At 41.6% G+C, this 128,387-nt stretch overlaps 7 protein-coding genes across 36 annotated transcripts in view; 3 read left to right on the plus strand and 4 right to left on the minus strand.

The window, feature by feature from the left end:
• LOC117759668 (elongation factor 2-like) overlaps positions 1 to 1,407 on the plus strand; it is a 7,207-nt gene extending 5,800 nt beyond the window's left edge. The window contains exons 12-13 of the mRNA XM_034581884.1: positions 227 to 359; positions 1,032 to 1,407. Coding sequence (XP_034437775.1) covers positions 227 to 359; positions 1,032 to 1,225 — 327 coding nt within the window. The 3' untranslated portion in view covers positions 1,226 to 1,407. The remainder of the gene's footprint in view (positions 1 to 226; positions 360 to 1,031) is intronic.
• A 2,212-nt stretch (positions 1,408 to 3,619) lies between these two features.
• Positions 3,620 to 8,070, plus strand: hmg20b (high mobility group 20B). 4 transcript variants are annotated; one of them, XR_004613541.1, is made up of 10 exons: positions 3,620 to 3,720; positions 4,011 to 4,169; positions 5,007 to 5,207; positions 5,482 to 5,602; positions 5,789 to 5,841; positions 5,925 to 5,991; positions 6,251 to 6,466; positions 6,715 to 6,847; positions 7,430 to 7,527; positions 7,567 to 8,070. XR_004613541.1 is itself a non-coding variant. In XM_034581917.1 (9 exons), the coding sequence occupies exons 2-9, from the start codon at positions 4,089 to 4,091 to the stop codon at positions 7,440 to 7,442; spliced, it is 885 nt and encodes a 294-aa protein (XP_034437808.1). In that variant the 5' UTR covers positions 3,620 to 3,720; positions 4,011 to 4,088; the 3' UTR covers positions 7,443 to 8,070. The 4 variants fall into 4 exon arrangements, 3 of the variants coding, with proteins under 3 accessions (XP_034437808.1, XP_034437810.1, XP_034437809.1); XM_034581917.1 differs by having other exon boundaries at positions 7,430 to 8,070; XM_034581919.1 differs by having other exon boundaries at positions 5,792 to 5,841; positions 7,430 to 8,070.
• A 1,374-nt stretch (positions 8,071 to 9,444) lies between these two features.
• unc13a (unc-13 homolog A (C. elegans)) lies at positions 9,445 to 58,655 on the plus strand. Of its 10 annotated transcripts, XM_034581885.1 has the most exons (45): positions 9,445 to 9,864; positions 15,111 to 15,140; positions 15,257 to 15,356; positions 17,525 to 17,642; positions 18,144 to 18,267; positions 19,099 to 19,169; positions 19,374 to 19,428; positions 20,928 to 20,957; positions 21,882 to 22,077; positions 23,933 to 24,052; positions 25,720 to 26,541; positions 26,755 to 26,848; positions 27,916 to 27,962; positions 28,155 to 28,233; positions 29,609 to 29,614; positions 29,828 to 29,902; positions 29,997 to 30,216; positions 31,542 to 31,769; positions 32,639 to 32,780; positions 33,307 to 33,476; positions 33,600 to 33,715; positions 34,828 to 34,991; positions 35,108 to 35,261; positions 35,812 to 35,880; positions 36,202 to 36,291; positions 36,793 to 36,927; positions 37,855 to 37,988; positions 38,175 to 38,260; positions 39,084 to 39,210; positions 39,757 to 39,853; positions 40,546 to 40,689; positions 40,809 to 40,886; positions 41,117 to 41,194; positions 42,133 to 42,221; positions 42,337 to 42,483; positions 42,905 to 43,028; positions 44,258 to 44,263; positions 46,996 to 47,025; positions 47,760 to 47,816; positions 47,939 to 48,019; positions 48,464 to 48,611; positions 49,588 to 49,644; positions 52,864 to 52,956; positions 54,561 to 54,720; positions 55,224 to 58,655. In XM_034581885.1, the coding sequence occupies exons 1-45, from the start codon at positions 9,843 to 9,845 to the stop codon at positions 55,510 to 55,512; spliced, it is 5,502 nt and encodes a 1,833-aa protein (XP_034437776.1). In that variant the 5' UTR covers positions 9,445 to 9,842; the 3' UTR covers positions 55,513 to 58,655. The 10 variants fall into 10 exon arrangements, with proteins under 10 accessions (XP_034437776.1, XP_034437779.1, XP_034437784.1 ...); XM_034581888.1 differs by lacking the exon at positions 44,258 to 44,263; XM_034581893.1 differs by lacking the exon at positions 23,933 to 24,052.
• Positions 56,779 to 75,563, minus strand: si:dkey-110c1.10 (unconventional myosin-Vb). Its single transcript, XM_034581897.1, has 35 exons — positions 75,457 to 75,563; positions 74,695 to 74,805; positions 74,424 to 74,592; positions 73,504 to 73,648; positions 72,854 to 73,010; positions 72,604 to 72,747; positions 72,389 to 72,470; positions 72,163 to 72,270; positions 71,840 to 71,952; positions 71,442 to 71,710; positions 71,278 to 71,359; positions 70,778 to 70,918; positions 69,952 to 70,083; positions 69,380 to 69,463; positions 69,157 to 69,273; positions 68,961 to 69,058; positions 68,777 to 68,863; positions 66,956 to 67,276; positions 66,682 to 66,838; positions 66,312 to 66,551; positions 65,987 to 66,196; positions 65,467 to 65,560; positions 65,200 to 65,348; positions 64,881 to 65,090; positions 64,238 to 64,338; positions 64,020 to 64,125; positions 63,594 to 63,699; positions 63,181 to 63,306; positions 61,414 to 61,565; positions 61,054 to 61,143; positions 60,617 to 60,749; positions 60,239 to 60,536; positions 59,454 to 59,628; positions 59,264 to 59,344; positions 56,779 to 59,171 (listed from the first exon to the last, which is right to left on the minus strand). The coding sequence occupies exons 1-35, from the start codon at positions 75,481 to 75,483 to the stop codon at positions 59,010 to 59,012; spliced, it is 4,977 nt and encodes a 1,658-aa protein (XP_034437788.1). The 5' UTR covers positions 75,484 to 75,563; the 3' UTR covers positions 56,779 to 59,009.
• mbd3b (methyl-CpG binding domain protein 3b) lies at positions 72,008 to 85,180 on the minus strand. Of its 11 annotated transcripts, none has more exons than XR_004613539.1 (9): positions 84,775 to 84,998; positions 82,627 to 82,695; positions 81,872 to 82,031; positions 79,587 to 79,724; positions 79,407 to 79,497; positions 78,749 to 78,926; positions 77,383 to 77,539; positions 77,138 to 77,185; positions 72,008 to 72,040 (listed from the first exon to the last, which is right to left on the minus strand). XR_004613539.1 is itself a non-coding variant. In XM_034581914.1 (8 exons), exons 1-7 carry the CDS (start codon positions 85,054 to 85,056, stop codon positions 77,392 to 77,394), a joined length of 798 nt encoding a protein of 265 aa, XP_034437805.1. In that variant the 5' UTR covers positions 85,057 to 85,153; the 3' UTR covers positions 75,997 to 77,185; positions 77,387 to 77,391. The 11 variants fall into 11 exon arrangements, 9 of the variants coding, with proteins under 9 accessions (XP_034437805.1, XP_034437806.1, XP_034437799.1 ...); XR_004613540.1 differs by having other exon boundaries at positions 72,022 to 72,040; positions 77,387 to 77,539; XM_034581914.1 differs by lacking the exons at positions 72,008 to 72,040; positions 84,775 to 84,998 and adding an exon at positions 85,043 to 85,153 and having other exon boundaries at positions 75,997 to 77,185; positions 77,387 to 77,539.
• Positions 85,181 to 85,501: 321 nt separating this feature from the next.
• On the minus strand, positions 85,502 to 87,782 carry LOC117759675 (cytochrome b-c1 complex subunit 10-like). The gene is made up of 3 exons (XM_034581920.1): positions 87,627 to 87,782; positions 86,510 to 86,651; positions 85,502 to 85,690 (listed from the first exon to the last, which is right to left on the minus strand). The coding sequence occupies exons 1-2, from the start codon at positions 87,686 to 87,688 to the stop codon at positions 86,531 to 86,533; spliced, it is 183 nt and encodes a 60-aa protein (XP_034437811.1). The 5' UTR covers positions 87,689 to 87,782; the 3' UTR covers positions 85,502 to 85,690; positions 86,510 to 86,530.
• Positions 87,783 to 88,081: 299 nt separating this feature from the next.
• tcf3b (transcription factor 3b) lies at positions 88,082 to 116,055 on the minus strand. Of its 8 annotated transcripts, none has more exons than XM_034581899.1 (21): positions 115,488 to 116,055; positions 112,376 to 112,472; positions 110,249 to 110,321; positions 105,333 to 105,400; positions 104,652 to 104,724; positions 104,094 to 104,134; positions 103,747 to 103,879; positions 102,993 to 103,039; positions 98,315 to 98,414; positions 98,115 to 98,212; positions 97,688 to 97,811; positions 97,450 to 97,508; positions 96,820 to 96,895; positions 96,203 to 96,264; positions 95,832 to 96,023; positions 94,515 to 94,626; positions 94,159 to 94,309; positions 93,798 to 93,851; positions 92,949 to 93,211; positions 91,758 to 91,909; positions 88,082 to 91,599 (listed from the first exon to the last, which is right to left on the minus strand). In XM_034581899.1, exons 2-20 carry the CDS (start codon positions 112,448 to 112,450, stop codon positions 91,764 to 91,766), a joined length of 1,947 nt encoding a protein of 648 aa, XP_034437790.1. In that variant the 5' UTR covers positions 112,451 to 112,472; positions 115,488 to 116,055; the 3' UTR covers positions 88,082 to 91,599; positions 91,758 to 91,763. The 8 variants fall into 8 exon arrangements, with proteins under 8 accessions (XP_034437790.1, XP_034437792.1, XP_034437796.1 ...); XM_034581901.1 differs by having other exon boundaries at positions 97,688 to 97,781; positions 115,488 to 116,054; XM_034581905.1 differs by having other exon boundaries at positions 92,949 to 93,190; positions 98,115 to 98,215; positions 115,488 to 116,054.
• Positions 116,056 to 128,387: the final 12,332 nt, after the last annotated feature.

Here is a 128,387-nt window from a genome sequence, read left to right on the forward strand (position 1 = left end):
ATCTCAGAGTTGGACATATGATTATTTTTTTACTTTATATATTTGCTCACAAAGTTTGTCACCTTTCGGATTTAGTAAGGCCCAATGGTTAAGTTTCAACGGTTTTTACTTATCGCACATCTTTTTTTTTTTTTTTTTGTCAGGAGGGGGGCTGTTTATTAATTGTGCACTTTTCATATATTTGAGTATTTTCTGTTTAACCTAATATCGCTTCTCCACTCTGTAGTGTCCTGACAGCGCAATTGGTGGAATCTACGGTGTGTTAACCAAGAGGCGTGGTCATGTGTTTGAAGAGTACTCCGTCACTGGGACACCCATGCATGTCAGCAAGGCCTACCTGCCTGTCATGGAGTCATTTGGTATGTTGGGGTTGTTTAAACCAGCAGTGCAGCGAAAACATTTCTTCTTAAACCAGTATTGTGAACTGATTCTGATTTTAATATTTGTATTTGCCTTATGTTACAGTATAATCTATAGTCATTTCAACACATCATCTTGTATTTTGCTGTTGTTTCACTTGAGATGTAGTAGTTTGATTTTAACAGTAACTGACAGCAACACTTTTGCTGTGTAACTTGAGTAGTCTTTTACCATAGGTCTGACCCACTGAAACAAATCAGCTATAGACTAATCTTGCTCTATTATGAATAACTAGATCCAAATACTGAAGTGATATGGAACGTTCTGCAGGGGGAAAGCCAGTGATGAGATGTGGTCAATTTAACAAATGATGTGTCATTTAGAATTTGTAACTTAAAAACACTTGATATCTCTGACAAGTACAACAATTGTGAGAACATACAGGCTGCAGCCAAATTGTTTGTACATGTACCACTAATCTTATTGTTCACATTAATCTCAATTTAGTTTTAGCCAAGTGAAGTGCTCCCACTGTTGAGCCCTGGGTGGGTTTAAAGCAACCAGCTGTTAACTCACTAGTGGCTACATTAATTTAACATACAACCTCCATTGCCAGTATTGTAAGAACTTGATGAGGATACATTGAAACATTTTGCTCTGTCCTTTCCCAGGTTTCACAGCTGACCTACGATCTTCCACTGGTGGCCAGGCCTTCCCACAGTGTGTGTTCGACCACTGGCAGATCCTCCCTGGAAACCCAATGGATCCAGCAACCAAGCCTGGCATTGTTGTCACTGATACACGCAAACGCAAGGGTCTCAGGGAAGGTGTCCCAGCATTGGATAACTATCTGGACAAAATGTAAAAGCTGACCTGGCTCATGCCTCATTCCTGCTTTCCCATCAAATTTAAGTCTACATCGTGGGACCGGACTGTACAGAACACAGTGATCACTGTTTGCCACAAGGATTGACAATATTGAATAAATATCTACAAAAATTGTAAACCATCAATAAAAGAAAATAAAAATGTATTGTTCGGGCTCTTTCTCAGTTTGCTTTTTAAAGAGATAATAATGAAGATGTTTTACGTAGACATGAACTTGTCCAAAACAAATGTAAATACACATAACAGCACAAAATGAGCAATATCAGGAGAGATTTCAGTTTTAATGCAGTCCGTTACTAGTTGATGTCAGTGGGGTGTTTGTTAGACATGCCCACAACTACGGATGCAAAGCTGGGAGGAGCGTTTGTAATGAGTTAAAGGAATAGTTCAATGAGAAATAAAAATCCATTCATCTACTCACCATTATGCTGATTGAGGGGTGGTTGGGCTAAAAACATGGTGTAAATGACTGTTAAATTTGAATGGCGGGCTTACAGACACTTTGATTACATCACAAGCAGTAGTTTTGTTTTGTTTTTTTACTTACGTTTGAAGAAGTGATCACAGTTCAATTGTATTGGATTTGGCTGCAACGCTGTTTACCCCTCAAACTCCAGAAGTGTTTTGTGGACTCAAACACTTAGCCCCCACCCCTCCATCGGCAGTGGTGAGTAGATGTGTGAATTTAAATTTTACGGTGCAACTAAAGCATTTTCTGAACTTTGGCGCCTTTAAACCTTTTCAAGTAGAGCCCCAAATTAAAATGATGATCCGAAAACATGAGCATAATGGGTCTAATGATCGCCAAAACTACAGTCGTATAAAAGAAGCTAGTGCGATTGTGCTTAGTTGTTGACCAGGTTGGAACATTTCAGCTATTTTTAAGTTACTGCTATAAGGTTTGTATGGCATTATTTTAAGTTTGACTATTTTACCAGTTTAGTTTTCCATTATACCTTTTTATAGCCATTTTAACACTTAAAATTGCTTATTACCCTAAACAAGGGTTTAAAGGCAATCTAATATTTGACAAGACCTGTGCAACTATAATAAATAAAAATAAAACAAGGGTCCAAGACCACTTCCCACAGTGGCCCTTGATGTAGAGGTAGCAAAGATAATGATGTATCACTTTTAGATTAAAACAAATCAAAGTGACTGGGTGGTGTTTGACATTGGAAGTTATGTTTTCTCTTCATTTGAATTAGGAGAGCTAGGTTACACTTTAAGGGGCTCGGTAATGTGTACTGTAGTGTGCAACTTTAAAGCTCCACCCCTCAGAAGCAACTACACAGGCTGTTCAGTAACATGTGGCCGTAGGTTCAACACATCTCAACGCTGAATTGTTGTGTGACAACAATTTTGTTTCACACTGTTTCATTCCCAGACTTTAAAATCATTATTGACTCAAGTGAAAATAATAGCTAAATTCTTGGTAGGAATAATTAAATGAAAAATAAAAATTCCACAACCATATTACTGTGTATTTTTTATCTTTACACTAGACATCAGGGTATGCTAATGCATAGTAATCCAACTGTCAAGTAATTTGAGAGGAGCCAATGTTAATTGAGATAACTGACCATGATCATTTTATGACTTTTACTTCTTGGTTTCAGATTTTTCTCAGTTTGGTCACTTTGTTTTGAAAGTACATCCCAGATGTACTAGTATGCCACCATGCTTTTTGACTTAGGTTAAATAAATATATAGTTTTGTTGTAATTTCTCATTGTAATCAATGAAATGGTGGTGAACACTTAATCCAGTGTATATACAGTAGTGTGGATTTTAAAAAAACAACTAATAATTATTAGTCTGTGCGCTGTCGACACCAAAACTCCTCTAGAACAAGTACAAGAAAAAACATACGAACAAGAATTAGAATCCAAAAATCCATGGATACAGTCCATGGATTAAAGAAAGTGAACTCCAATGTGTGCTCAGTCCAAAACACTTTACAAAAAACTTTCTATATAATACATAACTATCATTTTGACTTTCAATGACAACTTTCAGGCATAGACTTTCAAAATAAAACATACCACGGTAATTGTTTCTTGAACTCCACCCTGCCTTTGATTATACTTCAAATGTCACGAAAACCTAAAACATGTGGCACTTTAGTATTATTTAACAAACATTGTATAAAAATGGAAGCCTTTCAAAAATAAAAGTAAAATATAATACAAGTAAATTGAAATATTTTATAATAAGAAAATAAATGTGTTTCCAGTCTTTCGTCAGTTCCAGGGATTTCATGAACATTTTTTCGCACATGATGCACCATCATCAGTGGAGCATAAGTGATGGATGTTATTTAACAGAGAAAACTAGAGGAACCTAAAGTATCGAACTAGTAGAACGAGTGGGGGAGGGGTTCACAGCCATCCAGCCAATCAGGAGTATCCGTTTCGACCAATCAGATAACAGGCAGTCTTCTCTTCCTGTTTGGACGAGGACTTCATTGTCGGTGAGTAATAATAAGGTTTAGATAAGAAGTACAACTACTTGTTAAAAAACTCCAACTGTCCCCAGTGTGTAGTTTGTACTTTAAAGTAAAATTGCGTATTTTGCTGCGTAATATTTGCTCCTTCGGGAGAGCGAGTGTGTTGTGTTACCTTTTTGTGTGCGTGTGTGTGTATGAACAGCTAGCAGGCAGGTTAGCTTACCAAGCGGAATAGCTGCGGGGACAGTAATACCACAATTAACAATCTCTCGCCTCTTGTTTTAAATCTTTTTCTCCTATATTATTTTGCACAGACACTTTACCAAGGCACGACCCCAGCGGATAAAGGCCAGTTTCCGCCTGAACACAGTCGGTTTCTCGGGAAGAAGCCCATGGGGGGGATCAAACAGGAGCAGGGTGATGCCTCACAGCAGCTCAGAGCCTCGCATTCAGCCGACCAGACCCAAGAGGAGGTGACCACGGTCAACGTCAAATCATTTAGACTTTGCCTCCTCTATGCGGCAATAAGGCTGTCAGGTTTTCAAAGTACAGATCTGAGGACATGTGTTGTTTACTTTATGCACAAATAGTCACTCTTTTGTTGCAGCAGTTCTGGAATAATGCACCGTACATAAAGGTTCTAATGTTGGGTTGAGGTTGACTGAATGCACGTTCTCTGCCTTCACGACAACTCCCGGAGTCAATAGAACCAAGTGTTTATTTTATAAATATGTAAATACAATATCAATTATTCTGTATATCAGCTTCGCTCTTTCCTTTCTGCCTGGTTTTACTTTAAGCATGTTACTCCCCCCATCCCCTGGACTTCACGGGAAAATATAAATAGTATACATGTTTGTAGTGTTTTTTATAGTATATAATGGGGAGCTGACAGTAAAAATTCATTATCAGTATAATGGTACACAATTGAACAGCGTTACTAAACCCATAGCCTCTTAAATGGCCTTAAAATAGAAGAATGTGGTTTCTGTCGTACTTGACATATATCTTACATTTCCTTCATTTTTTTTCTAAAAAAGTCCTTGAAACCTGCAGGAACCCCGAAGTTACACTGATCAGTGTGTGCAGTACAGCTGGAACAACTGATTTATTAATTGTAATTATTTAAGCAAAGATGCCAGAAATGTTGGTTCTATAGGGCATTGAATATGTTTTTCATTATGGGATGTTGGTTGGACGAAACGTGAAATTTGAATTTGTTTTTCAACATGTTTAAACATCACATTTACAAACCAAACAAATGACAAGCCTCTCCACTCACCAGAGTGTCATTCTTCCTCTCTCTGTAGCCCAAGAAGAGAGGCTGGCCAAAGGGAAAGAAAAGAAAAAAGGTGCTACCAAATGGTCCTAAGGCACCAGTAACAGGATATGTGCGCTTCCTGAACGAGCGGCGGGAACTAATGAGGGCCCGATACCCTGACTTACCTTTTCCCGAAATCACCAAAAGACTCGGAGCAGAGTGGACACGTTTAGCGCCAAATGACAAACAGGTAACATTTCGAGTAAAAAAAAAAATATATATATTGACACAGTATATTCAGTGCACCAGGTACTTTCTTACTGGTCCTGTTGGAATCCATGATGACTCATGGAAATCAAGTCAGGAATATAATAGGTGTTATTTTTTAAACACCTGTATTTTAGCAATTACAAATTTTTTATGATAAAATTGCCAAGATTTCAAAACAATATATTAATAAAATTCCAGAATGTGTCATTAAGTAAGTTCGATTTTTTCCCTGAACATTGTTTGTGTACCGGCAGCGCTATCTGGACGAGGCGGAGCGGGAGAAGATGCAATATGCACAGGAATTGAAGGAATATCAGCAGACTGAGGCCTATCAGATCACCACTGCTAAGATACAAGACAAAAGGATCAAGAAAGGTGAACACTGACTTCTACTCAACTAATGTTTGTCATATTGATTACTGTTGTGCATGTGTGTTTTTATTAGTTACTACCTGTAAAATAACCACCGTCATCAGGGCAACTGGCAAGATACTGTATATTATTATTCAACTTCTCTGTTCCATCTGAGCTGTATTATGGACATACAGTTTTCTCTTTCAGAAGACTCTCCATCTGTCATCATCAGTACTAGTTCAGGGTCATCTTTACCAAAGGTACACTAACTTGTCACCACATATTCTTCAATATTTTTATAGAGTAAATTGCACAGAGCTAAGTTGTGCATTTTGTCCTCCAGGCTTCTGACCTCCCAAGCAGATTTGACATCCCTATCTTCACAGAGGAGTTCCTTGACCAGAACAAAGGTAAGGAAAAACCTGAAAATGGAAATAATCACATGAGAAATAAAGCACAAGGCATATTTTCAGCATGGCTAGGTACTAATGCTAGGGCAGAATTATGCCATTACCTATTATACTAATAGGACATTAACAGAGGTGGCGCCTGGACATCATGCTAAGAGAGGTGATCACATCGATGTAATGCTTTTTCAGTTTCAATTCTACCAACACACAATCTCATCTTCTCATCAAATCTTTTTTATTTCACTCTTTGCCGTTTCAGCTCGAGAGGCTGAGTTGCGGCGGCTTCGTAAGGCCAACATTGAGTTTGAGGAGCAGAACGCAGTGTTGCAGCGGCACATCAAGGACATGTACAACGCCAAAGAGCGCCTGGAGGCTGAACTGGGGCTGGATGAGAAGCGCACCCAGGCTCTTCAGCAACACTTACTGGCCATTAAACACACGCTGGTTAACAGTCTCTCATCAGTCCCACTGCCAGGTAAGCAGTCACTCCTGCATGATATTTGATAAAGGTTATGTCTTCATGCCAGGTTCATTTAGTTTAATGTCTCATTTTGAAAACGCCTATAATGTTAGGTGACTGGTCTGCTCCTCATTTTAAATATCTGGCTGTAATTAAAAACTGTACTGTCCTAGGAACTGCTATATTAGTGCATAAATTACATATTTTCCATTTGAAAAATCAAATATTCAATAATGTGTAAAGATATTTTTTTTCCTGGACAGGTACAGGTGAGACAGCCTCTCTTGGGAACCTGGACTCATACCTGAGTTGTCTCAGTGGCGCGCTGGAGGGAAACCCACACAAGCACCGTGCCCTGCTTACCCAGCTTTGTGAGGTCCTCTCTCATCTTGACAGGTAACTGAAACCTCTTTTACATACATACCATGGGTGTGTCACACCAGACTTGTGCATTTAATCTGTATCTGACCACTGATACATCTACTGATCACAGACATGCTTTGCTGACTTAATTTGTGCACACACGCATGCAGCTATTCCAGCACGATAATCGACCCTGAGGTTATTCAACTGGCAGTTTTTAAATGTTTCATCATCATCAAAAATGGTTGAGGTTCTGTGTAGTATACAGTGACCACACATTTCCTCACTGTTTAAATTGTTTTAAAGTTGGAGAAACACTTAAACTTAACCATCATGTTCAAGTGTCAGGTAGATAAAAAATTAGAATTTACTCCAAAATAGTTAGTATCTATTGTAAACTTTGTAGCTCTGATTAGTCAGAGAGGCAGAGACCCTCAGGAGAGAAGAAGCACGTCAAAATAAACATTATTAAAAGTCGCACACTATCATTGGGCCTTTGTCTATCATGATTATCCTTTTTCCAATTCTGAGCTCTCAAGTTTTGAAGACCATATTTAAATTGTATCCCTGAATGTCGTCTTCTTTCTCCGTGTGAATGGACTTTTTTCTTGTCAGTGAGAAGTTATGAGGAGACTCCATCTGAAGAGCCTTTGATTCCTGCAGCAGAGCGACAGGTGATGGACATGTGGTATTAGCTCAAACTAGTGCCATTCAACAACGCACGTGGCTATCTCAAGGATAGGGAAGACAAGGGTACAAACATTTCAAAACACCACATAACTTTTCTTTATGAATGTGTGTATTCACACACATTATTTTTCTTGTGAATATAAATCTGTGGGGTGGTGTTAAGGGTTTTTAAAGTTCAGGAATTTCATTAAATGTAATGTACAGTAATTTTACCTTCTCGGATGCCATAAGTAAATTTAGATTGACCCTAACTCTATTGTGTAGCTTTGTATCAACAGTTGCTCACCGGCCCTATGAGCTGTCCAATAAGGCCAGACTAATAATCAGTTTACATTAAATGTCATTAGGTATGTGGTGGGCGGGTGTACATAGTGTTATTTAGACTGCATGAAAAAACAAACTGGAAGGGATTGAAAATGTAATGTTCTGGTTTACTGCGCATGTTTGAATTTACATTGATGATGGCAGGTAGTGGGATCAATGAGCAGATAAACATGTCAGAATATTATATATTTGTATTTTTCTTAAATGTTCATTAAACCATATTGAAAATGTTTCCAACAAAAGGGTGAGTGTGTGTGCAGCTTGAAATGTTTTAATTGTCATTGGTGCATTGTTTTTTTAAATGTCACATCTTAAGTTTAGATCCAATCCCAGAAGAACTTGCGTTAAGGTAAAATGTGCATTTGTATAATTTTGGTGCTCTGACCCTGAGGACTGTAAAGTTGTAAAGGGTGTTGTGTACCAGCAGGGGGAGCTGTTGGCCCACAGCCGAAGCGAGACCAGAGTTAAAGGGTGTATCTGTTTGTTTTTTTGTCTTTTAATTGACATTGAGATTATCTGTTTAAAATATGCAACACAGTTTACACTGAATTTAAAGATTGAGACTGATTTAGATGTTGTCAATGAGAAACTCACTCAGTCAGACCAAGGCTCAAAGATTGATATCCTGCGCCAATTACGGGTGGCTGTGGCTCAGGCGGTAGAGAGGGTCGTCCACTAACAACTAGCAGGTCGTCAGGGTGATCCCAGTCTCCCATAATGCGGGCAGTGAAGTGTACTTGGTTTCTAAGTAATGTGTGATTGAGTGAAATTTCTGCACATAGATGCACTGTATGAATGGGTGAATGGCAAAAACTGTACTGTGAAGTGCTTTGAGTGGTCATCAAGACTAGAAAATGCTATATAAATACAGCTATTTACCATTTAATTATGATATTTTGTCTTTCTATAAGCACCAACAGTCCATCTGCTTAATTATCACCCACCTACATCACCTCATATTGGGGCTATAATTATTTTCATCATTGGTTAATCTATCTATTTAGCCCCCTGATTAATCAGTTGGTTCATAACGTGTGTGTGTGTGTGTGTGCGCGTGTGCGTGCGTGCGCGCGCGCCTTGCTTCTTTTTTTCACTTTTGCTGTCAATGTATGAGAAGAAGAATTTTCTTTAACTAACTGATGCCCAGTAATTCTTGCCCTGTCCGCTTTCTTTTGGAGTTCTATTGTTTCTTTCAAAGTAGGGCTGGAAGATGTGGCCAAAAAATACATTAAGATAAACATTTCCATATCAGTCAATTTTGATAATTATCACAACAAATGTCACATTATTATTTCTATTAAGTTTAAAGACAGTATTTTGCTCCTGAGTGAAGGTTGTGGTTTTAAACCCTTCTTCATGAAAAGCAAAGGACAAACACTTGATAATCAGCAAGTGGTTTTCATGTCATTGTTTGCAAGGTGGTTGAAAGTTTAACTTGTTCTTTATTTTTATTCTCCAAAACGTAGTCCTATATATTATGGCATTGACTGAAGAAGAATTGCAATATTCCCAAAGAGATAGTGGTGAGATAAAAGGTGTAAAGTCTCAGGAGCTTAAGAAGAACTCTTGAATAGATGTCGTATAGATGCTCGTTCAAACGTACAAACACATACACTCTGGTGGGGGAGTCTCACCACAGACCTCCGACCTGACGTCACTGCCAGGAGCTGTCCACGCGGCGGTGGTGCTGAAGCTGAACAAGATGGCTGAGTGCTGGGGAGCGGAGAGCTGAGAGAGAGAAGGTGGTCGGCGGAAAAGTCTCAGATTTGGACAGACGCGCCACTAAAACGAGGACAGACGGGTTTACCACTCCGGAGCTCGGCCTGAAACAGCGAAGAGTTGTTTTACTGAGCAGCGGAACGAGCCCCGCCAGGCCCCGGCTCTGCTGCCGACGGCAGGCTTCTACCCGTCCGCAGCCCCGCGACCCTCTCCCCGGCTGCGCTGCCGCACAGATTAGCTCAGTGGAGGAAGCTGGTGAAGAAGCTGGACCCGGTGCCAAAGGCGCTCATAAGAAATGTCATTGCTGTGTGTTGGAGGTAAGAGCAACGAATGAGCAATAATCTGGCACGACTTGCTTTCGATTTCCTCCACATTAAATAAATCCAAGTCGCATCTTGTCGGCTTTTTGTGGAGGGGGTGACCTGTGAGGATGCATCCATCCCTGTTGGGGATTAGCTATTACGCTCATAAATCTTATTTGCAGTTTATTTCGCGCACATCTCACTAATAAGGCGAATACCTCCCATCATCACCTATAGCGTTTGATTGTCTTTTACCCTGATATTCACTCCCACTGTCAGCCATGAGCACGACCTGCCTGCCCTGGCTCGTTTCACCAAACCTGGGATCACTACAACATTTAAGGATCGATTTATGGTGTCGGTGTATGCTTTCTGGCAGCCGCTGTCAAACAAGGTAAAACCAGATGTAGGTTGCTCCACTCGCAGTTTGTGCCTGCATGTGTTTCATGACTACAAGTCATTACTGGTGCAGACGTCTCCTCGGTTTTCATCCGTAAATGTGCGGGAAAAAAAGCATATAAAGGGTTTCTTTACATTAGGATTTTCACAACAGATTAGATTAGATTTTTAAATGATCGTTCTCCTATTCATTGAGCTCTACAACAACAAACAGTCTGTTGTGCTTTTGAACAATTCAAGACTCTTCAAATGGTTGTTTTGGTTTCCTTCTAAGAAGCCTGATTTATAACAGTGTCGTGGAATGACTTCTTTTCAAATATCTTTCTCCAGTCACTGATGTATTTGTATTTTTTCAGTTAAGTCTATGTGGCAGAGACATAGAACCTGGACCCCAATAAAATCTGGTTACAAACCTTTAAATGTCATTTATAGGCTATTTACACTACATTTAGTGTAAACCTGTGAAGATTTGTAGTTGTGTTGTTTTTGATTGATTTATGATTTGGGTCTGACTGACATTTTTGTATCAGGAGTTTCAGACAAGTGAGTGAAGACCTCCATTTATCAAAATTCACTTTATTTTAATCAGGAGTCTTTTGCTGTCAGGTATAACATAAATTGTTACGTATAAATGTCAAGGGGAAAACTGGGTGGACAGATTTCTGCAAATGTCAAGGGAATTAAAGAGGCCTACTATTATCATGCAGCGGATCTCCTCCGAGCACCTCAATGACGCCTGGTCAGCTGCAGATTTGGGAACCCGGAAGTTTAAACCACTTAAGACAGCTTTAGATTCAGGATTTTATGAAGAATCTGAATGTGTTGATTTATTATGGTTAGAAATTCTCCCCCCTCGTAAGGTTTTATTTACACTTCCTCTAAAGGAGCAGACTTAAAGTGTTAATGAAGATGCTGCTTCTGTGTGTTGACACCATCTGATACCGCCAATGTCAGGATTGAGATTCAGGCTCATTGGTGGCCCCTTCTTGTCCTGAAGCTTTGTTGGCATGGCAACCCCAATGGTATTTTAGGTCTCTGCTGCCATTTTCTCATTAGTTCCTTCACTCTCTGTTGCAGGCCTGCAGCTAGGTTTATATTGATATTATATTTTTTCACTGTGGCTGTGAGCAGAATGAAGTTATGAAGAGGATGATGAGTATAGGTGTTCACCTTGGTGAAATGGTTACAGGCTGATATGAACATTGCAGTGATGTGACATCGCCTGTGCATGTTCTGCTCCCACGTCTTGTGATGTTAGATTTAGTCTTTAAAATGATAGCCTGTGTCACACAAGCTGAATAAGCATATTCAGATCTGACAGCTCTCCATTCACTGTCATCCCTAGAGATGTCAATTCACACGTTACAACTGTATAACAGAGCAAACCATGACAGACGTCTGTATTACTTACGCCTTTTTGCATTAATATAATTACCTCCAACAAGAAGGTTACATTTTCAAATTTTGGACAGATCCAGGATCTTTCTGCGGAAAAAAACTTTTCAACACTTTCGTTGATTTGTCAAAGAATCTTACGCAAAAACAATTCAGACATAATTAGGGAGTTGGTATCAATAGAAATCTGTATCTAGTGGATTTAAACTTGGTTTAGGTGTGCAGGCTTTGTTCAGCCACTGTATCAGGGCTAGAAACCTGTAACTACCACCAATGTGTTGCTGATAAATGTAAAGTGGTTTCAGCTGTAAGTTTGTTTTGATTTACACAGACTGTTGGGCCTTGGCGGAGGTACATGCTCTACTGAGTGCATTTCTAACATATGTGATCAGATCATTGAGAACCTTGGTAAAAGTAGTCACCTTTGTCAGACACTATAAATTAATATAAGTTAACCAAGTCAAACCATCCTTAGCCTCTGTTGTTTGTTGTCTTATTACATTTAAAACACAGTGTTATATTACTGTCACTACTATGGCACTCAGAGAAGCACATACCTCCGCCAAGACCCAACCATCCCACACATGTCCGTCTAGCTCTTATAATAGAAAAATAATATGAAAAAGGAAGTAGTCGGACAATCTGCACCAATTTGTACAAACTCTTAAATCTCAACACCATAAGTATGTCTGATTTGTTCTCATCAAACAATTCATTTTTCCCAATAAGTTGATTTCCTGGCCCGTGTCCCTCCACCATGTTGGGCACCAATCATTTCAGTGACTTTGGGTAATCCTGCTTACAAGCAAAGGGTGGGGTGAAAACATAACCTCCTTGGTGAAGTTAATAGAGTTATTGTGATTCTGGAAATAGGAACAACTGGATTTATTGTAAATATCAATAGTAGTTAAAACACAGCATTCATATTATGTGGTTAATGATGCAAAGGCAACATCATTACGTACTGTTTATATCCTCTATAAAGTCTTAAGTTTGATTGTTAAGCTTCTTCATTAGCAGACGTGAATTAGTGCTTATGAGAGGAGTGCAGTCACCAGTGACCGTAGTACTTTTTTAACAGTTACACTCTAATCAGCATCACTAACACACAGTATTCCCTCAGGTATTGTTCAAGAGTGTGACTGAATGTTATCCAGCAGAGCAGACAGGAGTGCGCTGTAATGACCTCTCAGTTTTACTTCCATCGTTTCTCATTTTTTTGTCGTAATCTGTAGAAGTTTTTTTCCGTCCATCTCTTGCCTACAGGTTTTTAGTGTTTTTCCTGGTGTCTAATTCTGAGATGTGGCCTGTTTGAAACCTAAAAAAAGGCTTATCTGCACCGGGCATCAGTAAAAGTATTTGTCCAATTTTCCTCCAGCAAAGAAAGAGAAAATGAGGTCCTGTAATTACTGCTGTGGGGACTCCACGATTTGCAGAAAATATGTTACACCTACTGCCTTCTCCTCCCTCCTCTTTTCTGTAACCACAGCGATGTTGGTTTAGTCTCATGCCTGTGAGCTGTGAGCACCCCACCCCCCTTTTCCGGCAAACCCCCCACCCTTGTCACACTGAAGTGGTTATTTTTAGTGTTGGGGATGCAGCGCGCTCTGCCCGCATCCGGCTGCACACAGAGATTAATGGAGCACAAGCGAAAGAGATAGAAAGGGAGCACACGTGCATACTTGCCACATGGCAGGGGAAGCTTGTAGGAGCAAGTGATTGAGAGAGAGAGAGAGAGAGAGCGAGAGAGAGAGCGAGAGAGAGAGAGAGCTGACGACTGGCTGACGGTGAGGAGGGCGCAGCGTTTGACAGCGTTGGCAAGGGTGCAGCTGAGGATGCATCTGTTACTTACTGTCTGTATGAAGCAAAGAAATAATCCATTTGAATGTCTCTTTTACAAATGTATATATTCGGTACTTCCACCGAAATGAACCCTCTGTACCCCCTTAGGCGTGACTGCCCCTGACAGCAGCTTTAATACCAGCAGGGGGATTTCACTTTGAAGTTGGATAAGTAGCACATATGCTCCACCGCACCTTGTACTCTGCCACCTGCCTCATGAATCAGAGAGATATTTAAGTGATAAGCAGGATCCCAAGGGGGTTTGCTGGGGTTAGGCTATTTTTAGAAGCAAATTTGTCCACAGTGATTATCATACCTGCTTGGCTGTCACCGACTCTGAATGTGTTTCTTTATCGGCATCACTTTTGCAACTGTAATTTTTCTTGATTGAATAAGTGGGAGTCTATATTTATATATTCAGCTCCTATTTTAAACAGCTGGACTGTAGGTCATACATTTTGAAAGCATTCTTCTTACAGCCACACACACACTCAGAGGATTTATTAAGGGCTTGTTGTTGTGGCCTGATTAGATCGATTTTAAATGACGCTAAGTTGCTGTATTTCTTTCCCTAAATGTAACATCAGTGAAAAGAGGCAATCAGCAGGGATTAAAAAGCAGAGCTGTGAATATTAATGCCTCACTGCAGAACATGGGGACGCTGGGCATCAGCAGGGTGCAGGATTGAATGAATAATGGAACGGCTCCTGACGTCACTGTGGCTATAAAAGTCAGTCTGGTTCCTCCAGAGGTCCCTGTGTTGAGGAGTCCTTTTATCCACCACCCCCTGTCGACGACCACGCAGGAACTCACACACACACACATCATAGAGGCTTATGGCCACTCTCCCCCCTGGCATCACCTTTTCACTGTCACCTGCACAAACTGCCCTCCTGGCCCCCTGTGACTCATAGACCCTGAAATCTGATGAACAGATGCAGTCTTTCATATTGAGATCCTGGCATTCTGCCCAAAGAGGATGGCGGAGTCCCAGGGTTGAGAAGAGCACCACCCCCCTCCTCTCCCTCCTCCTCCTCCTCCTCCCTCTCTCTCTCAAATGCCAGGCGCCTGTCAATCACCAACCAGACAAACTTGCACACAAGCTACAGGCAGTGGTCTGTCTGGACTGTAGGGTAGAGTCGCACGACACTAAGCATAAGACGAGCCTTCATGGAGTCGCTCAGAGCTTCAGAGCATAAAAATTTGAAATCTTACCTTTATATAATTACCTTCGACAAGAAGGTTATGTTTTCGTCTACGTTTGTCTATTATTTGGCAGGATTCTGCAAAAACTAACTGTCGAAATACCACAAAACTGGGTCAGGAAAGGATGCATTCAATTTTGGTGCAGAGGCAGATCCCAGGGATGATCCAGTTTTTTTTGTTTTTTTTACATACAATGATTTTGAACATATTTGTTAATTTCTAAAACAATAATTCATGCGTCTTGATGAAAAAATGTGGTATGTTTGGGAGACTGATATTTATGACTGTGTCCAATTTGTTGCAGTGGCAAAAAAGAATCTGGATTTAGTGAATTTAAACGTGTTTTCATGAGGGGTGCCATATATTTCTGACTCTTTCCATAGACTAATTTCTCCATTCTTTTCTCAATTTGTTTACAGTGAAGAAAGCCAAGCTTGATGGACCCCAAGGTGAGTAATGGCCTTCGACCTCGGGAGATCAGCCATATCTTATTTAGTTTCGCTGAATGCTGTTAAACACATACTCATTGGTATAGCCTAACCAACACTCTTTTTCTTTTTCACAGAGAAATTTAACACATACGTGACCCTGAAGGTGCAGAATGTTAAGAGCACCACCATCGCTGTGCGCGGCAGTCAGCCGTGCTGGGAGCAGGACTTCATGTTGTGAGTGATTCTTTTCTTTCTTTCTCTCCGTCTTCCACCCCTCTTTTAACTCAGCATGTCGTTCCCCTCTTTACTGCATGTCCTCCTCTTTGACTTTTTATTAGGGGATTAAATGGGGGACAGTGCTACTCAATTTTAATTCACAATTTTTTACCATATTCCCTCTTCTTCAGACCTCTCTTATTTTTTCTCTCATTGTTCCCATTAAATGTATCCTCACTTGGACCCACAAACTATGAATGGGGTTATATTGTTTCGATATAGAGAGCGTTTTGACTTTTCTCAGGTCAACGGAGCATTGCTTCCTGTTGAATTTGTCCCCCTAAAGTAAGGCAGTAAAATGTTTACATTGCATTGTGGGTAATGGTGGTGCCAGGGTTTATAGAGGAAGAAGAATGTATGGAATTAAAAAGTCAAAATCTCTGGTTCTGCTGCATCAACGTTATTAAGTATGAAGCTCACTGTTTACTTTAACTCCAGCTTTCACTATCAGAGCAGCTTTTTAGTTTTAACATTTTTGTAAACTCTGAGTGAAACTCTTATTAAATCAACTTTTGTGCAAATAATATCAATCTATCAATCAATTTATAAAGCTCTTTTCAAACAAGCCAAATGCAGTTGAAAGTGCTTTACAGGTGATTGACAAAACACAAGATGTTAAAAATCTGTTAAAACCATTTAGATTTTAATATATGCATTCCCAAAGCTAAATAATATGGAAGACAACAAAAAAGAAAGTTAAGATAATAAAATATATGTAATCACCACAAAGATCGTATTTAAAAAAATAAAATAAGATAAATATTAAAAACATTAAATTATAAAACAATACATAAAAGCCAGACTAAATAGGTGGGTTTTTAGAGGTGAAATTTACAAAAAATTGTATATGTTGGCTGTTGAAGTTATGATCTTATATTTATATTGGTATAATTCCAATAAATAAAGATATAACCACAACACTATCAGCTGGCAGATGTTAGTCTATGGTTCATATTTTATATATATATATCTATAGATATAGATATATATATATCTATATATATATATATACAGGGTTTCTGTGTATATTTATCAAATAATTGGTTATATTAATTCACACAAATAGAGATGTCACCTCAGGCTTCACTTCTTTAGTACACAGATGTTGTGCATCACAGGGTCAGCTGTGACATTTCTGCCTCCTCCTATTTTTGCCCTCTACTTGCTTCTCGTCTTTCTCTCTCCCTTTGAAGAGGGAGATGACATAACAGCTCTATTTGAGCTACTCCAGCAGAGTTCACGCACCCAGTCGAGAGGGTCTCTCCCAGTTCAGGCTTCAGAACACTTCAGAACTTCAGAACATCCACCAAAGAGTGTATATAAAAACCTGCCAAAAACAACAGATAAGCGTGGCTTGTCTTGCCACAGTTTAATGCATTGTAATCACAATTTTAAACAAAAATAACACCACATTCTTTGACAGAGGATAAAAGACATTGGTCCAAGTGGAGATATGATGCCATTAATCATCATGATCATATGTTGAGGAAATTATATAAATAGATTAACAAAAGAATCATTAAAAGTACAGGCACATGCATAGCGTACATATAAGAAGCAGACACACACACATGCACTTTTTTCATTCTGATTATATCAGTGGTTGTATAGATTACAAAAAATTAAAATTGATAGGGAGAATTGGAAATTTTAAATAATCTGGACATTTTGTAGTTGTACAGATAAAAATAATCATTACAATATCAGAGGCTGTTGCTCGGTTTGGCTACAACAGGAGTGGGCTTGAGAAAAAGCACGATGAGACATTCTCACTGTTACAAACGTTTCTGATGAATCTATATGTGGTGTTTACTGTCCATGACTGTTCCATGATGGAAACAGAAATAGTATCTGTTGTTGTTCGGTCTTCGCTCCCTCTTATATCTTGTCAGCGACCTGGTTGACGATCACCTACTCTCTCCATCCTTGTGCGGAGTGACTCATCTCCCTCACAGTGTGTATTCATCACCGAGTTGAAGTGAAGCTCCTGATGGCACACACTCTATTTCTGTTCTAAACCCTGTCTCTCCTCAGCTCTTTATATCATTCTGTCTAATTTTCTCTCTCTTCTTTCTTAACACATTCTCTTTTTCTCAACCCCCCCTCTCCCTCTCTCTGCCTCACAGTGAAATAAACCGCCTGGATCTGGGCCTCACAGTTGAGGTGTGGAATAAAGGGCTGATCTGGGACACCATGGTGGGCACCGTATGGATCCCCCTGCACAGCATACGGCAGTCCAATGAGGTACACTGCCACTCCCTCTGTCTATTCGGCTCCGATATGTGGTTTCACTGGCCACACTGTACATGTACAGCAATGAGAGATGAATAATTGCAAAATGAAAAACACATCACTTTTCATGTTACTTTGATTAAGGCCATTATGTGAGACCTGAGAGGGCTTTGAGCTTTTTTTCTAATTATTGGTGTGATCTCATGACTTTCAGCCACATACTGTATTTTGAAATAGTTGTGTTTTATGCATGTATTAGTAAATTATATTTCTTGGTGGACAGCAGCCAATCACGATGACTTCCTGGATTCTTGTCGTCACTGTGTGGAAATCTGCCCTTTTCCACGGCCTGATGATCAGACTGAATCCCCATTTTGTTTTCTGTTCATTCATTTGTGATTTACATTATACAGAGGTGTAGAGCCAGACCAGGAATGACAGACTACAATCATAGACTAAAGGGCCTGTTTATTTATTGTCCCGATCACGTTCCTTTTCCACTTTTATTTCCAGGAGGGTCCAGGTCAGTGGCTGACGCTGGACTCCAACGTGATCATGGCTGAGAACGAGATCTGTGGAACCAAAGACCCGACCTTTCACCGGCTGCTGCTCGACATTCGCTTTGAACTGCCACTCGGTCTGACCTTTACGTTGATGTTTGATTGACTTTACCTTCTGCTTTGTTCTGTGTGTTTTCTTTTTAATATAACATTTTTATTCAGAGTTTCAATTGAATAAGAACAATGGCAAAGAACAATTACTGTCACTACTAGTACTACTACTACTGTAGTACAACTACTTCTCTCTCTACCGCCATCATAATCAGGACCATAAGTAGCACTACTATCACTGATACTACTTCTTCTACAAATACTTTTCTTCTACAGTACTAACACTACCTTTGATACTATTCCTACCACTATTAGTATTTATTGCAGTATAACCACTACTTGCAAGGCTGCTGCTACCTCATACCATTCTTATTCAATATAATGAGTAAGGTTTGTTTTTGAGTATAAGACTGTGCTCAAGCCTACAACATCACTGCAGGGTGTGGTTACGAAGCACACTTATGTCATTTCTATTTTCTATTTCTTTATACATCCTTGTGCTTATATTGCATGTTTATGAATATATTACTTTTAATGATGTCTTCTGACTGTCCTCTTTGCTGCTGTCTCTTTGCTGCTGCAACATGATAAATGTCCCTGTTGTGGGGCTAATAGAGGATAATTGTATTTTATCTTAAACCTAAACACACCCAGTAATACAGACAGGGCAGTAAATCACTGTTTTCTAGCCTGGTGTTGAGTCACACTTTAAAGTGATCATTATGCTTGGACCTGATCATGGTCTCTCCCAATAGAGTAATCTATACTACTGTATATAGAGAGAGGGATGTTCATATGTCAGGTGCTTGATTTGCGGAGCCGAGTGTGATGTTAAGTGTTTTTGTTGTGTGCTGCAGACATTCCAGAGGAGGAGGCCAGATACTGGGCCAAGAAACTTGAACAACTTAACGCCATGAGAGATCAAGATGTAAGAACTTTGCGACATTCTAATCACTCTCTTTGCACCGTCATGTGTGTTTCCTCATCTATTTATTCCTTCTGCCTTATCATGTTTTCTTTCATAGCCCTTCTCTTTTTGAATTTTCATACTCTCAATAGATGCCCATAACAGCACAAAAAGTGATTTACCTCAGTGCATTTTCTGACCTGTCTCCTGTTGTTTTTTCCTCAGTATGCCTATCAGGAGGAGCAGGAGCGGCCGCTGCACGCACCAACCACACAGTGCTGTGAGTGTCTGCAGTTTCCTCTGTACTCTCCCTGCTGTGTCCTTTTTATGCCTCCCTGTTTTTACTCCCTCTGTTCCGTCGCCCTGACTTATTGAGAACAGGAGTAGACACGAGGTACAAATGAGGCTGATAGATGAGGCAGAGAATGAGTGCAGCGAGGGAGGAAAGCTGATGTGATGAATCACGCATGCAGGCCTGCCTGAGCACTCCAATGACTTAGAGGTGCTAGATGTGTAATGCATGTGAGCTGACATATGCTGGGTTGTCAGACACACATCACCCTGTCTGTCTGTCCGTCCATCCGTCTGTTCGGTGGTGACACAGGGAGCAGATTGATACATGCATACAAATCGGTGGAGGGTTCGGGTTGGTTGGTGGCAAGATGCTTGTGTATATGTGTGCAGAGATGATACGGCACGAGAATGTTTATAACGCCTCTGGCCACTGGCTGTTGGAGGAGCGGAAGCGTTATGTTTTTGTGTTGTATGTCCGTCTGTACATACATCCATTCGTCCCATTCTTGTAAACATGATATATCAAGAACTCTTTGATCGGACAAAAACATTCAGTTGGACTAATTTGATTTTGGTGTGACACTGCGACCCCACAAAACCTGTTTTTGGTCTTATGGACACAACATCTCAGAAACACCTTTAGAGAATTTCTACAAATTTGGTACAAACATTCACTTGGACTCAAGGATTAACTGATTAGATGTTGGTAGCCAAAGGCCAAGATCATGGTGACCTCATGTTCTTGTGAACGTGATATATCAGGAAATTTCATTACATCTGGTAAAAACATTCACTGGGACTCAAGGATTAACTGATTAGATGTTGGTAGCCAAAGAACAAGATCACCCTGACCTCACGAAACCCTTGTTTGCCTTGTGAACATGTTATTTTAAGAATGCCATGAGAGAATGCTTTCAAATTTGGCCAAAATGTTCGCATGGATTCACGGATTGCCTGATATGATATAGTTGCCAAAGGTTAAGGTCACAGCGGCCTCATAACACATGTTTAGGCCTTTTGAACATGAAAATGAAATCTAAAGTCTGCCTATCGAAAATTTCGTCAAAATTTGACCAGCTGTCACTTCGACTCACAGATGAACTGATTAGATGAAGTGGTCAAAGGTCACGGTGACCTCATATGAGTCTGGAAAAACATGACTGTAGACTGAAACTGCACTGGTTGGCAGAGTCATACAACCTCAGGGTGGTAATTCTATTCTGTTCTTAGTTAGCAGCATCAAGGCCGACAGCATTTAAAAAAAAAAAAAAAAAGCTTCTCTAAAGACCTTGTACTTTTCTTCACTCACACACTGGATTTACGTCACTTATGAACTCTCTGCACTGAAATTTGCATTTTATGGTAATTGTCTCCCCCTGCTTTACTTCTCTATATCTTTGTTTACATGGATTTGTGAAATGATGATGTGTTTAGTTTGTAACCCAAACCTAATTTAGTTTTTTCCAACCATTCATCTCCTTGCAGGTAATTGGAGTCTGTGGGGAGATCAGCAAAGTAGGTTTAAGTTTCTTTCATGCTCCTCTGCTAATGACTTGCAGTAGCAGTAGATCTTGTGTAGTGTGTTGAATTTCCTTTCTGCTTTGATCCATATTCTCCCAGTGGATATATAAAGTCAGGCTGCACGAGTTACATTAAATAAAGGCACAATAAAATCAAATCTGTAGTGATTGTTGAAGATATATGTTGAGCACAGTAACAACCGGGATGCTAGGATTACAAAAATTAGTTGATAGCCTTAACCCTTGCTTTTACTAACCAAATGATATGCCCAATTTCAAAATAAATTCAGACTATTAATTATCAAAACATATTTAGCAAAGAAATGCAAACTTCTATTTTGGAAAAATAAATTTCCTTGGACCAAATATGAAAAACATTTACCTTCAGAGATATTTAATGTTGAAAGACACAGCAGGGGATTTTTTTTCTGGAAGAATTATGGCTTCCATTATTTTCTTTCTTGGAGAACTCGTTCAAATATGATCTACAAGGGAACTGGGACAATTTCTTGCCTTGAGCCTTTATGAATTGAAGTACACCCATTAAGAACACTACGCTATTTACAACTGTCAGTGTTTTGTTTTGTTTTATTTATTAGTTTGTTTGTTTTTTTGTTGTTGTTCTGTTTTTTTAATTGTTTTTTATTTAACTATGCACTTTAAATGTGTGAATATATGTGATGCCATGTGTGCATGAATAAGAATAAAAGAAATTTCAAAAAGAAATGCAAATAGAAATTCGAAGGAAAAAGTCAATTTTGCATTTGTTCCACCAGTGACACCCAGTCTGACATTATACACATTGTTCCAGGAATCCCACCTTTGTCAAAAATGAAAAACGTTAAACAACTGTTTTGTCCATCACTCTCATCTCGCCCCCTCGTTTCGTCCGATCACTGACTGGTGTTTGTGTGAACAGACGAGGACCCCGACAGCGCCGTGGACGACAGGGACAGCGACTACCGCAGTGAGACCAGTAACAGCATCCCGCCTCCGTTCTACACGACCTCTCAGCCCAACGCGTCCATGCACCAGTATCCCATGAGGAACCAGCAATTAAGACACTCCTGCAATGACGATATCCACGAGTTGGCCTATGACCACCGAGCCATGAGGTAACACGCACAGTTCAGCCACTGCACAACCACAACTAAAGCAGAGTGGTTCCTTTTCTAATTGTTTATGTGCACCCATGCGATTACCATAATGAATCAGCAAATTTAAGAGGGAGAAAGGATTTATTTTGGGTAGACAGGAAGGAAAAACACCAGAAGGACAAAACTGTTTAATGCTGAAAATGTAATATCACACTCCCCCTCTTGAACAAAGTCTTCCTTTTTGAATGAATCCATTTGGAGTCTAGCATTTAGCCCCGAGACAGTTGAGACCCTGCGGCCTTGTTCTGTTTCACTGTTTTGTTCATGGTAACATGTTGTCCCACTATGCTCTCCTCCTCTAGAGAATAACCCTGGCCTCAGTGTATACAAGCATGCTGGGGCACACACTTCTTGTATACAGGTCATGTATGAAAGTGGGCCTTTGTGGCTATTCTTTACTGCGTGTGTGCATGTCGAGTCTGTGAGCATCAGAACATGTGATCAGAACATGTGATCTCTTCTGCGCTAACTTGCTCTGCAGAAAATTAGTTAATTCCAGGACATGACAGTATATATGATGATTTCTGGACATGTTTTTAAATGGTGGCAGATGAAATCAAATGAATGCACTGCTCACGAAAGCTGAAACAGAAAGTTTGAATTTCAAATGGGTGAATTAAATCTTCAAGTGCCTAACCTCGGTGAAAGAAACTTTAAGGATAAGGGCACAATTTTTCAAGTCTGTCTTAAGACAACAGTCAGGTGTTCATATGAACCATAGCCTGAGCCAAAGTGTCCTAATCGCCTCCTGGTGGCTGGTTCCAGTACAGGTCATAAATCCAGTCTCCTCCATGTTAGTGGACTAAAAAGTCAAAGTTAGCATCAAAAAGATAATCTCAAAGATGTTTTCTGTCATTTTAAGACGTTCTTATCAAACTGTTTGTTCAAGTGTTCCTCTTTCTGATAACTAGTTTTAATTCGTTATTTGAGGCTATAAAAATGATCGACAGCTGACAATGACTCATTATTTGGTCGAGTGTATGTACTGGCAGGACCTTGATGTCCGTGTCTCGATCCCTACTGTGCACACTCTGGCTCCAAATGTGCATGTTTTTAAGTTTCGTTTCTGGACAGGGGGAAGTGGAGATGTATCATCCATCTTTATGAACAGTGTATCATATGAAAACACATTCCCCCTGTTCATAAAAGGCCTTTAAGGAATCTCTTGCAATGTAGGTGACATGGTACACCATCAAGTGGGGATATTCCAAAGTCTTTTTAGCACAAATTTACCTCTTTGTATTCCCACAGTGTTTTCTTGGGATGCTGCAGTGGGAGGACTGAAACATAACACTGAAAAGACAGTAGCTCTGGAATATACTCACTTGATTTTATTAGACCAGGCTGCAGAAGCCTCATATTAGCTTTAGTCAATTTAAAACATAGGAAAAGATGGTGAATATCCCTAGTACGTTTGAAGGTCTTCTGCACTAGTTTGATAATAAGTTGCTAACACAGTGCATGTTAGTGACCATCAGTGGCTGTTAGAGACATGTCATAGGTTGTGTACCTTAGCGTCATCTGGTCTTTCGCCCTTTTGATCACAAGGCACCCTCTGCTCAGTGAGGTTCACCATAGGCTGATCAGACCTGGGTGGGTGACCCTAACATCATGAGCCCAGTTGGGGTCTTTCCTCCATACATGCACCTGACTATTGTTTTGAGACTTGAAAAATTGTGAGGCTTTCACCGTTTTTCCGTTATATTGCAGAGGCTCAGTTTGGTTTTCTTTGAACGACTTGCATTGAGCTCTACTGATGCTCCTCTCCCACCTCTTCCCTCCCCCCCACCTCCCTCCCTGCTCCTCCTACCAGACGCTATGATAGTTTAGACTCTGCCACCAACGATCGCAGCGATATCGACTCAGGCTCGGGGTCGAGCCGGCGCACCAGTCGTCAGTATTCACTAGACAGTAGGCACTCGCTGTCCGATAGGTGGGTCTCTGTACCTCCTCTCCGAATCCTCCCCCTCCTCTTCTTCCTCTTGCTCCGGCCTGTGACTCCGTCTCGCTGTGACGTCAGTGGTGGACTTGTCCCGTCCTCCTCGCTCGCTGTGCTTGCATGCATGCGCTCTTGCCCTATCTCTGTATATGTATATATTATATATATTTTCTTGAAAAGAAAACTACTGGTCCTGCATCTATCTTTACTGTGTGCCTGGCGAAGAATTACAAATGAGTCTCACCAGTAATGTATCATGCTTGTCTTTCTCCATCTTTGAACCCTTATAAGTTCTGTGCAGTTTTCTGTTTATCTGTGTGGGTGAGTGATTGAACCAATGTGTCTATATATGTGTGTGTGTGTGTGTGTGTGTGTGTGTGTGTGTGTGTGTGTGTGTGTGTGTGTGTTTGGTCCAGATATTATTTATTAGTTTACACAGTCACATTATGGGGACTTGTCTTCTTTATATGGGGACAAAAAGCAAGTCCCCATAACATAAATCAATACATTTTTAAGGTGAATACAATTTTTAAGGTTAAGTTAAGGTTAAGGTTAGGCAAGTAGCAGTTATGGTTAGAATAGGTCTCTGTAATGTAAGTTCATTTTATGTCCTCTGATGTCATGGGGACGCCGCTGCGTGTGCATCTGTTGTTGTGGCAGCCTGTTGTTACTCTATGTGAGACTTTAAGAAGGGCCCTGTCTTATTCTGGACGTCCCATACATGGTAATTATACACATTTAATTTCCACTTGTGAGAAAGTAGGAGGACATCGACCTAATGATAAGGTCCTAAAGAAGAGAGGCCAAGACAGATTCTTTATTCTTCACTTCTTCATGTTTTTTTATTCCCTTCTGAGAGAGAGGGCAGACATTTATTTAGAGCGTTATGCAAGCGTTTCACTGTCAGTGTTGGTCTTTGTGTTGGATGAGAGGGAGATAGGTGATGAATAGAGGGGAACAGGGGTGTCGTAATTGAATGTCTATGTGTCTATTCAGCCGTACGTGTGTATTCCCTGTGGCTCACAGCCCAAAGCCATTATACAGTTTTCCCCTTTATGGCTCCTGCACTATGCATTATTGAACCGACGTGGCTGTAATCATTAGAGACAAAACAATACTGTGTGAGTGTGTTTGTTAGAAATTGTGTTATGTGTCTTAAATCTCGTACTGACTCATGGTCTGTCTCAGTGTTTAATAGCCTCATACGTCATAGGGAATAATAATATTCACTTATTTATATGCAGAAAGACTGATTTTGTTCTGCCAGGCTCCTGTTCTTTCATTTGATTAGGCCTATTTATATCATACATTTCTCAAATATCTCTTTTCTAATCATCTGCTTCTGTATGCTGTGTGTTTCTGTATTAATTTGTGAACTAGTATCCATTGTAACCTTTCCCATAACTAAAAACATGGTTCCCCTTGCAGTTACATAGAAACACCTCTAATCTGATCCCTTACTGTAAGTCTCCTGATTGGTTGGTTTACAGTTACTCCTCTTTTCCTATTGGTTAATGGTCTCCCTCCCTGGCCCCTAACACAAGACCCTAAAGTGTCACTGTGTCAGCAAAAATATTTAATGTGCAACTCTGGGAACTCCACTAGTTTAGTTTTAAACCTGTGTGGGTGTGTAACATTCTGCATCTCCCCCCTTCTTTTAGTCCCACGGACAGTCGTTACGCCTCATCAGGCGAGTTGAGTCGAGGCAGCTCGCAGCTCAGCGAGGAGTTTGTTCCCGAGGACGGCGGGAGCTTGCGTGGTTCGGAGTTCTATGATGAAAACGACTCCTACCACTCCTGCCACTCCTCGGTCAGCGGCGGCAAAGAGGATTCCCCGGGCTGGGAGGGTGAAGATCCCCAGGCCATCTACAGCGACGATGGAGCCTACCTCAAAGACGGAGGGGAGGAGGGGGCACTGTATGATGAAGATGAGGGAGACATATACGGGGAGGAAGGAGAGTACAACTACGAAGATGAGGAGGAGATGCCGTATGAGGAGGATGAAGATATGTATCAGCTTGACGGCACACTCAGTGAATCCCAGGAACCGCCCTACACCCCCACACCCACAAGCACTGACCCCACCCTGATGCCACCCTCTGATGGTCAGTCCTCCCCCAGGCCGCCGCTGGAGAAGCAGGCGTCGTTGCATCAGCATCAGCAGCAGCCGGCCCACGATCAAATCCAGCCTCCGATCACAGCTCCTGGTCTACCTCCGGCCTCACAGGACGACATGTTACCACCTTTCACTTCAGACTCGACTAAAACTCCCTTTGCATTCCCACAGCCAGATATGTCCACCACCACATCCATACCCACTCCTGCAACCACTATACAGGTTCCAGTCCCAGACTCCAAACCCCTGGAACCCGAACACAAACCTGAGTTAGCACTGGAGGAACCCATACCTTCAGAGCAGCTTCCAGCAGCAGAAGGCGTCCCTCCAGCTCCTGTGGAGAAAATAGAGGAGCCTCCTGTTCCAAGGTGAACACAGCTCATACCGTAACAACTTCAGAGAGGCAGAAAATACATAAATCCACATACTGTCAACGTTACTCAACTCATGTGAAAACTCAGTGGCTTGCCCGTTTATTCTATATACTAATATTATTCTGTCATAGTTTCAGTGCATACATTTCAGTATATATATATATATATATATGAATAACTTTGGTCTTTATTCAATCGTTCTTTTAGTTTCCCAAGGAGAGAAATCCTGGAGCCTGGTCCTGCCAGAGCCAAAGCCAACTGGCTTCGACTTTTCAGCAGAGTGCGACTACAGCTGCAAGAGGTACAGCCTGTGTGTGTGTGTGTGTGTGTGTGTGTGTGTGTGTGTGTGTGTGTGTGTGTGTGTGTGTGTGTGTGTGTGTGTGTGTGTGTGTGTGTGTGTGTGTGTGTGTGTGTGTGTGTGTGTGTGTGTGTGTGTTCCTCACTGTATCTTTCAGCGCGTAGGTGTCGATAACAGGTAAAAGTGGGTGAATCTTGTTTTTTTGTATTTTTTTCTCTGTTGTTGCTCTGCTTTAATTCCTATGTCTATTATTTTAGCTCACTGACCTGCACGTCTAACTGTTGTGTTTTTCCCCCCAGCTTTTTGTGATTGATGTGGATTATGCTGTATCGTCTTGTGTTTATTTGATTGTTTGTGTTTACCCCTTGTATTGTTTTTTTGCCGTTTCCTTATTTTCTTTTCAGTTGTTTGCCATCCTCGTAGCGATTTGCATGTAGTCCATTCTGATTACCCATGGCTGGAGCCGACTCTCAGGTGGGTGTGGCCCAGAGTGTGTTGATTTATATTGTTCCGGCCCTGTGCAGCTCGTAGTTATTTGCAGAGAGCCAAGCGGCTGTAAGCGCGCTATGTGTCATTTTCAAAGCCTGGTGTTTGTACCAATCGTGACTATTTCTGTGCCTCGGAGTGACGTGAGTGATCAGTGCCGCGTGTCATTCTCCGAGCAGGCAGGCAGACAAAGAACGTGTCTTTGGATAATGGAACAGATAGAATTAGAGGAACGATTACATGGATAGTCATCTGGCTGTAATCAACAATCTGCTGATGTCAGTAACCACCTCAACTCAGCTATACCACTTTCCTCTTTCCCCACATTTACTATCTCCCACTTGTATCACTGTTGTATTATTCATCCGTGAATACACTTGTACTTAATATGACAATAGCTACGAGTGAAACTCACCATGAAATATTGCTTTTTGCTAATTAACCCCATGCAATATCGCTAGATTTTGTTTTGTCAGCATAAAGGATAATGTCTGTACAGTACTATAAGATGATACTCTTCTTCTTTTTCCACACGGCATCCTGCTTGCTTTTCTTTCTCATCACATCGCCCTCTTTCTTCACAGGCCCGAGGAGAAAGTGTTGGCATCGCCTCCCTGCTGCTATCAGCAGGGTAAGCCACCATGACGCTGTTACTACTGCAAATGGAAATCTATAACTTACCAGCCAAAAGCCAAGCCTGGGGCCATAATGTCTGAATGCATTTACTGTCTAATTGAACTGTCATGTCCACGTTCTGTTTGACAACTGTTGCAACTCAAAACCAGGGATGCTGAACGTTGCTCTTTGCGTGGTTTGTCTCCAGGATGGGCGGCGCTCTGTACAGCATCGACAGCATGCCAGACCTCAGGAAGAGGAAAGCTATGCCCCTGGTCAGAGATCTGGTGAGTTTCTGTGCTAATCTCTTTATATTCCCCTGACTAAGTGTCTCACATCTCCGCAGTCCATCTCTCACTCAGCTCAGCAGTCAGGGCTCTCGTCTACTCTAGCTCCTCCTGGGCTTTTCATCTGATTCTCTGCTTTCTTTACGTCATCTTATCTCTCCGTTGCTCTATTCTCCTGCACTTTCCTCCTCCATTTGTGCCTTTCTGTCTACGTCACTTCATCCTCTGTCCTTACAGATGATGCATGCTGCTGTTACAGCGTGACAGGGCAAGCTGCAGGGCTGAGGGGCCGGTGGAAAGGCCAGAGGTTTCCACTGACATACACTGATGTCTGCTCAATACTCTCATATAACAGACCTTCTCATAACCCCATGACACTGACTCATTCGTGGTTCGACTCTGAAAAACATAAATCCACTGGAGGAACCTGTAACTCATCTAGTACAAGAAACCTTATAAGAAAACTTTGGCACTTTGGGAACTTCTCTTATTTTCTTTTTTATTCTGAGTTTGAAGAGAAGATCAGAACCATTATCATATATGTTTATCCGGAGCCACACAAGAACCATAAAACCACAACTTCAGGGCTTCAGTTTTATATATTTGCTTTTGTAGAGATTAGAAACAAATAGAATACAGTGTACTAAGTAGAATGGCAGTCAGTGGTCTGCACACCTCTGCCAAGGCTCAACAGTCCCCTTAATTCATTAAAGCTGCACCAAATGACACATACTCATAGATATCAGTGCCACAAATATGCTTTGATAAATTGATGAAAATGTAAAAAAAAGGCCATTGTCTTGTTAATAAAGTTTAAAAAAAAATCCAGGATTAGACCCCTATTCACCGAACCTAACCCCTGACCTAATTTAATCAAACCTGCTCCAAAGTTCTTCATTGGCCTATACCCCACCTTTCCACCAAATCAGTTCATTAGTGTTTGTGTAATCCTGCTAACAGACAGAAAAACAGACATAAAGCATAACTTAGAGGCACTGGTACGTAAATTCTCCCATTTCCTGTCACCTGGCTCCTCTAAACAGCTGGCTCACGTTAGCTGCACTGGCATTAAAAAAAGTTTAATGACAGGGTGGAGTACTGGTTGTGTGAGCAGTGATCACATTTTATTTACATAACATATTTATCAGACTGGTTGTGGGTGTGGCCTCCTCGCCCTTCAGGTTTCCACATCCTTGTTTGGACTCCATGCTTTTATTGTGGATTCCTGTGAGGACAGCAAACGCACAATAAATGTGTCGGTTTCTCATCATCACTTTTGCATTTATAACAACCTGTGGACATTTCTTCCACAGTCTTTCCTTTTTCTAATGTCAAATCTCTCCCTTGTTCCTTCCACCGTCACGTTCTGCCACAGGCCATGGTGAGTAACCAAAACACCATTTGTTCTAGAAACACTTCGATTTTGACAGTACACTAGTGTTCTATGTACCATGGTTGCTATTAAAAAATGAGGCACTTTAAAGTCTTCAGCTGTCACCTTTACTTAGTTGTAACTGTTGAAGAAAACATTGCTAGACACACTGTAATAATTGGGAGCTGAGAGACGTGACATCTTCTTTCTCCCGTCGCTCAGTCTTTGGTGCAGAACTCCAGGAAAGCAGGCATCACCTCGGCCCTAACGTCCAGCACCCTCCATAATGAAGAACTGGTCAGTGCTCACTTTACACTATTAGATCGAAACATATCTCATCAGGCTGAAAGGCTTTTAACTCCTCTTCTTCTCTTCCTCTGTAACCTTGTAGAAGTGTCATGTCTATAAGAAGACTCTTCAGGCCCTCATATATCCCATCTCCTGCACCACCCCACATAACTTTGAGGTGTGGACCGCCACCACTCCGACTTACTGCTACGAGTGCGAGGGGCTGCTGTGGGGTATCGCTCGCCAGGGCATGCGCTGTACCGAGTGTGGCGTCAAATGTCACGAAAAGTGCCAAGATCTACTCAACGCTGACTGTCTGCAAAGTATGAGAAATGATGGAAACATTATTATTACAATTTGAGCATCTAAAACATTGGAAAGAGAGACTGAAATATGATGATGTCGTATAAATTTAACATTCATGAGTCCGTAATAGTAGAAGACGTGTACATGTCTGTTACATGTATGAAGTCTTATACGTTGAATTTCAAAAAGAAAACATTATTTGCTCAAATAAACTTATTGTTTTGTTTATTTACAACAATGTGTGTGATGTGTAATGGAGCTGTTTGTTATTTAAAAATATATACTACTGCATTCTTGCCTAGAATTAGATGAGAGGATTGATACCACTCTCTTGTCTATATGATAAAAATGCAGCCGCAGTATTGACTGTATATAAAGATGGATGATGCATCAACACTTCCTCCCACTATTCTATGGAGCCGCTGTATGGAGGCCCCGGAACTTACTGGAACAAATGAACACTAACATACATCAGTGTGATAAGAACTACCGTAAATGACAGAAACAATCTTTGAGAAAAATGTATTTTATGTGTACTTTAACTTTTTAGTTTGGTCCATGTTCCATCCAGTAACATGGAGAAGGTTTTTACCACTGTTTTCAGGTTTCATGCTAAGCTAAACTACCTGGCTGCTAGCTTCATGTTCACCTTACAGATTTATGAGTGGTATCAATCATCTCGACTAACTCTAGACAAATAACTCTTTTGAATGAGCAATCACAATTTGGAATTGGCCTAAAATGGCTTCAAGAATACCTAGTAATGTTCTGTGATATATAGCTAAAAAGTCATTTGAATCATGGCGTGTTAATTGACAACGGATTCTAAAATAGTGCGTACGATTTTTACAGGAGCTGAACAACCATTTACTGACTTCATTCTGCGTCAGTGCTGCTTTTTATTAAGAAGACCAAAGTATCCATGAGCGTCTTTTTCCCCTTATCTCTCTTTGTCAGTGTCAACCTCCTCTTCCTTCTCCCCTCACACCCACTTTTTTATTTACCTTGTTTTCTTGGGAGGATATTAAAAGTCATTTATCTTTTGTTGACATCCACCTCTCATTTCCATTTCTCTTTTACACAGCAGTTTATAGCACTGCAAATGTGTCCGGCCCTCATTCATGAAATATAATATCATCTGCAGTTCTTCTCTGCTCTGAATTAAATTTCCTTGGCAGTTTTTTTAATAAGTTGTAAAATGTTGTCCTCCAGGGAATACTCTTCTCTACTTGCTGTCATAAGTAATCACTGTATGGAAACTAAAAGCCATAGACCTCTCATAGAAAGTAATTTCTATATGCCTTTAACGTTATATCCTTTTCTTAATTGTCCCACTTATCAGGGGCGGCGGAGAAGAGCTCCAAACACGGTGCGGAGGATCGAACCCAGAACATCATCATGGTCCTCAAGGACCGCATGAAGATCCGTGAGAGGAACAAACCAGAGATCTTTGAACTCATTCAGGAAGTGTTCACCGTCCTCAAGGCCACCCACGTCACCCAGATGAAGCAGATCAAACAGAGCGTGCTCGATGGCACCTCCAAATGGTCGGCCAAGATCTGCATCACAGGTGAGAGGGGGGGTTACATCAGTACAGTCGGTTTGAATGGAGCTGGCAGACGTGGTCAGCATTAAAGTCAGAGGAGACGGAACATGTCACGTGTTTGTGTCTGTGAAATGAGACGAGCTGCCGTCTGCATGAAGAGAGCACAGGAGGCGTTTATGGGGCGATAGAGCAGAAGGTCAGATGAGTTAAGAGACATCTGTTTCCCTCAGAACGCACACTCTCACGCATACTTGTGCTTCTGTACTTGTGAGGACACACTACTGCATTATTTTGCCCCTAACCCTAACCTTACCCTTCACAAATGGAGGGATGCTTGGGAGCTACTTCAGGCAGCCAACTCGAGCTGTGCTGCTGCAAGCACGTGACATACCCCACTCTCCGGCGGTCGATTTGAACAGCAAAGAATTCCCATCAGCCCCTTTGCTTGGCCCTCGCTGCTGCTGCGCCAGTTTTGCTGCTGATTGGTTCAGCCCCTCCACCACCCCAGCATCCACTTAATTTTTACTTCTCTTAATAAAACACAAAGGTAGAGCGCATAACTCTGCCAAGGCTCAACAGCCCTCTTGTGAAAGCATGCTGAGGGAGGGATGGTGCACCTCCTGTATCCTTTCAATGGAAACAGGCTCCGTTCCTCTATCCTTACCTAAGCCTAATTCTAACCATTAACCAAAACCATCGACCAAAGTCTGAACACTCAGCACTTTGAAGCTGTCTGAAAGTGCAGACCATCTAAAATGTCCTCACTCTGTTGATCTAATCTACAGTGACACTGGTCCTCACACAGATAGAAAGAGCAGGACACACAGTGTGGTTTGCTGGTTGACTGTGTAACAGTGTGGCTGACCATTATTCTTTTTTTTCCTTCTTCCTAGTGTTGTGTGCCCAGGGTCTACAAGCCAAGGATAAAACTGGTTCCAGTGATCCTTATGTCACTGTCCAGGTGGGAAAGACCAAAAAGAGGACCAAGACCATCTACGGAAACCTCAACCCCGTCTGGGAGGAGACATTTAATTTGTGAGTTGAGACTTCCTGGAAATTAGTGTAGAAATTTTGTAGTAGCTTTAGGCTTTTATGTAATTGATCTTCATGCAGGCAATACGTTGTTTTTTCCACAAAACTTCTCATTATTCAGAAACTGTCCTATTTTAGTGGAAAATGCTCATCACAATTTCTCAGAGCTCAGGGTGATGTCTCATAATTTCTTAACTTTGCCAAGAAAGGAAAACATTTCAAAAGATATTCCACTTACAGTTACATAAAAGAGCGAGGCAGAATAAAGCAAAAGTTTGGCTTTGTTACTTATATAGCTTTTTTACTCATAACCCTAATCATTATTCAGTTTTCAGTGTTGTTGATTATAATTGTGTTGACCTTTCTCTTCAAGTTATTGAGTTCTAGTTAGTGTCAGAATTAAATGTTTTTGATCTCCTTTGTGTTGATGAAAGAAAATTGATTCAGATCATTTTAAGGCTAGATTTGATGTTTACATTTTCATATACAACTGTAAACTGTTGCTGATTCTCTGGTTCTGTCTGTGCAGCGAGTGTCACAACTCCTCAGATCGGATCAAGGTGCGCGTGTGGGATGAGGACGACGACATCAAGTCCCGTGTGAAGCAGAAGTTCAAGCGAGAGTCTGATGACTTCCTCGGTCAAACCATCATCGAGGTCCGAACCCTGAGCGGAGAGATGGATGTCTGGTACAATCTCGGTCAGTTATATTTATAGTCAGCATCATTTATACTTCCTGCAATAATCTCTTGACTTTACATTTAAAAAAGTAATTCAACATCTCTGATCGATTGAGTTTGGTGACCGTGTTGTGTGTTCACAGACAAGCGTACAGACAAATCTGCTGTATCTGGAGCCATCCGCATGCACATTAATGTAGAGATCAAAGGAGAGGAGACGGTCGCCCCGTATCACGTTCAGTACACCTGTTTGCATGAAGTAAGTTCAGTGTGTGTTTGTACGTTGAAACAAGCAGAAATCTATTCAAGAGTTGTACTTAAATACTGTTTTGTGGCACTGATATGCATTTTGTAAGTCTTTGTTATCCTTCCACCGCTACATTTATACATTTTATTTCAAGCCTATTTTTTGCAGAATAAAAGAGAAAGAACTCGTAAAAGTTTAATTATCAAACAAGTAGTATTTACCCCAAACTTTAGAACCCTATAATAGGTTGATGTTTTAAAGATGTCTCCCTCTGATGGGGGGGAAATCTTTTACCTATGATAGTTTCATCCATTTTACTGCTCAGACTTATTGAAGTGCTTTTACTCAAAAAGCCCAATTTCCAATGAACAGACAGCAGTCACTTCATTGTTGCCGTAACGATATGCATTCTTTCTTTATTTCTACATTATATGTGAAGCTTTTGCACTGGACACCGAGTTGACTGGGTTTTAAAATGGAAAGAATATAACATATGAATGCAGGAATCTTTTTTAATGGTGTGTGTGTCCATGTATCTCTGTGCCAACTCCTCTCATGAGCTCTGCCAGACAGTTTGACGGATGTTCCCTTCCATAATGGATTCATTCTAAATTAAATTTAAGTTATTACTCCACGAACTTTGCTTTGCTCTAGTAAGGTAAAGACCTTTTCTAGAAACAAAGACATCAGACATATTACTAAACTGCTCCGCACTGTACAGAGAACTTCCCTGATTGGCTGTGAACCAATCACAGTCTTGTATGGAATCATTACTGGGCCCATTACTCAACAGAGCACATTAGCTGAACCTTAACCGACAAATGACCACTGTTATTGCTGCACATAAGTGGTCATAAACCACAAAGCCAACCCTTAATGTTTTACTGCTGCACAATGCTTTACGGCTGAGTACCCTCGGCAGCAACCTCGTGTTGGCCTCATAATGCAGTTTAACGTTGCACAGTCGTTTGAAGATTAATAGGTCGAGAGGTTGAAACCTGCTTCCTTTTTTACAATGACATATGCAAGCTACGATTTCAGCAGAGGCTCAGCTCCTCTCCCTCTAATCTTCCACACACCTCCTTCAATTCTTCCCCTAACTCTGCTACCTCCCCCCCCCGCAGAACCTCTTCCACTATATGACAGACCTGCAGAACAACGGTGTGGTAAAGATCCCTGATGCCAAAGGGGATGATGCATGGAAAGTTTACTTCGAGGAGACGCCCCAGGAGATTGTAGATGAGTTCGCCATGCGCTACGGAGTGGAGTCCATCTACCAGGCGATGACGTATGTTATTTTTTTGGGGTGGATTTCATGCAGCATTGGTTGTTCTCGTGCATCAGGCTCTCAATAAGCTGTTAGCACCCAGTGTTTGTTTACGTGTGTCTGTCCCTCATTTGCAGCCACTTTGCCTGTCTGTCATCCAAGTACATGTGCCCAGGTGTGCCTGCAGTAATGAGCACACTGCTGGCTAACATCAATGCCTACTATGCCCACACCACCCAGGCAACTAACAACGTCTCTGCCTCTGACCGCTTTGCTGCTTCTAACTTCGGGGTGAGTCATTGCAAACAGAATCTATAAATTCACCTGTCGTCAGAATGTGCTACATCAAAAAACTTACTGTTGAATTTATCTAAAAGCCACATCACAATAAATTCTGTGTGCACTGAATACTGACCTCCGTCAGACGAAGGTCATGTTTTCGTCTGAGTTTGTTTGTTATTTAGCTAAATTGCTCGAGATCTACTGAACAGATTACAATGAAACTTGGGGGGAGGATGTGTCAGGGTTGAAACCATTGAATTCTGGTGCATATTCCAGAGCAGGGGGCAGATCCAGGAGTTTTCCCCCCTTTCTTTAACATTGCGAGATAGAGCATTTCTCCGCATATTTAGGGGACTAATATTTTATGAGTGCAATTTGGTGTAGATCCTTTCAAAAATCATGATCTAGTGAATGACTGTTGGGCCTTGGCGGAGGTATGCATTTTACTGAGTGCCATTCTCATTTGTCATAGAGTTGAATTGCTGTATCTTTCTATATGAAGCAGTGGAGTGGATGTCAATGTTAAATTGTGTTTTAATATGTGTTGTAATACCCACAGAAAGAGCGATTTGTCAAGCTTCTAGACCAGCTGCACAACTCTCTGAGGATCGACCTGTCCATGTACAGAGTAAGAAACTCCATCTCACTGTTTTCCCTCATGTCTTATCTTCTATAATGTCTGTGATGCTTCCCTTTCTCCTATTATCTGCCTCTACGTGAGAAAACAGTCACACAGAGCAGAGGGATGTGTTCATTTGAGTGACAGCTCCTCTCAAACATGTGTGGGCACATTCAGGAAACACTGCACACCACACAGTAACAAGTGGAAGGATTCGGTGGCAGTGCTGGATCTTGTCCATGAACACACAAAAAAACACTGAACAAAGATGGATGTGATATTTTTACTGTTGTGGCTCACTGTTTTTTTTTTTTTTGTCTGACTCTGCAGAATAACTTCCCAGCCAGCAGTCCTGAGAGGCTGCAGGATCTCAAGTCCACAGTGGACCTCCTCACCAGTATCACCTTCTTCAGAATGAAGGTACAGCTTCCACCTTCCTTCAGAGACTTTTTCTTTTCCAATGTGTTTCATAAACACAGCCTACCCATTAAAATGGAATATTGCTCAATGTGTGAACTTCTTCTACCAAATTGTTTCAGGAATTTTAACCCGTAACTAAGCAGAGATGTATTTATTTGGTGTTTGCAGTATTTCTCTGAAATGTATCTAGAAAATCAGCACAAGCAGATTGCAGGGCTGCTTAGTCTTCACCTCTGTCGTTATAATATTTGATCGACAAGGACGTTCATTTTGCTGGTTATTATACCATGGTTTGGTACAGTGCCAACTAAATTGTAATGATGATGTTAACCAGTTCATCCATTTTCTTCATTCAAAGACAATTTTTTTTTCTCTGAACCTCATTTAAAAAAGTTTGTTAATACAAAGCTGAATTGAAAACCTTGGTTCAGACCACTTTACTTTACTTTAACTTTCTCTCTCTCTCTCTCTCTCTCTCTCTCTCTGTCTGTGTGTGTTCAGGTCCAAGAACTTCAGTCTCCGCCCAGGGCCAGTCAGGTAGTCAAGGACTGTGTCAAAGCTTGTCTCAACTCCACCTACGAGTACATCTTTAACAACTGTCATGAGCTCTACAGCCGCGAGTATCAGACAGACCCGGTAAGAACTCTCTCTCTCTCTCTCTCTCTCTCTCTCTCTCTCTCTCTCTCTCTCTCTCTCTCTCTCTGTCTCTGTCTACATTTATTAGACAGATTGTTATTATTCTAATTAGCTGAGTGGCCCTTGACTAATCAGAATGCCATAGACTTTTGTGTGAAGTACTTTGTAACCTCGTTTAGATAAGTTCTATACAAATAAAGTTATTATTATTATTATTATTATTAATCAAATTGCTTGATAAAATATTTCTTGCACAAAATACATTTTTTTTAATGTTTTAATTCCATCCTCAGTGCTTGATTTCTGCAATATCCTCGCTGGTGTGTGAAATGCAATCTCACTGTGGTGTGTGTGCGTGCATGTACTTTGTTTTGTGGAGAAGTCCGACCGTCCTCTCTGTCTGAGTAGGCCAGGCTCCTCCATCCATCACCCTGAACCAGATTTCAGCTGGGATTTCTAGAGGTTGCTCCGAGTCCTCATTAAAGTGCCAGCCCCATTCATACTCCCTCGTGAATTTCAAATAAGCATTTTCCCCTTTGAATAAAACATTTCATCCTGCGGGACGTTGCTATATTTTGTCGAAATCTCTGCGAGATCATTCTTCACTCTTCATTTCCTGCAGTGCTCAGCTTAGTTTTTTTCTTTTTTTAAACTTCCTGCGCATCTTCAGCTCTTTCAAAGAAATCGCTCAGATGGTTGACATTCAGTCTGTTTTATTCTGTTTGAGCAATATATGCTGGGTCCCCCAAAAGTGGACGTACGGGACTTCAGGACATTTCACATGACAATGCAGGATTTTGTGTAATCATGACAATAAAATAAAATGAAAGTTTATAGTTGTTGCTATTTTCTTGTCATTTCAGGTAAAGTGAGCAGCAGGCAAAAGTCCTATTGAAATGTTTTGTGTTCATTTTGTTACCTTTCCAGGCGAAGCAGGGCGCCGTGCCTCCAGAGGAGCAGGGACCGAGTATCAAGAACCTGGATTTCTGGTCCAAACTCATCACACTTATTGTTTCCATTATCGAGGAGGACAAGAACTCCTACACCCCCTGCCTGAACCAGTATGACTCTACTTAATCACATTTCCTTCTTCGTGGCATTTTTAATTTTACCCTCTTTACTCCGTCTCTTCTCCTATTACCCTCACAACCCCACTTTCAGGCTTGTATCTTTCTGCTGAGTTTAATACACCTTCTCTTTCAAAGTGCATATACATTAAGTCCATCTCCTGTTCCTCCTCCATTAAGATTTCCCCAGGAGCTCAACGTGGGTAAAATCAGTGCAGAAGTGATGTGGAACCTGTTTGCTCAGGATATGAAATATGCAATGGAGGGTGAGTGCACATCATTGTTAGTCTGAGCTTCTCAAATGACACAAAGCACTGATGAATTGTTACCGCTAACAGTGTGTGGTTCAAGCACTATTTGCACTCACGACCAAACAGACAGGGAGGACAATATAATGCATTTGACCTGCACTTCATAATGATACTTATGGGGTTGAATGGATACTGTTACTTGACTGTTTCCAGTGGTTTGGTTGTAAATCCGACAGATCATGAATGATTTGTTCTGTGTTCACAATCAGTCCAGAAGATTTAATCGTAATCAAACAATCCCAGGTAATTATATCCTATATGCGATAAGCACAAACCGTGCTTTTTTTTAATCATAATATTTTTTCAATTATAACTACATGCAGACAAAAACATGAATGCATTGTGCTTTCTTATGATGAGCAGGATATTGAATTGATATTGAAAATCTATTTTTCATCAGTTAAGAGATTCACTAAAGTGTAAAGTAATGATAAAGCATTTATTTGAAGCAACATTTCCTGCTTTCATTGATTTCAGTTTGAATAAAAACTTGATTTCAAATAACGCAAGGCCTGAAGGGTTGTATTCAATTGTACATTTAATTGATATTGGATTTATTCATTGGTTCTCTTTCCATAATGATCCTATGTGACAGCTTTACAAAGTATGATCACAATTCATTATATTCACCTACTCTGTGAGGATGTGTGTTTGATTCTTGGCTGATGCCTCTTTAAGCATTGGTTGGTAAATGCAGGTGGGTGTAGTCAGCTTGAACACCCGGACCAAACAATCTTTTGACTCAACGTGGATTTGTCTGCTTTGCCCTTTCTCTCAGAGCATGAGAAAAATCGCCTGTGCAAGAGCGCAGATTACATGAACCTGCACTTCAAGGTCAAGTGGCTGTACAACGAGTACTGCAAAGACCTTCCCTTCTTCAAGAGCCGAGTGCCCGAGTATCCTGCGTGAGTAGCAGCTCCACCATCAGTGTCTCACAGCCTCATGCACACACATACGCATCTGAACATATTCTGAAAGCTGAATATAAGAACAGAGGATTAAGGCCCCGATCTTTCACCCCTGATGTAAAGCTGTGCGAAGTGCAAGTGTCTTTCCTCTTCATTAATCATGGGTGTTTTGGGTGTAACATGCAATGAACCAATCAGAGTCCTGTTTCCCATTCCCTATAAAAACCAGGTATGCTTTTTCCACATTTGCAGATTGCAGTTGTAATGGTCAGTTTGCCAGGTAGTAGGGGATGGATGGGTGAATGGGTGGATGGGCGGATAGATGGATGGATGGATGACTAGATGGATGGGTGGATAGATGGAGGGATGGAGGGATGGGTGGATGGATGGATGGATGGATGGATGGATAAATGTATAGGTGGATGAATGGATGGATGGATAAGACTTGCTCGCTCTGCTTTAGACCATGTGCTCAGCTTGTTACCATCAAGTGTTTTTTCCCTGTGTCATTTTGCTTCCTGCTTTGTTTTATGCACTCCATAGGTGGTTTGAACCATTTGTCATCCAGTGGCTGGATGAAAATGAAGAAGTGTCTCGAGACTTTCTGCACGGTGCTCTGGAACGAGACAAAAAAGACGGGGTAAAAGTTTTGCTGCTCTTCCTCTCCTTATCGGCGCTTCAACCCTCTTGAAATGCAGAGTCGCTGTTGTTGCTCAGGCAGAATTACTGTAATCCATCCTTTGTACTTCCTCTGTCACACTCAAACTTATCAGCTAAAGGTGCCTCCTCCCGCTCGCTCTGCATGCTTCAAAGGCTGCCAGCAGCAAGAAAGGCACGCACAGCGCAGGTGTGGTCTCGAAATAGAAAGCATTTGCGTGTTTGGGATGAGTGGATGTTTCAGCAGAAGCACTTCATCGTGTAAAGAGATTCTTTGGAAGTTTAAAGACGTGCGGTGGAGACATGCTTGTGACAGCAGGGTATTGTGAATTAATGGCCTCATTCCAGAGTTTTGACTGCAGGAAAACTGGCCTCACCTCATTACCCAGACTCCCTGGAGGAGCACCTTCACACACCTCCAGGCAATTAGGGACCAGGCACAAACCCGCAGCCAATTACAAGGAGACAGTCAGGAGCTCCCACCTGTCACCGGATGGCTGTCTAACAGGCAGTATGGCTGAATGACTGCAGGGGGGCTGAGGATCTGTGCACGCTGTGAAAGATATTCAGTTTAATGGTCCATTTCTATGATCGTAGGTGGCCAGGATCTAATGTGCCTCGCCTCTATCTTTTTCCCGGTTTTTAATCTTCTTACACATCTTCTCTGCCCTACAGTTCCAGGTCACATCAGAACACGCCCTGTTCTCCTGCTCCGTGGTGGATGTGTTTTCTCAGCTCAACCAGAGCTTTGAGATCATCAGGAAGCTGGAGTGTCCAGATCCACAGATTGTAGGACACTACATGAAGAGATTTGCCAAGGTGATTCAGAACATCCCTTATTGAATCAATACACAATTTTTTTTTTATAACTGTAACAGCATTATTTTTAACAACTATCCCTTGATAACTAATTGCTCTTTCTTATTTTCCCTCTCCAGACAATCAGCAATGTTCTACTGTCCTATGCTGATATAATCTCCAAGTGTTTTGCCAACTATGTCACCATGGAGAAAGTGGTGAGTGGCGAAAGACCTGATGAGCCCATCTGGAGTCATCTCAGCCACTTCTAAACAAACATTAGATTTCAGATTAGCTCTTTTTTTTACTTGCTTGAAAATCAAGTAATAACATGTAGAACGTAAAAAATTATGTTATTATTATAGTATATTTATGTTTTATTATGTATAGATCATTGGAATCCTTTATCAACAGAAGTGTTAAAGACAAGTGTCATTTTTGTCCTCAGCCCTGCATCCTGATCAACAACATCCAACAGCTGAGAGTTCAACTGGAGAAAATGTTTGAAGCGATGGGTGGAAAAGACGTGAGAATCTCAATTTACACAATTTCTTTTTAATTGTGACCTCTTTAGGACCTTTTACGGCATAAACAGCCACCTTGTCAGGGCCAGTAAACCTCATGGGGACCAAAGCCTGGTCCTACTGAGGTAAATCGTCATTTCTGAGGTTCTGGTGAATGTTGGTGGTAAGATGTGAACTGTGGTTAGGTTAAGGTTAGAGTTAGGTATGAATTGGTCATGGTTACGTTCAGGGTTAAAGTTTTCCATTAGGCTGTTCACAATGAGTGGAAATCAATGCAATGTCCTAATAAGGATAGCCATGGGGGTTAGTGTGTTAGTCCTAGTTTCTTAGTTCAGACATCTTAAAGGTATAGGGTTGGTCATTTGTTTATGAAACACGTTTTATCTTATTTCAAAGTCTTCTTCATGTCTCAATATAAATTAAGTCGTCTGAAATGAAAAGTCGGTGTCTGTGGCCCTTACAGGACAGTAATCAAACATGAACAATCATTGACTGGCACTCACCGACCTGCCTGCTTGCGCACTCCCTGCCTATGCTCTCACTGCACATGATATCCTCAGGTTTCCCCAAGGCCAGGTGTACTGGTGTCTTCAGGTGGGGAGACATACACTGCTAATGTTAGCGAACAACTCCCTGAAAAGTCTTATTCTAGCAGTTGCCAGGCAGCGTTCATGTGTTTTGGGGGCTTAGCTTTGATGAGAGAGCAGACTGGAAGGGGTGGGGTGAATCAGTTGCTTTCTTTCAAAGTGTAGCCTGCTCTTGCTTCAAGGATTACCAACCCTATCTTTAATCCAAATCCCTCCGTTTGTGACATATTACTTCTCAAACACTTCAACTGTGTGTGTGTGTGTGTGTGTGTGTGTGTGTGTGTGTGTGTGTGTGTGTGTGTGTGTGTGTGTGTGTGTGTGTGTGTGTGTGTATTTCTCTGTGTGTGTGTCAGCTGTGTGTGGAGGCCAGCGATATCCTGAAGGACCTGCAGGTTAAGCTCAACAATGTTATGGATGATCTCAGCAGGGTCTTTTCTGTCAGGTAAAGAAACTCACTCACACACACTCACATCCATGGACTGTAAAGACGTACCTCTGAGATTAATGTGATTTATCTCCAGATCAACTTACAATATTCTTCTACTTCCTCTCTGCAGTTTCCAGCCTCATATTGAGGAGAACGTGAAGCAGATGGGAGACATCTTGGCCCAGGTGAAGGGAACTTCAAACGTAGGGAATGCCAGCAGCGTGGCGCAGGATGCTGACAACGTCCTGCAGCCCATCATGGAGTTCCTTGACAGCAAGTGAGGCAATCTGCCATTTTAGTGCCAGTTTATAAGGATTGTTCCATTTTGGAGGCATTTTATGATTGAACTCATTTAGCCAAGGTCAGACAAATTGAGGATGCCTTGTTTTTGGTCACGTTATCATAGCTCAAAAAGAGTTAGACCAGCAATCCATGAAGAAAGGTTTAATATTTGCATGTAGTTTCCTCTCTTTTGAGAAGAATTCTTACTTACCTCCAAAGTCATCTATGGATCATGTCAAGTTAATATTATCATTCAACACCCAAACTGTTCACAGAGACATAGGACTTAAAAATCTATGAATTATTTGCCTCTGGATGAGAAGTAAAAGTAGTTAAATTCCCTAAAGCCTTTTTTGGTCATGAGGTGATTTCTAGCAAACACTCATTTTGGTTCTCTCTGTCCCCCCCCGCACCAGCCTGACTTTGTTTGCTAAGATCTGTGAGAAGACTGTGCTGAAGCGTGTATTGAAGGAGCTGTGGAAGCTGGTGATGAACACCATGGAGAAGACCATCGTCCTGCCGCCACTCACAGACCAAACGGTGAGAGCACACAGGCCTACAAGCGCACACATACAACCATACAAGTACATACAATATAAATGCCAAGCTACATGCTTTATACTGCCACTGCCAACACGTATAGTATACATGCACACAAATATATACAAACACATAGTGCCTACACCACAAAGACGATGTTTATTCGTGTACTTGTGGAAAAACTGGGATAGCAAGATTTAAGTATTTTTTTTTTTTATGTTCTAATGATGACAGCAGCAGAAAACATGCCCCCAAGGCAGCATCAAAATAACAAACAAAAAAACAGAGGAGGAGGTGGAGAATGAACAAAGGGAATCATACAGAGGCAGACATTTTGTGTGTGTCGCGACTCACCGCGGCCCTCCTCTAAAAACAAAAAGCCAGAGGAAGATCAAATTGCTTCTTCCTCACATCTACACGGCATCCTACCCACTCCTCAACCGCCTCGCACACATTATCTTCAGCATCGCCCCGGGTACCTTCCTTCATCCCAGCAATCAAGAAGAAAGCCTTTGCAGAAAAAAAAAAAAGAAAAAAGGAGTGCACCATATCATTATAACACCAGCTCATGGCTGCTCTCCAGTATGTCAGCCAACGATTGTTTGGAGAGATTCCTGATTCTCAAGTAACTCCCATCAGACTGGCAGAAAATGTTTGCCCGAATGATCTGGCCCTCTTCCCAAAAAGAGAATCATGCATTTTGGAAAGCAGCCACTCGTTTTCTTTGTTTTAGATATATGTGTTCTTATTTGTGTTTGGTTATTAACAAAAGAGCCTCATATCACGTGATTATCAATCCCTGAATAACACGAGCAGTACAAGCCAGTAATGTATTTTAACGACTGGCTCCCACTCAGTAGCCATACGTCTGCAGGTAGCCTTTATCCAATTCAGCAGAGACAAGAAAGTAAAAACACATAAAGATAGTGTGTAGATAAAAGCCACATTATTATCTTGAGAATTTGCTGTTAAAAGCTCAATTTAAAAGCTAAACGTATTTTCTATATTCTCAGGAAAAAGGTTAGTTACTTGCAGGACGCTCTCAGTTGTGTAGCTGTCCTTAGTCCAGGCTTTAGACAGGTGTCGATTGGTTCCTGGAGCGTCCAGCCCCGAGGCCCAAACATGTGTTATTGATTGATGTGGGGCTCTTTGCAGCTTGACTGACCCTTCTCTCTGGTTGTTGTCGTGTGATTACTATTACATCCTGCTCCCACGCTCTCCCTCCACAGATGATTGTAAGTACAGCACTCCTGCGTGTGTGTCTGTCTGTCCGTCCACGGTGGTTGGTCCTCTGCTATATGTGGCTGCGATCTTCCCTGTTTTTTGCCCCACATCACACCCTGTCCCTTCTCAGGGCCTCACCTCTCTGACCTGTCACATCCGTGTCTTCTTCTTCTTCTTCTTATTTCTCCTCCTCTTTTTCTTGCTCTTCCTCTTCTTCCTCCTTCTATTCTTCCTCTTCCTCCTTCTCTTATATCCTCTTTTCTCCAACCTCTGTCTCTCTTTGGAGAAGACAGGAGCATGGTGCATTCCTGACTGGTTTCTGATAGGCCCCACCCCTTGACAGTCTCCACCATCAATGCCCCCATCCCTCCTCTTCTGCTGTCTCTCCTTCCTGAACACTCTCCTCAAACAGGAAGTGGTACTCCTCTCTTGCGCCTGGTGTTGCCTTGTTTCTTCTCATGCATTGTGTCTTTTTGACCGGGACTCAGTTGAGGTGACTGATCTCTTGGTAGCTCGGTATCCGGTGTCCTGCCCCCACCTCCAGACCCTACCCCACCTTTCCCTCCTTCTCAACCTCCCCCCACCCCACTGTCCCCATCCTCCCCCTCCTGTTTGAACTGTGTCCCGACTCCCCCACCCTCCAATTGTGGGTTTGCTGCTTGCGTCTGATCTATTTCAACACTGCAGTCCTCTCTCAGTATACTGTACAACACTGTATTGTACTGTATGTCTCTGCAGACCTGTCCTGGTTTGGTTTCATGTTCTGTTGTCACTATGATTAATGCAATCCTGCTAAACTGTATGTTGACAGACCTGATACACAGACTTCTGTTTCTTACAGGTGGTCATTGGTTTGCTTTGATGTTTGACCAAAATATAGCCGTTTTCACACAAGACCTCCGGGTAAAATCAGGAGAATTGCTACGGAGTTTACCCAGAGTTTGTCTTTCACACATGCAACAACACAGCTGAAATTTGTCTGCGCAGACGCGCTCACAACTGCATTAAATCCTCCACGTTATTCAGGCAAGAGTTGGAGCAGCCGGGTGAGGCAGGAAGTGATGTATAACTCCACTGCACCCCGACACCATAGTCAGCTCTTATCACCACCAACTTTCTTGACGTCTTTGTAGGTTTCTTCTGGGTGTGTGTCACCGCTTTTTCAAAGGAAGATTCTTTTTGTTTTTCTCATTTTTGCGTCTGTCACGTCTGTCACGCTCGCGTTGAATCCAGTGGGGGATCACACATCGACTTCTCCTGGATTTCTGCGGACTTTATACTAGGAGGCCAAGCGGAGAAAGTCTGCAGAGACTGCGGAGTGTCTGAAAGCAGCTTAAGAGAAGGATCCATTGAAAAGTGCTCTTAAAGGGGAATTCCAGTATTTTTCAACATGGGCCCTGTGTTTATAAATGTGGGTGTGTAAATGAACAGTCCAATAGATTATGGGGCAACTGCAACATTAAATATACCCTAAAAGTTTTTTTTTTCACCAATAAAAGGATCAATTGTTAGTCTGGGTCCTAAAGGGATAGTTCACAGAGTAAAGACACAGTATAAACTTTTTTATCAGTGAAATAAACACTTTCGTAGACTGTTGAAGTTGCCACATAACATTATACACTATAGCCAATGGTGCTATGTCATGGCACACCCAAATTTATAATACAGACCACACATTGAAAAAAAAAACATAATTCCCCTTTAACTATTTAAAACTCTATGAGATGACTTTTTATCGTGAACATAGTTTGTTTTTAAAAAAATTGTATTTGAGTTCATTCTTAGTAATGTGGTAAGGTAGTTAGCTTAATTAACACCATTCAGAGTTGGCTAATTTGTGAAAAGAAGTTAAAATCTGACCGTATATCCACCCAAGATGCAAAGTCATCGCATAGAGCTTTAATGTAAAGAATTCTATGATTTATTGATTTTTTTTTATTATCTTTTCCACTTTTAGAGGAATAGTTTTGAATATACATTTTGGTTAATATACTTATTTGAACTTTTGATGAGAGTTAGATGAGAAGATTGATTCCACTTTTATGTTGCATATTATAATGGCTACGCGTCCCACTCAGGTCCCACTGGACACGGGAAGTGTCACAGATTGTTGAATAATAGCTCATCTCCCACAAATATAAGTAGTTGAATCATTGTAAAACACTGAATATAACTGCACAACAGCTGTTAGCAAAGATAACAGGATCAGCAACGCTTGTAATTGATTAGCCATGTTGCGTTTTGTTGAGTTTTCAAACGAAAACAAGGTGATCTGCTTTTCCAAACTTTTAGCGGCTCTAAAAGTTTGGAGTACTCTGGACACCAGCCGTATCTCTAGTAGAGTTCATGCATTTTCAAACAAAAACGTAGTAGTGAGGATGTGGCCTTAGTTAGAGGGAGCAAGGCTGACTGCTTCACCTTGTCTCCTGTCTTTATTCTAAACTGACACGTACAGACATGAGAGTGGTATCAATCAACAAAACAATGTTATTTGTTGTTGTTTTGTTTTTAACTTATTTAAGACAAAATTTGACAAGATTTGTTCTTAAAGAAGGTGACATCCCTTGCAGTGATGATGATGATGATGATGATGATGATGATGATGATGTCGATGTCTTCAAATTTGTTTTTTGCATTTAAAGCAACATGTGCAGTTTTTCATTACGTACTAATCAGTGCGAGTGAAGTCAGACTGCAGGGACTGGCCACTGCTTGATGTATTAACCACATGCTCTCTTTCCAGGGGAGGCTGAAGAATGCTTCTCACAGTGATGTAAGGACTAAACCCCCTCAGCTCATTGTGTCTCGTCTCTCTCCTCTGTGTCCCTGTCTTTCTCCCTCAGCTTCTCAGTCAAACAAGGCAGTGGAAATATTGATTTTTTTCTAACATCGTGTTTATATGTTTAAACAGTTTAAATGACACAACACAGTTTCAAAGGTACATTCTTGTTTTTCTGTAGGTTTGACAAATAAGTGAAACTCCTACGCACATATTTATGTTTTTAGTTTCATTTTCTACTTGTTTGTTTAATTCTTTAAACTTCATTAGGCGGTAGCTGCACCCAGTATATGGTAAAACTTAACTTCATTCGCAAAGCTGTGACTAAAGATAGGATTTGAAAAAAACAGTGTTGCACTCCCAGTAAATACCTGTTTGTGTGTGTGTGTGTGCACGTTTTGTTTATGATTGCAGTATGTTTACTTTCTTGCCCCTGACATGAGCTGAACCACATTCCTTCCTCTTTGTACTGAAATGTCTCACTGTGTGTGTGTCTGTGTGTAGCAGAGTGTAATGTTTTGGAAAGAATACATAAGTGTGATAACAGCACTTGAAGGAGAAAGTACTTTGACTTCTGTAAAGCGGCTCGGAGTGACTGTCTATGAATGTGTTGTCGTCCTCTGTGTGACACTAAGCCGTTTACTGCTGCCCTTTTTGTCATAATAATAATAACAACAACCCTCTTCTCTCTCTGCCTGTCTACCTTTCTCTCTCTCCGTCTCTTCCAGGGCACTCAGCTCATCTTTAACGCTGCCAAGGAGCTGGGACAGCTGTCCAAGCTGAAGGTACGATATGTTTTTACACCACTGGGCTCTGGACTCCAATGCCAGAGAAAATATGGAGACAGGTATGAATGGACAGGCGGCTCACTTTGGTCTGTGCTTCTCTTTGTTGTTGTTGCCTTCAGGAGCACATGGTTCGTGAGGAGGCCAAGGCGCTCACGCCCAAGCAGTGTGCGGTGATAGAGCTGGCCCTCGACACCATTAAGGTACAAACTCACTCTTACACGTGCACAGGTTTTGTCACATGTATGAAACGGAAGAACAATAAATGGAATGGCTCTTGCAAGCTAGTACAGGCAGCCAACTTAAGCTGTTCAGCTCAAATCGTGTGACATGCCTCACTCTTCACAACCTCTATCCTCCAATCCTCTCCACCAGGATTGAGTGAATTGAGTTGTCTGACTGAAATCACAGTATATGCCCTGGTTTGCTCCATAGTGTTGTCTACAAGGGAAAAGTTTCTTTTGTGTAAATAGCTTTTGTTCGGATCCAACCTTTCAGACTTTGAACTTTCTTTTTGTTGCCTTCCAGCTTTATTCTTTCTATAAATAGAAACCCATGTAGTGGGAAAAGCTTTTTAATTTGCTTCTTCGGGAGCAAAGTGTTTTAACTGTTTTAATTGTTTTCTATTTTGTCTCGGTGAACATTAGCAATACTTCCATGCTGGTGGTGTGGGTCTGAAGAAGACCTTCCTGGAGAAGAGTCCTGACCTCCTGTCTCTGCACTACGCCCTGTCCCTCTACACTCAGGCCACAGACAAACTTATTAGGACCTTTGTCTCTTCACAGAACGCACAAGGTAAACTAACGCTCTTTAATCTTCATGACACTTCCTTTCTGTGTCTTTTAAATACATTTGATTCTCTTTATTTTCCAGTATCTTTATTTGCTCTATGTAAACTTCATTTTAATGTTATGTAATTCTCTGTAATTCAGATCCTTATTATATATCTTCTTTGCTAAGCTCTCTCTCAGAGTAGACACCCTTCTCAGTATCTCCTGCTTCTTTTGTTGATGTGAGGGTTTCCCAGTCGAGTTGAGGCTGTGCAGCCGCGCGATATTTTCTCCCTGCTTTAAAAAGCTGAGTCTCCCGGTAGCCAGCCTCTGGATACACACAGATTATTCTTTACATGATCTGACAGCTATTTACAATGAAGAAATAAACACCCACCCACCTTCTTTTCTCTCGCTCTTTCATTCCGCTGCTCAGCCTCCGTCGCACCGTCAGATGGCTACATAACAGCCGTCATCTTGTGGAAGCACTGACAATGACACTGGTGTCCCTGGGCGCTGCTGTAGAAATGGCATTTGAGTCCTATGATTATTTTAAAAACAAAATTAGGCAAAATGCTCTGCAGTTTTTGGACTAAGTACATTTCACTGCAGTAGATCTGAGTGAGGTTAACATGTTGCAGGACCGTCACACTGCAGATCAGAAGAAAAAGAGTCAGTTCAATAGAAGTAAACTCATTACTCAAAAGACTTAATTTATCCAATTGAGTAGATTCAACTAATCAATTGAATTCAGTAAAATAATATTTTATTGAGATAATTTAATATATAAATAAATCAATTTGAATTAACTTAATGAGTAAATTCAAATACATTAGTCAAATTTGATCATCCTATTTTGATTGAGTAATTTCAACTAAAATGACAATAACACATTAGACAAAGGACTTATTCATGTTGGTCTGTTTTCTCCTCTGTAAACCTCATCTTTTACGTGTCTCTGCTTTCTGTTCACTCCTCCCTCTGCCCCATCTGTGGGCCAGTGTTCGGCGGGAAGGGGGTGAGGTTCACCACTAGTGAGGATGTTTACCCAGACAAGGGTATGTGACACTCGGGCTCAGGGCCTGAGACATGCAGGACAACCAGAAAAGTCTCCAGACCAAATCCCAACTCCCTCCACCCTCCACCTCCCTCCCCATGTGCATCCTGAAACGCCCCCCCTGCCTGCTCGAACTCATCACAGCAGACAAATGCATTGCACAGATGCAACATACTCCAACATAATTCCTCTCTTCCTCGCTCTATCTCTGTAAACACCCACATGCCCAGCACAACAATAAGAATGTAGACTTTATGCATTCATGCATGTAATATACACACTGATGTCTGTATGTATGGAGCTGCACTGAATACATACGCCACAGACTGTATGTATGAGCAGACATTGAAGCATGATGTGCGGACATCAGAGCAAAAGAACAGAAATGCATTAAAGTGGAGGAATCCTGATCCAGCATGATGTCACCGTCAGTGGCCCGAGGGCCAAGCGTGCGTGCGTGTGTGTGTGTGCGTATGTTGAGAGCGTGTCACCGAGAAAAGCAATGTGACAGAGCGAGACTGTCCTCAAGGTTGCTGAAGCAGAGGTTCACTTTATTATCTGTCGCCAGTGTGGAGGACAGGGATGAAACCCCCGCCCCCTCCCCACGTTACTGCCCCTCCCACTGTGTTTGAAGTGAAAGACATTGATGAAGAGGAGATTATGAGAATGATGATGACTGTTGGCTCAGTTTGTCTGGGAGGGCTCCCTGTCCCTGCCTGCTGTGTCATCACACACAAACACACACAGAGAAACTCAAACACACACAGAGAAACACACACACACACACACACACACACACACACACACACACACACACACACACACACACACAGAGCTCCCACGTGCTGCGCCGCCCCCTCCCTGCAGCAGTGATGAGAAAAGGGTGTTCGACTCACCCCCACCGCTTCCCTCCATGGGCTGAGCCAATCAGAAGCAGTCCCTCAGGTCATGTGGTTTGAGTTCTGTCACTTCATATTTGTATCAAAACAATTGACTTTTTCGCACACACACGCAGGACAATGCAGAAGCTGTATCCATTCAGCTAATTCAAAACAATGACCTGTAAAATAATTACAAGTTACATTAAAAATACCATACATATTATGACATTTTTCTTGTAAAATTATGACTTTATCCTCATAACATTTTAACTTCTCATAATATTACATCGTCATTTTCATAGAATTCAGACTTTTTTTTTAGTATCACAACTTTATTCTTGTAAAATTATAACTTTACTCTTGAAATATCCCATTTTTCCGTCGTAATTTTTTGAATTTCATTTTTACATGCAAACGTTAAATTTGAGATTTAAAGCTAGCCTTACGTAAGCATGAGCAGCTGTTTATTTGTCAGTCTAGAACAAACATTGCAATTTCAATCCTTTACTCTGAAAGAGATGTCTCCAGTTTTGGAAAGAAACATTAACATTAGAGTTTCTTTGCTTCCATTTCTATCGACTCTTGTTTTTTAGGCGTAACATGCAACAAATCAATCAGATTGCCATCTAATCCTTAAAAAAGCCACATGCCCTTCTTATCTATTCTGATTAAGATTTGCAGTGTGGTTGACAGCAAGCACCTGTGATTGGTGTGTTTGTTTAAGAAGCAAAGCCTTCGCCTCCCTGGCAACATCTCCCTGCCTCCCCGGCCAGCAAAGTTTTCTTTTTTCCTCTTTATGGACGTCCTCCACAGTGTAGACAAGGCCAGATGGATGACTGCTGCTCTCTTTGGTCCCGCTGGCAGAGAAACCAACAATCCCATAATGCTCTCCAGGGAGCTGCAGAGAGCTGCGTGCCAGGAACATTCTGCCGTCTAACTCCCACAGACACCTTGTTTAGTGGGCGGCTGGTTGAAAACACACACGCACACACACACATGGGCTGTTGGTCGTCGCCACAAAGATACCGGTGACAGAATGAAGTCGCTAATTAAAACATTTAGAATTAATGTCCATCTGTCACCGTATCCTTCTGGAGTTGTATGGGGAAGTTAACCACGACATAACCACACCAAGACACTGAGGAAAGATCTGACCACCATGTCCCTCCCAGACAAAGGAGCTGGAGCTCTTGGTCCTCTTCTCCCTGAAACAGTGACAGCAGCTAGAAGTAAATAACCAAGGACCCTGAGTCCAGGGCTGAGCTATTTTGGATGGAGGGTGCGGACGTGGAATAACTGAAATATATATTGTATTCATTCAGGGTTACAATTCAAAGATGGACCTCAGACTATAGATCCATCTGCATTCCTAGCCATATAATCTGTAGTATAATGAGTCAAATTTGAGTCGTCCAGACTCGTGCCCTGTCGCACAGTGCAGCTGTATTTTGTGAGCTGGATGTTATTAGTACCATCACTCACCGTCAGATCCGAATGACTCCTCTCTCCTGTTAGCTCCTTCCCCATTTCCTGCCCCTCCTCTGACCATATTAACGTCTGTACCAAGGAATGGGTGTGTCCATCTGAGCATGTCCCGACCTGATCTACGTCAGGGGAACTAACCACTTCTCACTATCTTCATTTTCTTCCTCTCCTTCTTCTTCTTCCTCGTCTTCTTGTTTCTCCTCTTCGCCCTACTCCTCTTCTTTCGTTTTTTCCTCTTCTCCCTTTTCCTCTTTGTTTTATTATTTTTCCTCTTCTTCCTCCTTTTCTTCCTCATATTCCTTTTCTCTTTTCTCTTTTCTCTTTCTCTTCTTCCTCTCCCTCTCCCTCTCCCTCTCTCTCTTATTCTACCTCTTCTTCTCCTCTACATCCACACAGACACTATGCATCTATGAGTGGGCTCACATTACTGTCCTCATTGGATCCACATTGTTGTCTCTCAACCACTAAATCTGTTTCTGGGCACCACACAATGCAAACTGCACACTGAATTTAAAACACTTGTGCCCACTCATAGCAGCATTGTCTGATTGACCACTTTCAGACCACAACACTCACACAAACAGATCACTGTGCCTTGTTTTAAATGATTCTGTTCCACAGTGATTATTTAAAAAAAAAAGAAACATTTGTCCAGTAAATATTTTGTGTACTATCCACATGGTTATAACGGATTCCATTCCAATGTGAGGAATTGAAATGGAATTGGTCTGTTACCTTGTTTTCTATCAGGGCACAGTGGCTTGTGTTGCTGTTTGGTCTGTGACAGGAGCTCAAATAGTTCATGTGTGCAAATGTGAGTGTGTTAATGAACTGTGTCCTGTCGGCACTATCAGGCTCTGGGGTGGACGATGCTGTGGGAGAGGTGTCCATCCACGTGGAGATCTTCACTCACCCCAACACTGGAGAGCACAAGGTCACAGTGAAAGGTAAAGGAGAATGTTTACTTGGAATAGAAACGGATCAGCTTGAACGTTTATTCTTGACACTTTGATTAATATTTGACGAAGACAGTCCCGCGTCGAGTTCCACCATCTTTTTCCAGAACTTCTCAAATGCATCATACGGTCGACATCGGTGGACAGTGTTTGCTCAGCTGGAGATGTAAAGCATAACTTACAAAATACAGTTTGCGTCTCAACACGTCCATCTCCATGACAACTGGGCAAACGCTAGCCACCTATGTAACTGTGTGATACAGTTGAAAGCTCCAGAAAAAGCTAGCAAGTGGACGTTAATGTGAGATTGTTTTGTCAAACAGGATGTTATATTTTAATACAGCTACGGCCAGATATGGTGGATTTGAGAAAAAAAAAAGTTACATCAACACTGTGCAAAAAGATAAACAACCAAAATCTTAGACAGGTTTTTTTTTTTAATATAAATTGCATCATGAAACCAGCAGGTTGTTTTTATTCTAAATGTCAGTGCTGTGATGAGCCAAAATTCTTCAATAATGTTTAAAAATTGTTCACTAAAGAGAGTGCACATTCCATGAGTTTATTTTCCCACCTGAGAACAGTTAAAGATATAAAATATAACACTTCTTCATTCAAATACCAAGAAACGACTAGACCTACATTATTTATTTAATTGACTGGCGCATTTACTTCACCCAAAATGTGTCCAACAATGTTCAAACCCAGAGAAATACACAATTTTATTCAAAGTAACAGGACTTTCATTTGTGTCGCCTTTTATTTGCATCATCACAGCTTTAACCCTGGCTTTGCCCGGCTCTGCTATAACTTCTGGGGCAAACGATACGTGACAATTAAAGACGTTAGCCAGTTAGCTAGTCGGCTGTTTTTCCTTCCACTGTTCCGCTGGTAATGGACCATGTTTATTTATCGCTGTTTGCTGATTAACGTGAATAAAACTTGAATACACAACCTTATTCGTGAACATGATTTGGGTCTGAGTCGTGTCATTTTCATCAGCAATGGTGGTGAAGTCGACAACAGCCATGATCCCACGTTGCTTCACGACATCATCAAACTAGATCTTTTTTAGTTTAGTTTTAAACTTTGCACATTTAAGATAAATATAATCCTGTAATCAGTCATTTCCACCTGCCTCTGACAGACGCTTGTCTAAATTTATTTCACATAAGAATATTAAATATTCACCCCATTGCATATTTTACATCTAAGTCTTCAGTGGAGCAGGTGAACAGAAAGAGGTCAAATGGAAACATGGTCTAACAGGAAATTTGAAATAATATTTGTTAGTTTTCCAGTGTCAAAGGTATAAATGAGTGCATTGGGAAGTTATTTTAACATATGTATTATTGCCATGATAGGACACAGGCATAGAAGCCAGCATTCAAAGAAATATAGAACTTTGCAAGTATCAAATTCCAGTGCTACTTTTAATGTCCTGACAGGAAACTGAATGTGAGGCCTGAGGGAGAGCCAGTATTTTGTTCTTCTAAATCTTCCCTCTCTCATCACATATTCACACATTTTCTCCTCACAAATGTCTCACTCGCTCACCCACACTTTCCCATCTTCACCCTCTGTCCCTGCCTCAGTCGTGGCTGCCAATGACCTGAGGTGGCAGACGCAGGGAATTTTCCGGCCCTTCGTGGAGGTCTACATCATCGGCCCCCACCTCAGCGACAAGAAGAGGAAGTACGCCACAAAGTCGAAGAACAACAGCTGGGCTCCCAAATACAACGAAACCTTCCCATTGTGAGTAGTTGATGACAATAACAATGATTATAATTGCCTCCGCAGAGGAAGTTCTGTTTTCGTCCGCGATTCTTTGTTGTTGGTGGGATTATGCAAAACCTACTCAACCGATTTCCCAGAAATTGTGTGGATGGGTGGTGCATGACCCAAGGGAGAATCCATTCATTTTGGTAAGGGTCCGGATCAGGGGTCTTTACCAGATTTATATTATTTTAATATATTTTTTATTTATATTATTTTATATTTTCTTTATCATTGCGAGGTTTTTCAACATTTTCTTTGAGATTAAGAGAATAATTCATTGATGTTGATGAAAAAATCAGGCACATTTAGGGGATTAATATGTGTGAGGTGTGCAATTTGGTGCAGATGCAACTAGAAATCAGGATCTAGTGAATTAAAATGTGGTTTCATAAGGGGACTGTTGGCAGAGGTTGGGCTCTTGTTTTACAACAACGATTTGGAGATGCTCGTATTTCACTTATCTCTCTCCTCCGCTGCAGCACCCTGAGCAGCGAGGTGGGTCCTGAGTGCTACGAGCTGCAGGTGTGTGTGAAGGACTACTGCTTCGCCCGAGAAGACCGCACCGTGGGAATGGCCGTCTTGCAACTGAAAGACATGGCCTCCAAGGGCAGCGTCGCCTGCTGGCTGCCGCTGGGTAAACGCATCCACATGGACGAAACGGGCCTCACCGTGCTGCGCATCCTCTCCCAGCGCAACAATGACGACGTGGCCAAGGAGTTCGTCAAGCTCAAGTCCGACCAGCGCTCTGTAGAGGAGGGCCGCAGCTAAGACTCAAAAAAAGAATTTAAAAAAAGACTGTTTGGAACCTGAATCAGATGTCGCCACCTACTGCCCTGGAGCTCTCTCGCGAGCCACTGCTAGCCACTGCCCTGATGATCCAGTGTTGTAAAAGCACAGATAAGACAGTCACCACACACCCAGTGCTGTAAATACATTCATTTCAGTGGGAAACACGTAGTGCTGAGCAAAGCATCACTTTCATTTTCTTCACACAAAAAAAGGCCCCAGTGTCTTTATTGTCACAGATATCAACCGTCCTTATGAAGAACAGCACATACACTTTAATCCTAGAGCATATATATATATACTTTCTATCTATATAGGTGAGTCATGCTGTTCCATAACCAATGGCATGACCACCCACCCACACATGCCCACATCCTTCCGGTTCCTCTCCTCCCTCCCGGCCTGCACCCGCTCAGAGAAGGGATTGCAAGTGCCAAGAGATAAACGCTGAAACATCCCGAGACCAGCCCTAAGCACAATGGGACCAACTGACCCATTAACGACAACGACAATGGCTGCACTGCCTCAAACATTCCAGATATTATGGAGGGGAACAAAGCACTATTTATTTTTATTTACAGCTTTCTTCCGAGTTATATTTATATTTGAATACCATTATAAATATAGAATAATATATGAAGGACGTAATGTTTAGTAGTTATAAAGGGATTATTCAATGGACGTGTGCCACTTGAGAAATAGTCCTCGTCTGTCTTTCTGTCCATCGACCCTGTAACAGAGCACACTGCCTGACACCCTCAATGCCTTCTGTCCCGTTGACCCTCGTACATATGGTTTGTGCGTCATCAATACAGCGACTGTATAGAGAGATGAATCTGATGAAAACACACCTGCAGGCACTGTGCGTGTGTGTGTGTGCGTGCGTGTGAACGTATGATCAGAGTTTGTAATATGTTCTAATGTCGACCTCATGTAGCCGCCCGTGTTGCCTGTTACCTGCAGATGTAATCACAAAGCCATCACAAACAAAGAGCGTCACACAGAGGAGGGGTTTCTTCAGATTCTGGCTGGATTTGGAAGAGATTATTTGACTTTAGGGGTAATCAAACTTGTGTCTTCTGATGGTTATTCCATCTTCTTTGTGTTACTATAAACATTCCACAACCAGACGGCCCTAAACTGGGTGTGTGAGAGGTGAAGAACTCTACCAAATCCAAATCAGCACGTAAGCAGATGATAAAAACAAGTTCCCTGAGACCTTATTTTGCAAAAGCAACCTCCCGTGGGTTAGAAAACAGCAGCACCTGCCCCCCAGGGAGAGCACAAACCGTTAATGATCCCACTACCCATCATTCCCTAATGATACCGCCACAGGTGCTGTAACCCTATTCCCTGATAAGAAGAAGTCCGACCTCTGCTAAAGGGCTGTAGATCCACACCACACCAGGGTCTGGTACCTACACTTAAAAAGAGGGCCTACAGTTCAGTCTGTTGCTCTAATCAGTGGAGAGAGAAGCATGGAGATTTTAGAAGCACAAGGTCATCGCTGCACCTATTTCAACACGTTTATACTGAGCTTGTCCTTCAGTGATTGTTTATAAATTTACATCAGTGTCATGTGGAAATAAATGTAGTGAAATGGCCATTGACTGTCCAGCATGTCACTTCTATTTTCAGTGAATGCCCCATGAAAAAAAGAAAAAAAGATTTATTTGCCTGTTTGAGGTTTATATGCTTGTTGTGATTTTAAAAACAGCATCCGAATGAGGAAATGATGATCAGGGTCAACGAGTTAAAACGACAGGTTGTATGTTTTGTTGTTCTCTTCCTGCCTCTTTGTTACATCGCCCCTGATGAGTGCCTCTCCCGCCCAGAGCACTTGACGATAAATTAATAATTTAAAAGACCCCCTTCTTTTTTGAACAAGGTGTAAGAACTGAACTCTATGCATTTAAATCTATAATTAAAATCTATGTAGATGAGTCATTTATGAAAAAGTCTTATAATGTTTACATTGTGGATTATTATTCAGATTATATCAGCACAAGCGTTTGTCTGATATGTTGTTAACGCCGTCTATATTGTAACAGGCCGGATCTCGCGGGTGTAGTCGAGCTGATCAGAGCTGGGACTTGTTTGTACAGCATCTCAGTGAAGATTAGAATAATCTGGAACAGACAGAGATTGATATTGGTGTTGGTGTTGCACAGTGTAAATAGCTCAGATGTAACAGACACACGTCAGACTATGTGAAGTGAAGTTTGCTGCTCTTTTGTAGACTTGAATTTTACTCTGGGTGAATGGGCAGTTGGGAAATGATGTTTGTGTGTGTGTGTGCTTGCGTGCGTGAGAGAAGGTGCCCATTCAGGAAATGTAGCTGTTATTAAGAGTTATATTAAGACTGCGTACACACAGGATATGATGATGAAACAATATGTACGAATCTGATAATGAGCTTGTTAAGCTGCTGCAAAAAGGAAGAAGTGAGGAACTGAGTCTAAAGAATGTTGGTGTGTACAAGGTCTTTTCCTCGAAGGGAACATCTGCACATTCTTTTAATAACTTTACATAACAGGTAAACAACCGTCACATAGCAGTAATTGCCACGAAAAATAAATCTTTATTTATTGCTGTTGACAATGATATTTTAGAGGAGGAGGTTTGGGTGTAACCAGGCTGGCATGAGACACAGAGATGTTAATGGAGTATAAATGTAAAAGCACAACAAAAAGCACAGACACAAAGTCGACAGACATGCATGATCTGTTCTGTTCTGTGCAGCGGGGCCGCGGCCACACAGAAGGGCACCTGCGCCGCCATGCCGGTTCCTGTACTTCCAGAAATGGTGCATGATAGGAACAATAAAACAAAAAGGAAAAAAATATTATTGTGCCAGCACGCATTAATTATTTGATGTTAATTGCCAATCGTTGTCTCCTTTATTTTGTAATATTTCCTTCTTGTTTTCTATTTTTCAAATGGTTGTGAATATATAAATATGTATTACTGATGATGTGTAGTGGTACAAAGTACTCGCATGGGAATTTTTTTTATACACGAGATGTTTCTAATTTTTTTTTTTTTTATATTCTGGTTGTTCTTATTGGGGGTTGATTGGGGCTGATGTCCCACTGTGTTTCTGCTTCCAATAAAAGATGGAGAAAAAGGCTTCAGTTCATTGCTTGTTTGTTAAGCTGTAGCTCCACTTTTCTATTTCTGAATATATAAATGCCTAATTCGTAAATGTATCCATTAAAATAAACTTTATAGTCCTTGTCATTAAGCATTCATGCCATTTTAAACACCAGTTAAGTAGCTGAGGTGACCACTGACCCTGTGTAGCATACACACACTAATCCACTGATGATTAACAGGTTCATTGAACAAATTTAGGTCCCTGGAAAGATAAATGGAAGAGGAATTAAATTCACAACACACCCTGTTAAAAGTTATTTAATTTCAAGAAATCCAATACGTAGGCAGTGACACAGAACCCAAGAGGTCAGACGTCCTGTTTTCTAGACTCTGCGTAGAAAGGAAATCTTGAGGGCGTCTGGGATGACTAACTGCTCAGCGTGGAGCCCGGTGGGAGGCGAGTAGAGGAAAGTGACAGGAAACACTCGCCTCACATCCAGTAAGAGCTGCGGAGGCTGCGAGTCAGAGCGGCCTTTCAGAAGCCCCTATAGGCGAGCGAAGATAAAGACGACTTGCATGAGACGCATAATTCTGAAATGATAATCAAAGATGTGACAGCTGTGAATCTGAACTGCACCTGGACAGTACGGATGAAATTCAGTGAGACTCTTTCTTCAAGGTCACTGTGAGGAGTGTAGAGGGTCAGAATCTTCACTATCTGTACAACAAAGATAAGACACCAGCAGACAGTTATAGAAAAATATTTTGTGCAACACAAAAACAAAACATTTATTTTGCTCTTGATGGCAGATGACAGAGAGCCCCACCTGCTGGCTGGACAGTGCACTGCAGGTCTGAACTAGGGCCTGTGCCTCCGCCTCAGTTTTTTTCCCAGTCTGCAGAAGCTGAACTGCCTGGATCAGAGGCTCCAGCGTGGCCACAGCGCCCCCTGCCTGCAGATTACGGCTACGCAGCCACTCCTCCAACAGGCTCACATTGTAGCTGTATGTCACGAGGAAGACAATAATCCATTATTTCAGCGTTTCAGTCATTTTTCAATCACACATGTTGACACTCACTGGTACCAGCTTATTCACACGTGACGATTTTGTATTTTTTTAAGCGAACATCACCCTGGGCTCTAAGAAACCGAGAGGGCTATTTGTCACTATTCAGAGATTTGCTGGGTTTCACTTTGTCAGGAAAAACATTTTTTATGTAAAAAACTGTAAAAAATATATGAATGTGGAAATGTAGGTGGTTAAGGGACATAAACTAGACTCTGAAAACATGAGTTTAAATCCTTTAGCATGGGAAGATATTGTCAAATCTAAAAAATAATTGATATTGTTTTAGAGTAGTAACATGAGAAAGTATATGAATTAAGGGAGGTATCTATCCATGCTTCTTCAGTCGTTACAGTATATATACAGTATGTAATAGATGTCACGATATAGTAAGTTTTGTGGAGATTGAAAAATAATTCAATCTACTTTGTATGAACTAGCAAAAAACATGTCAGCAAGTTCTCTGTGTAGTCCAAATGAAGATGCAGTTGACAGATGGGGAAATGTTGCACATGTATGTACAGTATATGTGTGTGTATTAATACCGTATTTGCATGCCACGATTCCAGCAGCACATGTCCTTCCGCAGCAGCAGGCTGTTCAGAGCGGAAGCGGAGATGAGGTAGGTGAGCTGGTGAAAGGCCTGTTCCATCAGTGGTGCGGGCAGAGCCTGATGGGTCATGGCAGCGTGAAGGACTCCCAGCTCCCTCAGCACCGACGCTATGGTGGGAGCAACACCTGCTGCAGTCCTGGGGTCCGAGCCGGCTCGCTTCCTGGATGCACCCAACTTCACAGCTGAGCCAGAGAGACCAGGGATGGTCTCAGACTCCAGCATGGCGGGGACTGAGGGAGACGAGATTAGCAGCATGTGAGTGAACAGGAGAAGCTGAGGCACTAGCATCATCCTCAGCGTATAGTCGTACCTATGATGTTCTGCAGGCGTGTCTCAGTGATGGAGAGGAGCTGCTGATAGGCCTGGATGCAGAGGTCGCTCAGGGCGTGAATCAGGTCGCTCAGGTCGCTCGTCAGTGGAGCCAGTTCAGTTGAATCAAGGGTCTGAAGAGTAACAAATACATTCACATCGTAAAATATATTGGGAATTTCTCTGTGAGACCGTTACTAATCCCATCAAGAAAAATAATCAGTTATTAAATAATGTTTTTTACCACTTATTTTAGAAAGTGACATATTCAGATGTAAATGATAGATTAGTGACACTTTTACAGGATTACAAAATACAGAAAGCAGATAAAAAATATATAATTATAAATTTAAAATACACATCATAATCACACATTGAAGTATAAGATAAATATACAATAAATAAAATAGAAAATTTTAAAATGGATGCTCCTCCTGCCTGTTTTGGGGAGTGCTGGGTCAGCAGGTCGTGCAACACACAAACATTCTTCAGCCACAGAGCTGTCATGTCTATATTGTTGTTATGTTTCTGCAGGGACAGAGGAGAGAAGAAGTTATGTTGTCACATGGAAATAAACAGTATACTAGGTTTTGTTGTGGTTTAGTTTCTCCATAGTAACCAGATTGTTGCAGTTGGACTCACAAGACAAAACTATCGGTGGCGATCACAGGATAGAGTTTCAAAGTTATCTGTGCCTTTCTCTCTGTGAGTGACAATCTACCTGACGTGACATGAACTGTCCTCACACATTAATCCTCAACCATCTGGTACAGTGAGCAGGTTCAGAGCTCAGGTTACCTTCAGAGCTGCCTTCACAGCAGTGACAGCAGTGCTACAGAGCGAGCGAGCGTGAGTCTGGTCCCTGCTGCAGTCGGCCTGGCGGACACACAGGGAAAGCACGATGGCAGGGAGACCGGGAGGCAGGGACAGGGCAGTGTCCACACGGATGTCTGGACGTCACAGGCGAGAGAGAACAGCACAGTGAACATGGTCAGGTCATACCTGTCAGACGTGAGTTTGTTCTCGTGACTCAAGTACAGCAACACTTCATAGCTGTGGTCTCTTGATGTGGTCAGATCATCACATACATAACATAACTTTAGTAAAATGTCTCATTCATTATCTATAAATGGTAAATAGCTGTATTTATACTTTCTAGTCCTGATGACCACTCAAAGCTCTCTATCACACACACTCAGTATCATGCCCAAGGACACTTAGGCAGGTTGGATGGGGGAGACTGGGATCGAACCGCCTACATTCTGGTAAGTGGATTATCCACTCTACCTCCTACCAATACCACTTATTATTTTAAAACTCACAGAGGGTTGGAGGCAACCTCAGACATAAAGTGAAAAGCCAAATGTAAGGTGTGAACGACACTCCTATGGTTACTGAGATCAAATATCAGAAGGATTGCTGGAATCAGAATCATTTATTAATGACCACCCAACCAAGTTGGTGGAATTCCTTCTCGCTACAGCTCATCTCAACAGAAAAAATAATATAGACATAGACAGCGGTGACACATGAGTAGACAATATAAATACAAGACAATATCACATTCAGTGATAGTGCAGAGTGTTTAAAGTGCATGTAAATCATGATTGTTCATCAAAGTCCTCATGGCTGTGTTTTTGAAACAGGATGATTTGGTGGGCAAGGGGCTATAGCGCCTCCTAGAGGGCAACAGTTCAAATAGGATGGGAATAATATGGGTATAATTTTTTTTTTTGGACGGACAGACGGACGGATTTTATTATTTTTATTTGTTTTCGTCTAACTGACAGATAGACAGTCTGTGCATATTATTTACGTTGCAACGTTGCTTCGTCCGTCACGTGATGTCGATCCTTGCCTGCTAATTGCTCATTACGGTCCACACTATCAATTGCACATCACACTGTGAAAATGTGTCAATCGAATGACAGTTGTAAAACAAAGCTTACTTCCTGTTGCCAGTAGGTGGCGCCATCACTATTATTACATACAGACATATAGATCTGTTCAAGTAGGGGCTCTGATGTAGAGTGAGCAATTTTGTGTCAATTGGACAATGTTACCACAACTTAATTTTCACACTGATCAGTAGGTGGGGCTATGACCCTGAACTAATATTAATATATGGAGCTGTTCAGGTCAGGATTGTGATCATAGGACAGTAGTTCGGAGCCGGTTGGATAATGCAGATTGGATTTACAAAGTACTTCCTGTTTTATGGCGAATCAGTAGGTGGCGCTATGACAGTGAGGAAATATTGACACATAGAGCTGTGCAGGCTTGGACTCTGATCATGAGACAGAAGTTTGGAGGTGATAGGACAATGCACACTGGAGTTATGACTACATCGTCTCCTTTGGCGAAGGATGATCCTTCGCCGCACCTCAACGTTTACATGGTTTGGGGTAGATGTCACGGGTAACAGAGCATTCAACATTTCAGAGAGAAAAACTGTGTCTGACATAAAGTGAGCATTTAAAGCATTAATGCACCTTTGATATTCTGGTGAAAGTGTATAAAAAGATGTGTAGATGAAGGTGAAGGTGGGCAGGGGCTCAGTCTCACCTGTGATGAGGTTCTTCATGAGCTTTGCTTCGTCTCTCTTCCTACACTCCAGCAGACCAGAGACTGCTGCTGGCTTCTGTTGGGACGGACAGGACGAGCTCTCTGCGCTCAAAGCTGACGGAAAAACTGGAAATGAAAACGCAAACAACTGAAAAACCAGCACTGCTAAAATAAATACTAAGATAAACACAATAACTAAAAAGTGGATATTTTATCATTTCTAAGTTCATATATTAACCTTCTGAAAAGTACATTATGCATCATTATTTTCAAGAGCAATATAAGGTAATGCTCCAAATATCGCTACTTACTCCTAATTAATATAAGAATAAGTTATTCTGAAGATTTTAAAACAAAAATCACCAAACAATAATTAGTTCGGAGACTTTTTCATGGTAGGAATGATGCATCACCTTGAGTGAGGAGTCGTCTGAGTGACACGGTGTTTCTCAGCTCCTTCAGCTCACTCCTCAGTCTGACACACTCTTGCTCTCTGGCCTCCAGCAGCTCCTGCAGCTCCTTCACACACAAACACACACTCACATGTGGGATTTGGGGTTTTATCCAGCGCCCTCGTCCCAAGTGACTCAACATGAGTGCAACAGACAAAAAGCTTTAAGTAAAACAGCATCAGCAGCAGCAGATTGTGAGGGCAGCCACACTCCACAATACACTGACTCTTACATTTTTGACTGGTTATGTAAGAAAGAAATGCTGGGAGATGAGGAAAACAGAAGGAGGTAAGGATGGGAGCATGAGAGCAAAAACCAATCAGGACTCAGTTTATACATAATCTTTCAACAGAGTCCTTCATGCACCACAGATGACCACCTCCATACCTGTGGCTGTGATGCAGAGGAAGAAGCAGAGGATGCTTGATGCCTCAGAGCCTCCAGCTCCTCCTCCCACTGACTGCGCTGGTTACGCAGCTGACTCTCCAGGAACCTGACACCCACAGAGGGCGAGATGAAACAGGAGGACAGAGTTTATCCACCACATATAAATCCTGTGATTTAAACCACAGGGATGAGTCAGTGGTGACAGACGACTGACTGACTTGTTGGCCACTCGTACGGCGTCGTAGGCGTGTGCCAGGTCCTCTCCTCTCATCTTCACCGCCGGGTCTTTGGCCACATCCATCTTCTCCATCAACGAGTCCTGTCAGAGCAAACAAGAACACAGTGAGAAAAAAGAACAATATCCGACTGATGTGGATTTTTTTAGGCCGATGTTTATACAAATATTAGGGATAATTACTGATATACATATTTTAAAATAATTTGCAATGATGACTAAGATTTTGTTATCAAACCCTTATGACAGAGAAATGTGTTTAAGGCTTGATAAGTTTTACAGTTTAACCATAAACTTCATAATACAAATACAACCAAATATATATAACCCGAATCAAGATTTTTTAAATGTAAACTTACTGCATTGTTTATTCTGTATGCAGATCATTTCTGCCAGAGGCTCATTTTGGCAGATATTTATCACAACAGAAAAATTATTTGCACTTCTCTGAAGTACATTTTTTGCCTGATGAATTTCTAGCACCGAAATGTCACAAAGAAATCACAAAAAGTAAGTAAGACAGTGTGGAGGACTGATACATTAGTTGAGCTCAAGCAAAGACTTGAGCTCTTCTATTTTGTAGGAGTATTTTGTGACGTTCCTCTTTGACTCCTACATCCTCTCACCATTGTTGTTTCTGAGCTACACACAGAGAGTGTCCTCTCCCGGCAGGGAGACGTCCCAATGACCCCGCGCACCTCCTCAGGAGAGGGGAAGGCAAACGGGAATGGTGACAGGGGGAGAGGGGTGAGGGACTGGGGTGACAGCAGGGTGGGTGAGGGAGGCTCAAAGCTCAGACTCTGGGTGGAGTCTGTCCTCCTGTGGCCACTGGTGCGCTGTCATGAGGAGGAAAAATAAACACGCTCAGCAACCAAGATGGAGTTTAACACCCAAACTGTGCTTGTTTGGAGTTATTTCAGTGTGTGTCTCAGTGTGTTTATGAACCTCAGTGAGCAGACTCATCTCTCTGAGGTTGTCGTATCTCTGCTCCAGTCGGGTGAACTCTCTCAGGAGGCCCTGGTACTTTCTCCTCTCTTCATCCAGCTCCACCCTCAGAGCCGCACTCGCCTGGGACACAGCCTGATGGACACACTCTGCACACAAACACACGCACGCACGCACGCACGCACACACACACACATGAGGAAGAATATGGAAAACAGTGTGAGGAGAAAAAACAGAGAGAGTGTATGAAGCAGTGAAGTAACTCACCTTCTTGAGCTTTTTCTTGTTCAAGTGAGCGAGCAGAGAGTTCGTCTCTCTCTTTGCTAAAATCATCATTTTCTCTCTGCAGCGTTTGCAACTCCTTCAAAAATGAGAAAGAAAGAGAATCAGTGATTAAAACCTGAATTGTTCAATAGAAAATAAGAAAAGTCCACAATGATTTTATATATTTAAAAATAATCAATAAGGTAAAGGGGATTTGTTCATCGATCTAATCAGAGCGGGAACATAACATTAGACCCCGCCTCCTGCAGCGGCAGCATCACTGCTGGTAAAACCCCATTAAGAAAAGGTCGAGCCTTAATGATTTAGTAGACTGTTGCATTAGGGAATAGGAGACACTCACCAAGTACTTTTACTTTTAATACCATAGGTCCATTTAAAAGCAAATGATAACTTACTCTTATCCTGAAGTAGAACAACTTGAGAACATTTTTGTCTATTCGTACTTTTACTTGAGTAAATCACCACTGTTGTTAGAGATGTTTTCTGTCACTCTCTGGCCTACTTGTGTGAGCTGCAGGATCTCCTGAGCAGCTTTGTCCTCGGCTCTCCTCCTCTTCTCTTCCTTCTTCTCACTGATGTCTGAGCAGGGCGGAGGCCTCTCCTGTTTCTGGCTCTCCAGTCTCTGTATGATCAGCCTCAGAGCCTCCAGCTCAGCAGTGGCGGCCTCTCGCTCTGCATGCAGGGTCCCTTTCAGAGCAGCCCTCTTTCTGGCCTGGACACATACAAACATTATCATGTGAATATGAAATGACATCTCAACACAGACGTTTTAGAGCTCAAATGGATCCCATCAGTGGATCACACCCGCCCTGAAACCCTCAGCCCACCTCCTGGTCGGCTCGTAGCTGCAGCTGCATCAGTTTGACCTCCATGCCCTTGTTGAGCTCTCGGTACTTCTCCACAGAGCGGGCCTCGGTCTTCAGTTTCAGCAGCCTTCTCCTGGCAGCCCTGCGGCGCACGCAGCACTGCATGAACACCACCGCCGCACGCACTCGCCTGTACGCCCGCCTCGCCAACCACCCACGCACTCTCGCCTGAAGCAACACAGTGGCACGTTCTGCAACCAACTGAGGAGAGAGAATAGAGTCCAAATGTTCCATCAGTTCAGGTTATGTCCCTGAAGCTTGCTCCTTTCAAAAGATCAAAATAAGAGATTATAAAACACACACCGAGGAGGTTTGTTCTGACTGTGCTGACCTGTCTGTATGTGCGGCGTGCCAGTGTGCCCCTGGTGAAGGCCTGGATGGTGACAGTGGCTTGGCGGATCATGAGGAACAGCTGTCGGACCACCACCATGCGGTACATCTTCTGGATCACTAAGGCAGCCTTGGTGTAGCGCAGGGTCAGGGCCAGTCTGACGCCAATGTGACAAAGAGGCAAATACTACATAGATAAGTTTTGAGGAAGAACATGTGTGTGATCTAGAGAAAAACAACACATTGGATATAGATATAGTTTCTCCCCTCCTCACCGTCTGGCCAGAGCTCCTCTGCTGTATCTCTGTATGATGACAGTTGCCCAGAGGACCCTGGTGAATCTGATCCGTGACAGCCATCCTCTAACCCGGCTCTGGATGACCACAGCAGCCTCACGCAGCCTCTCAGCCCTCAGCCTCTCCAGGAGAGCCACCTGACCGGCCCTGAAAAAGACCTTGGTCTTTCCAAAGCAGTACTGGTCCGGGTCTGAGATGATCTGAGGCAGAGTCCGTCGACACGAGGCTTGCGCCTGCTCCAGACTCTGAGGCCCTCGAAGAAGAACGCGGTACCTGCTGAAGAACTCCTCGTACGTCCATCTGGAAACACAGGTTTAGTTCAGAAGTATGTACTTTTTTTTCATAATGTGCCTGCATTCAAAGTTGATAATATACAGTCCATTAATAAAGCGATTACACAACTTTCTTCTCCCACATTTCTGTGACGCTATTGTGTTTCCCAGGGACTGCGTTGATTTCACATGGGAGCGATTGAGGAAAAATGGATTGTTAGGGCCCGAGCACCTCCGGTGGGAGGCCCTATTTTATTTCGAAGGATTTGTATTTCCCTTTTGGGGCTTTTTCAGGGCCTAGACATGCTCAAATTGTTACCAAAGTTTGCAGGGAATTCAAAACCCAAAAAAGTAATTGTATTCTGGAGTAATTTGAAATGGGCGTGGAAAAATGGCTCAACAGCGCCATCTAAGGAAAAGCCCCTCAGTTAGCTTTCACCGATCTTCACAAAAATCGTAGCCCAGGTGTATCATGACAAGACAAACAAAAAAGGTCAGAGGTGCAATGGGAAAAAAGCAACAGGAAGCCCGCCATTTTGACTTTAGTGGCCATATTGGCCATTTTCCACATTTTTACTTTGATGTACTTGTCCCTTTCAAGGGCTTTCATCAGATCAACTTCATACTTCATACAGATCAACGAAAAGTAACTACTTTTCGTTATTTAGTTACTGTTATTTAGTTAAATAACGAAAAGTAACGTTACGTAACGTAACGTAACGTAACGTAGCGTTGCGTTACGTTACGGACGCGATGCAACGCGCAGACGTGTGCTTGGTCATTGATCGCTCTCTCCACTAACCGCAACAGGCTTCAAAATGCGTGTGCTCGGGCCCGTTAGTGCTACAACGTAGCCCTAGTCTAAACTTGAGATCATATTTTTGATCATGAAAATTTTGAAAAATGCCCGATCTCACAATGTTAACGAAAGTGCATCCGCCCTCTAATCTGAATCTGCCCTAAAATGTAACAGGTTCTTCCTTGACCACAACCTTCAATCAACTTTCATGGAAAGTCTTTCAGTTGTTCTTTTGTAATCTTGCTTACAAACATACAAACCAACCAACATACGGAAAAGGGGAAAAAACATAACCCCTTGACGAAGGTGAAATATAGAAATTCAATGAGCAGCAATTCAAAGAAGAGAAAGATAATCTGTTCATAATACAGAGGAATTAACTTAGAATAAGTGACACACAAAACAAAATGCGATATATGTCCAACATTAAAAAAAGCTTTCCAATCTACAGAAGAGATTATTAAGGATGCTGTCTGATCTCAATAGGTGACACTTTTGGTAACCACAGATCTGTGAATAACAAGATCACGTCAGGTCGATACCAAACTCTCACAAAGTGAAACATGGTGCTTGTAAGATAAAATCGACATCTAAGAGTTTATTTTATAAACAAAACATACAAAACCTCTGTTCCTCTGGTTTCTCTTTCATCCGTATGTGACAGTTAATGTGATTTTAAAGGCTCAGTTCTGGATGAGAGCTTTGTATGTGTGATGAAGTCCTCACTACCTGGAAGGAAAACCTGCAGCACTGATACGAATGGTCTCCAGCACCCCACAGGCTCTCAGCTGTTGCACTGTCCTCTTGGGGTCAAACCTAACACGGAGAAGATGTTGTGTGTCATTTAGTGTGTTTCCAGTACAACACGTCTTTAACACAAAATACTGCAAACAGTCACAACTGTGAGACTTACATGAACGGCTCTTTGAGGTCGTTGGGTTTGATGCAGCGGACGTAGTGAGGGGTGGTGCTGTTGAGGGTGTCCATCAGCATCTGTAGGGACTGACGGAACTGACAGGCACAAACACAGTCAGGCAAAGTGTAGTCAATACGAAGACTCACTGTTAACGGTCTGCAGTAGAAGCATCAGTGACTGAAAAGCAGCTCACCTGGAAGCCCACAGTCAGTCTGTGCTCTCTGGTCGCTCTTTTCCCTGAGCGAACACTCCCATTGGCCACAGAGGACACGTTCTCCTGCTGCTGAAACAACTCGGCCACAAGCTCAGACTGACACACACATTAACACACACATGCAAACACACAGGTTATTGATTCACTAGTCACATGCAAAATAAATATATTCATGAAATTTGCCACATTAGCACATATCTACCTGACTCGCTTTCATGATATTAACAAGCTCCTCATAGACTGTGTCTCGATTCTTGTCTAAAAATCCTTCACATTCATACTGCACCTGAAAAGAAACGATACAAACACAGCAGAGAAACACACAAATCACTTTAACAGTCATGACGACAGCTTCATCTTCAATAAGGGACAGTGATGAATGTTGATTCACTACAGTTCTCATCCAGTTATTATGGTGGCCCTGAAGAACAAATCACAAACACAACATGAACTTCTAAATGCTATATCCACAATGATCGCCAATGATGGATCTTGTTTTATGATTTGTTGTTGTGTTTAGTTTTTTTGCCATTGTGCTTCTCATATTTGTATGTTTTTCCCCTTTACTTGGAGTTTTTTTATTTGCCTTTTTGTTTTCTTATTTGCTGTTGTGGAATATTTGCTGTCGTAACTTATTATTTTCTGTTGTGACTTATTATTTGCTGTTGTATTTTCTATAATGCCGTTGTGTTTTTCCTTTACCAATTTGTTTTCTCATTAGCTTTAACTAACATTAACTGAATTGCGTGAGGAGTTTCGACCTTCGTCACTCACCAGGTCAGCAAAGTGCAGAACGATGAAGGCGCTGTTTGACATGCGAGGTTTCTGGAAGTGAGGGTGGGGCTTGCTGGTCAGGTGTTGGTCGTACAGCTTCCGCACCCAGCTCTCGTCTGAGCCTTTAGGCATCTGATCATAAACACAGACTATTTTCACAGAGACCACAGCTCGATGGACTATCAGTAAGCCAACTGGATTTCAGATGGAATTCTGTGCTGTCTGCTTTGACATATACCACACGATATTAAATGTGATTAGATTATGAATGGAACATATTGACTGACATAGTGTTAACACGCTTAGGTTAGGGTTAGGGTTAGGGTTAGGGTTCATAGGTTTCTGTGTAATGTCAGGCAGGAACTCTGGACAACAAAGAGGCAAATACATTGGGTGGGAGAGAGATTATGAAAAAGAGATAAAAAGAGACAGAAGTTGAACAGTAAACTAGAATGACACTGAGTAGAAGGCATACTTCGGACTAAAGGCCCATCAGTCCCTTTAAATTCAATCAAGCTGCACTAAATTACAGTCACTAGTCCTCTAAATATTCCATGAATGATTACCTGGGGAATTTGTGAAAATGTCAAACAAAACACCCTCATAATGTTAAAGAAAGTGAAAATAAAAATTCCTGGATTGACCCCCTGATCCTGATCTCATCAAAACTTCATGGGTTCTCTCCTGACCACTATCCTTCATGGGAATCAGCCCAGTAGTTTTTGCATTACCCTGCTATCTACTGCAGCCGAAAACATAACCCCCTTGACGGAGGTAACTAAGACAGAGGCGAGAAAGAGAGAAGGAGAGAGAGGGCGTGTCTGACCCTGCACTCCTCATCTAACAGATCAAACAGGCCCAGTTGTCCCTCGACGAGGTTGATGCACTGCTGATTGTCACTGAATTCAATCTTGCTCCAGGGCAGCTCCTCCCGGACATACTCCTCCTGCTCCAAGTGGAACACGTGCTGCAGAGAAACACATCAGCTCTTAGAAAAACTGAAAAATATCAAACACTGACAGAGAAAGAAATGCAGCAACGTTTGAAAAATGTTTGCAAAAGATTAGGAAAGAATAAATAAGACGCACATATTGAGAGTGCATTAACCTGTAGAACTGAAGACAGGATTTACACTGAGACAAGTGTCTGCATGTTACATCTGTGCCTGACGAATTAAACAGTGTAGGAGTAAGTGATGAAGTGACAGGCTGAACTTAATGAAGATGGTGACAGACACTGAAAATCATTTAGCTGCTGGCAGGTGTGAGTCCAGTGCCTCTGGTTGTAAAAACAAACAAACACATAAAACCTCTGTCAGTGACTTACCCTGTTAAACTGCTGCTGGAGCTTCTCGTTTGCATAATTTATACAGAACTGCTCAAAACTGTTCCGATCAAAGGTCTCAAACCTGCTCCGAGACAAAGACTCGTCAATTCAACTATACACTATATGTCTTTTTGTATTTAATGCCACCAAGCCAGATCACTCACCCATAGATATCTAGTACCCCTATGAATGATCTGGTCTGTCCCCTCTGGGAGCGCAGGGCAGAGTTAAGTCTCTGGACGGTCCATGTGAACAACTGGCCGTAGATGTGTTTAGCCAGAGCATCTCTGGCCACTACGGCCTGCTGCCCAGACCTCGGTTTGACCAGCATCTCTCCCCCTACAGCCAGCCTGCGATGACACAGCCAGTGAGCCATTTGAGGTCCCTCAACTCCAAGTAGCTTGGAGAAGACGGCCAGGGAGCGGTCATCTGCCTGGAAGAGACACAGAGAAAGGTGCAACTGCTACAGTGATGCACTTAGTGACAGATATATGAGTAAACATGTGTTTAAAGAATAACTGAAGCCATGGGGGCATAGGTACAAAAGTAATCAATTCTTTACATCAATATAACTCTTATCAGAACTTCTCCCACTGGCTTGGATGTTGGCATTTCCCAGGTGTAGAATAGCTGAGAGGATCCTGAAGAGCTCCATCTGCTGGCCAGGCTGAACACCTGCAATTTTTAGAAATACAAAAGGCTGTTTTGTTAATTCTTCATAACTTAGGACAGTATGTGTGTCTGTGTGTGTGTGTGTGTGTACTTGAGGGGGGAGTTTTTGTGTTACATTCTGTTTGTGTGAGAAGTGCTATATAAATAAAGTCTGATTGATTGATTGGTTGATTGATTGGAAATGTGCAATGTGTGAATTTGAATACTCCATACCCAGGATGGTGAAAGCATTGCGAGTGCGCTCCAGGTCTGACACATCATCAGCACCAGGAATCTGCATCTCTCCTCCCTGATTGGTGTAGCGGAAATTCTCAGGTGCATCTGGGAAAGGAAGGAAATTTACCCTCATCGCTCTCGGACTGCACGTGACATCACGACAACATGCACACAGTGTTTCATGTGAACGTGGTTCAGAGCGTCGCCTGTGATTAAGTCTCACCCAGTTTGAGGGATCTCATTTCAGGCAGCTCTCTGGAGGCACACAGCTGGTAGAAGATGTGGTAGTTCCTCTCTGAAGAAGCCTTCCATACAAACAAATATCAGATTATGTGTCACAACACTCACAAATAGCAGCTTTTAACAATATATATGTGAAAAAAGAAAACAGAAATGTCCTTAGGTCTGTCTGTCCCAGCCAGGTGAGTCAGAGTTTACCTGGAAGACGACCCGTGACTTCTCCAGTAGATACGTCCTCATTTTAGCACCGATAATGTCGCCCTTTCTACCGAAGCCGATCTCAATGTATTTCCCAAAACGACTGCTGTTGTCATTTCGAGTGGTTTTAGCATTCCCAATGGACTGTGGGTAATGATAAAAATTATTTGTTTTTTTATATTATTATTTTATATCTTTATATGACATCCCATACTGTAACTAAGAGTAAGGGACAAATATCCCTCCTCACCTCCATGATGGGGTTAGAAGCCAAGACTCTCTCCTCCACACTGGTCTGCTGGGCTGCTCCTCCGACCACAGCAAAGTATCTCATGGTGAATTTGGCTGAGACAGTTTTTCCTGATCCTGACTCCCCACTGATGATGATCGACTGGTTTTTCTCCTCCCTACCAACATATTTATACATCTCATACACGCTCATATCTGCAGGTTTATCACTATTAGTGATAGAGTATATGAAATGTTAACATCACAGCTGCAAAAGGCCAACAAACACTCAGTTAAAGGGATAGTTCACCCAAGAATGAAAATGCACTCATTATCTACTCACCACTATGCTTATAGAGGGGTGGGGGCGAAGTGTTTGAGTCCACAAAACACTTTGGGAGTTTCAGGGGTAAACAGCGTTGCAGCCGAATCCAATATAATTGAAGTAAATGGTGACCACTTTTTTTTAACGTCAGGGCTTACGGACACTAGGATGACACCACAGGAGCAGTATAAAGAATCGGTGACCAGTTATTTCGATTGAATTAGATTCGGCTGCAACGCTGTTTACCCCTCAAACACTTCACCCACCCCTCCATCGGCATAGTGCTGAGCAGATAATGAGTGCATTTTCCTTTGGGGGAACTGTCCCTCTGATCTTTGAGGTCTGACCTGGTCATGGTGCGGTAGGCCTCCTCTGCCACTGAAAAGATGTGAGGTTCCATGTCGGCCATGTCCTGACCACTGTAAGCATCGATCACCTCCTCTCCGTAGATGTGGAGCTGGTCATAGGGATTGATGGCCACTAAGACGATACCTGAAACATGAGCATCAGCATGAGTGTGGTAATATATAAACAGTATAATATATAAACAGAGACAGAGTCGCAAATGGGGCAAGGATCATTGTGGGTGATGAGAGGAATCCTCTCGCCTCCTCATTTAAACTATCTACAGCAAAAAGATAAAAATGTCCAAATCTCTGTCAATGCAGAGCTGCTTAAAGGTGCAATGCAAATGTAAGTGTTGGGTATATCTTCATGTTTTTATGTTGGTGTGGAAATGCTCTGGGATTATTGCAGCAAAACAATTTCCCTACAGGGACAACTAAAGAATCTATATATCTGTACTGAGAGGACTTATATATACTACACAATGCACAATAGACAGAGAAGTACAATGTGTATTTACACTTGACCGTCATTGCAGAAAAGTGGGGTCATCAAAAACTGGATCTTCAGAGGCAGTAAAAAAAAAGAATTTAAGTAAATTTTCTTGACACAACTAGACAGATGTAAAGGAAACTAAAACAAGAATTTGTTCAAAATGGAGTGTGAGCTGTGGAGCATATTTCTTCAATTTTAAATCATAATATTTACAGTAAATATGGTTATTATAATAGGGTAGTGTATATCTATATGTTTATAATTATTCAAACGAAAAGCACATAGTGGCTTCCTGTTTCTAGCATTTTGCCACTGTACATCTCAAGAACACTTGCAGGTACATTGTCCCCATTTCCACTGTGACAGTCATCCCTAAGATTTCCATCAATCTCCCGCTGTCCTCTGCCTCCATCTGTTCCAGGCTCACCACAGTACGTGTAGATGCTGCTGTAGTCCAGGAATCGAACCCGCAGGTTGTGCAGGACAGCCGGCTCATGGAGGAAGCTGAGAGCCGTGAGATCGTTTTCCCCCTCCAGGATGTCGGGGTTCCCCAACGGTGGGAGATCAGCAGGAGAGCCCACTGGGTAATGCATCTCCTGTCAATGGGAGAGGAAGTCAGAGGTGTATTTTGGGGGAGGGGGCCCAGTAAGTATTTTGTGAAAATATTGGAGGGATGTTGCAGCTTTCATGTGTGTCACCTTTCCATTAGAGAGCTGCAGCAGCAGATGTTTCTCTCCAGGAGCGTAGTCCTGGAGGAGTTGGGCTGAAACCCAGACTGCATCCGAATCAGGAATCCACACACTTGCCCCCTAAGGAAGAAACAGACAATTGTAATGATAAACTATTAAAATACCGCATTGAATAATAAAAATGGAAAACACACTTGCCATATGTTATAACAACGTGAAGAAACATTTTTTATTTCACTCTCTAACACTGTTCAGGTACATGTCACACTTCCTGGCCTGCCCTACACAGATTTGTGACCCATCAGCATAAAAGCCTCCTAAACAGTGTTAAAAATTAACACTAGTCATCCTCCTCTAAATTGCCTGCATGGATTAGCTATTATCTACGCCCAACATGTCTAATTCACCAACTAATATGTCAGTTTCAATCCACATTCTGATCAGTACAGTTTTATAGATTGACCATTGTTCATAGAAATGAGAATAAAAATAACAAACTTTTTTGCAGATTTTTTAACAGGAAATCTATCAACTATTGGCTGAAGAACACAAACGAAGAAAGGTAATGATTTGGACATTAGGGTAAGAGTCTATGAAAATGTACATAACTAGAAAGGACTGATAAATACACATTTTACAAGTATTAGCGGTTGTGTTTTTAATATTGTAATCATTACTCCTCTTTAAAAGGACGAGAAAAAATAAATGATAAAGGGTGAATCATTCTAAAAATGCAAAGAAAAAGACACACACTCGATTACATTGTCTTACCTTACTGTAAAGCTCCAGTGTTGCCATATCGACTACTTTAAAGCGTGAGCAGCGACATAACTCCGAAGATCAGAAAGGCAGGAGGGTTGACATGAAGACGCCGGTTTATCCTCTACTCATCTGCGGAGCCACTGTCAGTGCAGGTGACAGCGTTTTGCACTTTGTCCACGTTGCACATAAAAGCATGGGCACTGTCACGTTAACTGTTAATCTGGATGGAGGAGTTTGTCCATTCTGACTTATTCCTGCAAGGCAGAGGGACTTTAAGACAGCCCTTTTAGTGAGGGGGGGGGTCAGATACATCTAAATACAGAGCGCATACACCCAACCAGGCTCAACAAGCCTCTTATTAAACCACATTTTAATTCACAAGATCCAGATATTTATTCAGATTTGCACAAAATTCCCCACACTCAAATATCAGTCCTGTTTTTGACTAATCTTGCTGAAGACGTACAAACACATAAACATTGGTAGAGGTAATAAAATTGTGAATGTACAGAGAAATTATTGAGAGAAAATAAAAACACCAACAGCAGATTTACGGACATACTGACTCATTTTAATAAGTAATACAATCAAATTCATTTCAGCAATCAGCCTGCTGATATCGAAAAGGGAATTTTTAATAATGTGAATCAAGTCATTCACCATCAAGCTTTGACATACAGGGAGACAGAATAAAATAAACTATTATTACTCTGATAATAAATGAAAAGACATTAAAACTATAATCTGTCATTTGCTGTCACCAAATTTGCGCGTGTTTTTCGAGGAGGCAGCACGTGTGTGTGGGGTAATGTTGACACACAGAAACAAAGCCATGGCACCTAACCGCAATGTTTACCAACATCACTCAGCACCTATGTATATATATATATATATATATGATGATGATAAGAGTTAAAAACAGTAACAGCTGTACTACAGAAAGAGGTTTCAAGTCATTTCTTCTCTATTGTGCTCATCAAGTTTTCAAATACAGACAAAAGTCAACGACCTCACAGTTCTCAAAAATGACGAGCTTCCTCTTTGGTCAGTACTGAACATGACTCACAGGGTGACATGGAGGATATTTCCTTGAGGTAACAATATAAAAGTTGACTCTGTCCCCTCTGATGGATGAACACAAGCTTCAAAGTACATCTGCAGTTTGGCCCTGAAGCTGATTCAAATGAGCTCAAACCCTCGAAAAGAGGGCTCTCTCTGTGTGTCTTATCGAACTATGCATGAAGTGCATCATGGAAATTAAGAGGGAGACGAGCCAAGAATACAAAACATTCATTTCAAATCTGCCCAGAAAAGAAGCATAAACACCCAAATGAACCCTTTGCTGACGTAAAATGTTTGGATATGACCTGATTGTCGCAAAAACTACAAACCCACTCAAAGCCTTCTACTAAGAAGTATGCACGTGATCATCAAAAATGGAATTTGACACTGTAGATAAGTTAAGAATATTTGCCAGTTCAGTTGAAGTCAATTTAAAAAAGAATCATTGAGTATATTTTCATGGCCGTTGGAGTCAGCGAATCCCATCCAGAGGAGTTAATGATGAATGGGCGCGTTAGAGACTCAGTTCTTTAGGCTGTTCTGGAGGGAATCAGGTTTATGTTGGTACTGGGGCAGGGGTCTTCATGGCTGGACTGGTGAAGGGCTCCTACTCTTCATAGTCGTGTGTGTGTGTATGTGCAGCCGTTGAATGAACCGAACCAGGCTTTACAAAACCCTATAGGAAAAGATATCAACAATTAGGTTACATCTCAAATAAAATCATTTAAACTCCGCAAATGGCTAGAAACAGAAGTAGAAATAGAAAAATACATTTCCATTTTATTTATTTTTCTTTGTGTTGCAAGTGGAATAAAATTACAAGCTCATACATTTTCAGTTATTTTATTTGATGCCATGTAATCGTCCCCTGACCGACCTGTGCTATACGCTCTCCATGTCTTCGCTGCTGTTGCCCTCATCCTTTAGAGACTCCCCCTCGTTGGCAGACTCCTCGACGTGGGCCATCATATCAGCCATCAGCGCCTCCTCCAGCCTTTTCCTCACACTGTACACCAGCTCCTCCTGTTTCCTACACACAAACACAACAGGAAGCTGTTACAGTTGGCAGTTACAGCTGCTCCTAACAACCACCGAATCAGCACACAGCAGATGGTTTGTGTGTGTTTTTAATAGAGAGCAGGGTCACTTGTTATGGAATCTTGACATTTTCAAAACAGAGACAACCCTGTCATCTTTGGGCAAAATACAAATAAAAAATTTGGCAGATATCTTAATTATTTATTTGCCTTTTTACCTCCATTTAGGAGGGTATATTTTCACCTCTGTATATTCCATGAAACTCGGAATGATGGAACAACATGGGCCAAGAATTCATAGGATTTTGGCACGGATCCATACTAAGGGGCAAATCCAGGAAGTTTTATCACTTTCATGAACATGGACAGTTGTTGTGATTTGACATATTCACCAATTGCACAGGTAATAGTTCATGGATCTAAATGAAAAACATCAGACACATTTAGGGGAGTGATATCTGTGATTTGGTGCCAATTTCAGAGTCCATGAGTTATCGTCCGATGACAAATCAGCCTCTGGAGTCAACAGCCAATACTTGGGGGGCTTCCTGTGTAGACAGCGGATATCTGGGGCAAAACTTTGTCTTCCGCTCGCCGTACACAGTTTACAGTCTGACAAGACAAGTACCATTGAATCTTTCTCCTCACAAAACACAAACAGCGATACTTTTTGTTTTAGGTCCAGACGACATTTTTGGCTGATCTCTATTGACAGTTATCTGCATATGAATGCAAATAAAATTAAAAGGTTATAGTCGATGCATTTTGGTCAATGTGTTCCACCTCTTTTGCACTCCACACAGACTGTACCTGCGGGACAACCAAAGCCTGCTCAAACATGATCGGCCAAACTAGGAACAGAAACCACAAGGGTTTTGGCCCAAAACTCTTTTCCCTTGCCAACAGATTCTGTAAATTCACATGTATAATCTGTTTATAGAGATTTCGTGTAGTGTGGAATTTAAGGAGACTGTTGGGCCTTGGTGGAAGTGTGATTGCCATTACATTTATAGTGGTTGTTTCGCTTTGACAAACAGAAGTCAATACCACAAAAACAGATATGACAGTCAATCTACACAAGAAGTGAATTTCTTCAATCACAGTGAACAAGATCTTAGCACAATTTGTTACACAACTGCTTCCTTGGCACACATTCCAACAGATGTTCAAACAGTGTAGAGTAGTGTTCAGTGATCACCCACCTGATGTCCTCATCGGTGACAATAAAAGCCTTGCATAGCGGCTGTGCCGTGTTGAGCCACACTCCCGGGTTCTTCTCTACAGCTGCAGACAGCTGGCCGGTGATGGGAGCGGCGCTGGTGTGAAGCGCGCTCGCAATGGCCGACAATAGAGTCTTATCTGAGCAACCGGGACCAACACCTAAGAGAACAACGGAATAATAATAAATCAGACTTTTCTCAAGAAACATGTACGTTTCTTAAAACTGCACTCGGATTTAGTGATATCATATAAAAATACAAATAACTGCTGCTGAAAAATCTGCTTAAAGCTCCTTGAATCTGTAACTCCTGACTCCATATTTTCATTAATTCTCTCTTTTTTTTTTAATAAAAACAGCTTCAGGGTATTTAGCCTAGATGAGACAAGTGTGAAATGGGGAGACAGAGCCGGGGAGACAGAGCCGGGGAGACGTGTCTAGTCTTTCTAGTTTTGTCCAAGTTTTAATTGTGACCTACCAGGACACTGCTGATGACAATTAGCCTCACGCTTACTCTGGTGCAGCATTTCTGTTTAATATTATACATTTTCCCTTATGAATACATTTAATTAAACAATTATATTTAAACACACCTAAATGATACTTAAGGAAAATAAACGATGTGTAATTGGTGTAATTACCTTGAAGGCCTTTAGGCAGTTCCATTGTTTTCACCAGCTCCTCTGCGATGTCATAAGCATTAAGACCACCGAGTTTCTTCTCCCAGAAAAGCTGTGAACAATAAAACAGTGACAGTCAGAAAACACATGTCTCAGGTTTATGTGGGACGATGTTAACTGTGACGGACAGATGCTGTGTACCTGTCTGGGCTGGTCTACAGCTTTCTGAGGGTCTGTCTTCACTTTGTTGTTGGGATGGTTGGTAACCTTGGTAACGGGCTGCTTAAAGATGGAGGCCGTCTGTCTGACTGGCAGTGATGTGTTCAAGTCAGGTTTTCCCTAAAAAGACGCAAGGGCAGGATGGACAGGAGAGAAAATACATGTGCACCAGGTTATTTTAAGACCACATGTAGCCATTCAAATGAGAACAAAGCTTTTGCTGTGTGTGTGGATTTAAGAGTTGACTGAAGTGAACCAGTAAATAAAAAAAACTGGTTTGACTGTGGCCCTGTAAAACATAGGCTCACTGTGTGTTTGAAAAACATCTAAAAGCCACTTTTGGTTTGAATTGAATTAAGTATTATTGAATAATAGTACTAGTACTATTATCAAGTACTATTTTCATTATAGATAAACCTACTTCTACACTAGAGCCTTTCCGGTTCTGGTTTGTAGCAAACTTTGTAGCGGTTTAAAATATGGCATTAACTGAGAAGGTGTCCGTCTTACCTAATCTAGGTTACACAAATTAGATTTCTACTGCCTGTCTGATAAGAGGCTACATTTATATTAAAAGCACATAACATTTTGGCACGTGCTCAAAACTTGGGCTGAACAGATGTTTCCGGGTGCATTAGCAACAATCAACCAATCACCAAGAAGATTTTCACCTCTATTGACACTAAATGATTGTTTCTGGTTGACGTTGAACATTTTACCTGCAGAGCTGAAACTAAAACCATGTTATCCAACTAGAGTTAAACACAACTCCACCTGCCGAAAGTAAAGGCAGTGTACAAAATAGCTCCTTCTTTCACTTATGCTGCTTTCAGATATGCACTGAGTTCCAGACATTCTCCTGAAACTTTCCAAAGGGGCTGTATGTGAGAACGCAGATATACAGTAAGTCAGCTGATCCCGACAATCTCTCCGAAAACCTTCCTGCCTCCCCTCGTAAAAACTCCAGAAAATGGAGAATGAGAAGCCCTTGTGAGAATACAGCAGGAAATTCCCAGAAAGAGTGGGGGGTGCTGATGACATTTCTAACACGGGGCGGACGCAAAACGGAAAAAAGCTAGACAAAAAGAATACAAACATCTCAGGATGAAAAGGAGGCGTCATACACGTAGAAGACACCAAAAAGATATAAAAACTGAAAAGACAAGAAGAGTCCATACGAACCAACGCTGCAGTCGATGTGATGTTAACAAAAACAACTCTTTTAGGCAGCAGAGTTGATACTTTATGTTCTGCCTCCTGCTCTACAGGTGTCTCTCCTCGCCTGAATGTTTCACACATTTTCCTGCTGTTGTGAGAGCGACTGACTCAGACAATCTCCTGCTGCGTTCTTCATGTGTGAAAGGCAACTCCGGAAAATGTCCAATTGTCTGCACATTTTCCAGAGGCAATGTTTGCAATGGCTTCACTCACTTAATATTTTACTCTGTAACTAGCGGTAAATTTTAATTTTAGGTGTACTGCTGCTACATGACTGTTATTATTGTATCTATTAAAGTATGGTCCACGTCATGGACGACTTTCTGCTCCACAGAGGGAAGTTTCATGGTCACTATATAGTAAACAGAGTGTAATATGAACATAGGTCCTGTTCAGACCTGGTATTAACATCCGTCATCTGAACACAAGTGGTCAGAACTAAGTACATGTTCACACCTGACATTAAAATGAATCCGCTACTGCAATTGCTTTTGATCGGATCTCACTTCCCCGCTCTGTATGCAAGTAATCCCGACCGTCATTTGTGTTCGCGAAAACTAAATGATGTTGTTTTCACCCAGTCTGAGTTTATAGATGTGTCCAATGCCACTGTGTTTGTATGTGTGTGTGTGACGATGTGTGTGACTGTCAGCGACAGCAAGAGAGAGGAAGAGTAGAGTCAGGAGGAGCTGGATGAAACTTGTGTAGCAGCTGTGAAGAAAGATTTCTCCAATTTGAGAAGTATCAGCCATTATGTGGGGATCAGTGTTGTTATTGTGGACGTGGCTACAAACAAATAAGTGTATGGACACCAAGAAGCATGAAAATAGAGACATCAGCCGAGTGAGTGGTCCCTCATGTGGCTCAGGATGCACTCACGCAGCAAGAAGAATGTTGTCACATGCGTTCCAGAACACCTCTGAATGTGGTCATTGAGACCTGAACCTAGAGCTGTCCACTATTGATCAGATCCCTCAGGATGGATGTTAAAACCAGGTCGGCGCAGGGTCACAGGCATCCGATGTGTCTCACAGTCAGTTTGTTCTCACCTTGTTCTGGTTGTTGTTGTCGTACCGCAGCCGCTGGCGGTTCTTGTTCAGCTTGCTCATGAGCATCTTCCCCGTGCGGAAGTCGAAGGAGCTGAGGTCCATCTGGTTGCCAAGGTAACGGGCCAGCTGAGGCTTGCTCCGAAACTTCTTCCCAGACGGACTGGTGGAGGAGAGGCAGTGGACAGGACATGAGAAAAACCACTCCACTCACCACAATCGTCACCATGTAGCCAAAAGCACAAGACAGGTCAGAACAGAACAGAAGACACACACACACACACACACACACACACACACAGAGAGAACTGAACAGGGATGAGGGCACAACAGACAGAAAAGTAACAACAACATGCAACAAGTCAGAGCACAACCAGAGCACATCCAAATGAGAGATGAAACTGAAACCACATCACATCGCGCTGCGAAATGGAAGCAATCTTAAAAACTGAGGCCCTGATCTCAATTAACAGCTCTTTGGTAGCATGAGGAGCAGACATGAATATATAGAAATATCAAACACGATGTATAACCTCTGAGCGTCTGTGAGTAAACATGACAATATCAACACACATGTCAGGATGGAGACATTGTGGCTCCGCGTGTGGGAGCTACAGCATCTTTCTTGGTTTGTTTTGGAACCCGAGCAATGGGCAACACAGCTGCGGGTGGACACGTGCCAGGACGTCATGCAGATGTGTGTTACATCACCACACAGCACAGTAAACAGCAGTAGGATTTGAACACAGTTCGCCTACCACAGACTATACAACCGACCCGCCTCCCCCCTCTCTTGCCTCTGCTCCTCATCTTGCTCTTCTCCTCTGCTAAATGAAAACAAATCTGACGTTGTTCATTCACTTCAATGGCAGAGCATTAAAAAAACAGGCGGGCGGGTAATGACACTGAGTTTGTTTCTTTATGAATCATCAGAGGCCTCGTCAGCTGCTGCTAGTCTGCCCGGGTCACCACGCTCCTCCTCCCGGCGGCGGCCGCGAGAGGAGCCCGGCCTGTCTGGCCTCGCAGCCCCGCTCCTTCTCCCTCCTCCTCCTCCCTCACATCCCCAAACTTTATACCGACCACCACCCACCGCCACCCCGCCTCATCACACACCTCCTGCCCCCCCCACCTCCCCACATAAAGTTTCTCTTTACGAGCCCCCCGGTTCGTTTTAGTACCTAAAATAATAGACATCGCTTTTTCCAGCGGACAAACCCGACTTTCTGGTCACTTCTTCCATTTTCCAGCCCTTGGGGAGAGCAGTGCAATCCCACCTTTTCTTCTCCATTTCCCACGCGAGCAGCCTATAAATCCACTAAAAAGTTACAGCGGGTAGCGACGCCGGTTTTTTAAGTGTAGCTGTCGGTCTATTTTAGAGGAGAAGGACAGGCCTATCGCTCCTCACGCTTTTGTTTCGACCATATTACAACATGCGTCCCCGAAACGAGTTCTGTCCGCCGCCAGCGACGTCTCCTCTTCCCTTTGTCGTTCGGCAGATCGCTCCGCCGCCGAACCTCGGCCACATCACTACCCCGCTTCGCGCAATCGGCCGCGAGGGCTACATCCGCGAGGAAAACACGGGACGTCGCCGCTGCGTGAAGACAGCGTGAGCGACGGGAAGTCACTGGGTGTTGGATTTCAGAATAAAACATTAGTCGTCACCAATCAGAGCTGGATTGGTGCTTTTAGTGCCAAGTATTTTCTTATGAACATATGAAGAGATATGAAGCAGATTAACAAGCAAGTATTGTCGTCATGAACCACAGTCTGTGGAGTTATGGCATTACACGAAGATTAAAGAAAGTACACGAAAGTTCCTGTCGTCTAAATGTTTTAAGCAATCAGATGTACCTTGCAAATTAGATATAATCTTAAAGGAATTTACCTCATCAATAAAAGTTTGATGACAAATGTGCAAAAAAGTATAATTATGCAAGAAAACAAATTTTCATAAATGTTTTAAATATTTCTTTTTAAAAACAGAACTACAAGAATTAAACAATTAATTTGAATAAATTGTGACCAGAAGACAACTTCATAAAGTCACCAATTTAATATCTGACTGTAAAAGTCTAAGGTAGATGTGTAAGACTGTTTACATAGTTCAATAATAAACTTGGATTTAAAGCAAATCTGGTTGGGTGAATTAAAATAGTTGATAATGATATATCAAGTCATATTTATTATGTCACTTTGAATCTATTTGAGCTTGAAATGTAATGGTTGACTTAGGAAGATATTAAAGTTAGTACCTTCAGTTGTCAATTACATGTCACATTTACTGTGTTGAATTTGAAATATTTTAACAATACTTTGAAACATTTGTTTAGGGTTTTATTTCTCCGTCTAAGCTTTTTGGCTTAATCTCTGAATAACACAACGGGGTCATGCAGAATCTAATACCCTCCACGCCCATTTTGGGTCTTGGTCTTTTATTTTGAAATGGCCTAACGGAAGTGCCAATTTACATCCTGTTTAGCTTGACGCAGAGTGCTACCTGCACAGCGACGTTAACCTATGGGAAACATAAATCAGGCTGCAGCTACAAATAGACCGTAAATAGCGACGACACACAGATGCAGTGACAACGATCACACGTGTAGCGGAATCATTCAAATAACCGGATGTAGTAAAAATATAAACATTCACCTGCAGAGGCTTCGAACTGTGGAAAAAAATGTATAAAAAGTTCATGTTGGTGAGCGGAGCCGCTTCACCTCGACAATCCCCGCCGATGTCAGCCGGCAGTCTGGAGCCGGCTTTTATGAATGAACCGAGTGGAGCTCATCGATTAAACACAGACACCATTTTAAAGCAGCATGTCACACATCTACACTGTTTAACTGCGGTGCAGGAAACATCCGATCTGCGTCTGAGGCTTAAAAACCTCACGTCGAAATACAAACCTGTCGACGCAGTGCACCGACTCCGTGCTCGGTCCAACATTAGCTGTGGATATGAGGCAGATTAAAGACAAGAGAGGCAACAGAAAACACACACACACACATCCCGGCTGCACAGCGCTGCTGTCTGCCAAAAACTGCGAGACCACCGAGAGCATTTTTAGTCTGATCGATGATAAACATACTTTGTTATGCAAGACGACCCTCCACTCATCAAAGGCTACAAACATCTCTGTCCGCGGGTTTCTCGCCCTAATAATGGTGTACTTACTCGTTTTTATCCATCTTGAAGACACTATCTCGTTTTCTCCCTCTCGCTATGTTAAATCCCTTCTCCCCTCTCCTCTTTCAGTCCCCTCCCCCTTCGATGGGAGAAATGAAAGACATTATCCACGCAAATTTCGCAGCCTGCCACATAAAATGAGCCTAATGTCAGATTGAAAATGGCCTCAGTGTGCAGATGTAGGCTTTAATTCTTTTTATTCCATATTTGTAATCATGCACTATTGGTGAAGTATATATTCAGATACTTTACATATGCATTGTCTTCAATAAAAAAATATGTCATAATATTTTGACAGTACAAACAATCATGGACAGTTTGCATAGATCACATCTACAGAACCACTCCTTCAAAATCACCTCATACAAAAAAAGGATTTATGTAAACACAGTTTCAAAAATTGCATCCACAGTTGGAAATTTGAAGGAGACAAAAATGGACACAATGTAGAACATTAAAGCTTTATTCACATTAAATAATACTGGAAAATGAATTTCCACAGACTGCATCCCGAGGTCCACCTCCTTCCTAACAAGTCCCCAGTGACTGATGGCTGAGCCAGGGTCATCCTACTTAAGTTTTTCGATGTGCAAGCAATCCACCCATATACTGTATGACCATTCCCAAGCTCTGGTCCTGCAGGCAGACACAGAGCCCAGTCATTAGTTCAAAAATAAAACAAAAATGTACATCAAAACACAAATCAGTTTGAATGTATGAGAAGCACATCCTTCCTGTCCCTGAGGCTGGAAACCTGTTTCCTTCTTCACAAACTTCCTCATCTGATGCAAGTGAACAGGTTCTGGTGGAACCACACCCAAAAGGTTTCAGGGGGCGGGGGCAGAGAGATATATAACTACTAACAGGAATATAATATCTCTAATTATATCAATGATATAATGGATACTGTTAGGGATTTAGGTCATAATAATTGTATTATACTGATACTTTATCTGATTAATATAAGAAAACACTAATTATGATATCACCCGTATTGTCTCAATATTGATATTGTACAGAGTCAAAAATGTTTATTCATCCTTTCAGCATTTCAAATCAATATTTAATTGCTACATCACCATAGTTCACTACACTTGAATTCTGCTAAAGGCATTTATTTTTATCTTTTTGTTAATTTTTGTAATACACTGATTTTGTTCTACAACTTGTGTAAATCTTTTGCAAAGCTTTAGATTGGACAGAAACATAAAGCCTGTCTGATGAACAGGTGTCCTGCTCTCTGTAGCCTGTATTCCCAGCCTGTGGTAACCACTGCAGATGTCTGAGGCATCTCTGACCTCACTGTCTGTGCAGATGCAGTTAAGCACCTGTCATGGCCCCCACCCCTGTGTCTGCACCTGTCGCTTTCTTATCTGGAGTGCATGGGTGTGGCTAAAGCTAACGAGCAATCCAATCCAGTTACACACGTGCTGGTCACATTGGCAGTGGACTCACATTTTAGAGTTGTGCGAGACTTTATTCATCCTCGCTGAACTTCCCTTTAACGTACGGCACATAGTCTAGAAACAACCGCCAGTCTGTGAAGTGGACCAGCGCCACACCGCCCACTGATCCCCAGGCAACCATGTTAGGTACCCTAGAAGAAAGATAACATGTGACATATAAATGAAACAAGAAATCACACAATAAATCAACTATAATACAAATATATAAACCGCATAACTGCTACTTTTACGCATGATTATTTTACAAAATACATAGTATTTCTAATGACATTCGTTAGGTTCAAAATCTTCTGAGTCTAGACACAAACCCAAAATGACATTTTAAAAATCATAATTAATTTCCTGAAGATAATTAAATTCAGTAATTGCAATTCAGAGGTTGCAAATCTCCTAATTTATGTTGCTGGTGATTACTGATGATCAGAATCAAAAAACATTAATCCATCCAGCCGTGTATTTAAAAAGAAAAACGTTTAATGAATTGCTGACTGAAAAAAGTATCAATTAATCTGACAATCAAAAATGTTTGATCAGTTAGAATAATTTTCCTTTAATTATATAATCCTTATCAAAGTCTAGTAAGCAATGGTTGACCTACTTTTTTGCAAGGTCAGTGAGATCACTGTGCTGCCAGTATGCATATACAGAAACAAACAGCTGTTTAAGAGAGAATGCATCTATTGGATTATATTAATACTATATAATCAAATCTACTTTTTTTTAAGATACTCAAACTGTAACTTATACTTCACTGCAGGTTAGAAAACATCAATCGAATAATGATTCAGGGGACAAGTTTATTGACAAATAGTTGTATGTGGTGAACTAGGGTAGAAATGTCAGAGACAGCTGTGCCTGACTCAAAACTGCACGATCATATCAATGTGACTCGTCTCCTTCACTGGTTGTTCACCCGTTAACATGGTGATGCTAACTAGCGATGCTAACTTATGCAGCTAGTAAAGCCAATAGGAAGCTAACGTCGGCTAATAAACCTCATGCAGAAGGACAGGGGGGCGTCGCCTGTTTGTTGACAACACGATGGAAATAAATAAAAAAATCTATTTCCAGTGCTGGTTTGTTCCCGTGTTGTGGCCGTAACTCACCACGTCCTCAGAATCGTGATGTACTTGGCACCGACGAACTTATTGAGTATTTTCTGGACCATCCTGACCTTCTCTCTGCGCCGCGTTGCTTCCCTCCAGGCACTGTTGACGGCTCTGAAGGACCCCGGGCTGCCTCCTGTGACGCCTGATTTAAATGAGCTGCGCGGTGCGTGCGTGCGGCAGCTCAGGGTCGTTTCAGGCCACACTCTGGAAAAAAAAAAAAGAAAAAGGACCTGTGTTTACGACACAGACCTTTGGCAGCCATCCGCCTACAATTAATACTCCAGTCCTGCGCCATGTTGACTTCATGACATCAATAGTATTAGCTGGTATGTCTGCTTGGATTGAATGTGGTGCCTTGGTTTCATATTCATAAAGCTGACACGTGCATTAGTTATTTATTCGGCCGCCAGCAATAGAAAATATGAACAAATTCATCTTCCGCACTACAGTAATCCCTTTATTACAATGTTTTCCTTTATTTTCCTTTTTATGTATACAATATTCAAAAGCCAGACATTGGAAAAGGTATAATCTGTTATTAAAAATGGCACATTTATTGCTACATTACTGTTATATACAAGACAGTTCTCAACTATATATATTTATATATATTAAAAAAAGAAAGATTGAGTGAGGCACTGTGAGGACCCTGCAGGAGTCAGTGTCCTCACTCCCCATGATGTAGGGCTGTGTACCAGTGAATGCATTTAACACTCAATAGTCACATCAATTCAGTTCAACAAAGATATGACAAAAAGTTGGAGGAAGCAAGTGTTTTATCACTGCTCTCTTATACTAAACCAAATCGCAGCACGTAGACTCAACACTTCCCATCATAATATAGTAGGTTTGTGTTCACTTTGTGCTCCTGCAGTGGTCGGGGCTGCTTTTCTGCTAACTGTGTCTTGTCATGACTTGAGAGTAAAAATAAGATTCCCCCAAAGATACATTTTTAGCATTTAACTTGCTGCCTAATAGGAAGTTTTACAGAATACTGTGACATCAAGTCAGATCTTCCCTTGGAATAAATCCACAAACTTCAGAACACTTTATTGATCTTGTAATATTAATGATTATGGCTAAAGAAAACTTTAAATATAACATTTTGAAAGAAGTGATAAGAACTTCTCACAAAAAGGTCATTGTCAATATCCACCAAGAGCTGGAAGAGTCAAATTTCAGAGGTGAAAATTGTCATTGAAGACGAAATATACTTGATGTTTTACAGGAATAAAATAAGAAAAAAAAAAAAATGCTCCAAATCATCAACTCCAGCTGCTATGGAAAGTAAAACTAACGCCCTACACTGAAACTGAAGAAACACATTCACAGAAACATGTCAACGTTCATCAAAAGCAGACAGCCAGAGCCACAAGCAGCATCTCTTGAACCCCGTTATGTCAAAACTGTTGAAAAATATAGGGCGGGTAGAAAGAAAACTCTGGACCCATGACCTTCACTAAAACAGCAGTGTGGACAATATCATCCAGTTGAATATTTAGAAATGAGGAATAAAAACTAAACAAGATCTATGTAACATTTATTTATTTAACTAGATACACTGAAAGAAAAATCTCTTTATACCATTTAAACTTCTTCCTGAAAATTGAAAAAAGCATTAGGAGAAGGGAGGGTGGGGGAATGAACAAGTACCTCTTTAATCTCCATGATAAATGAAATGATATGGTTCACAAAATAAAGACTGTCTTAAATGAAAATACAAGTTCAGGCACTGATAAGGTATCACTCTCCCATCATGACATCTTAAGTCTTGAGAATGAAAAGGCCACACTATTGACTTGTATAGGTCTTTTTCTTCATCTTTTTTTTTGTAGAAATAAAACACACAAAATGCTCTACCTCCCATTTGTGATTACATGTTGGTAAAAACCAGTCACAACATGACATGACATGGGATCAATATCACAATAACACTGTTTTGTTCTCCATATTATCCATTACCTTACACCCAATACGGACGTCTGCCTCCAAAACAAATGTGCAGGATACTAAAAAAAGAGACGGTGAGCTGCACACGGAGCCACTTGGTTTAGGTCAGACATTAGAAGAAAAAAAAAAAAAAAGTGAAACGAAAAACTCTTACACTGTACTGAGAAAACCCAGGAACACAACTTTGAAAATGAAGGCGATCCACATTTGTATGGTAGCTACATTCAAAAACCAGTTGCATAATTACTGTTAGAGACAAAATTCCCCTTCCCACATTTTTCCTCGGCACCTCGCTGCTAAAGTCAGCGCACTTTAACAAGGTCGCAGCAAAAACTCTGTCCACATACACACCCGCCCCGCCCCCCCATGGAAAGAATTAATCTGGGTAGCTGATGATATGCCTTACAACTAAAACTGGAATAAAGTATATACCAAACGCTTTCAACATTTGTCTTTCATCATCTGTTGACCCCTTTTCCTCTGCCGTTCAATTGTGAATTCAATTTTTGAACATATTCATTTAAATGTCAAATATCCCCTTTTTCAGCTCATCTACAATACACTCTAAACTTCAAACTAATATTGCCATTTATGTAAAAAAATCTACAATGTATAGACTAACAAAAAATATATATTTTTATATATATTTAATTTTGAAAAATGAAACATATCAGAGTAATGTATGAAGTGAATTTACACGTCACACTTCTCTCAGTAAGAAACTTGAGGACAGACTTACTCAGGAGGAAGGTGAAGGGCTGTAATTCAGTGGGAATGCTCGTTTAGGAAAAGAAAGCCTTCGTTACACAAAGACTTGTCTGCTTCAACAACTGCGCACTGATGAGATCCCTCTATCAAAAGGAACCCAGATTTTTTTGTCTTTTTTTTTTACAGAAGATCAATTCAGGGGTAAAAACGTGGAACTGTTAAGTCTGCTGGCATCGTCAGTAACCCATTTCAAGAAAGTAACAGCACGGAGCGCTGCTCACCACTTCGTCTCAAATGGCTTTTTATACAAGACTTCTCAGGGACTGAAATGCACGACAGGTCGACACTCAACTTCCAGCCTTAACCTATACAACTGTGCTTTGTCTCGTCCATGACTGCTTTAGTACATAAAGCAATACAAAACCCTGAACCTATGACAAGGAACCACTGGAGTTAATACTAGAATTTGTGGTCAACACAGAGGAAGAACAGTTTTGTAGTTGACAGATTCTATCGCTTGGAAAATCCTTAACCTTCAAGGAAGGAGTCCTCGATTTCCAAGTCTCCAGACACCTCTTGGGACGAGACTGGGCTCCAGTCGGAGACAGTCTCTAGGTCAGAGTTCCCGTCTTTCATGAAAGCTGCGTTTGAAATGTAAAAACTTTGACCTTTCCTCGTGACCTATTCACAACCCAACTCAAACATTTCATCAAGGAAAAGTCACAGAATTTAGACAATTCAACTTCAACTATAGGCTTGGTTACATAACATATGTAAGACTGTACCATCACGCTGGGAATGACATACATTAAAAATAATTGCTCATACACATAAGCAATCCCTTACAATAAATGTTCCTCATGTAAAGCAATTTGCTTAAATGTCAAATAGAAAACATGTAACAATTAGGCACAAATCCTTGATTTAATTTGTGTTTGATTAGGTCTCCTTTCTTTCACCAGAGCACCTCTCGGCAGTGTGTGAAGTCCCAAATTTGTGGCAGGACGTAAAGTACTCCGGCGTTCCATCATCGTGTGGAAACCAAAAATTGAACAAAAACTGTAAATGTATAAAACAAAGCAAAACTAAAAAAAAGTTCTTCACATTTGAGCTTGTAGTCATGGTTGGGAGTGCGACAAACAGGCTGTGTCAGTTTTGGCAGTATGCATGTGTGTACGAGTGTGTGAATGTGCATCTTGAAACTTGAACGGACAATACACAGACATGTCCACATAAACACACACTGAGAATAATGGGTGGAAGAAAATTGTTAAGGCCACATCCTCTGACAGCCAAGGAAACAGCACCAGATCTGTGAAAGAAAGACAGACATTATGCAGCAGCATCGCTACTAAATAACTGCAGAAAGACAGTGAGGATGATGCTGACAGCTAACTTCTAATAATGTGGGACAAAATAGCTACATTTAATTCTGAACAATCATTTTATTAGTCATTCCTGAGGACCTACCTGGTGTTACATGTGGCCAACTGGATTGTGTCCATCTCCTCCCATACTAGGATGGCCGCCTGAGAGCTGCATCGTTGCTTCACCCACCACCCCAGACACCTTCTCCTCCTCGCGGCGTTTTAAACATGCTGCCTTGGGGTTAAGGTTACGCTCTGATGAAGAAGGGAAAACCAATCAGACCACATCGGTATAATGAAATAATGTATTTAATCTACCAAGATGCTAAAGCACCGAGTAAAAACGCACTCTATAACCCAAGCCTTTTTTTTTTTAAACAACCTAAAATGCAAGGGGTTTCTGAGGAACTGACAGAATGGACAATGTTTACAAAACATATTTCTCAGCCTCTGAAGCAGATAGACATATATAATAAAATATAAAGCATGCTGCTATAACTGAGGCGCTGACTGATGTGTCCTGCACAGTGCTGAGCACTAGAGCTGTGGACATTTCTTCATTCTTAGATGATGCCTTTATAATTATGACACCGCTGCTTCAGGAACAGGACAGACGCTTATGGAAGGTCCGGTCTGTGTCAAGAGTCTGTTTCCTCCTCACTTCTCTGACCTGAGCCCACTTTAAAAATAAACACCACATCAGGGGGGTGATCAATTATAGGCCAATAAACTATTTAATGAAAGCCAAAACTGTTATGTTTCAATATGAAAATTCTTATATACTCTATTTTACACTAAGTAAACTATCTCAACTGGTATACTTGAAGATTATAATTATGACAAAATTATGATGAAAGGGTGTGAATTTGATGTTTATTCAAAAAAGTTTTAATATATTTTGCATTAAGTTAAAAGGGTGTGTGTGTTTACATTTTTCAGGACAGCCGGGCCTTCATCATTTGTGCATACGCATGGTCTGAGGAGGTTCTAAATTTGTTCGCAGAGTACGCACAAATTTAGGTAAGACCATTTTGATGAATCCCAGATTTGTGCGTCAAACGTTGGTACGCACGGTTTAAGCACAGATTTGTGAATGAGGCCCAATGTATTTAATCAGTCACATGTCTTACAGGAGATGACATTGTGGATAGAACAGACACGTCTCATCTGGCTCTCAGGGGAGAAGGATGCAATTGCCGCACCCGGTCTTTAAGGCTTATACAGGCATACGATGCATCTGGTCTAAATGGGTTAACAGAGGTAAACATAAGTGTGCCTCCTCTTGCAAACTGACCTCTGACTTGTTGTTCTAGGTTGAGGATGACATTGACGGCTTGGTGCAGGATGAGAAGTTTGGTCTGAGGTTTGTCGTGGCTTAGGTGTAACTGGCACATCCTCCCAAGCTCCTTGAACGCCTCATTGATGTCCCGTACTCTGAGACGCTCGCGGGCATTGTTAGCCACTCGCCGTTCCTTCTCGCGCTCCATCTTCAACTCTGGGGGAAGGTCCTCATCATCTTCTTCTTCATTGTCCTGACTGGTGTCAAACAGAGACGAACTGATCAAATGAAAACAGTAGAAAAATTTTAAATCAAAACATCAAACCAAGAAGTGTTCATGCTACACACGATAAACATTTAGCACCAAGAGCAGGACTAAACATTTTACTGAATGGATGTGCTAAAATGAGATGTGTGCGCAGTTAATACTATATGAACGTGAGAAAAACATTATCCAAGGAGCAGAATCTCCCACTTCAATGTTGACTCCACAAACATTGGATAAGTTGACTTTCAATGGTATAAAACACTGTTGTACCTGCATGTTTCATTATAGTTCAGCTTGAATCAGTTTGGTTATTTAAGCATCTCTGTGATTTGTTGTCGTTTTGTACAGGGGGTAGTTTTTCAAATGTTTTCACGACAACACAACACCACATTTGTATTTTAAATCTGAACACTACCCTGCATCATATGACAATACTTTAAAGTGAGTTTTAGACAGTGTGGTAATATTTTACTACAATAATTCTGCCGATTGAAGTTCACATTTTAAACAAACGTGACATAAACATGTGCTTTGAGTAATTGTTTGCCAAGAGGCTGCAAAGCACAAGACATTGATTCTCTATCGTTGAAACGTACTCATCTTTGTGTTCTGAAAGGCTAGCGAGCAGCTGGAGGGCCAACTCCTCCTTTCTGAAAACGTGAAGGGAGGGGGATTTTGACATTGTTAAACATCTAACAGAGACTGGGCTATCAGCACGACACACAGGAAATAGTAGATAACTGAGAGGAAGTACACTTCAAAAAACAGCTGAACATTTGGCAGATTTCGTCATCAAAAGTTTTACTAAATATTCTTATGTCTGACAATTTGCCACAAGAAAATTTCCACCTTTGGAAGATTAAATTATTTGCACTGGAATTTAACAGCATGATTCAGCGGTTTCTGATTAAAAGACGTAAAGAGTGAGAAATACTATGAAGTAAATAATAACTTTACCTTGATCGAATACGTGCTAGCTTAGAGTCCTTCTTTTCATCGTCAGACTTGTCTGAAAGAGAGTTTTCATCATCCTCTCTGTCTTCTCTGTCTTCTCTCTTGATGTCTGAGCTGCTGGAGGAGTGTGTAGAGCGGGCCAGTCCAGGGAGACCTTAGGACAAAAAAAAGAAACGTGAGGATGCAATTCTATAACAAAAGTATTTCCATTTCAAGAAATTGACTTCATAACTTCCCCTTTTCTGGGGGGGATACTAGCAGAGGCACTAAACCAATCTTTAATTTCAGTACCATTATGCGACAAAAATGCTAAATACAACAGATGTTCTGCTAAGTAACAAGATGTTAGCCAAACTCACTGGTGAAGCCTTCTGGTTGACCGGCTGACGGTGTGGGTCCAGAGGCGTGGTGACCGTGCAGGAGAGTGCTGCTGGGAGGAAGACCTGTGGGCTCCTCATGCTTCCCCCCCTGCTAATGAAAGCAAAGAACAATGATTTGAATCTCACAGGCTCAGACACAGAAACACCACCAACAGGCTGCAAAGGTTCTATCAACCACAGAAATTGCTCCAACTTGGAGTAATCAAACAGAGCTGCTACAAAGACAAATTATGACATGGCTAATTAAAAACGTTATTCATATTGTTTAACATTTGTGCAGATCTATGGCGGTTAATTCAGGGAAAATAATACATTTTAGAATATAGGACAGGATGGTGAATGTACCTTGTACGTTTGAAGGTCTTCTGCACAATTTAGGTTACCAACTACCAGTAGATGTGTTATCAGGTGTTAGCGACCACCAGCAGATGTTAGGGGCATAACTTCAGTTGTGCACCTTAGCGTCATCAAGTGTTTTGGCCCTGTTATTAATGATACAGGCCGAACTTGAGTAAACGCTGAGGCTCAAAAGGTAAATCTGACTGGCTACTAGCTTGTATGGCAGAATATGAAAGCCATGAGGCCCGCTCAGTAGCTCAGACATAATCACCTCTATGCCTTTTTTAAACTAAACACTGTCCCCTTTTAGAACATGGGACAAGATGGAGAATATCCCTTGTATGCAGGGCTTGTCTCTGGATCCACAGATCTTTGAGCAGCCTGATGGTGGATGTTGCAGTGAAACCCCTGCAGCCAACCTCCACATGGCAAACTATTGCCTTGGCGCTCTGCCTCAAATCCTATTTTTGGCCAGCAGATGGCACAAATGAGTGTGTTAGACCGGGTTTTCCCTCATGAAAAAAGAATCCTATTAAAGCAATTTTGAATTATTTTATTTCATCGATTAAAATAGAAGGTTAATCTATTTTTAAAAAATGGTTGTACAACATAAAACTGCAATATAAAAGCAAGATGCCCCATCAGCCTATATTTCAGTCACATAAAAAAATCATGATGTATGTTTTGGTTCTTGTAAGCCATGTTACCAAAATTTTGTATTTATTATTTTGATACCGGCACAGTATCTTAAACAAAGGATGACAGATATAATTACAGTACTTCCCATAACAAATCTGAATCTCTACTCAAACAGTGTAACCACAAATTCCTTGCAGAGAAGTTTCAATGCTCAGTATGTTTACAATAAAATTAAACATAAGCACAAATTTACACCTCCCCCATAAGAAGTTGCTTTCAAACACATATGAAACTACTTGAGAAGAATGGGTGACTCACCATAGCAGGATGTCTGTTGCTGAGCGCAAGACTCGCATTGGGAAAAGCTAGGGAAAGGCCTCCGAGGCCCCCGTTGTGTACTGAAGACAGCAGGTTGTGCATGTCAGAGTGGGCGCCCTCTAAGCCAGGGCCCACAGCATGGCTACGCAGTACATGAATGGCCTCCTCCAGACGATCCTCCATTTTGTTCTGCTATATAAATACATGAGACATACACTTAGATATTAACATAAATACAAGCTAGGGAAAGCTAATATAGACAGTTTAATTATGATTTAAACAAGGCATTTGTACTCTAGTGTGAGAGGAATATAATATAGCCACTTCATGTTTCCAAATAACTGAAGTAGCAGAAAAATGTCTGAACATACCAGTGCATGTGGTGGCCCATCATAGTTGGGTGTGGTTGGTCTTTGCCACTGTGACTGAGCTCCTGCAGAGAAAAATATTTGGATAGTGTTAAGTGTTAATGTAACTTCACACCAGATGAAGCAACAGACACGTTTCTGTGCTTAAGAACATTTAACATGCACAGGATTATTTTAGCTCCAAAAAGTTCACCTGATTCATTTCTGTGTGCAAAGCAAAAAAGGTCGCAATCAAACTGAACAAGCTAAATGATTTGGTCTGATGCAGGTATTCTGTGGCTGGAATTGAGATATTTTCCATAATTCATGGTTGTACGGGAGAGTTAAAAGTAGGAATAAGAGGATATAAACCACATGAACTCAGTTTACCAGCTGACTTAATACTGCTCAGGTTGACATGAATCTGAGATCAGGTCAAGGTAGAACAGAACTGATGAGTAAAACTAAAATAAATAATGTAAGGATTTTTTTTTCCCCTTCATATTGCTGTTAAAGATGATGCATAACAGTGTGACTGGAGATGAATCCCTTAACCCCCCCTAAAATTGTTTTACTTTTTAAATATAAGGAGTAATAATTTTGGCCTCATATTATCTGTATGCGTGCGAACTGAACTGTACCTGCTATCGCCTGAGGGGATCCAGGAGTAGACGGAGCTGAGGGGAAATTATTACTGTTGTGGTCCGATGGGTAAATCTGAAAGAAATTAATAAACAACTCAACGTAATGAACATTATTTAATATTCAATACTGTTTTAAAAACAACAAAAACACAGAAATGCATTTCAATGCAATCAAGTTGAAAAATGCAAACTACTGCGGGGCAATACGGAAGAAAATGTTACAATATTTTCTACTTTATACAATATATCATTAATATTATGATATACACAATTATTTTATTAGACTAAATCTTACTGGCAACCTGAAAATATTTAAAATACAGCATGGTATTATAGTTCAGCATAAATCAATTATTAGGTCTTTAAACGGTTTTTGTCACTGTTGGGATTTGTCTTCAAAATGTTTTCAAATGGACTTTCATTAGTTTTGAGTCAAACCATGAAAATACTAAATAATAATCCACTGATGGGATGTTTTTATTTGTTCTGTTCTTCACACAAATCTCCTGAAAACATTGCACTGTCACTTTGTCAGAGGAAAATAAAATCCCTGTTAAAACCGTTGTAATTGTTTTATTGCCCAGCACTAATTTACAAAACCAACAGCAAACAGAAAAAAGGACTCACTGAGGCAAGAGCCTTCCCAATCTCATCTCCTGAACTGCCAGCTGTGGTGCCTCGGTTGGCTGCAGAGACAAAATAAATAACGCGAGTCAGATGACCCGTTAATTTATTTTTGGGAGAAGGAAAAAAAACACACACACATTGTGTATATATATATAAAATTACTATGGGAGTTGAATCAAGTGACAGATGCATCTCAAGACTTTCGTGTTATTATCAGTTTATTTCAAAAATCCCTTACACATGATGCCTTCTCCGTTGATGGTGGGTGGGTGGTTGTAAGTGGTGGGGGCCGAATGGAAGCCATTGACTTCGCTGCCGTGCAGAGGATAGTTCTGTGGGGACAGAGGCAGGGGGTGACGCTTCTGGAGAAAGGATACAAGCAGCTTCATAAGAACATACACCACTCAAAGAGGAAAAAAAATTTAATCAATCTCATGATGGAGTTTTAGGTTTAATTACTCCATATGTGTTAAGTATTAACAGATTAATAAAATAATATATCTCAGATGACATGGTTTATTGAAACTAAAATCTTGTCTTAATGTCAGTATGAGCAATAACAGAAGATATGCATAACTACAAAGAAAGCAAAACATGGAGGTGAAGTGGAAAAAAAATAAGATGACAGAGAAAACTAGAATGAGACTGAGGCCATTTCTACCCACCATCCTGTCCTGCGGGTTAATTGCGGAAAAGGAGCCCGGCTGTCCAATGTGAGGAGAGTTGCCCAGCATGGCAGAGTAGCCAGAAGATGACCAGGGGTCTTCTAAGAAAAGAGAAGACACATTTAAATAAATGAAAACAGCTTCACAAAATGGAATTACAGGGTGAAAATGATTTCAGTGAACATTTTTGTAAAGGTTACCTTGCATGTAGAAGGAGCCAGGGTAGACAGCTCCAGGCTTAGCACCAGGATATCCTCCATTGTCTCTGGTGTACTCGTCACCAGATGTGGAGGCATACACCTTAACAAACAGGCAGACAGAATGCAGAATTAGTCCACAATTTCTACAATAATACACTTGAACATGGATATTTTACGTTTCTGGATAAATATCGATTTCCTGTGCAACCACAAGCATCATGAGAGAAGAGGAGTAATGTATCGATCCACCCTATAGAAAGGCACCAGCTTTAAGTGGCCACAAGATGGCAAGAGGGAGTCTGCCGGTGTTGTAGGCAGGCTGACTCCTCCCTGTGGAGGAGAACGCAGCGGCCATGGCATGCTGGGCACAGCTACGGCTTGAATCCCAGTGCACAGTGAGCACTTCCTCTAGCTCCCAGGACCCCAGTGACATTGCACTGCTGGCCTGCAGCCCCTCCCTATACCACGCTCAGTATCAGCTCACACACATACCTTTCAGTGAGCCAACACACACACACACACACACCCACCCCCCCATGAACACGCCACATTCTATATGATTAGAAAATATGGAAATGGTCAACTCGGATCAAACTGGACATTTTATTGAAGCACCTTAAAAAGTCCAATCACACATCCGTTGTACATATTGCAGATAAAAATGGATGCTAGGCCTCTACTAGACACAGATTGAAAACAGACATGAGAAGCCTTCGGTTTCTTGACACCATCGGCTGCCACTCAGTCCGTCTTTTTCCTCTTCTACAGCACATGGCAGATAGAGGAAGAGAGAAAAGAGAATTGAGGCTACGCTGCAAAGAATGCTAATCCAGAGAAGGGATTTTTTTCTGTAATTTGATTTAACAGGGAGAAGTGGAAAGGGAATGGAGAGATGCACTTCTAATTACAGAGCCATCTGCCTGTTCCTGGACCACATCCAACTCCACAGGCAGCTGGGCTGAGGAGAGGGAGCGACGAGAGAGAGAGAGAGAGAGAGAGAGAGATGGGGGCTGGGATCCAGTCAGCAAGAGAGAGAGATGGCGAGTGCTGTGGGTAGGGGCTGGTAAAGGGGCAAGGGGGAGGACTGATGGGGGGAGAAATTAAGGCCCTGATGATTTATGAAATGGGTAGAGAGATAAGGGGTGTTGACGGGGGACAGGAGAAGGTAATCTAAATGACTTAAACAAAGCTTGATATGGCCAGGGGAGTGTGAAGGAAACAAGGGATTTAAAATGATCACGGTTAATTCAGGGGAAAACATGACGGAGATGGCTTCATTTAACAATAGGCTTTGAGTTGTTCTTTCACGGGGAACAATGTGGAGTGAATCCTGCTGCTCTAGATGGGAACAGAGAACAACACAATGACTGGTGCTGCTGGATAATTGTATTCTCAGAAAGAAAGGGGATTTCTAGGGTAAAATCCTCAACTAATAGGGGTTTAATGTAATTCAGGTTATGACCATGTAAAGGTCTCTACGCTAGAAAACACTGGTTGTGGCAAAGGGGTGGGGAGTAGATAAAGATTAACATCAAACTAACCTCAAAGCGCTTTATTCGACCACAAGGGTTTCGTGGTTAGTGTAGTAGACAACTAGGGGGCAGAGGAAGAGATGTTCCTCCATTTGTTGGATTGTTGCAGAGGAGACGGGGTGAAGGTTCACAGGGTTAAGGCGATGATCTTGTGTATGGACATTGGTGGGTTAGAGAAGTCAGACAGCTTCGGGGGGAAATGGTGAAAATGGCCTGTTCAGTGCCGCTGTTATTTGACCATTAGCTGATATACAGCATCTTGATTCAAGTGACAAAAGTAGATAAAGAGAAAAAGAAGAATGTGTTGAAGAGAAGAAGGAAGAGAAGGAGTGTGGGTGGGAGGACAGACCACAGGATCATCATCGGCAGTCATTAATCTGGGCTCAGACACGAGGCTAAGAGGCCTCACAAGCACCGCGCCTCACAACTGGGTCACTCACAGGGGGGAGGCCCACCCAGGCCATCATGTGGTGAGGCGTAGGCGGAGGGCTGGGTAAAATGGGGGGGGGGGGGGGGGGGGGGGGGGGGGGGGTCTCACACACACACATCATTTGCACTAAAACCATGCGGCCATCGTTCACACTGCGGGGAATCACTCTGAGGTTCAGACAGTGAGAAAGCGACCAGACAGAGCATTCACACTCAATCTCTGTGAGGAAATCACCATGGCGAAGAGCGTCTACACGCAGAGGTTTCAGCAGCCACTTCCACACGACAACACCTAGGTCACAGAAAATACTTCACTTCATTAATGTACAAGAATTCAAGACATGGATTAAGCAGAGAGTTCACAGAGTCCGAGCGTGATCCGTCTCTGACTATTAGTCGATCTGACATGAACCCTCCTAATCAATGCAGCCAGCTACTGTAGATGCATCTGTTCATCTTAAACCAAGATAGAGGCCGAACGCAGCACTACTAACACTTGACATAATTTCCTACTAGATAACACATCCATGGCTCTGTGATTTGGACCTAGTCAGCCACATAAATCCAGTGAATTTACTTCATCCATGCGTTAAAAATACATCAGCATGGGCATGAATCTATTTCCATGCTTCTGCTGGACAAATGTGCAGGTATTTGACCCAGCAAACCTCACAATTCTTTAACTTTGACATGTTCTCCACAAACACATGCTCATCTCGCTGACATCAAGGCACCGTACTGAAACCCAGATGCCACATGAGCGGAGATGCTAAGTGTCCATACCCACTTTATTTTTTGGGTCACTCTTGTCATCTGAGAACTACAAGTAGCGCGAGGATGGGGTTACAGAAAATGTTTGTGCAATGGAAGTATTTCCATGATTCAGTGACAGCTCAGGCAGCAGGACAGAGCTCTACTAGCAACAGCATCACAGGCAACTGCAGGGCAGGGTCCTTCTGACATGAAATATCATGTTTGCTGTCTCACAAAAGCAACACATCAGCTGGTTCGGGGCCAGGAAGGAACCTGACTTTATATAACAAATATTTAGGAGGAGTTTTTGTTATGCTTTTGTCAGCTTCACCAATAAATTACATAGATTGTGGTGGCCCATCAATGTTTCACAATGAACAAAAAAAATATTAACATATCAGAATAAAAAAAGCACTTTCTTATCAAGTGTTTTTCATTGTTGTGTAGGAATAGTCAAAATGGGCAAAATTATATTTCAATTAAAAAATTTTTTTCGATATTGTTAATTATCACGATGAATGTCAATTTGTAATAATAAAAAATTAAATTAAAGTTTTTTATGGGAAGAGAATGACAAACAGCAAAACATTTTGCAACTTAAGGAAGATCAATTATGTGTCGTACGTCCTCACTGTGTCCTCAACAGTCTATAAGCATTATATTAATATTGGATTTTTGTTATATTGCTATTGGTGACGATTCAATTTCTATAATTATTGATGTTTTAAGGCCTAGCCCTACTGTATCATTGTAGAGCTGTGCACAGTGCTCAATTGAACATATTGACAAAGGACCCATCAGTCATAGTCGAACTGACCATCAGGACGACCGGGAGAAACCCTGTCGCATTGGTGGCTAATACACCATCAAAACATCCAGGAAGTTTTTGTCATCTTCAGCAGGCAGGCAGAAATTGACCACACACTGACCCAGTGTTTATGGTCTTTCAGAGTGAACATGAGAGTTTGCATGCGTCCAGTCTGGGTTCACAGCTACTACTACAAAATCTCATTCTTTGAGAAACACTATTCAAATAAAGGAATCTGCCTCTGGGTCATTGAAGATCCACAGTTACTGAAACTGTACGGAAGGGAAAGCTGCTAATCAGCACACAGTCTTATCTAAAAAATATAATCTATAAATGGGCATGATGTGGACAACTGCAACCGTATTCAATTCTTTGTCACGTCACTTTACAGTAACAGTGGGACTCATTCAGTATAATCTCAAACATCCATCAGTGACTAGTGTTTCCAGCTATGTGTGGAACTGCCAACAACACACAAGCTGCATCAGCTGCTGGAAATTCTGGGCCCACTGACAAAATGTGACACTTGGTAGAGTAAATCAAACTATAGGATACTGCAAACTTCTTAGACCTTACATTTAGGTTCAATAGCACTTCAGGTTAATTCAGTTAAAATCCACTTGAATTTTAAGGAACAAACATCAGAAATAACATAATATTTAGTAACCGAAACCACAAAATGAATATTCAAAGAATCATTTGCTATTTAGCCAAATAGTCTTTACTTTCCCCTGTAATGATGTAAAATAGATAAAAGATTCAATAAGAGATTGGTAAAACTTAGGTCTCAAAAATCCAAGTATCGAAGAAGGCAAGTTACCAGACTTGACAAAGTAGCTCAAAATCCTATAAAAGTGCTTGTCTACATGACAACCAGACCCCAAACAGCACTTGACACCACTCGAGTATAGTGTAGGGACAACCACAGTGATGGTGTTTATTGGGACCTGAGTTGCCTGACTGTCAGCTTGTGGAGAGTTTGACTGAGGAGGAGATCTTTAGCCCTGTCTGTCACAGAGTTGCTCAAGCAGAGTGAGGAAAGCAGTGAGTGTGTGTCGGTGTGCAGCATGTGTGTGTATTGAGAGAGATAGGTAGAAACACAGAGACAGAGAGGACTGGCTGTGAGCTGTGAATGCGAGCATAAATAAGCACTCACCGAGGATGGCAAGCCGGGGGGTTTCCGAATCTTCTTTGGCTGGGTGTCTACATACGGGCAGACAGAGAACCAGTGAAAAAGTGAAAGAGAGAAACCAAAACACAAAAGGAGGACGTAGCAAAGACAATGTGTTTGCCAGTGTTATGTCAGTTCAGGTGCAGTTTCTTCATGCGCTCACTCTAATTTCAACTGCAAAATGAAAAACCGAAAAACAAGCTGCGGCAAGTGTATGTCAGCCTGAATGTGTACGTCAGTGTGAATGAAATGACGCTGTGCAATCATCTGTGCACAGCTTTGTTTTAAAAATGATTTGAAAAATGTAGACAAAAACATACAAAAAAATAAACAATGACATAAAATGAAATTTGCTATAATTTCATTAACAGCGGAGGTAAGAGTTAACAGTGCTTCTAAAACAGTTAATCCATTATTATTATTTATAGTCATACAATTAACGAACAACTCTTGTGATAATCAATTTATTATTAGAAATAATTTTTCAATAAAAATACCAATGATTTGTTCTTCTTAACCTTTTAAAATGGAATATTTGCTGCTATATTAATATGCCATAAAAACAAGAATCTTTGTATGTTGGACAATTTAAAAAAAAGCTCTGGGAACTTGTTATGAACATTTTGAACCTAACCATTAATCAAAACAAAGAAAATATACAGCAGATAATCAAGGAAGGCAAATGATGGAAAATTGTAAACAGACAAAGAACAATTCTTGTGTCTCAAGCCTATCTTACCTATGCCTCCCTCAGGCGGCCTTCTCCTGGGGTTGTTGGGGTATGATTGGTAAAACTGGGAGCCAGACTTAAGGCCAGAGGGGGACATGGCATCTGGGCTAGGCATCGCTATGTCACTGGGAGGAAAACCAGGCTAGACAAGACAGAGAGAGAGAGACAAGGTTTACATACAGGGGCATGGGAAAACACAGCAGAAACAAACAACCTCTGTTCTAGGAAACGAAGACGGTTAATTCAAAGTGTTTAACGTGAAAAGAGAAGTGAAAAAGGAAGGCTTCCTTTACACTGACAAAAAATATGAATCATCTCTGACATAGGCATAGCTTTGTAGTGAATAGGTAACATACCTGGCTTCCAAAGGGAGGGTACGGTGGCCTCTCATTTTTACCTGTAAGATAAAAGTGAAGATTATTTATGCTAGTGAAACCCTGAGCTGTGTACACATATTAAGAGGCAATGATGTGTGCTCAAACAAACGAAAAGTAGGTTTTCTAAAGTACAAAAAGTCCAGAGATGATCTCCCCCTTTCCGTACGCTCAGCTGCATAAAGCTGCCTGCCAGACAAAACCCCAGGGAAGGTTTCTGCTTCAGTGCCCTAACATCCCCAACACTCAACGACTGAACGCAGGCGCGCGCACACACACACGCACGCAGACATACACATTTTTGCAACACGGAAAACAATTCTGTAGTCATAACAAATTACGCAGAATTGTTGAATTGGCCATAATCAACATGTTTATTTTAAAACTGGAGTGAGACAAAGCAACATTTCCTTTGGCACTAAGAGGCAAATTCACCCAATTTATATACTCATCTTCCGAAAGTGCAAAACAAATTCTGCGTGGTGTTTTTACCACACAAGTCACTTGTTAAAAATTACTTGGGAGAAAAAATGAGCATACCTGCGATCCCTGAACTGATGAATGGAGAGGACAAGCCTTCATGCTCACTGTAGTGGGATCCTTCTCCATAGCCCTGCAGAAACCAAATACACCACAACGTGAGAAACCTTAGAAAGAACATACAGGCATTAAAACTGGGTAAATAATTTTACTAACAAAACACAAATGACAACCCCTGTTTAAGGTCAAACCCAACTTGTTAGCATACCTACATGGCTTAGCAGTTTCCCTCCCTCTGCTTTTCTGTCTAACTAACAGGACCCATGCCAAACATATCTGCATCAGCTCTGGGGATTCAAACTGACTTTCTTAATTATCAACTTGTGGTAATCAAAGCCTGCTGCATCTATTTCACCCCCTGTTCCTTGTATTTACACAAGAGTTGTGCCAAGACAGTTACGGCGGATGTGAAGCTGCAATTACTGGTGGGCTTCCACAGAGGTTCTGGGCTACCAGAGCGCTTGCCAACGCGGGAACCTGAGCCAAGGTTATTAAGTATAAAGTAAAACTACCACTTCAAATCAAACATGGCACACTGCAGGAAAACAGCACAACGCTGTTGTGCTGGTTGGGGGAGAGTTGATGTGTTCATCATGCAAGTGTGTGACAATATCATGGCATCTGGTGTTATTGCTTAGATCTCCAAACTTAAATTCATGCATGTGTGTATTTAGATCTTACCCGTCCTTGGCTGAAAGAGGGACTGTTCTGTTCTGCCGGGCCCCAAGACCCGCTACGCTCGTCTATTGCTGAAGAGAAAAAGACAGTGTTAACATCGGCACGTAGGGACACAGGAAGCTGGTCTGATTAGATAGGATAAAATGATAAAGCAGTTTGGGGAAAAATGTAGGCAATCACCAAATAAGAACATATAGTTATTATCCTATGTGTCACTGCAGATATGTAGTAATACCCTGATGTTGGAGCCATATCAAGGAAACCTGTCACCACATCCTACTCTCAACATTTGATGTTCTTAAGTGGCCACAATGGGCCTGCACAATCCAGGAGAGAGCATCACTACTGATCAAAGACGCTGCTGTCGCATTCGAGATGCAATGCAACATTCGACAAGTTCTTGGGAAAGTAAAATACCACATAGCAAATGCTGCTCAGTTTAGCTATTAGTATTTATTGCGGACACTGAATAGCAGAAAATTAATCATTCACATCCCTAATGTCATCCAAGAGGATAAAATGTCATCAAAACCACACTCCGATTCCTCTCTGTCAATTTGACACAAACAAACTAGAAATAACGCACTATAAAAAAAATGCTAAATCAAAACATGAATCACTGTGTTTTAGGTAAAGAAAGGGGCGATGTGTGTCACAAAGGAAAAATACAGCCAAAAGACTGGTGGAGCAGAAAACTCCAAAATACCCCCATCATCCCCTTCTCCCTGTCTTATGCACTAATGCTATCCAGGCTCTCTGGAGACACAGGGCTTAATTGCATGCTGATTTGCATAATTGTGCATATTAATGTGGTTTCCTTATGAATATTCATATTTCGTCTTTGATTTTTGCCTAATTAAAAAAATGTGTGTGAGAAAGCAATGAGCGGGTGGAAGGAGAATGCAAGGGGACGAGAGGGGGGAGGGAAAGAGAGCAGGAGAAAGAGGGAGGAAGGAACAAGAGTGAGAGGGGTCTGGGCGAGATCAGCCTGGCTGACGAGTGAGAATGAGTGATGAGACTAACAGAGCGGTGCAAGCACCTACACACGCTGCGACAGCCATGATCTATGGAGCTGATGCCGGTGGCATGGAGAATCAGGCGAGCAGGGAGGAGAGGGGACCTCAAAAAGATCGGCCTCGCTCGCTGTCACATCAGCCCCACTGAAAGGCCACGGCCATAATACAGCGCTTCACCACCATCAACCATGTCCAATGGTACAGGACACTGGTGATGGGTTCTCTGCTAAATTAGGATGACAGACTTTATACAAAGACACTTAAGCCAAAGCTTGGTGCCAGGTGAGGTAATTCCAAATTAGCAAGATAAACATCCACTTCAGAGAGGATACATCAGCAACAAGGTGGTTTGCTTGCAACTGATCTATGAATTATTTTAACGCAAACTAAATAAATTTGCTGCAGCTTTAACAAAAACATCTGATAAAGTACAGGTATTTTCACATGAGCTAAACACAATAAATGCAGCAGAAAACACACTAAATCATACAGTATAACGGTCAACAATAAACTGCACTGAGTAGGCTTCCTAAGCTAACAAGTAGTCAGGAGCGCAAGTTCATAATCTTCACAGCTATTTTCAATACAACACTCATCCGCCTATGAAGCCTCCATTTGGCCAGCGGGGGTGCAGAGGATAGAGCGAAAGCGCGGCTGTGCAGGAGAAGTCTGACAACATTGTTTCACACTTACTGGAGTAATTAACTCGGAGGCAATTAAAACAAGGTGGAAAGCTGCTGAGGTGAAATGATGCTCCGCCAGACTAGAAGAGCCCGACAACAGAAGAAGGATATTTCTATTGTTGTTCCTCTCTCGTCATGTGTATTACCAAACAAACAGACAGTCACCACTGGCAAACAAAATTATAAAATAATGCAGTATGGTCTTATAAATGACCCACCATTCACTGCATGTTCTTAAAAACTTAAAAAAAGAACAAGCAAATTTACAGTTTGAATCAAAAACAAGATAAGTTCCATTTCAAGTGGGTCAGTGATACAGGACAGTAAAATATTTTTAGCACTTTGTTTTAAACCAACCTTTTGTCCCTGACCTAAAAAGTTAGCTCTTCACACTTAAGGCATCTCGCATTCTCAAAGACAAACTTCTAATTTTGTCCTTATTTTATCACTTTAACTCTTAAGCTTTTTAAGAAACTTGAAAACTAAGTTAAAGTTTGTCTTTATAATCTTTCATAAAAGAAAAATAGAACTTAAAGCTACCATGCTACCACTATTGGATAATTAAATGCCTTTGTCCAACAATAGACAATTAAAAACTTAAACTGTATTTATGTGCTGCTCAGTTGTTGATACTTGCTGTGTCCATGATGGAGAGGAATTATTCTCCAGGAAGTGTTGAATTAGCGACTACTTAAATACACAAATCAGAAGCTGTAAAAGATGTGGTGTTGGAAAGAAAACAGGTTCTCTGGTCGTATATCACATTCATCCAGATTTTGACATGGCTACTGAGAATGTACTTCCATTGAAAGTCACGAGGTAAGACAAATACTGACTCAAGTCCCAAAAAAATATTTATTTTCTGAGCCACAAAGCCTTCTCACGGCTGCAGGCTATGAAAACATCTAATTTCGTAGAAGAGGGAAATCACTCTCCTTTGAGATTTCCTCTTTCTTGGGGTCTTAGATTTTCTAACTGCAACCCACCAACACACAGAAATATATGACCGTGTGCAGGGATACAATTCAGAGGGCAAAAGTCAAACACAACTAGTCAGCGAGCCACTGGGTGCGACCACATGTGTAATTTCACTGTGTTTGTTGTGATCTCGGGGAAGTGAGCACGTTGTGTCCCGTGCATATGTGTGTTTGTGTGTAAAGGGGGGGTTGAAGACGTTGCCAGCAGCTGCAAAGGTGACAGAGGGGACGCCTGCCTGAAGGCTTGTGGGCTTGGCCAGCTCCCACCACACACCATCACACTCAGCCGCCCCTACTTCTCAAACCTCCCACACTTCTTGCCAATCCTCTCCTCTTTCCTCTCCTGCTCTCTCCCCTCCCCAAACACACACTCATGCACACTGGCCACTGAGGAAGGGAGAAGGACGCTTAATGCAATTAGCACCCCTCTGAGTACTTTTGTGTTGATGAATAGAGGTGGTCTGGTGGTCCACTGGGCTGCCCACTGCCGTTCCCGCGCTGCTGAGTCCCTGAATATACAAGCTGCCTAGGTGACGTCATAGATGGACATTGTTCTTTAATGGTCATCATTTTTTATAATAAACTGATTTCCTGGCCTCTAGCCATACAGTGTTTCAATGAGTAGTGTGCAATGACTTCTGGGTCCCAAAATATAATCCTGTTAACAAACCCAGCCATTGTATAAAAATAAATAAATTCAAAAAATAATAAATCACATTCACTTTATTTGTCCAGTTTTCCTCCACAGATGTACGATATAACTTAGTTTTCTTCCCAATATATACAGAATATACTATGTACTACATTTATGATACCATACTAGTCTACAAGAAACTCCTGGGCTGGAATTCACAGATGTTAGCAATTCATCTACCAAGTGCTATTCGAGGGTACCTGCAGATCTCCCAAAGTTTAACATGCCAGCTTGAAGTATCGCATAAAAATGGGTGTCAATGACCAAGGGCCACACTTTAGGACACGAGCAGGGGGGAGGAATTAACTCCTCACTGCTTAGTAATTGCCTGCTGTAATAGAAACAAACAGAATCCTGCCTTCCACAGGCTGATCCCTATTCAACAAGCTCTCTCTTCCACTCTGGCCACTCACTGCATGCTGGGCCAGTTTAAGAGGCTGTGAGCTGGGGGTGAGGGACATTGTCTCGGACTCAAGCCATTTCCTGCAGATCAGTGGGGGTAAGAGCCCTGTGCCGTGTTGGGGGAGGAGTGTTTTACACTTCAGGGTGGGGGAGTTGTTTCAAGTCCATAAGCCCCCTTTTTTGTCTTTGTTCCTTAGTGGCCAAGTTCTCACTCTGGGGAACACTGGGGAGTGTGACTCGATTTCACACGCCAGGTTGGCAGGGTGACAGGAACCAAAGTAATCCAACTTACTAATAACATTCAGGAAGAGAAGAAAGCTAACCCAGAGGCTTCAGGTGTTTAAGGGGGGGTTAAACGGCAGCAAATCGGAACTTCGAAACAGCGAAATAAAGCTAATCTCGAGGAAGAGGTTGTTAAACTCAAATCCATTTAGATGTATTAATAAAGCAGAGTTTAGATTTTTCATTAAAATAATATTCTGGGCCTCGAAAGATTTAAAGCCATAGTCCATTTTCTCCATGTCCCAGAGACGTGTCAATGCTACATTCAGGAAAGTTAAGGGGCCAAAAGCAGTTATCAAAAAGGATTCAGTTTTCTACATAGATAACAATCAATGAATCACAACATAAAAGGCCAGAACCACACCTCAGCACATTGCTAAATGGTCATATATTCAAAAACTACTCACATCACTCAATCTCTGTACACAATCAGTTCAGGATATAAGTACAAGCACAACTGTTCCATCTGCTTTGAGCACCACACATAAAATTTACATCTATAACAAGGTGGTGCAAGATCTCGAAACATGAGTATTGAAGTGAAACTGAAACATGTGAAATACCACCGGGGTTATGCGGGAAACTTTTTTGTGAGTTGACCTTTAAAAGAACTTGCTTTACTCCATCAGCTGTAAACTGAAAACATGTTTATTGGTTGACTAAAAATCATAGATTTCTTCATATTTAATTAGTATATGGTTGCTAGGCCAAAACTTACATGTAGCCACAGCAATATCACTTATAACCACACGTAGTTATAAGTGAAGTTAAAAAAGGGGGGGAAACAACATTTGCCAAGACATACAGGATATACAAATCCGTCTGAAATTGAGTCTAGGTCTGTACTTTGAGGTGAGAAACTTACCCGATCCACCAAACTGACTGCTGGCAAGTGTCATTGTCCTGTTCTTCCCATTGGCTACTGGAGGCGCGAACATCTACAAGACAAAAGAGGAAAGATACTGTAACGAGTAAATCAAAGGACGACACACTTCACACATTGTATTTCCACCATGAACATCACATACACTTGTATAGCTGTAAAGGTTTTTTTCCTCAAGGCACTTCAGTTGAAAGGGAGATATTAACTATTCCTTGATTGGTTAAATGGTTGATTTAACCATGGACGACTTTGATTCAACAGGAAGAATGCTATCAAAGACTATCAAGCTACATTAATCCTCAAATCATTATTTGCAAATTAATGCATTTAAAAAAACACTTTGTTGGTTTTATTTTTTTAAAATACAGATGAAAGTTTTTGCCCCTGAAAAATACAGCATTTTGAAGTTAAAGCTTTGAGACATGAAACCAGAAGTATAAAGTAATTTAACTTCTAAACCACTGACGATGAGCCCATGAGCTTAGTCAGCGAGCCACTGTGGGCTTTACCATGAGGCTATGGTGTGGTCTAAGTATCTGCTGAGTGGGATCTTTCAGTGACATGCTCTACGGTTCAAAGCAAACCTTTTTGTAATTGGGATACCATAAAACAATCTGACAGTACCACGTATGATCTTAAAAAACATTTACAAAAAAACAAAAAAAACAGGGTATGTTCTAAAGCACTACAAAATAAGAATGACTTGGAAACCAACTTTGTTTCCACTACATTTGATCACAGATCTCTCCGACATTTTTGGCTTTATTCAAGGTCTGTGTCTAACGTGCATTTTGTGACCAGCCAGCAAATAAACAAAGGAGTAAATTTGTTTGTACAATGTTTGACAGTTCCTCACCCACATTACAAATGTCATATTTTGACAAAAACATCTGCTGATACAAACTGGCAGCTGGTCAATCTGAGCTTTTCTAACACAGACCCAACTGACTAATGAGAACCTCCCGTAAACCCCCTTCACAACAAGAACAAGTGTTTTTTCCTTTATGGGGGGAAATTTCTTTTAAATAACAGTGCTGTGGTGTAGAATAGGACTATAACTATCCGTACAAGTCAAAATAGTGTCACAGAAGAGAGCTATATTAAAAAATGCACATCAATGCATTTCCAAAAATCACTAAAACAAAGCTACCCCCGATATTCTGTAGTTTAAAAACCCCTGCGACTCTAGCAATGATATGAACACTTCAGTATTCGTCAGATGCCGGAGCTACAGTTCGGAATTACCTATTTTATCCCATATATTATAAATACATATATAATATAAATTTTCTACAGCATGCAATTAGCTTTTCCGTCTCTACATTTTCATAAAGGAGAAGAAATGCCTACTTTGTTCCTTTTGGTTTATAAGATGTTTGTGTTAGCATAAAGCTCAAAAAAGGGCTTCATGGCAAAATGAAAAACAGGTAAATAAAAGAACAGAAAACCTCTATCCACTTTGTAGATAATGTCTGGAGGAAACCTCTGACAGCATCCCTGAAAATATTTTCCTTACAACTAAAAATACGACAACGAAACGTAGAAGCTGTCTGCTCAGCACAGTTCATACATCATGTTACCCCCCCGCCTCACCCTCAGATTCTGTTAACAAGACAAATAGAGGTGAAATTATTCCCAACATCTCATGCAGTCATTCCTGATTTCTCTAGTTGTGTTTTACCGTGGGTACCAGTTGGTTTCAGAAAGGTTCAACTTCCTTGTTGCTGTATCTCTGCATCACCTACATAATTGAGTAACCTACATTTAAAATGTGAATCATTTTCACCATTCAACCTGAGGTATAGCAATATTCTTCAAAAGAAATTGGCACTAGCTCTGTGTGCCAAGAATGAGGGATGGAAATATCCCCAGCTGACATAACCTGTTGTTAAAAAAAAAAAAAGGTTTGAAGTTAGATGTTGCTGATTAAGAGAAATTAAGCTTCCCACTGAAATTCTTTCCACGCCCCTTTCCCCAATTCTCCAGACCTCCAACTTTCTTCTGCTCCCACCCAGACCTGTATCGCATTCTTTAAAGCTCTTTCTCCCAGTGCCACCCACCTACCACTGCCACCCCGAACCACCCAAGACTGCTCTCCCACTCTCTTACCGCACTGAAATCCAGGAGGTCGTTGAGTTCCTTGTCAGTTCCCACTGCAGCCATTCTTTGCTGCTGTTCGTTCATACCCTTCAGTCTCTAATAAACCCTATGAGAGAAATTTGCAGATACAGGGTTTTAATGGCACTAGCAAGCACAAAGAGAAGTTACATGTAGTTTTTTAAAAAAAAAACAGGGGGATGATGGTAATGAATGATTTGAACTACTCTAGCTTTGCCATCACAAATCTTATATTAACCCATGTGTGGCAAGTTACTCTCCCTAAAGATACTGGTGCTGGGGTGCACTTTGTCAGCAGTTTTCTTTAACAAAAAGCAACTCTCTCTCTGCCATTATATCTAATGTATTCTATTATTAATTTAAAGATGAGACTATATCCTAGTGAAAGCAAATCTTGTATACCTGTAAAGTAAAAAATATGAGAACCAGTGACCGTCTATTGAGTCTCGGTTGGCCGCAACCCACGGCTCAAATTACAAACACGCTGAACCACGGACCGACGAGGGAAAACACAACCTACATTTTAGGCAGGTCTACTAAAAAAATGCTAATTTCTCCAAGACACCGCCTTCACATGCAGGCAGCACAAGAGACACTGCCATGAAATGATGAATACTCTGCCTTTAGTCAAATCACTACCAAGTAATGACTTCAAGTAAAAGAAAATCGTCTTTCATTTTACGCAACCCTGGCAAATAACACAACCATATGTCGATCATTGCTACATAAAAGAGAATGTAATACATTTACAATTACAGACATAATTAGGACTATTGTTAGCCCAAGGAAATAGGGGTGAAAGGCAGAGCTAATGACTATATGCAAACACGTCATTACCAAATTACCATATGTCAACTCAGAAAGAACCTTGTCAAATGACACAGTGAGCATGAATACTGGATTTACTCTGTTTTGCATTCCAACGCAAGCCTGAGGCCGCTCTCTGATGCTGAGCGGTGGTTCTGCAAGCCTCACCGGGAACTAGTGGTAAGGGGAGCGAGTGGAGAAACAGAGGCACTTGGACACCAACAGGTGGTGTGCTTTTACAGCCTCTTTTGTGACACAGAACTATCATAAATAGATGCAATGAGGGGAAAAAAATAAAGCAAAAGAAAAAAGATGGATATCGCAGACGAAATGCAAGTTTAACAATGTTATCAAAGAAAACGCAGAAGATTTGAATTTATATAAAGAAATAACAATATCAATCTTGTACCACTTGAACACAAAACAGACAAAAGTATTCAATTCATTAAATCTTTTTCTGTGTGTATGAAATCAACACTGTTCACTTCTTGCTCTTTATAGTGACAGACAAAGAGTGCAGCCCAACTCCAGTGAACCCAGGCGAGCAGAACTAATTTAACCTTGAGACAAGGGAAGGAAGTGAACACACAACACATTGCCCCAAGTGTAAATAGGCTAGGAACATGGCTGTCAATGCTTTTCCAAACTTCTGGATAGGCCGGGCAACGAAAGACTTGAAGACAAAACTTTACATTCCTAAATATCTTTAAGCAACTGGGGCAAACGGAGCAGAGCACATGGAGGGGCTTAATGTAACAAAATGGCATCTTCAGCTACTGCTGGATCAATATTTGAAGCAAGCAGATTAGGGGTCTTTGTCACCCCACACAAGGCAGAGGAGGCAGGTCATTCTTCACTAAAGAGCCTAGTGAAACAAACCACTCGCTTAAACAAACGCCGTAAGTATATAATAAAAAACTTCAATATTTACAATAAATCTATCAGGGCAAACAGCTCAAAATTTGTTTACCACTTAAATTTTTGTTTTTGTTTTGGACCATGAGTCAGTTTTTGGCCATGGCTTTCAAAACACAGCAGTGAGCCAAATCAAGTTTTTTTACACCATGTAATTGTGTGTGTGTTTTTTTTTTTAACAATTCAGTGCCAATGTGTTTTGCTTTTTTTGCTGCCACCTGCCAAAACAAATGTTAACATAAGAGCAAAGTAAACAACTATAACATGCTGTTTATGTCAATGCTATTACTACTGGAGGAACAACGTACCAAAACAGAAAAGCCACATTCAACTGTTGATTCAAAACACAGCGGCTGTTAAAATTTAGTGCCAGGAAACATTATTATTTAAAAAAAAAAAAAAGACAATAATAATAATAAACACTTTTTTGGGGGGGTCAAGCGGTTTAGAACAATGACAATAAACATGTAGGGCACCACAGGATGTAGGGCTGCACATTATTTGATCATCTCCGCTAGGCCACGTCCAGGCTGACTGCTGACAACTAACCCATTCACCATTTATGTGTCTCCCCCCCCCAAACTATGTTGACATCACCCTCACATCTAATTAAAAACAAAAACCCCTGTCTTCCCGGTGAGAACCCGAAATTTTTTTTAAATGCGCGTAGAAACAAGCGCAACAAGGGGCCGTGAGAGGTTTTGAGAATTAAAAAAGCGAAATATTGCTGCAAACTTCAGGCAACAAAAACACCGAGTCCTCTTTTCCTCCACATATTGAGGTTCAAGTCGAGCAGTGAGGGGAGTTGAGTGGTGGAGACGGTGGGGGTGGGAGCAGGAGGAATTTCCTGCCAAATGTGTAATAAAATAAAGTCTAGCTGGTGGCCAGACACTTGCACAGAGGAATGTTTAAAGGGCGAGCAAACGGCCTCTTTTAATGGAAAAGTTTGTTTCGCGAAAACACGCGCAGGGCCCCACCAACACAAAGTTTAGCTAAAATGCTCGGCGGCGTTAAAAGACTTCATATTTCCACACACGCAGGCTAAAGCTAGCTGCGGAGACACACGGTGGAAAAAAACAAAATGAGGCTCGTTAGCAGAGGAGAAACATTTGGAGGGGTCTTTTCTTTTTAAATGCAGGACAAAGGAGTAATTGCCTCCTCTCCGTGGTCGATGCGGACACCATCACACACTTAGCTCGCCACCTCAAACCAGACACAAAAAAAAAAAAACTTAACATCCCCCGCTTTAACCACACATTCCCGAAAAACTTTTCGAAAAATCGAGAGGCGTCGAGAAGAAAAAAAATGAGGTGCCAATGAAGCCCGGGTCGAATTCATGCAAGTTCCCCCCGAAACGTGAAGTGAAAGAGTGTGTTTTTACCTCTCCGCTCCGAGTGTCTGGTATCCAACAGTAAAAAGAAAAGAGACTCGCAGGAGGAAAAACATAAAACTTCAAGAGAATCTCGACCTCAGCGCATGAAACGCATTGGAGCACAGTGGACAGTCTTCCTTTTGTCCCGGGGAGCCTGCTCTGCACCGCGCGCACACGTGTTTGCTTCAATGTAACAAGTCAGTGTGCAAACAAATCTATTATAGTAACTAATGTCGCGTCTTCCTTTTTTGTTGTTACAACTGAGATGATTTCATTCTTCTCGTAGACATCTTCACCACCTCCGTCCACATTGTCAGACGCAACGGCGTATCCCTCCGCACAAATGCGAGGGCCTCTACGCCAGCGGTGTCCGATTTCAAACGCCTACGAGAGAAGGGCTGTTTCTACAGGGAACGGGCCGCGGCTTCCACGTCCACCGACGACCCACACGACGGGAGCGTCTAGCACCGAGGCCCGGTTCGGGGTTCCGGCTCCGGAGTCGGCGAAATGCGGGAGCGCTGCAAGGACTAGGTCGCGCGGCGGAAGGCTATCGTAAGAAAGTTACCTGCGATTACACAGCAGCAGCTTGACGAGATGGCACGATAAATGCGAAGGCGCCCGGCCAATGGGCGCGCGAGTAGGGTTGATTGACAGCAGCGGCAGCCAGCGAGCGGCCGGAAGTCAGAGGAATTCCCGCCTTCTTCCTGACGCTCACTTTCCCTGTGTGCTGAGGGAGGCTGGCTGAGGGGCTCCAACATGCCCGCTGACATCATTTTATCACTGTGGTTGCTGTGTCCTCCGCTCTGCTTTCTCCTAAAAACAATGTACTCAACACACGGCGTGAAAATCATTCAGATTTCTTTACAATTAAAACTACATTGACGAATGTAAGTTCCATTTAATTTAATTAATTTTATTCCCATTATGTTAATGCTACTGAAACATTTTTAAGTAAGATTCATTACAAGCTATTGCCTGCTAATAGCTACAGTAGCTATTACTTCTACAACTGTTAGCTGATTGCTTTTAATGTTTTTTTTAATTATTATAATATCAACCTCATATGTGTGTTATTATAAGAATGGGCTCGCCTATTTTGCTTGTTGTTGTTAGGTCTTTTATTTATATGTTTAAACTCTGCATTCAGGCTACATACACATAAGATGGTCTGGTTCAAAATTCATATTTTGTCCAGCTGACTATACTAAAAAATGATCATAATTTGTCGCGTTATATCTCAATTCATCAATTATTTGGCTCTTCTATGTAATGTTGGGGGATTGTTTTGGAAAAATACTATTATAATTTACCAAAGACACCTAAATTCCCCCTGGGATCAATAAAGTATCTAAATATCTATCCATCTATCTATAATGAAAAGAGAAAAATATTTAACATTAATACAAATATCTAATTAGAGTTATCTATTGTGTCAATATAACTTGTTAACTTTAATTTGACCAAACAATTAATTTCTGTGTTTCCAAGTGAAGTAGTTTTTTTTCTCTTTTATTCAGTGTACTAAATATCAGAATCATAACCCGAAGGGCCTATTCAGTGTCATGTCATGTGTGTCAAAGAAAAACATCAAAGCCTTACAATAAAGTAGCTGGAATCAGACAAAAACTGGCACATTTGCTTGAAAACTAATTCAAAAAATGTCAGATTAACCAAATAGTCACAATAAATTTCCTATCGATCGATTAGTCAGATAATTATCCAATCTTTCTTGTTTCTGCTCCACTTCCACATGGCCAGTCTTTTTCACGAATGAGGTGATAAACATAAGACCAACGCACCCCTAGAAACTGCTTGTAACTGCCTGCTCCGGAGCAGAGTGGAGAGCAGGAGAGTGTAGGATCACAGAGTGAGTGGGGGTGGGGGGTGGAGGGGTTAGTTCAGAGAAAACAGTTCAGACAGGGTGGGCATATCATCATCAACCGCTTTTTATCTGTAAGTGTTGAAAACAAAACACTGCTTTATAATAGAAAATAAATAATAGATTAATATTTAAAATCAACTGCCATTCAGTCACCATGATGAAGCGGATGATAATGATAATGATGAAGACCTGGTTTGTAATGGAATACGTTTAGCTGACCCTGATGTCTGTACCTCCTGTGTTTTCCGCCTTTTATTCAATGCACGCTCCTCGTATGTGAAGCCACACAATAACCACTCCACTGAAAAGTATATGTAGGTGTTAAACAGCTGTTGTCTGTAACCTGAGGACAAACCTCGTCACAGAAGAGGGAAGTTAAGATGACCCCTTCTTTGTTTCCTATCTACAACCTTCAAACTTACCATGTTATATATGCTTACCTTCTACACATATATATATATATATATATATATATATATCATTTTAGAGAGGAAGAAAACAAAACAAAAACAACAGAAATCTTTCCTCAGCCTCTTAGCATAGAGTTATCACTGTCAGGCACTACAAAGGCTATGATGACTCAAGTATCCTTTGAGTCACTATAGTGGGCCGGATGCCCATGTCTTGGGTGTGAGCTGTATAACAAAATAACGACATGACAAATGCAAATCCTGCATAGCTTCCTGGTGTTATTATACCACCCTAATGCCCCAAACTGTCTATTAGCATAGAGGTTACCAAATGGAAGGGGTTTTGCTGTCAATAGGACATATAGGTAAATAATCCATTGGGTGTCCCCAGGGTAAAGGAAAAGCCTCGGCACAGAACATTAATTAGTGTCATGGACCGTCTTAGGAATGTAATGGGGTTACTGCTTGGAACAAATTCACATATGGGCCATAAATACCTTCACAAACAAACCATGTGCACGTCCACATTTGGTTGCACGTATGCAAACGTACAGGTACTCACATAAGCAGATAAAATGAAAAGACAGCCATAGCATCAAAAAAAGAAAATAATCACAACTATCGAAGAACGGGCATCTTGAGTAATTCATCTAATACCTATTTGGAATCCTGTCATTAAGGAATGTATTCATCAAAAGATTAGATTTGAACAGATGGAAGCATCTGCTTGGCAAAATGAATTTTCTAGTGAGGCAGAGAAAATCTCTCATATTCTTGCTTTTTCCAGTAGACGTTGGGCCTTGAGTAAGAAGAGTGCTTTTGTCAGTATTAGCAATGAGGCTTGTAAGCCCTCCAAGTAGTTTGTAGTAACAGCTGGGTCTGACATGGAGAGCATGTACAAGGGCAGCCAGGATGAAGAGAGGGAGCGGGCGGCCGAAAAAGAATCATAATAAAAAAAAAAAACATATATAACGCTGGTCTTAACGAACACAGAGGGCACCTAATGCTAACACCGAGTTAAAGAGGAATGAGTTACAGCTGAAGGCAGAGGATGTGTTTTAAAGCATCATCCTCTTGGACTTTATTGACATCACACCTATAATTCTTTTTTACAAGCAAATTTAGGTGGTGCCACTTTCTCATTGGAGCCTAGGCCAAAATCTGCTTGTTAAACAATCCAATTAAAATGCATGAAATAAGTGATATTTAAAGCTATACTTCTATAAATGCTGTTGTCCACTATTCTTTAAATGAATACACACTCACACACTCTAATTTAAGAGACAGCGGCCACTAAAAGCTCAGTTTTTACACTAAAATTATATTTCATTATCCCATTTCAATAATGCTGATCCAACACATGGTAACCTCAAAGCTAGCGGCGTCATTATACAGGAAAACATGTCATCTATAATCTCAAAATACGTTCGCAGCACAATGGACGTGTTAAAGGCCGGACAGGGAGGGACGCTGTCACACATGCCCTCGATGATTCCTTCCAGCCATTCCCGCCTTCATACGTGTAATTAACGACAGATGCACATGGAAAATTAGCATATGTTTGGCACATTGGTGCTAATCGGTCATATATCTGTGCATATTAATGAAATATTTATCTACGTACACATATTTGGAAATTACATAAATATAGTGAGGAATAACAGTCTGTAATAATGTGTGCTAATTACGTGTTTGTCTTTGGATTCTTTTTTGTTTAGTCCACAATGCTTTGAAGACAAACAATAAAGAGGCCGATCCCACGTCACAGTGTAGATACATTACATGTGTTACCTTTGATTCAAGCTTTTTAGCTGTGTAGCCTCCACAGTCTGTGTTTTAGTGTTTGTTACCAACCTCAATGCTCACATGTTACACACATTTATCCCTCATTGCCACCCTGCTCATATGAAGCCAGTCATGCAAGCCAAACCACATCACCAGGTTATATCACACACACACACACACACACACACGCACACACACACACACACACACACACACTTACACAGGATGATAAGCCCGTAAACATTGCATAGGCAGCACACATAATGCACACAGAGCTCACTGGTGAGGCAAGCTGCTCACCTCGCTCCACACTGAGCGCCTCACAGCCTGTAATAGTAGAGGCTTAGGTTTGGGTGGGGGAAGGGCAGAGGTGCACAGGTTTCTGATCAGACAAGAAAACTAGGCCAAGACCAACAATCCCTCTCCCTGAACAGCCCCGGCTCCCCAGTAAACGCCACAACTTTGTTAAAGGGCTGTGACAATCACCAGTGAGTCTGCCATTAATGGTGGAGCGACGGAGTGATTTTGAGCCACAACACGTGTATTTTAGAGGCATAACAGCTTCTCATAGCCAGGCTATGATTCATGCTTCCTTGCCCCTTTGGAAGCTATCCTCCAATAAGAGTTAGAGGCTGGGGGTAGGAGCGGATAGATTGATAGTGTTGGCTGAGTGCCCATGCTCCTAGTCTATCTGTGCTGAAGGGGAGGAGACGGGGGAATCTATCTGTTGTGCTCTCTGTGCTCATGATAAACTGACTCTCGTCAAGCTTCTTCCCTCTATTACAGCTCGCCTGGCCGAAAACTCTCGCTGACTTCCAACATGTTAAACAACAATAAAAATGTGTGGAGAGCGGAGAGGGTGATTTAAATAGGGCATAATCCACAAGGTTACGTTGTACCCGCTTCCAGGGATATATAGCTGGAACCGAGGGATTGTTTGGAGGAGTGAGGACAGCATTATCTTCCTGAAGTATTCAAAACAGACAAACTTCAGAAAAAAGGGACACAAAGAACCCAGATTTCACTCCTTCAGAAATGGGACCATCATCAGCACAAAGTCTGTCTCCCTTATCCGGAATCTGTAATTCCCACAGAGCTCCACAGTGAGAAAGAAAATGAGTTTGAGGGATTGTCCATGACATTAATCCTCCCAAACACTACACTTCCACACAGGATCCAGTACAGACAGACAAACACAAAGCAAATCAACAATCTATTTACAAAAGGAAAAACTAAATCAACAATCCCTTTGGCTTCTGTCTGCTCTCATTTGACAATGGCTTTCCTGCACGCTGCCTTCCTCTGTTCTTTCTGCTGATTTTTATGGGACCCCTCCCTGCCATCTTGGATTCCCATTATTGTGCAGTTGCATGGGTGCCCCTGCACTGCCACCCACGCTTCAGGTACAGGGAACAAAAAAAAAAACACACACACCAGATTCCTGTTTACAAAACTGGGCAATTGAGAAACCCACCGGCCGGCTGCACAGCTGAGTGAAAAAGAGCAGATATGAGGCTGCAGCGGTGGTTTGATCCGGAGCTGTTATTTGTTTTAGAGAGATGAATAGGAAGGTGAGAGGTACAAAGAAGCAGAGACTGAGAGTGACGCAGGCAGACGGAGATAGTGCCAAGTCGAGAGGAGTATTCCTACCAGAGTCCAAAATATATAAATAAATAAATCTCTGTCTCCAATCTGAAAATAATAGAGTAGTCATATATTGAGGGGGAGGTGTGCAAAAAGTCACATGATAACAATCAGATCAGAGGCTGAATTGACTCTAAATCAATTGAAGTAGGCATGTCAGGGCTGCCCAGGACAGGAGGGGGAAGAGAGGGGAGTGAAAGGGAGATAGATGTGAGCCCTGTGTGGGGGAGGGAAGCAGAAGAGATTGTTGATGTAGTGGGAGCGCTGCAACAACAATAACAGCAATGTGTGCACATGTGTGTGTGTGTGCGCGCACGTACGTGTGAGTGACAGAGTGAATGAGTTAGAGTGGAAGTGGGGATGTGTTATGGCTCACAAAAGTGATGAAATGACATCTCCTTTACCTCAGCACACAGCTGCTATGGCAGCAAAGAGCTCACTGTGGAGATATCTGACCTTCTATTTTCTCTGGTCAGAAGTGTCTGCCTGCCTGTCATCTTCCCCTCTAATTAGCAATATATACCCAGTTACTGCACTGTGTCCGTTACAAAGAGATTTCTGCTCATTGATTCTTATGTCATTAGTATAATCTTATATTCATGGATGGTTGTTTGCTAAGCAGAAAATTGAAATAAAATCAATCTCCTGACTTGATATAAATGCATTTTAAAGGCGGATTATTCTACATGTATATTCCCCCTCAATGCATATGACCTGCATATGTATCATCAAGTAATTGTCTTAAAACCCTGAGCTATTAATTCTGATTACAGCTTCCAGATAAAAACAAATCTGATATGAAAACTTATGGATATTACAAAATGCGAATCGAAGCGTCTCTTTTTCGTTGTTTTCTCTATTTCTTTCATCTCTTTTTCTCCTCCCCTCCCCCTTTTTCTTTGTAGATTAGAATTCATTAGCAATCAAAGAGCCTCCAGAGAGCTCCAGCTCTTAATTACCTACTCATTTGCATTTTTGCATATTAATGACTGCAGGGTTTTGGTAGGGTTTTTGCCGCAGTGGTTTAAAGGCACCTCAGTCCTCTGTTCTCTGGGGAGGAGGAGAGATGGCCAGAGGCAAGGCTCCAAGCCTGTCCAATCCCCCCCCCCCCCCCTCTCTCCATCCTTCCTGATGGGAGCTGGACAGAGCGAGAGGAGGGGGGTGCTAGCTGAGGGCATATGGGACGGGTGGGGTGCGGTGGTGGTGGGGGATGACAGGGGTGCACAGGTTAAAGGTCAATGTCCCTTATCAACATAAGAAAGAACACTTCTTCTGTGCTGCCTAATTATTGTCATATTGAGCAGTTTAAGCACCTGATCTGAACAAAATATACCCTCAGAGAAACTGGAAATCTATACTGCAGAGATTGCTCACGTGGGTTTTATTGAGGACGGGAGCTAGTTTGGATGAAACTCATGTCCCACGGTGTGCAGAGGCAGGGGCATTTTATATCCCCAGAGAAAGGTGTGTACTGTCGAAAAATGAGGCTAGTGTGCGCGCGTGTCACTGTTTTCCTTTACATTACAGCCTGTCTCCAACTGTTCATTGTGAGGGCAGCGAGAGACTCATTTACCGTGAGCCTTAATTACAATGGCGTGTATGCACATGTGTACAAGCGAGCGAGATTATAAAACCACACCTTTTGCGCATAAGCATATAGACAAACATGTAAACAGAAACAGTTGCGGGCACATGCACACACACATGCACATGCACAGACTGAGGGAATAATACCACTAGAGACACCAGACAACAGCTCCAAGGCATCTCCCAGCCCCTGAAGTGCTGCTGTTCTTCTTATCCAATATGTTTTGACTGCAACAAAGATGTCTGAACATGGAAAATAACACCATAGCCCACTGTGTTTTTGAGATACCTTACAAACATAACAATTAATGACTAATGGGACATCTGGCCAACAGGTTCAGCAAGGCGGAATTAAACATCTCATTCTCTAATATATCACCCTGTGTGGATATGTATTACAATCAATGTTTAAAAGTTGTTTTATTTCAAAAAAAGTACAACATTTTCATAGAAATAATGAGCACGTGAATGTGCTGCACTCGTAATGATAACATACATAGAAGTAGTGATACTAGATGAAACACGCAAGACACATACATGTGTCATGCTGCATCCCTGAAAGCACACTGCTCAAGGAGTGGGCTTAAGTCGACTTAACTGCTATTAGTGGAGCATTATAAAATGTGTGTGTGTGTGCAGCCAGGGCCCGAGGACTGCAGCAATGTGTGGGCTGTTGGGGTGGGGTTAATGAGCTGTTCTATGACCTCTGTCACCCCACAGGATCGCCTCAGGGAGACAGACGGGGAAAAACAAGAAGACAGGGTGACAACGAGCCAGTGGTTGCAGTCTGCCGCTGGACTTCTGGGACAGATTTAAAATAGTACTGGTGGCTTCACTTCCACAGATATATGCTAGCACAAAGCTTTAGCCCCTGAGTGAGTAAATGTCCTTTGGTACCACACCACTACACTGCAATGTTCTTGATGTATGTCAGCCCAGTTTGTACTGTACTGTGGTAATGCAATATTTGTATTACGTGGTTTGAATGCAAGTATGGCTGCATGTGTGTCCACAATGATGCACCAGAGTGAGTGAGTGAGTGAAAAAATTAATGCAAGAAAAAAAGAGAGAGACACAGAAGTGATGTGAGGCAGCACTTGATGATCACTGCAAACGATCATAAGAGTGATAATACTGCCACCTTCTGGTTGATGTAGAGAACTGACTTGTTCTTACTGTGCATTGCGTTCAGCACATGAACACAAATGGTTGTCAGTCCTTGTAAAGTCAATGCTTCTGTGTAATGACAACACAACCACATGTCAACATGTTAAGATGTTACATTAGTTTAGAAAAAGGGACAAAATTATCAACACAACACTTTGCAACCATTGTTTTTAATAGAAAGATTTTATATTCTTTAAACCAGACAACCAGATGCCAGACATTTTTGGATATATTAAAAAAAGAAGAACAGAAAACAAAAATGACACAAAAATGGAATTATATGGTTTAGACTGTGTGGATTTAGTGGTCTCATATACAATTTTTTTCGTCACCAAGAAAGTGCAAATTCTCAAAAAAAAGAGAAACAAACAAAATAAATCACACATATTTTCCCCCTGCAGCTATCAACAGATATGGACCGACAGACTGCGATGCTGAAAAAAATAAAACTAACTTTGTGATGAGAAAAGGGATTATTTAAAAAGTAAATCCACACTGAATCACGTGAGAGAGAAAACGGCTGCTGTTGAAAAGCTGGATGCTCCTTTACTTTCCTACCAAACTCGTGCCAATTAGTGAATTCACAGCAGGTATTCTGCTTCTTTTTTGATGCACTGGTTGGGATACAGAGAGAGGGAGGTGGTCAGATGTCCAGCAGAGCAACAGTTTCTGCTTCATGTGACTCTGTGCGCATTTACAGTTGAACCTCCAGATATGAGAACTGGGACGTGTTCCACCATCTTAACATGTACATCAGAAAGAAAAAAAAAACCTCTGTAAAGAATTATCATAATCATCACAGTTACAAATCAACCTATTATAAATAGTAGCCTATTTCTGTCTCTCCCAAGTTAAACCATTTACTGAACTATAGATTTATCGAACGTTTATTATGATCAATATTATTCTTCCCACTCTACTGCAACAATCTTGATTTGACATAGATGTTAAGGCCAAAAAACACATTTTCTGTTCTGATTTGCAAAAGTCCATGATGGTCATTTGGCCATTTCATCCATTTCATGTTCATGTAAGTCCCACATGGATACCAGATCCAGCCTTTAACTGCACAGAGAGGGCGTTATTGCAGACAAAGAGATTCTGCAGTGGATACAACACTGCATGTTTAACATTCAGCACAGCTAGCCTTCTCAGAAAGCTTTGCAACTCTTATACAGGTTTCTTTTCAAGAAAAGGAGTCTCCCAAAATGAGCTTGAATGACCTTTACCCCCCCCCCCCCCCGGACAAGATCTGAGATAGTGAGCAGAGAGCAGGTATGGGGGCAGATCCATCGCCCCCCCCCCCAACACCACCATTGTGTGACTATGCAACAGCTGCATATGGTGGTCTAACAGAGATGTGTTTGTTTATGTTCAGATGAGGTGGCAGCTCAAACCACCTTCAATCCAGATAGAAAATGTTCAAGTTTTTTTCTTTTTTCTTTCCATAATCATATTATTATTATTTTTTGCATTTAAATAATCATCTGCACTGAGAAGACAAAACAAACAAACAAATAAACAACAGGATCAACAATATAATAACAATAGTGATAACCTTAAAATAAAAGCACACAAAATTCAGGATGGCCTTTCGCAAAGTGCTTTTTGTTACAATCGCAGAAGCTGAAAAAAGGCAGTTGGATAGCAGTACGCCGAGGGCCTTTTGAACTGTCTGTCAGTCTCGTAGTAGTGGGATAGTGAGCACAGACAGACGGACTGAAACAGCCGACTGTCGTCTCCAGCTCTCATCCTTTCCACCTGCCAAGATCACCAAATATATGATGATCAATAGTATGAAGTAATGGAATGTATCTTAAAAATTGGTTTAAGGTGACTGAAAACTGAAACTGCAGTCTTCCTCCAGACATTATCCAATCCCCTTCCCCTCCCGCTGATTCCCCTGCTGAGGGGGTTTGATCTTTGATTGAAGGCCAGTCGGCAGCAGAGATGGAGACTCCGAGTCCACAGAGAGGAAGAGCGATGGGAGAAGAAAGTGAGAGAACATACAACGCTCTGCATCTGTGCTTTTCCAAACCCAACTCCTCTCAGAAAAACTTTTACAGTCGGACTTTTAAGACTGAATCTCCAGCAGCTTCCTTCCCTCCAACAAACCCTGGATCTATATATCTTTATATATATTTAACTTTAATAGATTATCAATGAGGGACGTGTTCCGCTGTTAATCTTTTTGGGAAGGATTATGTTCAATATTGGTATGAAGAAGAAAGGCAAAGACGGAGAGGGGGGGTGATGAGACAACCACAAACTGAGCGGACACCGACGCATAGCAGTGTATTTTCCACCTGAGAAGAACTTACATATAGACAAAAGAGATCAGCAACATTCTCCTTGTTGCAGTTCTCCAATGTGGTGACCTCCTATTGCAATTCACATCACACTGTGGCCATGCAATTCCTACCAGCTTAGAGGAGCAACGCTGAACCATAGCTCAATAAATAGTCGATCACCTGGGCTTTCCAACCTCATCCCTGAAAACAACATCCAGCCTTCCCCTACCACCCGTATTAAATCCTCCTCCTCCCTGTACGCTAAACCTCCGAATCCCTCCAGACTGAGAGAGACTCCAAGTGCAAACTGTCCCCACTTGGCTGAGAGCAGCCAACAGACAGCAGCCAGCCTCTGAAGGACCCAGGGCTGTCTGTGTAAGTGCCAGAGCCACGCTGCGCATGGGGCCGTACTGCATATGCTGCACTCAGCTTGGTGTGCATGGAGAGCCTGACGGAAAACACAGAGAAATCAGGTGTTGCGGCAGAATGATGAAGCAAAGCTAACAAGTCCCACTTCTGCCGTCATTGCAGATCACTGTAATAACAGTCATCCTGTCCAGCTTCAGCTTGATTATTTACAGTTATCATTGTTATCACATCATTGTTGGTCGTCTTTGTTTTATGGCCTTCTCAGATAGATTCACCAAAAGTCTTTGATAGCAACAAAGAAAAAAAAACATGAAGGTCAAATTGAAATCACCTCTGAGACTGTGGCAGTGACCTTGGTCTGGGGCTGAGGCTAGGGACTCACCAGTTCTGGAGCCATAGATGCTGATGGAGACGCAGCTCTGATCTAGCGACTACGACTTTGTTATTAATAAATTCAAATTCAAATGACAAAATGATAAATTTCAGAACCAATCCAATCAGCTTTTAAACTTTTGGTCTTAAGTTATGGGCAGAAAACAAAGATCAAGGTGAACAGAAAAGCAGAGGGTGCGAGTTTTATCGGCCCCTGCCCAGATAAGGCCCCTGGTGGGAGCGAGCCTCAGCCCCACACTGCACAATACCACTGTGTGGTAAACAAGGAAAACAAAAAAAAAAAGCTTAGTGCTGCTCAGGCAAGGCAACAAAGTCCCAGTCTGCTTCAATTAGAGAACATTAGACTTCAATTCAACCTTTTCAAAAAATGAAATCATCCATTTTAGTGATGATCAAATTAACAGTGTTTAACAATAGTTGTAATCATCATTATATCATTTCACTGAACATAAAACAAATAAAAATCCCATCTCTTAAGTTGAAAACAAGTTGGAATCAATATCTCGCCACACGCTACATCTCAGCCATCAGATCAGGAGCAACTCAAATGTTTTAAATGTTTTCGAGAGGCTTTGCTACTGTTTAAGTGCCTAAATGTGTTTTATTTGGAATATATTTAAATACAAAGAGCAAATATGATTTTCTGTTTTCCCATCATTTCTAGTTTCCATCAGAAGCTACATCCAGAATCTCTTTTCAAGAGACTTCAGATTCAACAATAAAACTCTTTTAATCCAACATTAGATTGGTAGCTTTAAAACGTACAATGACTTGAATGCAAGCCATGTTTTCCTTTGGTATTTGTAGTTGTTGGACGTCTGTGTACTTCTTTAATATACTGTACATGATTATTTCTACGGAGGGGGTTGGATGGACTTTTTTACGAGACCATTGAGTGAGTTCACCACGCAGCTCCGTGCTCATGGAAACTCGCAGGCCTCTCTGAGGTCTCCTGCCCTTCTCCCATAAGCAGGACAAGGACATTTAACATTAGTGCAAACTTTTGCTCTCTCAGCTAAAGCACCATTTCCAGTGCTATCAGGCTTTATATCCATAACCCCACCCATGCACCCATTTACCCCACCCTCCTGGCACAGCAACAAAAAACCTCTTCCCACCCCCCATACACACACTCACACACTCAAACACATACGCCCACGCAGTTACATGCACAGCTATGTAAAATTGTTAGAAAAAAACAGCTGTAGCACAACACGTTACTTTAAGAAAAAACGAGTGTAGACAGAAACAAACTATACATCCTTAAGCCTCTGATTCTATCGTCCACATACAAAGAGCGAGGGAAAGTGAACTCAAGTAAATGTCTGCATGATTCCACACACATTTCTGCATATGCATCCAAGAAGAGGGCATCTGTGTG

This window comes from Hippoglossus hippoglossus, chromosome 4 (genome assembly GCF_009819705.1).
Source record: "Hippoglossus hippoglossus isolate fHipHip1 chromosome 4, fHipHip1.pri, whole genome shotgun sequence".
Taxonomy (NCBI): Eukaryota; Metazoa; Chordata; class Actinopteri; order Pleuronectiformes; family Pleuronectidae; genus Hippoglossus; species Hippoglossus hippoglossus.

What these genes read in the sequence shown, in the direction of transcription:
- hmg20b (XM_034581917.1), top strand. Translation starts at nt 4,089, where the DNA reads ATGGGGGGGATCAAACAGGAGCAGGGTGATGCCTCACAGCAGCTCAGA. An exon ending in CCGACCAGACCCAAGAGGAG is followed by an intron (nt 4,170 to 5,006) that starts GTGACCACGGTC and finishes CTCTCTCTGTAG; the next exon opens with CCCAAGAAGAGAGGCTGGCC. An exon ending in CTCATCAGTCCCACTGCCAG is followed by an intron (nt 6,467 to 6,714) that starts GTAAGCAGTCAC and finishes TTTCCTGGACAG; the next exon opens with GTACAGGTGAGACAGCCTCT.
- unc13a (XM_034581885.1), top strand. Translation starts at nt 9,843, where the DNA reads ATGTCATTGCTGTGTGTTGGAG. An exon ending in CAACGCTGACTGTCTGCAAA is followed by an intron (nt 30,217 to 31,541) that starts GTATGAGAAATG and finishes CCCACTTATCAG; the next exon opens with GGGCGGCGGAGAAGAGCTCC. An exon ending in GCGAGTATCAGACAGACCCG is followed by an intron (nt 36,928 to 37,854) that starts GTAAGAACTCTC and finishes TTACCTTTCCAG; the next exon opens with GCGAAGCAGGGCGCCGTGCC.
- si:dkey-110c1.10 (XM_034581897.1), bottom strand. Translation starts at nt 75,483, where the DNA reads ATGGCAACACTGGAGCTTTACAGTAAG. An exon ending in GACCTCAAAGAGCCGTTCAT is followed by an intron (nt 68,864 to 68,960) that starts GTAAGTCTCACA and finishes TCTCCGTGTTAG; the next exon opens with GTTTGACCCCAAGAGGACAG. An exon ending in CTGTGAAGGCAGCTCTGAAG is followed by an intron (nt 61,144 to 61,413) that starts GTAACCTGAGCT and finishes CTGTCCCTGCAG; the next exon opens with AAACATAACAACAATATAGA.
- mbd3b (XM_034581908.1), bottom strand. Translation starts at nt 84,929, where the DNA reads ATGCTCTCGGTGGTCTCGCAGTTTTTGGCAGACAGCAGCGCTGTGCAG. An exon ending in TCGGTGCACTGCGTCGACAG is followed by an intron (nt 82,696 to 84,774) that starts GTTTGTATTTCG and finishes GTTTTCATTTAG; the next exon opens with CAGAGGAGAAGAGCAAGATG. An exon ending in ACAACAACAACCAGAACAAG is followed by an intron (nt 79,725 to 81,871) that starts GTGAGAACAAAC and finishes GCGTCTTTTTAG; the next exon opens with GGAAAACCTGACTTGAACAC.
- LOC117759675 (XM_034581920.1), bottom strand. Translation starts at nt 87,688, where the DNA reads ATGGTCCAGAAAATACTCAATAAGTTCGTCGGTGCCAAGTACATCACG. An exon ending in ATCACGATTCTGAGGACGTG is followed by an intron (nt 86,652 to 87,626) that starts GTGAGTTACGGC and finishes TCTTTCTTCTAG; the next exon opens with GGTACCTAACATGGTTGCCT.
- tcf3b (XM_034581898.1), bottom strand. Translation starts at nt 112,450, where the DNA reads ATGAACGAACAGCAGCAAAGAATGGCTGCAGTGGGAACTGACAAGGAA. An exon ending in TTAACCCGCAGGACAGGATG is followed by an intron (nt 97,812 to 98,114) that starts GTGGGTAGAAAT and finishes TCCTTTCTCCAG; the next exon opens with AAGCGTCACCCCCTGCCTCT. An exon ending in TCAACCAGAAGGCTTCACCA is followed by an intron (nt 94,310 to 94,514) that starts GTGAGTTTGGCT and finishes TTTTGTCCTAAG; the next exon opens with GTCTCCCTGGACTGGCCCGC.